We start from the raw sequence: 144,179 nt of genomic DNA on the forward strand, positions 1-144,179 counted from the left end.
ATATTTAATAGTAGAAAGTGGGCCCGACAAAGATGGCAGATGGAGGCCAGGGGACGCTCCGCGCGCAGGGGTGAGTGTGGGGGCAGGGGAGTGGAGTGGGGGTTGGGGGAAGTGTTGTTCGTAAAGCCCTCAGGGAGGATCAACCCAGCAGAGAAGGTTTTGGTGGAGTTTGGTAGGAAAAAGGGGGGTTCAAGGTGCTGGCACCCAAGCGTGTGCACTGTGCGCGTTGAGCCGAGTGGTTGGCGCGCCCTCTCTGGTTCTCAGTGGCACTGGATGCCTTTGGCCGAAAGATCGTTCCAGAAAGGGAAACCTGGTGCAGTGCATACATTTTGGGGAACATGCTGCCATTGGGTTTACAGGCACAGGGAGGCTTCTCTCCTCCATCCGGCATGTACCGGAATTCGCTGCTGAAACTGCAGGAAGTGTCTCTTCAGAACTTTGGAAGCCAGATTCAGTCACCCGCGGTTAACACACACTTTAGCAATGGCCGATTCATCTCTGAGGCTTTCTTCCCAGCTGATAGCCGTCTTATCTGGTGATAATCTTGTGGGGGGGGGGTGAAGAGGGGAAGGGGGCGAGGATAACCTCGGGAAATCCCCCCGGGAAGTCTTCAAATCTTGCACACAGCAAGTTAAGGGTGGGCTGAGACAGCGAGTCTCAAGTCACAGGTTGGATTCTATACTGTTCAACTTGATTATAAATATGGTGTGTGTGTGTGTGTGTGTGTGTGTGTGTGTGTGTGTCGGGGGCATATGCACATTTGTGCATGTGTTTGCATGTGCCTGTGTGTTCCAATGACTATTGTATAGATAATATATATTATATACATATACATAATTCCTTTGAAGAAATGTCTCGCACTGTCTCTCCTGAACCTGGAACTCATGTTTTTCCGGGTAAGTTGGTGCCAGCAAGCCCCCATCCTCCTGTCTCTGCCCCTGCAGCACTGGCTTTACAGGGCACCCTTGGCTTGTTTCATGACTGCCAGGATGTGAATTCATACCCTCAAGGTTGCAAACATAGTAAATGCTCTTAACCATGGCACCAGCTTCCCACCCCTGTTCCTTGGCTTTATCCTTTCCGTGACTTTGCAAAGGGCGAAGTGAAGTGGGGGAAAACTCTCTCTCCCTCCCCCCTCTCCCCTCCCCCTTTCTCTCTTCTCACTCTCTCCTCTCTCTCCTCTCTCTCTCTCTCCCTCCTCTCTCTTCCCTCTCTCTCTCTCCTCTCACTCTCTCCTCTCCCCTCTCTCTCTCCTCACTCTCTCCTCTCTCTGCTCTCTCTCTCCTCTCTCTCCTCTCACTCTCTCCTCTCCCCCTCTCCCCCCTCTCTCTCTCCTCTCTCCTCTCTCTCCTCTCTTCTCTCCCCTCTCCTCTCTCCCTCTCCTCACTCTCCTCTCTCTCTCTCCTCTCTCTTCCCTCTCTCTCTCTCCTCTCACTCTCTCCTCTCCCCTCTCTCTCTCCTCTCTCCTCACTCTCTCCTCTCTCTGCTCTCTCTCTCTCTCCTCTCTCTTCCCTCTCTCTCTCCTCTCACTCTCTCCTCTCCCCTCTCTCCCCCCTCTCTCTCTCCTCTCTCCTCTCTTTCCTCTCTTCTCTCCCCTCTCCTCTCTCCCTCTCCTCACTCTCCTCTCTCTCTCTCTCTCTCCTCTCTCTTCCCTCTCTCTCTCTCCTCTCACTCTCTCCTCTCCCCTCTCTCCTCTCTCCTCACTCCTCTCTCTGCTCTCTCTCTCTCCCCTCTCTCTCCTCTCTCTTCCCTCTCTCTCTCTCTCCTCTCACTCTCTCCTCTCCCCTCTCTCCCCCCTCTCTCTCCTCTCTCCTCACTCTCTCCTCTCTCTGCTCTCTCCCCTCTCTCTCCTCTTACTCTCTCCTCTCTCCCCCTCTCTCTCCTCTCTCTCCTCTCTCCCCCCTCTCTCCTCTCTCTCCTCTCTCCCCCTCTCTTCTCTCCTCTCTCTCTCTTTCTCCTCTCTCCTCTCTCCCCTCTCTCTCCTCTCTCTCTTCTCTCTCTTCTCTCTCTCCTCTCTCCCCTCCCTCTCTTCTCTGTGTGTCCCTGGCTGTCCTGGACCAGGCTGGCCTTGAACTCAGATATACAGCTGCCTCTGCCTCCCAAGTGCTGGGATTAAAGGTTTGTGCTACATTGCCCTATTTATCTTGTTTTTTTGAGACAGGTTCTCATGTATCTCGGGCTTGCTTTAAACTTTGAGGGTAGTGGGGGATGACCTTTAAAATCTGATCCTCCTGCCTCCACCACCCAAGTTGCTGAGATTACCGGTGTGTGCCATCACACCTGTATACAAGCATATTTTTACTCCATGAATGGGAAGCCCATGTGTGTGTCTGTGACATGATACACATGTGGGGGTCAGAGGACAACTGTGTGCCATCAGCTCTCTCCCTCAGGTGGGTTCCAGGGACTGAACTCTGGTCAACAGTCTTGTGGCAAGTACCTCTACCCATCCAGTCACTCCACCCCCACCCCCCACCCTCCACCCCCGGGGGAAGCCCGTACTGTAGAGAGCAGCAGTTCTCAACCTTCATAAGGCTGCAACCCTTTAACACAGTTCCTCATGCTGTGCTGACTCCATACCATAAAATTATTTTCATTGCTACTTCATAGCTGTAATGTTGCTACTGTTACGAATAGTAACATAAATATCTTTGTTTTCCAGTAGTTTTAGATGACCCCTGTGAGAGTTGTTGTTTGACCCCAAAGGGGTCATGACCCACATGTTGAAAACCGCTGCTCTTCTGATCTCCGGTGACTTAACATGTTCTCACCCCCCGCCCCCAACACACATCCACACCCTCACATATCATATATCTTTGCCACCCTTTTCTTCCTTGATTTGTGCTTGTGAAGGTTCTGTTTTGGTGTAAACTTAAAATGGTCACCTGGTTGCTAGGCAACAGGAGCTCTCCAGTTGGGAGACATATCCTGTTCAGTTGTCCCTGGCCAACTCTCAGGCTGGACCTAGGTGTTAGGTGGGAAGCTGGCTAAACACGCAGATGTGGAGGCCTGATCCAGAGCCAACGCTACTGGGCCGCTGGGGGAAATTTCAGGAATTGGCTCTTTATACAGCCCATCCCCCTGAGAGGCCAGAGAAAAATCAGTGCTTCAGGGAGAGGCTGCTCACACCCAGAGGGAAATAAGCTGGGGAAATTGGTAGAGCCAGAAATCAGACCTATTTGCTTTCCTATTAAGACCCACTCAATGCCATCTCATTCCACCCCATCCCATCCCTTCCCTCCCTGTCCCATCCCTTCCTGTTCTAATCCTTCCTGTTCCATCCCATCCCATGGGATGTTGTGGAGGAGGATGGCTATATATGGGGACTGGAGACTTAGTCCCTCCCTCCATCCTGCCAGCATCCAGGAGTGCCCTAGTGATCATTTAGCTAAAGAATACAGTGGCCCACAAGGGACTGAAAGATAAAAATCAGGGACTAGTCTCCTGGTCCCAAATCAGGACCTGAGAATCTTCATTTTTCCAACACTACACCTGTACCTGCTGCCTCTGGTCTCAATGTGATCTTCCTGGATACCCAGCCCGTGGCTGTGGTAGCGGGATGTGTGACAGTCCAACACACAGTGGAACAAAAGACGCCAGCCGGCGGAGTCAGTCTGCATTTTCTTTTTAATAGTTTAACCATAATGCAAACAAGCATGAGTAGACTTTGTGTTGGATCCCATAGAATGAGAGGAAGAGGGTTATATAGAAGAGAGAAGCATGCGAGAACACAGCCTGGACAACCTCACGGAAGGCGGGCATGGCAGGCGGTTGGTGGCGGTGCTGGAGCACACGGGACACGTGGCAGAGATTAGCAGCTTAGAGATGCTGGAGGTGGGTGGGTGGGGCATCGGGTTTCTGACAGCTTATAGGTGTTGTGATGGAACCCAAGCTCTGCCCATTCTCTCCAGCCTCCCTGTAACCCCACAGTGAACACCTCTGGGTGTAACCTGACCCTAATGTCTTGGGACTTCAGCAGACAACTGCTGAGTCTGAAGTGGGTCGGTTGGTCGTACAGTCACAAGGACAACACAAGTGGGGAGACGGAGCTCAGGGCACAGACGGGGGATGGGGATAACCTTAGACCCAGCACGAGAGATGGTGCCTTGGAATATCTATCTTAAAAACACGTAGCCCACCCTCTGGATTGGGACCCTCCGCAAAGCTTTCGGATCTCGGTTGGGAGCAGGTAAGCAACCATTGAACCGAGGCAGGTTCTGCTGACCTCCTCCAGATCTGTAAGCGGACGGCCCACAGCATCAGGCAGACAGTTCTATAGCCCCTGAGACCCAAAAGCAAGGATTTCTTGGTCCAATGGTTGAAGGTCCCGCCTGCCTTCCCAGGGAACACTACTTTCTGGTGACCATTGTGGCTGTCACACATGGCAGGAGGTTGCTAGTGACATCTAGTAGGGGAAGGGTACAGATACTGTTCAATCAGCGTCCTGCAATACCCTGTAATACAAAGACTTCTTCAGCTCTGAACAACATGGCGGCCAAGGTTAGCGGGCTCCTGACTACAATCTCCTAGAGGTCAGTTCCCGTTCTGACTTGTCTAGGAGACAGAGGTGATCAGTTCCTAAAGTCAACCCCACTTCTACCTTCCAGGGACACCTCATTAGAAAAGGACTGACTGACTTGGGTCAGAGATGCCCAGTTATCCAGAACCACGCAGATATGTCTGAACCAAACAAATTCATAAACACGGCTGAGGCACTCTCACCCCCGGCATCACCCTTGTCTCTGATAGGTTGACTGTACTTTGAAGCTCATTTGACAAGAAGTGTTTCGGATTTGGGAATTATTTTTGATTTTGTAATATTTGCATATTCTTGACGAGATGTTTGGCAGGTGGGAGCTGCCTCTAAACATGAGATGCATTCATGTTTCACACAGACAGCCTGAGGCAATTTGTTTGCCATGCTGGGATGGGGTCCAGGACTTGGCATGCTAGGTGAGCTCTATCCTTGAGCTTCACGTCCAGTCTACGTATTCTTTTAAATACTTTTGTAGAGGAACTGAAGTTTTTAGTTGTGGTAGCCTGTTGGCACTCAAAACGCTTTAGATTCTGGAGCATTTTGGCACTGGGGATTAAGATGTCAGACTTGTAATAGAAAACAGATTCTCTGGGGTCCCTGGGTCTCCATGCTTGAGACATAGCATGGTCAACTTCTCCTCTTGGGTGCCTTTCCCTCTAGGTGGTGCCTGACGAGAGAGAGAGAGAGAGAGAGAGAGAGAGAGAGAGAGAGAGAGAGAGGGAGAGAGAGAGACAGAGACAGAGAGAGAGAGAGAGAGCGCAAGAGAGAGCACAAGAGAGAGCGAGCGTGTGAGTGCGCTAGCCTGGCCTCCTGGAACTCTCAAGGCTGGACCCTGTCCCTGAAGGCTGTCTGCATTGGGTCCCTTGGCTGAACTTAACCTGGAAGCCCACAGCTTCCAGTGAACAGGCTCTGTGTGGCTGTGTAGGTGTGTGCATGAGAGAGAGAGAGGGGGGTGGGGGGAAAGAGAGACAGAGACAGAGAGAGAGGAGGGAGAAGGAGAGAGAGAAGACAGAGTGACAGGTGACAGAGGGGGGTGAGGGAGAGAGAAAGAGAAGACAGACAGACAGACACACAAACCCACAGAGAGAGAGAGAGAGAGAGAGAGAGAGAGAGAGAGAGAGAGAGAGAGAGAGAAACAGACAGACAGAGACACCCTGCAGGGATGGGGGGTGTTCAGACATCAGGGTCAGAAACTTTCCATTTTGCCTAGGGCTAGAACAAAATCTTCACCCTTGCATCCTGAAGCAGGGGGCTTCATCAGGGAAACCGGCACCCTTGGTCCTGTGTTTTTTGGGCCAACTTAGCTTTCTCCCTTTGTACTGAGGCCCGATTCAACTTCCTTCTTCACCCAGAGGCCGGGATCTCTCTACTCTGTCTGTCTTCACTCTACCACGGACGGGTACCAGGTCTTGCTGATTTAGCCTAAGAATCCATGACTCTGCCTGCCTCTCCCCTCCCTCAGGCTAGTTATCTTGCTGCTGGGAAGCGGCAGGTGTAAAGGAAAGGGAAGGTGGAGGCTTATCAGAGCTTGGGTTGGTACTGTCCCGGGACATTCTCTTGCTCAGGTACAATCCGGAATCACCTTCTGCATAAACGGGGCAGCAATAGAATGTGGGTCAGGTCTGCTTGCATCATAGTGGGACCTAAATACCAGCCCCCCCCCCCCCCCCCCCGCCTCCCAAAGAAAGGCACTGCTTTCTTCGAGGACGTGCAGGGAAGCCCTGCCACCTCCCGTGGGCTGAGCTCCTTGGGGACCACAGCCACAGGAACAGCAGAGAGTGTAAATGGGCAAACCTACTCTTGTGAAACAGTTGGAGCTACTGCGACAATGTAAACAAACAAGTTTACCCACTCGGTTCTCCTAGTCTAAGCCGTACTTTTGGGCTTGTTGCTGGGCTTGAACTAAAAACCACCAGCAGAGGGCAGTATTGACCCACCCCAGACGCCCACCTTTGCTTAGCCTTTGGATAAGCTGCTTAAGGCATTTTGAAAAAGGAGCGAAGTACCCGACTGACCCCCAGCCTCCTAGCCAGGAGCCAAGGAAGCTGCCTGTGTCAAGAGTTCAGATGTCTTTTAAAAATATTCTCTTTGCGGGTGGGGGTGGGGTTGGGGGAATAGTTCAGCCAGGAATGTGTGAGGTCCTGGGTCCCATCCCTAGCACTGATGAACAGAAGTCCCTCTTGAACCTGGTTATGTAACTGGTGTCTTTGGACTCTGGCAAATGACACGGGGCTTCCATCTGTCCACTCGCTACTGGCAGCACGGGGATATCCGGGGGTGGGGGTGGGGGTGGGGGTGGAGCCTGTCACAGAGTAGCGTTCCTTATTCAGAGGTGTGTGCATGCATCTTGGCTTGCAGAGAGAGAGGGCTCTTCAACGGAGGTTGGGCCTAGCGGTTCAGATCAGGGGAATAAACTACGTTTTAAGCGTCCCCAGAGGCTTGAAAGGTTGAGGAGAACGTCCCTGGGACTGTGTTTGGGGGTCTGTGTTTGAGGTCAGTAGGAAGTTACTGCCTTACCTTTGGGGTACAGAAGGTGGCTCTGGGGGTACTGAGGGCTAAGTCTCCACAGAGATGGAAGACCAAGTAGGAAACAGTGGTACTAAGGTAGGGCAGGTGTGAGATTTTAACTAGGACCAAGTTCCCATGCTAGTGATGGGACCTGGCAGGGTTGTCCAGTGCCACGGGAGACCTGTCTCTGATCTTGGGGGTGGGGACTGAAGGCTGGGGATGTAGCTTGGCTGGTAGAGTGCTGGCCTAGCACGCAGGAGGTTCCGGCTTTGAGCCTCTGGCAAGATCACAAACTGGATGTGGTAGGGTTAGGAATTAGAGGTCATGAGTTCAAAGTCAGCCTGAGAAACAGGAGACTCTGGGGGAAAAAGAAAGGAAAGGGAAGGAAGGAAAAGAAAGAAGACAGAGAAAAAAGGGGGTGGGGTTGGAGCCCTTAGGGTTTCGGGCCCCACAACTGTAAAGAATTTTCTATTTGACAGCCTTCATTTTTAACATTAGGAAAGCAGGCCCCAGCACGGTTTGTTTGGGTTTTTTCTTTCTGCCTCACACAACCAAACGGGGACACAGAACATGGGACCCCAGAGCTAATCTCTTGAGCCTGGGGACTCTGGGGGTTTCTTGACTGTCAGTACCATCTGATGTAACTTTTACTTATAGTAATAAGGAACCACTGCACAGCCTCAGAAGATGCTTACCTCCGAGAGCCAACGGGCCACGGCTAGAATTCTGTTGCCTATGCTGCTTGTTTTGGGGGAAGGGAACCACTGTCTAGCAGGAGGCATGAAAAGCAGATACCCTATTCCTCCCTGACATCCGTCAAGGCTCCAAAGCACTGAGAAAGGCCTATCCACTCGATTAATGAAGATGAACTTGGAAGGGTAACCCAAGTACCCTTGGTGGCAAAGACCTTACTCCCAGCATGCTTCCTGGTACAGTATGGCTGCTGGGCCCAGAGCTAGGGTTGCCTGGGAAAGACAGCTCAACATCCTGTTGGCCCCAGCTGGGGTTGGTGAGAATGGAGAGGAGCTTGGCCAATCCACTGTCTGGTGGATTTCCCAGACAGACCTCTGCCGAGAGGGTCAGACTCTGAACACCTTGGATTCTGTGGTTGGCTCCTCCATAGGGACACCTCCCTCTCCACGTGCGCCTGTCTCTTCTGTGCTTAGTAAGGGGGCCTGATGTGCTTCCGGGAGGCTGACACAGGCCTGTCATGGTGGACGTGGGAGGGATTAACAGTATCTAGGAACACGTTTCGTGGCACTGAACATCCTCTGAGAAGGCAGTGGAACCACAGGTCAGGTCAGCACGCATGTGCAGGCAAAAGGACAGAGAATGATCTAGGACACTCCTCTCTCTCTCTCTCTCTCTCTCTCTCTCACACACACACACACACACACACACAAACACACCATCATAAAAAGAGGGTGGAAGGGGGCTTAAGTGGCCAAGGGACTGGTTCAGGGTGACCTGAGGCCCAGCGCCAGCCACCTTCAGACCCCAGCAACAGGAGCAACAGCCATGCACCGCAACCTGCCCTTGGCAGCAATCGGGTGGGGGTGGGGAGGATGCGGTTTTGTGAGAGCCACTGCAGGGTACAAGGGTGATGCATCGTAGCCCAAGAGTCAAGGAGAAAACCCAGGGGTGGGGTTGAGAGAGCCCAGAGCAGGAAGAAGGACCAGGACACAGCAACAGGACAAGAGGCAGAGCAGGGCCACTCGGTTCAGCCGTGTGTGTCCGAATTTAGTCAACCTGCGGCCGCCCTCACTTGGGCACTTGGGGCAGCCGCCCCACATCGCACGCACGGGGGCAGGAGGATCCAGTTAGGAGCTGAAAACCCTGTTGGATGGAGAGAAGGTGTTAGTGGCAAGAAAACCAGGCTCCTTGGCTTTCTTTGGGGTGATCAGGGTGTGACAGTGGGGTGCGTCTGTAATCCTAATGCTGGGGAGACAGAAGCGGAAGGAAAGCAAGTTCAGACCAGCCGGGGATGTACAGACTCTGCCTCGAAAAGCAAATCATAAACAGACCAGCAGCCTTGAGGGCGGGAGAGATGTCTCAAGAGTTCAAAGGTCCTTGCTGCTCTCCCAGAGAACCTGAGTTCCGTTGCTAACTCCTATGTGGGGCAGTTTACAATTAACCCAGACTCTCCAGGCACCTGCAGGCGCAGGCACACACACACACACACACACACACACACACACACACACACACACACACACACACACACACACAGATACACACGCAGCAATAATGTAAACTGAATGGACTGAGTATGGAGACAGCTGAGCTGTCTGAAGGAGAGACAGCCACTCTGACTGGGAAAGAGAGCCAGGTCCCACCTGCTTGAAGGGGAAAGGGGAAGGCAGAGGGCAGAGAGAGGGCAGGGGATGAGGATGGGGGCAGGCATCAACACACTGTTTATCTTGCTGCATCCCAGAGGAGAAGGTTTAAAGAATGAGACTCCACACCACTGCCTCAGGCTGCTTCCAGCAATTCCTAAAGGCTGAGTGGAATTGTCAAGATACTATCTGTTTTAACTGCATCCAGGAGAGTGTCCCCAATGACTTCGGAGGGGGGTTAGGTGTGGGGGGAGCATCATGAGCTACTGGTTATTGGGGGAAACCATCATTCCACAAGGGGGCACCCTAGACAGGTATCCAGGGCAGGAATTGCCTTGCTCTGGATCCTTGGAGTCCCCAGAGGGCTTGCTAACCACCTTCTGAATGCCAGACTCAGCAGGACTGGCGTCACCTAGGAATGTGCACCCCCCCTTTTTTTTTTAATTGAGAGGTCTCCATGTGCAGCTCCAGGTGGCCTCAAATGGACAACCTTCTGCCCAGGTAGCGGCAGGATCACAACCATGAATTCTGGTCTGGGGACTCCCTCCCCCACCCCTCCCTCACCCCCATCCCCAGACCCCTCCCCCAGCCTAGACATGACCTACTCATCTGCGTCTTTTTTGCTCTCTTCGATGAAGGCGATGGACTCAGATCTAAGGCGGTTGGTCACTTCATACGTTCTGAGGGTGACTCCAAAGATGTCCTCGTGGTACCGGTTGTCATCCTATGAAGAGAAACAGCCAGGCCGGGGAGGGGGGAGTCAAATGGCAGGTAAGGGCTTGGAGAGGGACAGACAGAGCGATCGATACACAGGAGAGATCCACCTAGACATGACAAAGGCTGAGCTGAAGGCCCTAGGGTCCCTCGGGTCTCTAAGGCTGGGGTTAGCAGTGCTCTGCCATTTTGTGCCTTCTAGGTTGGGTAGCAAAGAATCTATGGGGTGAATGTTTAGAAAAAGGTCGGCTGCCTTGAGGATTCGGAGCATAGAAGGAGGGAGGAGGCCTGGAGGAAGCTCTAAGTCTGTCTTTCCTTTCTAACTCACCCCTGATAGTTCCGATCCCAGTGAAAGGATGACACCAACTTCGTTTATCTCCATTTAAGGACCAGGCCTGACTTTGAAAAGAAAGCCATAGGCACCAGCTCCAGGAACAGACAGTCAATCAGTCCCAGAAACTAGGCCATAAGACACCAGATCTGGGAACGGATCATAAAATCCAGAACAAGGTCACAAAACCCCCTCCCAAAGAACAGCCTGGGGATAGCCACAGGAATGGGAAAATATCTCATCCCAGGATGGGTCATCTGCGCTGGGCAGCCCTATCTCGTCCTGTAGTTAGACATCCATGACACAGAAATGCAGATTACTGACCAGCTGACGAAAGCCAGCCCCTGTGACCTCTCAGCATCCACCCATCGAATTTTAGATTACCCAACCCACTCTCTAAATGTAGAAGAACTAACACAGTAGCCAATCTAAGTTACACTAATGTCACCCTTTGGCCCCTGTCTATCACAGTAGAGATTACCTAATCTTCTAGGACTTCTAGAGAGTTCCACTGGTTCCCTGTTAAGGAGGCCGGTGTGCTTTATGTCTGGGGTCGCCTTTTTGAAAAATGGTTGACCCTCGCGTGCTGGTTGTTTCTGTTGTGTTTTTGCATACTGGGTCTGAGTTTTCCCTCAGTGATGGTTGGACTCTTACACCAGCCAGCCTGAACTAAGTCTGAAACGCTTCAGCTGGTTGGTACCAGCAGATGGAGAGGAACAGGAAGGTGGCTTCCTCCGCATACACAAAACCCTGGGTTTTGTCTCCAGCATGGAGGGTGGGGGCAGGTTCAGAAGTGACGGGAGTCCCCTTGGCAGAAGTGAGGGGTGGGTTGGTCAGTTAAGAAGAATATTATTTGATGGTGACATTTTGGTGGTTGGGAGGCGAGATTCATCATACTCCTGATGAGGGCAGTGGCCAGGAGCTTGGCTTGGCCAGTAGGGTCCCTGGCATAGTCAGTTCTAGTACCCGGCTCCTGCAGCAAGGACAACATCTGGAGAGTGGTTCATTTCCAGTGGGGGGAGATTTCTCTGCCCTATTCTCTTCCTAGGAAGCTATTCAAGTATTCCTAGGGGACTGTGTCATCCCTCCTACCTGACACGTCTTTTTCCTTCCCCCTGTGAATGGGTTTGATCTCATCATTTTTTTTTTTTTTTTGGTTCTTTTTTTCGGAGCTGGGGACCGAACCCAGGGCCTTGCACTTCCTAGGTAAGTGCTCTACCACTGAGCTAAATCCCCAGCCCCTGATCTCATCATTTTATGTACTGAAGCAAGGTCTCTCACCTGAGCCTAGAGCTAGTCTCCCAAGCCAGCTTGCTCTGGGCGTCCCCATCTCTGCTTTCCAAATGTGCTGGGAGCACAGGCAGGCTGTCATGTCCATCTGCATTTATGTAACTTCCTGGGGATTTGAACTCTAGTCTTCATGCTTGCACCACAAGCACCTTTCCTGCGGAGCCCTCTCTACAGCCCCTGCCCAACTTCTAGCAGAAATCTCTTTTCCCTCACTGGGCTTTAGAATCAGGTTTATAGAAGAGCTTCTAGAAAAATGTTTGGCTACTGATGGGGGCCACTGAGATGGCTCAGCTGGTAAAGGCGCTTGCCACCAAGCCTGATGACACGAGTTGGATCCCTAGAACCTACACAACAGAGCAGAACACTCTGTAAGGTGTCCTCTGACCTCCACATGTATACCATGACATATTCACGCCCTTACCCCCGCTGAAAATTGATTGTTGTTCATTTAAGAAAGCACCATGGTATTCTACCTCTGGGATTCAGTTTCTATTGGGGGAGGTGACTGGTCACATAGTTGGGACTCTGTTGGGGAAACTGTCATGGCTGCTAAGCTAGCCTTGGAACACAGTAAGAAAAGGCCTTTCTGGGGTTGGGGATTTAGCTCAGTGGTAGAGCGCTTGCCTAGCAAGCACAAGGCCCTGGGTTCAGTCCCCAGCTCTGAAAAAAAAAAAAAAAAAAAAAAAGAAAAGGCCTTTCCTTCAGGGCAGCCACACCCAGCTTGTCAGGCGCAGGGTCTAGAGAGCAATCATGGTGGCTATCAGTTCAGATCCATCTGCCCTCTTTGGATGAGTCTTTTGTTTGTTTGGTTTTGCCACAAACAAACTGTTTTATCCTGTTGTCCTGAAACCCACTCTGTGGACCAGGCTGGCCTCGAACTCACAGCGATCCACCTGCCTCTGCCCCTGCCTCCGGAGAGCTGTGATTAAAGACGTGCACCAGAACCTGGTGGGCGAGCTTTTTCCCTGAAATGCTAACCATAGGCAATCAATTGCATGGGGCTGAGAAGCAGCCTGACTTGGGATTCAGGAAGCGATGAGTTAGGATTGCATCTGTAAAACTCCCCATAGGCCGGCCTCTATATATTAGAGCCTCTAACTCTATTGGCTGTGTGTACCTGCGTGCCAGGCTGTCTATCTCTCTTTGTGTCATGGCTAGGTACAACCCCAGTTGTAAGGTCAGATGGAGCTCCCTGAATTGCTGGTAGAGGTTGGAAGGGAGGAAACTTCTGGATGCTGGCTGCTGTCACTCACCCTCAGCCTGCTGATGAATACACCAGCGTCCTCCTCTGAGAGTTTCCCCTGCTGGGTCATTATGCGCTGGATGGCTTTGAGGACATCGGCGGCCATGGTAACGTCCCCACAGACATAAATGTGGCCTCCTTGCTCCTTCAGGGCGCGGTACACAGACTCAGCCAGCTGTTCCTGCAGCACGTCCTGTACATATTTCTGCAGAAGAGGAGGACCGTGAGCTACTGCCACTGTGAGAGGCTTCTGTGCCCCGCCCACCAGGAAGCCGCCCGTGGTGCAGGGGCTTGTGGGTAGGGAGCTATTTTGTGAGCTAACCTCAGCAATGAGGCAAGGGACTAGAAAGAGTGAAATGGGACCAAACCACCATGTGCGAATGAGCTGATTCCAGTCTTGGGCAGCCGGAGCTTGGCTGCTGAGGGTCCTCTGGGGAGCTGGGAGAGGATTTGGGGGGGTGCTCTTTAGATAACCTACGTTGGGAGCACCCCAGAACGCATGGTTCATCTTGACTGTCAACTTGATAAACCTAGAGGTGTCTAGGGGACAAACCTTGGGTCGTGTCTGTGAGGGAGTCTCTAGACTGAGTAAATGAGGGTGGTGGGTAAACCCGGTTTGAAAAAATGGCTGGCATTATTCCATGGGCTGGGGTTCTTGACTGGATAAAAGAAGAAATCAACCTGGGTACCAGCATTCGTCTCTCTCTGCTCGCAGACTGCGGCTGCTAATGTGGCCATCTGGTCATGACCCTGCTGCCACGCCCTCCTGGCCATGGCATACTGCAGACTGCATTCTCTAACTGTGGGTCGCAATGAAACCCTTCCTTATTTAAGCAGCTTTCTTCAAGTACTTTTTCCCCCCGCCATGAGTAACTGAAACGCAAGGGCCTTAGCTGCCTTCTCCTGTCCCCGAGAGGTGGTGGTCACTATTGGGTCAAAGAAACTTAGGGCAGAAAGCCAGGTATGGGCTGCCAGCCTCCACGCCCCCTCCCACCTCCTCTGTAAGTTGGCAATCACAGCACGGATGGAAGTCAGGGGCGGGCTAGAAGCTTGTGAGCTGAGCACAGAGGTGGGCCACTGCAGGTTTGTTTAATGGGCCAGAAACTCCTCCTATGTGAGGCTGCCATTCAGCTGGTAAATTCTGCTGATGACCGCCATTCTCCACTCCACCCCGCCCCGCCCCGCCCCACCCCCGCCCCGCCCCCACCCCACCCCCGCCCCCAGGTGCCAAACAGCATCTTTCCACATCCCCTGATTGCTCTTCTCCCGTGCCATTGGTCCTAGCCTGGTCCCTGGGATCTCCAAAGTGCCCCCAACAAGCTCAGTAGAGCACCAGTTCTATAGCTCATGTTTCTTCTGATTGGTGTTCTCTCTTGTGGACTGTAAAAATAAATATATTTTGAGCTTCTCTTTAAATTTTAACTTTCTTTTTTTTTTTTTTTTTTTTTTTGAAACTAGTGTTACTGTGTGGCTCAGGCTGGCCTTGAACTCATCAATTTTTCTGCCTTAGCCTCTCAAGTATGGGGCTCATAGCTGTGGGCTATCATGCTCAGCTAGGCTCCATTTAAAAGTATTTATTTTTTAATTGTTGGAGACATACACAACATAGTGCATACTGTGTTGAAGTATATACCTATAATCCCAGTGTTTGGGAGATAGAGGCAAAAAGATTACAAATTCTAGACTGTGTTGAGTTAAAGAGGGAGTTCTGTGCCAGCCTGTGCTACATAGCAAGATCACATCATGTAGCTGTTAAATATTTCCAAGGGACCCAGCCCCCCCTAGGCTTTCTGAGGACAGAGCAGATTTGGGGATAGGGGGCAACACACTCAGAAGTGGGGTGTCTCAATTTCCATTCTGTCATGTTGAAACACCCCAATAAGGCAACTGGGGGAGACAGGGTTGAGTTTTTAGTTCAGGTCTACCATACCGTGGGGCCGCCACAGTGGCTGGAATGTGAAGCAGTTAGTCAGGTCCACAGTCAAGGGCAGAGAGGAATGGATACATGATGCTCACTGCTCTCCTGCCTTTCATTCAGTCCAGGGTCACAGCCATGAAATGGTGCTGCGTACATTCAGACTAAGCCTTCCCACCTTGATGAACCCCAAATCCTATTGCAGGCAGTCCCCCTCGAGTCTCTCTTCCTGGGCGATTCTAGATGGTTTCAGGTGGACAATAAAAACTGGCCACCGTGTGTTTGCGTGTGCACACTCGTGCATGTGTGTAAAGTGACATGCAGAAGCATACTCATGCTTGCACACTTGAGGGCGTCCGGGTGTGGGCCTGGTTACCTTTGGCCTGTCCGGTTCCCGGGAATAGGCAGTGTACAGCTCTCTGAAGACGCCCTTGTTCTTGGCCTGCAGGGTCTCCTCTCTGTAGATATGATCTATCTTGGATTGTCGACACCCAAAGACCAGAACCATGGGGCACGGATTCATTCCTGGGGACCGGGAAGACACATAACACAGATGGCTCTGATGCCCAAATGGGCAGTTGAGCTACAGGAGTTGGGGCGCTGGGACCTCAGGGCATGTCTTGTCTAGGAAAGCTCACATGAATGGGGCAGGGGGTTAAACACACAGGTGCACCCATACATTTGCATCCACACACACAGGCAAGCACAGTCTGTGCAGAATAGGGGGCATTCTGTAGAAATTCCTTGCCTGGTCTCACTCCATTCCTATGCCCACCCGGCCCTGACTCCTTAGCAGCCCAGCCTGCTATTGGAAAATGCCAAGATCCCAGACTGGAGTCGTCAGGGCTGCGTCTGAGTGAGTCCCAGCTCTGTGTGGCCCTGAGCACGCCAGCTCCCTCGCAGAACTTCAGTTTCCCCATTTGCAAATGGAAGCACAAGCTTCTTCAGGATGCAAGGAAAATTGGGCTCCCAGGGTTCCCCTGGGTATGAATAGCATTCTCTAGAAGTCCCTAAACATCTTCCTTTGAACCTCCATTTTAGTTGTTTGAGGTTGCTGGGGGAATCAGATTTGGTGTGTAATACCCACAACCACCTCTTGGGGTCACTGTTCTGTCAGAAACGCAGCTTGGTGTGGGACACAGAGCGCTCTCTCTCTCTCTCTCTCTCTCTCTCTCTCTCTCTCTCTCTCTCTCTCTCACTCACTCATCTATGTATCTAATATCTATCATCCATACCCACCTGCTCACCTGCCCGTCCGTCTGTCCATCCATCCATTCATCCATCCATCCATCCATCCATCCATCCATCCATCCATCCATCCATCCATTCATCACTTATCTGTCACTCATCTACCCAACTACCTACCTACCTACCTACCTACCTACCTACCTACCTACCTACCTACCTACCTAAACTAATTCTCGCTGGCCCAGAACTATGTAGACCAGGCTGGCCTGAAGCCGGTCCATCTGCCTCTGGGTCTTATAGTTAAAGATGTGTGCTAGCACACCTGGTCTAGGTTTAAATTTGTGTTCATGCTGGCCTTCTCTCTTGTCCTGTTGGACTCCTTGTTTTCTCGATGAGTCTACAACTGGGGATCGCTCCTCTCTTTTTCCCAAACCTGAACTTCATCTCACACAGCAAGCCCTAATTCTTGGGACAGTTCACGAGGCAGTCACGAGCACACACCACGGATCCATTTGATAAGGACGCATGCCTATCCTTGGTGGAATATTGGGCTTTTAGGACCAACTCTTAAGTCAAAGAGATGTCCTCTGAGGATGAAATTTCAGGCCCCTGGGACAGGCTGTGTAGCAGGTCTGAGTGGGCTGTTTATGGCACTTCTAGCCACACTGTGTGGGAGCCTCTCCCTCCCCCTCCCCCTCTCTCCCCTCCCCTTCCCAGGCAGTGAGGTGGAGCAAGGGCCCTCCCTCTTTCCTGGGTCAGGGGTCAGGTCAGGTCGTTTATACCTTTGTGTTGGATGTCAAATTGTCGCTGTTGCCAGAAGCTTCGGAAGGGTGCGATGCCAGTGCCTGGGCCAACCAGGATGCAAGGCACCTGGGGGTTTCGAGGCAGGTGGAAGCTAGGGGCACTGGACAAAAAAAAAACCAGAAGTTTTGCCTCGTGCTGTTTCCAACCCCCACGATGGAACCCATGGCAGACCAGGCAGCCATCTTAGAGACTCATGGGCCCTCTTTTAGGGTAAGAATTCACCGACTGGAGGGATTTAAAATGTAAGGGTTGCTGGGGTTTGGCTCTTTCTCCATTCCCCACTGCTTGCCATTGGGCTGAGCCCCACAGACAACGAGCTTGAGCAAACCTGGACTTCCTATGTGTTCTGCCTCTGGGGATGGGGGCCCTTGTTTGAGGGGCTATTGTGTGCACTGCGGGAGTTCAGGTGCTACCGTGAGCTCCTACCAGCTTGATATCAGGGGTAACTCCACAGTCATGACAATCCAAGATGTCTTTGAGTGTCAATAAATGTCCCCATGGTACAGAGGGAGTAAAATCACCCTGGGTTGAATTTTAACTTAAAAATGTTCATTCATATATACACACACATATTATCCATATGTAAGTATTATATGTATGATGTATGTATGATGTATGTATGTTTGTGTATGTGTGCATGTGGAGGTCAGAGGTCAACATTGAATGCCTTTCTATCATTTTTCCACTTTCTTTTTGAGCCAGGGTTTTACACTGAACCAGGAGCTTCATTGATTTACCTTGGCTAGCCACCACTAAGCTCTGTGGGTCCATCCATCCCTGTCTCCCCAACCAAACACTGGGGATACACCCTGGGGTTACAGGCCTGTGTCACCCTGCCTGGCTTTTAAGTGGGTGTGGGAATTTGAACTCAGATCCTCACATTTGCACAGCAGGTACTTGACTCACTGAGCCATCACCCTACCCCCTGATTTCAACTTTCTACTCCACTCTTGAGAACTGGTCTTTAATCAGGGGGTTGCAGACACCAGTGCCTACACGAGCTTCCTGGGGATGCTAACATGTAGGTTCCTGGGCTATGTGGTCGGGCTGGGCTCAGGCCTCTGGTTTGAAAACCAGCTCCAGGAGACTGATGTGGGCTCTAGGTGGACCAGACCACCAACATTCCACCGTCAACAGGAGAAAAGAGCAGTAGGCCAAGTCAGTGTTGGAGCAGGGCTTCCACTGTGTATGGGGTGAGGGTCCCAGCTCAGAACCATCCTTAAAATGGGGTAAATCTCCTCTTGAAAGAGGTGTTTAGTACATCCCCATCTCTGAGAAACTGGGGTGAAAGGCAGAAGCACAAACACAACCCAGGGGACAGCTTAGCAGGTGGACACCTGCCGTGCAAGCTGGATGATCCTGGTTCGATCCCCAGAATCTCTGTAAAGGCGGAAGGGGAGAACTGTGACCTCCACATCTGTGACTACACTCACATACCACACACATGCTGATTAATAAAAAAATGAAAAAAAGTCAATCTGGTGTGCCTTCCACCTTCTTACCACCTTGAGGGCATCTGACGACGTCTGAAGACGTTTTGGGTTGTTATGTCTTCAAGGATAGAATGCCCGCTGGTCTGGGCAGCCCATGAAGGATGGGACCATCATTCCATGGTCTGGGGTACAAGTATGTATTGCTGGGATCGTCAGCTGGCTGTGTGCCCCTTGATCCTGTCTCCCTAGCAATGCAGATTGATGCAGGACATTGGTGTGACCCTTGCTTCCCCTGACATCTATGCAGAGTCCTTCAGGCTGGTCCCTCATACACTCCAATGCATGGCATCGATGCATTGGTGGGAGACGGCCAAGCACCTCTCCTCACCAGCCACTCACCCTCTCACGAAGCAGGGGACTACATCGTCAGCCTGTATTCTGTTGAGCCAGGAGGAGCACACCCCGTGGTGGACCGGTCCTTCTCCGTCTAATAGGAGGACAAACGGCCCGTCCTGTTGTCAGTCACCGTCTCACTCCCCAGCCCCACCCTCACCCCCTGTGAAGTCTCTCCCAGCTCAAGGCCAAGTGTTGTGCCTCGGAGTCCCAGCTCTGGATCCCTGCCTGTGAAAGCTAACACAACCAGTGTGAGGTTAGGTTGGGATTGGTCTGGATGTGAACACTTGGACGCTGTCCGCTTGAGGACCTGGTCAAGGTACTCTGAAGAGCTTGTCCACATGGGTCTCAGAGCCTCTAGGCACTGCTCAGTTCCTCAGTCACAAGGAACAGATTGCAGGGTGGGTGGTGTTATTAGCTCCAGCCAGGCCTGTGAGAGACCTCTGTGAGCACTGTGCAGCAGGCCGGACAGGGTGGAGGAGGCCTGTTGTAGGTGGCGCTTGAGGTCTGAGACGACCAAGAGAATCAGAGCAGGACTCGGGCTCCCAAACGCACACCTTGCCTATTAACTGCACTCAGGGTTAGCTCAGCCATGGGGGTGACTCAGCCTGCTGTCTATCTTTGCCCTATTCCCCAGGCTTGGCTAGGGGCATCCTGCCAGATTTGGGATCTGATCCACAGGCAGTTTAGAGAGAGACCTCCAGACACCTCAGGGGAGAATACACTTGTAAGGGTCTCCTAGTTAGAGTTTCTCCAAACGCGCACCTCGGGTGTGGTAGGAGACGATGGCCACGGTGAGGTGCACCTCGTCGGGGTACATGTCTGGAGAGGAGCTGATGGAGTAGTAGCGAGGCTGCAGCAGCGACAGCTGAGTGAGGAGAAGTGTAGCCGGCATCTGGATGGACGGGAACTCCTCCAGCACCTCCACCATTGTGGGGTTCTTGCCCCACTTCCACTCCTCATATTCCTGGAGCCCCTGTTGCAAGAGAGAACAGATAGGGGCTTGAGTCTGGGTTCCAGATTTCTGGTGGGCCTGGAGGAGGGCCTGGGAGGAAGAGAACTGACCTGAGGGTATTCAGTACCAACAGTGGGGCAATGCACTTCTGGCTTTGAATCAGATGGGCTTTTAATGGTTGTAAACTGTCCCCCAAAAGCTCACGCGTTTGGACACTTTGTTTTCAATGGCTAATACTGTTTTGGGAGGTTGTGGGATCTTTAGAAGGTGAAGCCTAGCTGGAGGAAGTGAGTTATTAGGGGTGGACCATCAAGTGTTAAGAGTCCAGTTCGTCTTCCTGTTCACCATCTGCTTCCTGACTGCGGCTGCCCTGTGTGACTGTGGCCATAACTTTCCTGTCGTGACTGCTGCACCCTGTGAACTGTAAGCCCAGGAAAACCTTTCTTGCCTTAAGTTGCCTCTTATTGGGCATTTGGTCACAGAGATGGCCATGGATATTCTGAAATACCGTTGGCTGGTTAGTTTGCTCAATGGAAACCTATCATGCAGATCCTGGAGGTCTGTGACTGGGGTGCTGGCCGATCTGGTGTCTGGGAAGGGATGGCTATGCAGGTTCTACCTATGTGTTCTAGCATGGCAGAAACAGGAGGCAGTTTTCCTGGCTTGTTTTTATAAAAATGTTGATCTAGTCTACAAGGGTGTAGTCTTTGACTCAATTGACTTTCAGAAGTCTCGCCCCATCTTCCTTCCTTCTTCCTTCCTTCTTCCTTTCCCCTCTTTCTCTCTCCTTCCTTTCTTTCCTTCTTTGCCTCCCTCCTCTCTCTGCCCCCTCTTATACTGCCAGTCCTAGTGATCAAATTCAGTCCTGTGCATACTCTACCCTCCCACCACCAAGCTGCATTCCCAGCCCAGTCCCCACCGTTTAACGTCACCCCCTTGTTAAGTGACACGCCTGATCTAACCAAGGGAGTTAAATTTTGATGTGAGACCTCTAGGGGCCATAGACACTCGCTCAGCAGCAGCTGGCTATCCACATCCCATTTCTCAGATGAGGACACCGAGGCACGAGGCAGGGAGTCCCAGTTAGCTAGGACTAGGCTTTGCATCTGAGCCCAGGAGGACAACCTTTAGCCAGCACGACAATCCCTGACTGCAACATGTGTTGTGTGACCTGCGAGGTAAAAATAGTCTTTATGATTTGAAAAGACTTGCTTTAAATTATTTGTGTGTCTGTGTCTCGTGTCTTGTGTCTGTCTGCATGTGTGTCTGTGTCTGTGGCTTGTGTCTCTCGGTGTGTGTGTGTCTGTGTGTGTGTGGTGTGTCTTAAGTCTGTGTGTGTATCTTGTGTCTGTGTGTGTGCATGTGCATGTACATGTGCACGTGTGTGATTGCTTGCAGAGGCCAGAAGAGGACGTCAAAGTCCCTGGAGCTGGAATTACAGATGGTTGCCCTGATGTGGGTGCCGAGAAAGAAGTACACTCCAGTCTTTGTGGGGACAGCAAGTTCTCTTAACTGATGAGTCACCTCTCCAGCCCCAAGTGGTTTTTTGTTTTTTTTTGTTTTTTTAAAGAATTATTTATTTTGTGTGTATCTGTCCTCAGACACACCAGAAGAGGGCATCAGATCCTGTTACAAATGGTTGTGAGCCACCCAGTGGTTGCTGGGAATTGAACTCAGGACCTCTGGAAGAGCAGTCAGTGCTCTTAACTGCTGAGCCATCTCTCCAGCCCTCAAGAGTGGTGATTTTAAAGGTCTCTATTTCCAGTGCTGAGCTGCACTGGCCCCCAGTTGCCGGAGGCTGCGTTACTGGCTTCTCTTGCTTGCTGTCTGAGTCCCTGGCCAGAAGTGACCTAAAGGAAAGTGGGTTGGTTTCCGTTTACAATTCAAGGAGATACAGGAAATCATGGTGGACAGGTGGCTGCAGCCATCTTGGCACACACATGCACAGCAGGAACAAACAGGGATGTGCGGCTGGGCTATGAGACCTCAAGGCCCACCCCTAATACCACTTTCCTCCAGGGAGCCTATTTCTTTCCACCCTGACTATTAAAAGTGCAGTGACCTCAAACAGTGCCACCAGCGGGGGACACCAAGTGTTCAAACTGCAGGAGTCTGTGGGGACACTGCACATTAAAAAAAAATCATCTCTATTATTTTAAATTACACATAGGTGTGCGTGTTTCTCCAGGTGAGTATGTGCATATGTGCACTTGAGAGCAGGAGCCAGCAGAGGCCAGTGTCCCCAATCCCCTGGAGCTGGAGTTAACAGATGGTTGTGAGCCATCTGATGGGGTGCTGGGAATCAAATTTAAGTCCCCTGGAAGAGCAGCAAGTTCTCTTAACTGCCCAACAATCTCTCCACATTCAGAGCATAACAGAGGTTTGGTGACCAAGAGTCTCGAGTGCAGGACTCTGTCACCTAAAACTGACCCCCCACCCCCACCCCATCCCACCCCACCCCGGGCAGTGACTGCTACAGCTGTGTTGCTTCTGGGCACAGATTCCTGCAGAATGTTCAAGCCTGAGACACAAGTCAAGGTCACCCTTCTAGGGAACCATGACTTTAGCTGTGGGACTCCCCCAAGGACTTTGGCCAGATTTTCAGAAACCACACCGCAAGCTGGAAAACTTCCACCTGACCACCCTCCCTTTCTTCTTCTCTGGGATCAGCTTTGTTTTGCCATCTATTTCTTCTCAGTTCCCTGCTCTGCCTCCTGGCCCATTTCTCTCTCTCTCTCTCTCTCTCTCTCTCTCTCTCTCTCTCTCTCTCTCTCTCTCTCTCTCTCTCAGGTGTTTCTGAGAACAATAATTAAAAAAAAATTCCAATTCGTTTATCCTGTCTGGCGACTTGGTGCTTTTAGGAAGAAACGGACTTTATACAAAACCCTCTCTCAAAGAATGTTATGCAAAATGTTCATTCTTTGTACTCACCCCCCCCACCACTAATCACAAGTTTCCAGTCTAAATTATACATATTCTAAACGTTATAAGATCCCGCTCAGCTTAGGAGGCAGTGACTGCCTCCCGCTCTCCTGTGGCCATCTGTCTCCAGCTCCCCACTTCAGAGGCCCAGCTGGCTTCTGGTGTTTACTTTCACATCTCTTGATAATGTGCACCTGCTAATGAGCCTCTCCTTTTCTCCTCCCCCAGTTCCCCTTCCTGGATAGCAAAAGGAACCGGCCTCTGCTGGGGGCTTGTTTCCTGGGAAGGAGACACCCCTCCGTGGGAAATGCTGTGTTGGGTGGTCCCCCTAAGCAGGGAAGTGTCTTTATTTTAAACTATGTTAGTTTAAATAGACTAAATTTCAGATTTATTTTATGTGTCTGGATGTTTTGCTTGAATGTATGTATGTATGTATGTATGTATGTATGTATGTATGTATGTATGTATGTATACATACTATGAGTGTGCCTGGTGATTCCAGAGGTCACCATGTGGGTCCTGAACTGAACTCAGGTTCTCAGAATGCGCAGCCGGTACCCTTACACACTGAGCCATCTTGCCAACCCTGTTTGTTTGTTTGTTTGTAATTGAACTCTCTATGTAGTTGAAGATGCCCTCGAACTCACGATCCTCCTGCCTCCACGTCCTAAGTGCTGGAAGAACAAGCATGCATCACCGAGTCTAGTGTATGTTACCGGGGATCAAACCCAGGGCTTCCTGTGTGCTAGGCGAAAAGCTCTATCTACTGAGCCACATCTCCAGCCCTAGATACCGTTCTGAGCAAGGCCAGGCTTGGGGTGAGCACGTTCATGGTGTCTAGGAAAGCGTTGTAAAGCTAAAGGGTTCATCTAATTATTAGAGGTCTCTTATCTAGCAGTCATTTTTTTTGGTAGCTACTCTGCACCAGAAAACACCATTGTTTCTACACCGGAACCAAACCCCTGCCTGTTAACCTGTTATGAGGGTCTCTGTTCCCTTTTTTTCCATGCATTGGTTAAAGTGGTGAGGACAAGAGTTCAACATCACAAAGGAAAGTAGTAAGAGTTACTCCAGCGCTGTGGATTGTCAGACCTTAGAGCCCGGGAGACAGAGCAAACAAGCCAATGGGACTGCCATATGCAAATGAGGACACGCCCCTGCTCAAGACTGCCACCTGCTGTGAACAGTTGGAAGAGCATTTTCAGTGCGCCCCTATTCCCAGGCCTCTCGGTGCTCTCAGGACCCACCCACCTTGCTGAGGACCAGCAACCGCTGCTTCTCTTTCTCATTAGTGGCCAGAGAGGCGAACTGCTGCAGCTGCAGGGGCGTGGGCGGCGTGGTGATGTCCAGGTAGTACTTGAAGGCCTGGAAGATGGTGCAGGGTGGGAGGCGAGATTCATCCTTCCAATTACTGATGACACCTGGGGAGGCACAGAGGGGATGAGGCTCCTGTCACTTTGTCCTCAGTCATCACTCCAGGTGAGGAAAATGAAGCACAGAGAGGTTACAGAATCTGCCCGAGGTCACACAGCTTTTGCGTGCACGAGTGTGTGCGTGTGTGCCCGTGCGTGTGTGTGCGCGCACATGCACGTGCGCACACCTGGGCAGGCATTCTGGTCTCACACCTAGCTCTAACTACACTGTGCTCCCAGCACTCCATGTCTACAGATTCTGCATTTCAGAGCATTTGACAGAGGAACGAAGTCAATGGAAAGAAAAAGTAATCTCATTTGTACCAAACTGTACATTGTGTTCTTGTTATCCCTAAATGCTACAGTGTAACATAGCATTTATAAGCATTTACATTACATTGGAAAAGCCATCTAGAGAGGGGTTTAAAGCATACAGGGAGATTTGCAACAATATACATAAGTGTTATGTGCACACACCACCTTTTCTATAAGGGACTTGACTATATATGGATTCTGGAATCTTCTAGGTGTTCTAGAACTCTTCTTCTAAGAGGGAAGGCTATCCTGCCTCTGTGTCCCTCCCAAACATGAGCCCCTGCCTCCTCATTACCACGGATGTCATAAGAATTTCCATAAGATGCCATGAAACCCCTGGTCTAATATGAGAACTCTGTGGGTTTAGGTTCACTAAGGGAGGGGCTTGTCTTTTAATAGTGGCTCCTTCCAAGAGGGTTGGCAGGAGGAACTTGACAGATGGCACGCCATTTCCACATTCTAGTTAGCTCCCCTGTCAAGGTGACAGTCATGGTGTCACAGGCTGTCAGGTGTGGCCACTACAGCTCCTTGTACTGGAGCCTGGAGCCTACCCTTGTCTGTGAGGAGAAGGTGAAGCTTGGAGACCCATCGACTTTGAAGATTCTTTAAGCCAGGTGTGGTGGCTTGTGTCTGTGGTCCTAGCACTCTAGAGGCTGAGGCATGAGGATCGAAAGTTTGAAGTCAGTTCGGTCTACATAGAAAGAAGGGAAGAAAGGGAGAAGGAGGGAGGGAGGAGGAGAGAGGGACAGAGGGAGGGAGGAAGGAAGGAAGAGGGAGAGGAGGGAGGAGGGAGGGAAAAGGAGGGAGGAGGATGGAGGGAAGGAGGAGGGAGAGGAGGAGGGAGGGAGAAGGAGGGAGAGGAGGAGGAGGGAGGAGGGAGGGAAAAGGAGGGAGGAGGATGGAGGGAAGGAGGAGGGAGAGGAGGAGGGAGGGAGAAGGAGGGAGAGGAGGAGGGAGGGAGAAGGAGGGAGGAGGGAGAGAAGGGGGAGGGAGAAGGAGGAGGGAGGGGAGATAGAGGGAAGGAGGGAGAGTGAGAAGGAGGAGGGAGAGAGGGGGAAGGAGAAAGGAGGGGAGATGGAGGGAAGGAGGAGGGAAAGAAGGGGGTAGGAGAAGAAGGGAGGGGAGATGGAGGGAAGGAAGAGGGAGAGAAGGGGGAGAGAAGGGAGGGAGAAAGAGGGAGGAGGAGGAGGAGGGAGGAGGGAGATAAAGAATAGAAGCAAGGAGGGGAAGGAGAAGGAAGGGGAAAGAAAGAAGGAAGGGAAGGAGGGAAGGAGGCTATTGCTGACACATTTATTTGCTGGAGTGAGGTAGGAAGCCCTCACAGATAGGCCAATCATGCCCGGCAGCCCCTGCCCACTCGGGGCTGACGCCTTTCTAGCAGTGCAGCCCGAAGCCTCACCCAGAGCAGTGTTCCTCTCCTCCAGCATCTCCACCTTCACCACGTGGTTGGCAGGCGGTGCATCCTCCAGCCGTTCAATGAGTGCATTCACGAGGTCCTCGTGGTTGCCGGGGAAGACACCCAGGTGGTCCCCTGGCTGGTACTGCAGCTCCTGATTCCCGTTGGTGTGGAGACGCACGAAGATGGTCGATCGGCTGCAGGGAACGAGGGGGAGCGTGGGACAAAGACCACGGCTCTGTCTCTCCTTTGCACCTGGTCTGTCTCTCTAGGCTGCAGCACACCCTTCCTTCCATGATCCCTGGCTCTGGTCTGCTGAGGTGCAAGCCCATCACTCACCCTGTAGCTTCTGCCAAGCTTGACAGTCAGTTCCCCATCACAGAGCCAACAGCCAGGTCCTGGGCCAGGGACATCACACTTGGGATGACTCGCCTATCTTGGGGCTGGTCCCCAAGTTCTCATGACCTCTCTGATGCTCCCAACTGTTTTCTGCACTGGTCCCTTCTCATCTCCCAAGTCCCAAGTCCCAAGCCCAGCCACAACCTGCTATTTTGCCCGAGATATATCTGTCCCCCATATCTTCTCACCCTTCCCCCACTCTTCTCATTACAGTATCCCTTACTTCCTTACTTCTGTGACTAGTGACGATTCTAAGATAATAGGAACAGGGTGACACAAGGCATTTATCTACTACGGCTGTGACTTTATCCCCATGATGGGGACTGGTACATAGGTTTGTCCTAAGTCCTTCAGGGTTTCTGAATTAACTAACTGCTAGCCATGTCCTTTGTATCCATCATGGTGCTCTCAGGAACCAGCCGCTCACTGTAGCCACAAGCAGGACGTCTCTGATTCGTGAAGCTCTATGGTCTACTTATCATCTCTCATAGAATTCCATGCTCTTGTATTTAACGTGTGTATACACGCGTGCGCATAGTGGTGACAGTGGCATGTGCTTGCCCTGGCGCATGGGTAGCGGACAACTTAAGTGGCTCAGTTCTTTGTTTCTACTTTGTTGGTCTCAGGGATTGAACTCAGGCTATCAGGTTTGGCAGCAAGCACCTTTAAAAACTGAGCCCTCTTGCTGGCCCTCTGCTCTCTTTTGCAAGCACTGCCCATTTGTAGTAGAAGGAAGGGCCCGCCAGAGGCTCAGAGTCTCTTGTGTATAGATGTGTGGGAGTGAGGGACGCTAGGAATAATCTGTGTACCACATCACACCTGCTTGGGTTTGTGTGTTACAAGTTCAGGAGGCCCATGTGAACCAGCTGCTTCAAGAACGAATCCCTGGGGCTGGAGCGATGGCTCAGTGAGATGGCTCAGTGGTTAAGAGCTCCTGCTGCTCTGGCAGAGGACCCAGGTTCAATTCCCAGCACTGGAGTGGCAGCTCCCAATCCCCTGTAACTTCAGTTCCAAGGGACTAGGATTCCCTCTTCTGGGTACTGCATGTACACAGTACACAGATACACATGCAGGTAAAACATCCACACATACAATCAAATAAAACTTAAACCAAAAGAAGGTATTCTTGGGGCTGGGGAGTGTTGGCTCAGTGGTTAAGAGCACTGGCTGTTCTAGGCTTGGTGCCCAGCACCCACGTGATGGCTCATGGGTATCTTCAACTCCAGTTCCAGGGGGTCAGATGCCCAGTTCTGAGCTCCGGTTCCAGGCATGTGAGTGGTGCACAGACATACATATGGGGTCAACACTTATAGGCATGAGCAAATCCCATTTTTTTTAAAAAGAGTGAATTTTTGGTCAGGTGTAGTAATGCATGCCTTTGATTCCGAAACTCAGGAGGCAGAGGCAGGCAGATCTTTGTGAGCTTGAGTCCAGACTGGTCTCAAGAGAGTTCCAGGATAGCCAAGGCTACAGAGTAAGACCCTATGAATTTTTGTTTTTTTGCTGGTTCTCAGTAGAGGTCTTTAATCGATAGTCACCAAGAAGGCTGAGGCAGGAGTATTCCAGATATATTGGCTACTGAGTTCAAGACCAGACTGAGCAGGCTAGGAAGAGCCTGCCGCATAATACAAAAGCAAAGTAAAGAGGGGGCTGGAACTGTAGCCCTCGTCTGTTAGCTCAGGCAGTTCCTTGTCTGTTAGGTCCCAGACAGTCCTTTTATCTAGAGCTCAATTTGGACTACAGGTGAAACCAGTTCCCATCTGCCCCAAGTAATTAATTACTAGTTAATTAGAGTACCTTCTTAAGTAAGATACTCTAAGTGTGACCATTAAAAAGTTTTAAGGCTGGGGCTGGAGAGATGGCTCAGCGGTTAAGAGCACTGGCTATTCTTCCAGAGGTCCTAGGTTCAATTCCCAGCAACCACGGGGTGGCTCACAACCATCTGTAACTCCAGGTCTAGGGGCTCCTCCCCTCCTCTGGGGAGATGGCTCAATAGTTAAAGTGTTTGCTTTGGAAATAAGAGTGCAGGGTTTACACCCCCTAAATGCACTGAGTACGAGGTGGGCACGGTGGTCCCTCATCCATTTTAGCTTCAGGAAGTGGGACATGGGATCTCTGGAGCAAACCGCCTAGCAAGAGTCTCAGGGAGAGCTCTGGGTTTGATGGAGAGATCCTGCCTCAAAGAATAAGGCAGAAAGAGTTCCAACATTAACCTGGGGCTTCCGTGGGCATGGAGGCTTACATGCGTATGTGAGCCCTGTACATGTGAACAGGTATACAGGTGAAAAGAAGAAAATGAATAAAATTGCCCTGGGGCAGATTGATTTCATTTTATATAACATATGTAGATCTAGGTAGGGGTTAACAATGGTAGTCTGCAACCAGGCCAGTCTGTTCTTGGGCAACTCTGAACCTGGGTGAGCCTGCACCTGGATGAGCCTGCACCTGGATGAGCCTGCACCTGGGTGAGCCTGCACCTGGTGAACCTGCACCTGGGTAAGCCTATGCCTTGATGAGTCTGTACTTGGGTGAGTCTGTACTCTGAGCCGCAGGCTGCCATGGCTCTCCAGACCTCACATTCTTCCCTCCTTGCCAACTGGTCTCAGTGGAGGGAGAAGCTCGTGTTCTCCCCATGTAAATCACACTTGAATAGACCAAGAGCACTTGCTATTTAGGGAGGTTTTTGGCACAACCAAGAGCCCCTTTGTGCTACGAATAGCCACCGATATTAAAAATAGCTAAACTGGCACAAATCTCCGTGTGTAAGTGGGGTTGGGAGAGCGGGAAGCCATTTCTTGAAGCCTGACACCCTGTTTGTGATATGGTGGACAGTCTAGGAGGCTTTACTGTGTGTTCCTTGGGTTCAGGACGTCCCTTTCCTCTAGCAAGAGGGTCTTGTACTCTCTGGGATACTGAGTTTGTCAGTTACAGCATCTCTTTAGCTCTGATCAGCCTTTGGTTCCTGGGAGCAAAGACATCACACATCACTGTGGTGACAGGGAGAGTTTAGCAGAAGAAACCAACCAGCAGGGGGCGCTGCAAGGCCTCTAATTCAGGAGCCGGCTGCTCAGGCACAGTTAAAGTCCGTGAAAGGCATTCAAAGCAATTTGCATTTTCTTGTTGCCAACAGGAAGGCCAAAGACCTCAACCCCTTGCTGACCTGGCTGACACTCAGTTGCTTCCCCCAAAGCCCCTTGTCTCTGCTTGTGATCCAGCAATAAAGGAGGGGACAGGATGTGGCCAACGGGTGCATGGAAGGTGTGTCCAGGTGATCGGAAGGTGGGTCCAGGTGACACAACATCTGGGAATTTGCAGGAGATGACTTTACAAGTGACTAGCTGGGCATTTCTGGGTGACCTCAATCCTCAATGTTTTGCTATGAAGTTGAGTCTCCCCGGCCACCCCCGATTCAGCTGCAGTTTTAAATGTTCATAGCTTTGGGATAGAGAATTTTTCTTTTCCTTTCTTCATTCATTCACTTCCGTCTTCCCCTGCCACCCCTTCACAGACAGGGGGTCTTACATGGTAGCTCAGGCTGGCCTGGAGCTCATTACATAGCCCAGACTGGCTTTGAACTCTTGCTTCCAGCGTGCCAAGTGCTAAGATTATAGGTGTGAACCACAACCCATATGGTCCATTGAGAAGCTGTGGGGGAGAAGGGCAATTTGGGAAGCAGTCGATTCAGGGCTTGTAATTTCTCTCTCCTCACAGCCTGTCCTGGGTCTGTCTCATTTCTTTTAGATACAGGAGTGTTATTTACGTGTACAAATACTTACTCTCTCTCTCTCTCTCTCTCTCTCTCTCTCTCTCTCTCTCACTCTCTCTCTCTCTCTCTCTCTCTCTCTCTCTCACACACACACACACACACACATAGACACATACAGAGATTCAAAGACAGACAGGCAGACATGACAGTGGTTCATATCGGCTCACAGGTTTGACAACAATTGCCTAATGCCCCACGTTAAATAGAAAAATCCAACTATCTAATTGCGCTATTCTACCAGAAGGGTAATGAGAGTCACGAGCTAGCCACCCTCAACAAGGCCATCAATACATATACATAGAGCTTTAGGCACTGGGGGAGGGGGATGGGAGAAAAGGGCAGGATGTCTTATTCTCACTGAGGGGTCATAGGAGGGGATGTGTGGCAGCAGTGGGTGGCTTGAGGGAGACAGTGGGCGAAGGTGGCTGTTCTGTGGGCTGATATTTGAACATAATGAGGACTCAGCACACAAACAGCCCTGCTCAGGGTGATCTAGAGGGAGAGACGGCAACAGTGTAGTGTAGAAAAAGAGGCAGCATGCTAGGCTAGCATGCTCTTTGTCCTTTCGAATTTTACATTAGCGGGGCCTTTCTATGTTGCTCAAGCTCCCTTCAAACTCATGATGTCTCTGGATGAGTGGTACACACTAGGGTGATCAGGATGTAACACTCCTCTCACCTCAGCATTCTGGGGTACTAAAATTAAAGGTATGCGCCACCATGCCAGAACATGGCTGCAGTTTGAGAGGGGTGATGGCTGGATCCCAGAGACCTCTTCACGACCTGTGTGATCTCCCAGGGACCTCTTCATGATCTGTCTGATCTCAGGGACCTCTCCATGACCTGTATGACCCCAGAGATCTCTCCATGATCTGTGTGACCCCAGGGACCTCTCCATGACCTGTGTGATCCCCTAGAGACCTCTTTATAACCTGAGTGACCCCAGGGACCTCTCCATAACCTGTGTGATCCCCTAGGGAACCTCTTCATGACCTGAGTGACCCCAGGGACCTCTTCATGACCCGTCTGGCAAAGATTTCAGAGAATCCCCTTTGATCTACAGAAAGCACTGCAGGCTGAGAAGCCGAGAGCTCATCTGCTTCAATTAACATTTTAAAGTGAATTTTTGGGCTACCCTTATTAAAAACCGAAAACAAAAAGCAGGGTTCTTAGGATGGGTAGATATACAGGAATAAGTGTGCTTGCCATGAAAGCAGAGGGCCTGAGTTCAATTCCCACTCGGAAGTGAAAAGCTGGGTGAGGAAGTGTGCATCTGTAATCCTACAGCTGGAGAGGAAGGTGCCTGGGCCCACTGATCAGCTGTTTGGTTGAATCAATGCTCTCCAGGTTCAGTGAGAGCCTATCACAAAAAGTAAGCTGAGAATGACTGAGAGGGATTCTATCTGTCACCTAGGGTCTCTATAAATATATGTATACACATGCACACACGTGCATATGTGCACGTACATGTACACATGTGCACATGCATACAGGTATAAACATGTGCACATATACATATGAACACATGTGCATATACATGCACACAAGGTACACACAGCTACACACATGCACACATGTACATATGCACAGAGATACAAACATGTACATACATACACATGAACACAATGCACACCCAGGCACACACATGCACACATATACACATACATACAAACAAACACACATGCACACATGCATACATATGCACACACATACGCACAGGGCACATAACACATGCCCATGAGTTAGTTCTTCCTTTTCTAGGCATCCCCTTTCTTTTCTGAAGTCCACTCTTCTTAGCAGTTCATCTCAGTCTTTCATTCTCTCTCCTCCTGACTTCTAGAACTTTCTATGTCTACCCTGCCCACATTCACCCCATCACACCGCTTGTACAGATTGTTTTTCCTAATTACTGTTGCCTGTACCACAAGATTCATTTCCGGGCAGGATGCTGGGCAGGGTCGCTCTGGGAGGGTCACCTGCCAAAGGCCATTTACTTCCCTCTTGGCACTTTGCTTGTGATTAAGGATTGTTAGTGGGAAAAAATCTGTGAGATCTTGTTTATGGTTCCTCAGGCTAGAGAGCCATCGCTTTGGCCTTGGCCTGGGCAGGTGGGTGAGTTACGCCTTTTCCACTCAAAAAATTACATTGATGCACCACATGCTTGCCCTCAGATGCCAGAAGAGGGTAACAGATCCCCTGGAACTGGAGTTATCTGCAGTTGCAAGCCACTATATAGGTGCTGGGCATCAAATTTTGGAAGAACAGCCAGGACTCTTAACCACTGGGCTACTGTTCCAGGCTGCAAGGTGGCATTACCTTAAAGAGATAGGCACACTTTGTTCCTTTCTCTGCTAATTCACAACCATTTTAACTCAGTTCCTGCTCCTAACGTTGCTTGGAATATTCCTTTGTTTATAATGTTTTGCGAGAGTCAGGTCCCTCCTTGCAGTGAACGGTGGGGCAGATTTGAAGGCCATTTGCTGGTTTCCTTGTTGTCTAAGAACCATGATCCAGGGAGGACTTACCACACACTGGCTTTTCAATATCCATGGCTCCTCAGAAAGCTTAAAACCTGTCTTCCAACAGTCCCTTCTCTATCAGATGTCGCTATGCACCTGGTGCTGCATTTAGTTGTTCTAAGACGCCTAATATGTTCCATTAATGCCTGAGAGTCTTTGAGAGACAGTTCAAGAGGCTCAGGGCTCTGTCCTATTGACCTCTCATAATCAAAGGCTTAGAAGGGGATGCAGGAAGCATGCGTGCCAAATTCGCAGGTGACACGAGGAACCTGGGAGGAACAAGGAGTGTCACTGGATCTTGTACAGTGCCAGCAACTTCAGGAGGCTCCTTTGCAATGGTCACAGCAGTCTAGCAAATGGGATGAAGGCCATCTGTGGAGTTCTTTGGAGCGGCGGCCAGATAACCAGGTCAGCGTGACCTTGGGAAAGTCGCTGGCATTTTCTCAGAGTCACTTCTCATATCTAACATGTGAGACACGTTATAGTATATGTGTTATAATACAGCATAACGTGTTATAATAAACTGTGGCCTTTGCTGGTGTGGCTGGTGTGAGCGGGAAACTGCCTAGGGGGCTCAGCTCAGTGTGTGGAAGACAGAGTATACTAGATATGGGTGTGCAAACTTGATGCCAGCATTTCCAATATATATATACATACATATATATACACACACACATACACACACACACACACACACACACACACACACACATATATATATATATATATAGTTTGTCTATGAGTGTTTCAAATTTATGCATGGTTACTGCTGCTGCCCATGGAGGCCAGAAGGGGGAGCCAAATCTCTTTAGAACTGGAATCTAGAGAGAGAAAAATCGCATGGATGCTGGGAACAGAAACAAGGCCCTCTGCCAGAGCAGCCAGTGCTTTTAACCACTGAGCCATCTCTCTCCAGCTCCCCACTGTCTCCCCAGTGACTTTGCCAAAGCCATACAGACCCAGTTTGTTTGTTGGGGTTAGTGCCCAGGGCTTTGAAAAAAAATTTAAAAGATCTACCTGGGTTATAACTGAAAAAAAAAATGGGAAAAAAATTCCTGAGAGGGATTGAGTGCAGAGACTTGAAAAATGAGAGATGCAGATGGGCGGCCAGTCTGGGTGAGATCAGCCTGGACCCAGGGAGAACACAGGTTTAAAGGGTTGAGTGGGTTGGCTCTGAGGACAGTGATATTAGCATGTCCTGTTTAGACTGGTGATGGCAGTAACTGGTTTAGCACTGATGTTGGTGGGGATTGTGCAACTTCTGCTGCTGGTGGTAGGGTATGAGAGGGTGATTTCCAGCGGGCAGTGAGAACCCCGTGATTAAATTCCAAAGCTCAGGAATTCATGTAATAAGGGGAACAGCTTAGAGGCTCTGGGACCCAAAGGACAGTGTCCTTGGCCATCCAATATCTCATTAGGAAGAAGTGAATTTGTTTTGGGTGTTGCTGAATAGGGCTAACTGGATTTTATGCCAAGTGCTAAGACTTAAAATACAGTTCAGTGGTCCAGAACTTGATTAGTGTTACAGGCTCAAGACCAGCATCACATAAAACTAAAGCCATAACCTCAAACGTGCTAAGACAAACACACTTTATGTCAGATAGCAAAGTGTTTGGCCAGGTATTACAAAGTTTGCCTATGTTGGGTAATAAGATAATTTCCAGGGCTGGGGAGATGGCTCAGCGGGTAAAAGCATTTACTATACAAGCCTAAGAGTTCAGAGCTTTATAAGCCAAATGAAAGGCTGGAGAGATGGCACAGTGGTTAAAGAGCACTGGTAGCCATCAGAGAAGACCCAGGTTTAGTTCCCAGCACCCATGTGGTGGCTCACAAATCACCTTTAACTCCAGTTTGCAGGGAACTGGCACTCTTTTCCGGTCTTGGCAAGCCCTGCACTTAGTGTGCGCTCTCTCTCTCTCTCTCTCTCTCTCTCTCTCTCTCTCTCTCTCTCTCTCTCTCCCCTCTCTCACACATACATGCACACACTCTTCTTTCTCTCTCACACACTCTTCTCTCTCTCACACACACATGCACACACTCTTCTTTCTCTCTCACACACTCTTCTCTCTCTCACACACACACTTTCTTCTCTCTTTCTCTCTCCCCTTTCTCTCACACACACACTCTCTTTTTTTCTCTCTCTCTCTCACACTCTCCTCTCTCTGTCTGTCTCTGTCTCTCTCTCTCTTTCTCTCTCTCTCACACACTCTCTCTCTCCTCTCACACATACATGCACACACTCTTCTTTCTCTCTCCTCTCACACTCTCCTCTCTCTGTCTCTCTGTCTGTCTCTGTCTCTGTCTCTCTGTCTCTGTCTCCCTCTCTCTCCTCTGTCTCTCTCTCTGTCTCTCTCTCTGTCTCTGTCTCTCTCTCTCTCTGTCTCTCTCTCTCTCTGTCTCTCTGTCTCTGTCTCTGTCTCTCTCTCTCTCTCTCTCTCTCTCTCTCTCTCACACACACACACACACACACACACACACACACACGCTGAACGACCTCAAAGTCAAATGCAGAGGACATGTATCTGAAAACATCCCGGTAGGAAGAGACAGGAGGTTCTACAAAAGCCCCTGGGGCCATATCTCCTGGCTTATGTGGCTGTAAAGAGACCCTCTCTCAAACAAGGTGGGAAATGAGAATGCCCACCCAGAGGCTGTCCTCCACTCTCCCTAAGCATGTTGCAATGTGTGCAAGTCATGTGTTACAGTACTTTGTTTTTGAGCACCCACTGCTAATTCACAGTGCAGATGGCTTCTTTCGCAGCCCTCTAGAGCAGCAGTTCTCAGCCTTGCTAACACGGAGACCCTGTAAGTTCCTGGAGTTGTGGTGACCCCCTCCTCCCCAACCATAAAATTATTTTTGTTGCTACCTTGTAACTGAAAATTTGCTACTGTTATGAACCATAATGAACACATTTGTGTTTTCCAGGGACCCAAGGTGACTTCTGTGAAGGGGGTCATTGGACACCCCCCCACCCCTCCTCCCACCCCCGCCCAAAGGAGTCACAGCCCACAGTTTGAGATCCACTGCTCTAGATAAAAATAACCCACATTAAGAAAATACTTGGGCTAAGCACTTTCTGTTGGAGAAGCTGCCCGAAGAGAACATTTGAGACTCACGGGCGACCCCATGCTGAGATCACCCCGAAGCCCGTTTTCTTTGTCTACCTCTCCTCTATCCCTGTCTTTGTCGGGGCACAGGGAAAGCAAGGCAGGAGTCCTGGGACCTGGGGATGAGGGGAACTGCAGCACTTTGCTGTGGTCTCTGGGGTCTGAGTTCCCCTTTCTGGCTATGGGTGGCAGTCGGGAGCCTCCCCAGCGGGGTTTGATGCTGGGCAAACCTACCTGGACTTAGGGCTTTGCAGGTTTTGGCGGCTGAGGAGTCGAGCAGCCGAGACTCGTTTTTTGTGAACATTGGAAAGACCTGTGGGGAGAGAAATAATGGTGGTGGTGAAAGGAGGGGGGTTAACAGTCCATAAAGCCTCCCCAGCTTTGGGTATGTGTGTGCCCATACGTGTAAATGTGTAACGGTGTGTGCACGGGAGCTTGTGTGTAGGTGTGTGCGTATAAGCCAGAAAACAGCCTGGGTTGTGAGTGCTTAGGTGCTGTGCAAGTGGATCTTTTGAGACAGGACCTCTCAGCCAGCTACTGGCTAGGCTGGCAGGCTGGTGAGCCCCAAGATTCTTTTGCCCCCTCTTCCCCAGTGTTGGGACTACAAGCATGACCCAACCATGGCTGTCTCTTTCATGGGTTCAGGGGAACTGAACTCTTGGTCTTGGTGTCTGCGAACCCGATACATTAACAAACGAGCCATTTCCCCAGACCCCTCTTCAGAGCTTCCTCTGGAGTGGAAGGGATGAAAGAAAGGGGCGGGCATTCATGGGGCCAGGTGAGGTGGTTACAGACCCTGAACCAAACGCCAAAGTGATTGCAACAGAGGTGAGGATGCAGAGGGGCACAGTCCCCTGCCTGTGGGGACAGAAGTGTGGCCTGCATGTGCCAAGGGCCTCTCTGAAAGGAGGACCAGAGTGACACAGCTACTGTCCCCACACACCCCTGAGGGGAGCTCTCCAGCCCCACCCTCCCCAAGATGACAAAGGTGTCTCAAAGGACGAGTCGGGTACCTTGGGTCAGATCTGGAGCTTCCGCCACATACGTGAGGCGGAACTTGTTCCTCTTCCAGCTTCGGTCATTGCTAATGAGGGAGTTGTTCGCCTTCTCGATGTTGACGTCATCCCCCACGCAGAACACATCACAGGCTGCCTGCGGCCCACAGAGAGTTATCCTAGATGTTAGATCAGTTGTGCTAGGTAGTTCCTCCCCAGGAGCTCCAAGTCATGGCATGGAAGTCTCCCTTCCTCTCTCTCTTTCTCTCTTCTCTTCCCATTCCCTTCTCCCACTCTCCATCCATTAATCCAGAGACCCATCCTTCCTTTCATCACCCACCCACAAATCCATTCACTCATCCACCAACCTACCCACCCTTTCATCTACCTAGTTATCTGTCCATCTACCTATCAACCCTTTCTTCCATCAATCCATCATCCATTCATCATTCATCCAACCATCAATTCATCTATCTGAATCCATCCATCATCCATCTATCCAATCATCCTTCCATCCAAACATCCATCCATCCATCCATCCCCCATATACTCATCCATCCATATATCATCTATCCATCCATCATCCATCCATCACTCATTCATTCATCCATCATCTATCCATCCACCCACCCTTCCATCCACCAACCCATCCAACCATCTAATCAACCATCCATCCATTCATCCATCACTCATTCATCTATCCATCCAATCAACCATCCATTATCCATCCATCCATCCATCATCCATCCATCCATCCACCCACCATCCATCTGCCATTCATCCATCATCCATTATCCATCCTCACCCCCACCCATTTACCTTTCTACTCACCCATCCATTTGGTCATCTCCAACTAATCTTCCATCCACCTACTTATTCATACATCCATTCATCGGCTCCCCCCCACCTGTCTACACCTCCCACCTGTCTTACTCCCCACCTGTCCACACCCCCACCTGTCTTACTCCCCCTCCCCCACCTGTCTACACCTCCCACCTGTCTTACTCCCCACCTGTCCACACCCCCCACCTGTCTTACTCCCCCTCCCCCACCTGTCTACACCCCCCCACCTGTCTACCCCTCCCATCTGTCTCTCTACATTTTGAGTAGTGACTTGAGGGCCTAACTTCCACATCCACGATGACATTACTAAACCCCACGTGCCCAGAGGCTTAGCATTAAAAATGAAAGTAAATAGAATTTCCTTTCATCTTCAAAAGGTTTAAAACAATTAAATAAAGCCAGCACACACTGTCTGGATTCACATTTTTTTTTCCTTTTCTGGTCAAAGCTCCTTTATCAGCAAACATAATCCTAAGAGTTACTGCTCAGAACCATTAGTAAACATTTTCTGAGACAGGTTCAGAAAGGTCTTTAACACTGGGGCCCCAGTGACACCCTGCCTCAGCCTCTCAAATAATGGAGATCCAGATATTGACAACCATGGGACTACTTTTCAGGGAAATTTAAAGTTTTCAGATGTAGGTTTTATTATTATCTGGCTGTTGCCGTGTTCGTCAACGGAAAAATGGAAAAGCAAAACGTTGCACTGTTTAATATTATTTGATCACAGAAAGGGGATAAGGCGCTGACACGGGTGGATGGACCCTAAAAACTTTACAATATGGGAAAGAAGTCCGTCATGAAAGGTCACCTGGTATCGACTTTCATCCCTAGGAAATGAACAGGAAGGAAAGTCTCCAGGCATAGAAATGAGTGACTGTCAGGCAGGGGATGGGGACAGGAGACCAGGAGTAATGGTTCTCAACCTGAGGGTGGCAACCGCTCTGGGGGTCACATGTCACATGCTTACGACTCAGTAGCAAAATCGCAGTTATGAAGTAGAAATGAAGTAATTTTACAGTCGGGAGGGGGTCACCACAACCTGCAGAACTGTATTAAAGGGTCACAGAGTTAGGAAGTGTGAGAGCCACTGGCGTAGGCTTTTCAGGGCCCTAACCTCAGAGATACTCCGTCAAGGCTCACTGATGAGCTGAGGAGAGATCGCTCTCTCAGATGTGAAGGAACCCACAACCATCCCGGCTCTCCACAGGAACAGTTTTACAGACACAGCTCCCCCTGGTAACTCACGGAGCCCTGGACCTAAGTTTCCCCTTCTGCACAAGCTCAATGACAGAAGTGGGCAGGACCTTTCTTTCTGGGGCTGCCGGTGAGGACGGAGCCCAGGGTAGTGAACAGGACAGAGAGTAAAAGCCACAGGGCTGGTGCTCAATGCTCCCAGGATTCTGAGTGGGTAATGCGTGTGTCGAGGTTACTCAAATTCACTGAAGCTCTCTCCCAGTTGTGTGCACTGGGGAAAAGCCCTCCCTTCCTATCCATCTCCCTTTCCTTCATTTTCCTTATAGTCTCCTTTCTTCCTTCCTCCCTCCCTTCTTCCTTCCCTCTTTTTCTCCCCTCCCCCACCTCCCTTCCTTTCCCATACTAGGCAAGCAGCCTACCATTGAGCCATCTCACCACCGAGTCCCCTTCTTCCCCACCATGGGCAGCTTGGCGCTATCTAGGGTATGGTGCGTCCCATACCTTGAAGACTTTCTTGGCCCAGGTCCTGAAAGCTTCTTCCTGTCCGCAAAGCTCATCCCCCTCCCTCATCTTCAGAATCCTCTCCCCTCCCAGTTCCTCCAGGAGGGTGTCCACCGCATGCCCAAAGGCACAGAAGTGGGGGTACGCCCGAGAGCCGAGGCCGAACACTGAGAACCTGTCCAGGAGAAAAGAGAAGGTCTGTGAGGGGGGAATGCTGGGTGTGGGAGGTGGGGGGGGTCTGGTACCACGGGCTGATTAGTGTTACTTCGAAATTCACAAGAGTCTTGAACCCCTGTGGGAATGTATGTTGAAAAAGGAGCTTTAAGGATCAAGCTTGGTTAAGAGTCCTATCAAGTCAATTTCCTCTCCTTCTCTGCCCCCGCTTTCCAACAGGATGGTACCACTGACAAGCTAGTAAGAGAAGCCGGCAGGAACCCAACCTTTGCTGAACTCCTAGCTTTCAGAACTATGAAAAAACACTTTGCTGTGGAAGGATGATGTCAACCCCAAGGGCTCTTAAGACCCCTTTCTCTTGGTCTCCAAAAGCGATTGCTGCTTCCAGAGAAAGTTCTAGTGGTTTCTGAGGAGGGAGGACGAGGAGGGCAATGAGCAGGAAACATGGGTTGCTGGACAGACGCTCGGTGGAGTGGTTCCGTTTGGGATAAATCAATTTGCTTTAAGAAGGACGGCAGTAAGAATTCTACTAAACCTCTGTCGGCTTTTCACTATAGCACCTCCCTCCGACATGTGACCCCTGTCCTCACCAGCCATGGATCAGGTAGTTGACTCATGACAACACTCTGGACAGACTTAGGGGCCCACACCCCACGGTCACTGGGAGAATCATTTTTCCATGACGGTTGCTACTTTTGAGTCCCAAATTCCTATTTTAAACCTGGAAACCAACAGGTGACTAATTTGTCATCTGCAGGGCCAGATAGCAAAGATACATATGATTTCAAAGCTGAAGGTGCCTTATGGCTTTTTAGACAAGGCGGGGGGGGGGGACGACAAAACCTGCATATTTTTAATGGCTGAAATTAAAACATCACCATAATAATGAAGTGCAATTATTTTTGGTGCGTGCACATATGCGTGTGGAGGGCAGATGCCGACTTTAAGTGTGGTGTCTCTGAACAGCATTTTGGTGTTTTGTGTGTGTGTGTGTGTGTGTGTGTGTGTGTGTGTGTGTGTGTGTGTGTGTGTGGCGGGGGGTGGGGCAGGACTGCTCACTGGGACCTGAGGATCCTCCTGTCTCTCTCTTCATTGGTGCTGGGGTTACAGCTACCTATGGCTGCTTCTACTCCTGCCCTTCACATAGGTGCTAGGGATGGAACTCAAGTTCTCACGCTCGTGTGACAAGAGCTGTTCAGACTGAGCCTCTCACCATGCTCCCGAGTACAATTCTTTAAATACAAGTCCACCAGTGGGAGGGAGGGAGGGTTCTACATAGGTGGGTGGGAGGGATGGGGTCAAGGTGGGATGGAATGTTGCCTACCTAGGATATGGAGGTAATGAATGCTAAATTCATGTTCTGATATCAAAACCTAAGAGCTATTCCACATTATAAGCAAGACCTGATGCAGACCACGGGTTTCGGCTGGTCAAGATATGGCCGTGTCCATTGGCGTGGGGTGCTGATGTTAGGGGAGGCAGTGTGTAGGGATGTAGAGAGGGAGAAGATGTCTTCCCGCTTGCTATTCAATTTTAATGCCAGCCTACAGCTGTTTTAAAGATTCAGTGTTGGGCTGGGGAGACAGCTCCGTCAGTGGGCAAAGCATTCATAAGGACCAGACTTTGGATTTTCCCAAACCCACGTAAATCTGGTAGCATGTGCCCATAATCCCAGAATTCCTGTAGCCAGAAAAGAGGCAGAGGCAGGAAACTCGGTGAGTCAGCCAGCTTGGAGTATGCAGACACGAGAAGAGACAGGAACAGGGTGGAAAGGGAGGTCCCACATGTGAGGCTGCCCTCCGACCTCTACGTGTGCACTGCAGTGTATGTGCCTGCATGTGATGCACACACGCATGTCACATACACGCACAAAACAGGAAAGACTGTACAAAACATAGGTGCAGTTCTTCAGTCTAGGAGTTCTGTGTCCTGTGCCCCCTGAGCCTGGTTCTGAGCAGTCATGAAGAAGACTCATCCATGCCTAGGTCTGGACCGTGGACTGACAGGGCGTCGGCCTTATCTTGACCGTTATCCAGAACGAGGCTACACATCCTTATTTCATCTCTCCAAATACTTAACTAACCTGAACACACATCGAATCCCCAAACACTTGACTTTGTTACACATCCTCCCCCAAACTGTCTCATGGAATGTGACTGCTTAGGAAGAGATGGGGTTGCGGAGTAGTTTTCAAATCTGACTTCGCAGTAGAGGTTGGACTGAGAAGAAAAGACGGCAGCACAGCCCCCAGTTCTAGACCGACTGTAGAATCTTTTCAAGTCAAGCTTAGGCATCACACTGGTAGATCGAAAACAGCCCTTCCCCCCCACCCCTAGGTGGCTCTGTTTTGTTTGAATCTCCTAATGTAGCCCAGGCTGGCCCTGAACTTGCCATCCTCCTGCCTCAGCTTCTCGAGTGCCAGGACTACAAGTATGCACAGTCATGCATGGATCTCCCTAGATGGTTTTAATGTGTACCCAGAGTTGAAAAACACTACCTCAACATCGTGGGGTGTCTCCAGAGACCTTCGCTCCGTATAAAACGTGTCTACCTGGAAAAGCGGCCCTGACAGTGGCATCTGGAAGCTACTGCCCTTCAGGGCACACAGTGGGCAGACCTTAGTGATGGGATCTTGGGGGGAGTTAGAGGAAGAAGCATCAGAGGTTGTCGGGTACAAGGGTCCTCATACGTGGGAAACCAGGTAGTGTGTGTTAGAGAGGGAGAGGCTCCAGAGGAAGGGAGGAAAATCGTGGGGTGGTGGTGGTAGGAATTCTCCAGAACAAAGAACCACCTTGCAGATGATCCGTGCTCTCTAAGAGCCTTTTTCAACCTCAGTCCTTGGCACCCTTGCTCACCTCACATTGGCCAGGGGTCCAGTACTTTCAAAGTTGTCTCTGAGGTCGGGTCCGTCGCCCGATGACTTTCGGGAGTCAGAATAGGAGGAGACGCTGTTGAATCGGACCTTGTAGCTCCTGTAACAAAGGAATGGGCGGCTGTGAATTCTCTTGGTGCTCCCTCCTGAGGTCAGTTCCCTCCTCACTCAGTATTTTCAATTTATTGGTCCTGCTTCTAGAACCTTCTCTCTAGTATTATATTATGCCACACCTTTGAACTGTTAGAGAATTCATCAACTTACCCATAATTCACCACAAAGATAGTCACGTACAGTGGTTTGATTGGGTATGGCTCCCGTAGACCCGTGTGTTTGAATGGTTGGCCCATAGGGAGTGGCATTAGGAGGCGTGGCCTTGTTGAGGTAGGTGTGGCTTTGAAGTAGGCGTGGCTTTGTAGGGGAAGCGTGTCACTGTGGGGGCGGGGATGTGAGGCCTCTTATGTTCAAGCTACACCCAGTGTGGCACACAGTCTCTTTCTGCTACCTGTGGATCAAGATGTAGACCTCTCAGCTCTTTCTCTAGTACCTTGTCTGCCTGTGTGCCACCAAGCTTCCTGCTGTGATGATCGATAATGGACTGAACCTCTGAACCAGTAAGCCAGCCCCAATGAGATGTTTTCCTTTGTAAGAGTTGCCTTGGTCATGGTGTCTCTTCACAGCAGTGAAGCCCTAACAAGACACCACCCTTGCAAACTCAAACGTCTCCAGGTCTTGTTGACTTGAGAAGACTGAGATCCACAGAGTTCAGGGAGCCTCATCGAGAGGGATGGAAGGACACTGTGACCATGAGACCAGGGCTCCAGGCCTCTCAAAAGTTTTAACATGCAGAATAAGAGGCAACGCCAGTTCAGCAGGGATGGGTAGGGCTTGAGAGTCAGCATTTCTGTCTCTAGACCTCACCAAGAAGCTGGAAACTAGACTGGTACTCTCCAATATGGTAGCCATTTGCTCTCTGTGGCCATATTAATCCAAAATTAATTATAATAAACTAAAATGAAATATAAACTAAGATTAATATAAATGTAAAAACATAATAAAAATTTAAGATATAACGTATAATAAAATAAAATTACATATAAACTAAAGTTAAATAATATAAATATAAAAATATAAAAACCCAAAATATAAATATATAACAAATAAAACTAAAATAAATATAAAAACTAAGTGTCCAAGAAGAGAGGACTTGGTAAAATGTGGGATGCACATTGTAGATAAAATGTGGAATACACAGTAGATAAAATGTAGGATGCGCACAGTAGGTAAAATGTGGGATGCACATAGTAGGTACTCACAGGGGACTTTTTGGCCACAGACAAGAATGAAGTCACATCATTTGCAGGAAAATGGGCGCGAGTGGTAATGATTATATAAGCCAACCCCAGAAAGACAACTATTTTGTATTTCCTCTCATTTGTAGCTCCTACATTCTATAAGGATCCATAAAATCATGTATTTATAAATGGCCAGAAAGAAGAGTTGAGGCTGTTGTGTCAGTGCACATTTGCATGAAAAGTTTAAAACCTGGCTCCTTGCCTGTGGGAGTCGTATTTCACTGCAGGTGTTCAGTGCCCACATGTGGCCACTTTACAGCCAGCACAGACAAGATGTCAACAGAAAGTTCCTCAATGCTGGCCTATCCCCCCAGCACTCTCCTGCCACAGAGGGATGTTCTTAGACATTTTAGGTCACAGGCCACACTTCCAGGAAAAGTGGAAACTGTTTTTGGCACAGATTACATGTTTATATCTTATTTTCTAGTCACGTTATGTCTTCACATTCATATTATTTAATCTTAGTTTATAGTTAATTTTAGATCTGCGGCACAAGTGGACACTGGGTGGACTAGTACACGTGCTTGTGGGTACACGTGTACATGTGTGGAAGCACATGTGTGTTCATGTGTGTGCGAATGTGTGTGGGTGTATGTGCATTTGTATGTGCTGGTGTGTGTGCATGCATGCATGCATGGCGTATGTTAGAAGATGCATGGCCATTGTTGGTTGGAACATCCCTGGTCACATTTGAATGTGGCCTCTGTCTTCCGAGTGCTGGGATTAAAGGGGACCCCACCACACCTAGCCAAACTTATTTAAAATGTGGGTTCTGAGGATGGAGCTCAGGGTCTCAACAGTTTTTAGATGAGTGCATCATAGGCTGAGTGTCTCCCTGAGCGTCTCCCCGTAGTCTCCAAGGAGGATATCCAAGACCCAGGACTCAGCGCAAGAGGCTCAGGAAACCCGAGACTGAAAACAGACATCAGTTTCCATCAAGACTTTTCATCTTTAGACAAAGCAAAAACAAGGGCTGGCAGTTGCCGCTTTGGCAGGGGATCTGCTTTTTTTTTTTTTTTTTTTTTTTGGTTCTTTTTTCCGGAGCTGGGGACCGAACCCAGGGCCTTGCGCTTCCTAGGCAAGCGCTCTACCACTGAGCTAAGTCCCCAGCCCCTTGGCAGGGGATCTGAGTTCAGTTCCCAGCACCCACATGGAGGTGGATAACATCCTGTAACTCCAGCTCCAAAAGCTCCAAGAGCCCCCTTGTGGCTTCTATGGGTACTGTACATATGCAGACATACGCATGCCCACACTCGAATAATTTAAAACAAAATCTTAAAAAAGCAGACTAAAACAAGATTCCCAATATTCAACAAACAGACAATCCTTTTCTTCCTGAATCCCACCCTCTACCAAACTAAGCCAGAATCCCAAGAAATGCATTAGAATGCAAAAGGAGAAAGAGGGAGAAGGGAGGTGGAGGGAGGGAGAGAGAGAAAGAGAAGGGAGGGAGGGAGAGAGTGGGAGAGAGAGAGAAAGGAGGGAGGGAGAAAGAGAGAGAGAAGGAGAGAGGGAGAGAGGGAGGGAGAGTGGGAGAGAGAAGGGAGGGAGGGAGGAAGAGAGAGAGAAGAAGAGAGAGAGAGAGGGAGAGAGAGAGAGAGAGAGGAAGGAGAGAGACAAAAAAAGAACACCCACGTTCTGGCAGAGCGTCTCTGGGCTGGAAGCTTTTCAAAGGTTTTGTTCTAACAAGGTTCTAAATACACGGATGTGTATTTTCTGTCTCCAAAATAGACTCACGTTGAGTCACTTCTCCAAATCTGTCATGCAGCATACCAGGGGGGTGGCTGTGTGGTTAACGGGGGAGGCAGGGTGGATGGTTGTGGGGTAAAAATATCAGCACGTGTACTGTATGAGGCTGGAGGTTTCTGCCATTGCTTTGCCTGTTGTTAATAATGCCCCCCAGCTCAGCACCAGCCTCCAGAGACTGGCATGGCAGAGATGTCTTCCCATTTGCTCAGTGAGAAAGACCAAGTCCACAGAGGTCAAGGGATTTGCTTAAGGTCGTTGAGTTAGTAGCACAGCCTAGGTTAGAATTCAGGTCTCTTTGAGACTCAAATGTAGCCAGGGATGTTCCAACACTGGGTGTGCATCATCTAATTTACAGCATGCATGCATGCACACACACATGCACTCATGCATGCACACACACCAGCACACACATGCACTCATGCATGCTCACACACCAGCACACACAATGCACTCATGCATGCATACACACCAGCACACATGCATACACGCCAACACCCACAATGCACTCATGCATTCATACACACTAACACACACACGTGTGTGCATGCACACATACCAGCATGCATGCATACTCATCAGCACATACACCAGCACACATAATCCACTCATGCATGAACACACACCACCACACACACATGTACATGCATGCATACACACCAGCACACACACATGCACTCAGGCATGCACATACACTAGCACTCACACATGTACATGCATGCATACACACCAGCATACCTGCGCGCATGCGCGCGCGCGCGCGCGCGCACACACACACACACACACACACATACATATACATACACACACATACATATACATCATGGATGCTCTCTACCTGTGTTGGCTGTCACGGGCAGCAACCAGACTGTGGGCTTCAGAGTCAACATGGGAGAGGGAAGGCCCTTTACGGGGAAAGAAACGCAAGGGTTCCGGGTACCTAGAGCGGAGAACGGATGGCGCCCTATCTCTACTTGAAGGAGGCAGGAGTAGGGGAGCTGCTATGAATGAAAAGGGGAAAGGTGGGGAGATTGAGGGATAAGATGCTCGAGGTGGTGGGGAGCAGGGGAATGCCTAGGAGGTGCTCATGGCTATGATCCCTGGCGACCCAGAAGCTGGGTTTGGTCCTGTGCTCTCAGGAGGAAACCCAGCCTCTAACTGCAGTCAGCTATGGCATTGCACGTACATCCTTAAGTCACAGGATTTGCTCTTTTGGAAGCAACCCTGTGTTGGGCTCCTTGAGGGATGGCTCAGCATGCCCCTGCCCTGTGTTCAACGCCCCACAGAAGGTTCTGGAGGTTTCCAAAGATGGTCTGGACCACAGATATTTCTGCCTTGTAAAATGCTTTGAGAGGGAAATCTGTTTTCTCCTTTTGTCCTATGGGTCCTGGGGATCGGACTTAGCTACCAAGGTCAGAGACAAGCAATCCCCTGTCTACTCAGCCATCTTGCCAGCTCTTTAAAATGCCTTTAGAACAGGAGTTGACCCCTTCAAGAGTGTATGAAACGCAGGTATCTTATTTTTACCCTTTGAACTTGACCTTAGCTTCACAACCACAGTGAGCGCCAGACGGGGCAGTTCTAAGGACAGAATGGCTCCCACTGAAGTCCAGTGTGGGTTTCAAAGGCAGAGGAGGGACTAAGCTCTCCAAAGACTCTCCCACCTTTGTTTTTTTTTTTCTGGTTAGGTTCTCAGCAGTCAAAGGGTCCAGGTAAATAGTACAATCTCGGCTTGATAACTAAGGAATTGGAGGCAGAGAGGAGAGGCACGATTGAGTCAGAGACCAGAACATTAGCCACGGTAGAGCCTGGGCTGCCAGCTAAAAATCTATTTCCAAAGACTGTTCACCACGTCCCGGTCTTCCCACAAGTCTTAGGTGTCAAGACACATTGGTCAAGGGTTCCCAAGGGTATCCTATGACATCAGGCAGGGATGTTCACTTACTTTCTCTCCTCCTGCACAGAGTTGGGGTGCCTCATCTCCATTAAAGCACAGCCGAATTTCTAGAAGTCAAAACAATGTGAAGAGCATGTTAGAAGGTAGGCATGTGGTCTGGGGCCCAATGAGGAGCCCAATGCCTGATGGATAGATGTCAGGGGTTGAAGTGGGCAGCAATGCCCCAGCTGCAGGTTCAACCCAAGTGTGTGGGGCTGGGGTAGCCATTTGAAGCGCAGGTGTGAACTCTCCAGCCCAGTGCACAGTGCACAGTGCACACCGTGGTCTTCAATGTATGAAAGTAGTGCTCTGCATCCAGAATCCGGGTGCCTTAAAACACACAGCTCACCGAGGTGACCGTTTATCCAAGGGACACTGATAGAAAAAACTTAGTATCGTGCCATTCACCCAAGTTGGATCAAATCAAAGTCTTGGTTTTGGGGATCGGGGAGGGCTCACTTCTGAGTGGGGAGGGGTCCCAGCTGTGGCTATTTTCTTTGGGGGGATGGGACCCCACGTTAGGACAGGGGCATCCACTCACCTCCCCGTTCTCAGGGGGGTCTCCATTGCCAAAGGTGCTGGTGACCACCAAGACCAGGGCTTCGTGCTCCAGGTGCACGATGTCATACTCCTCCATGGACATTGCCTGGGTGGGCAGGGACACAGGGGAGGGGAGAAGGGGTGAGCCGTGATGGGGAGAGAGAAAGTGACAGGAGATGAGGGTGTGAGGAGGAAGAAGGGAGCAGTTTGGATCAGCCTCCTTGCATGGGACCCAATGGTCTAGATGCTTACTATTTCGTGGGCTCACGCAGATAACACTAAGACCTTTCGCTGACATGAAATCTTGCTATGGCCATTGTGCCCTGAAGGGCTATGGGAATCCTGGGTCCTGGTCCAATGAAATGGTTGCAAGGAGACTAGATCTTACCTCCCATGTGCTAGGACTGCAGGCAGGCCACCACACACCTGCCATTTACATTTGGGAGCCGGCCATTCAAACTCCAAATCTCATGCTTGGATGGCACGTGTTTTACTGGCTGAGACATGTGCCCAATCCCCAGGTCACATGATCAGGTTTCATGATAGTGGAGCCCTGACCATGGTTAGCCAAACTTGTCCTGGCAGTACCTGACCAGACTTGTCCAGTCTTCTCTAACCCTGCCTCCAGGGTCCCAAAGGGCCTGAGCTCTTTGAGGCTGAGGTGCCTACCGTGGGGCGAGACTGTTATCCATGTCTTGGCATTACTTATATATTTCTCAAAATATGCTTTAAGGAACCCCAGGCTCCTTAGGTGCTCCAGGAGAACAAGGGATCTGTGGTCAGATATGTCTGGGAAATACATCATTTCCCACGTTATAATGGGCGTTCATGGATGAAGGTCGATAGTTAACAGCTCTGAAAAGTCCTGCGCTCAGATGACCCACAGAGCTAGGTCTCTCACACTGACTCCCCCAGGGCAATGGACTCTCATTCATCCACTAACATTTTGCTCTAGGGGTAGGGGTTTCACATGGTCTGGTCTCTTGTAGGAAAATATGTGTGTATTTATTTCCATGAGGGTCTAGGGAGCTGGTCCTACTTGCCCACCTTGGCATCGAAGGCGTGCTTGAAGATCTCACACAGGGTCTTGGCATAGGCTTGTGATTTGCCTGTCTCTGTGGCGTAGAGAATGGTCGCCTTGACCCTCTTGGCCATGGCCTGCCCCATTAGCTTGGCTGAGAACTTGACGGCCCTGCAAAGGAACAGGTGGAGAGAAGAATGGGGGACGGAAGAAGGGACATGAGGTGCTAAGACTTAGGGACCCTCTAGAGGCATGCCACACCCCAGAGCTCAGAGACCTATTGACTTCTACATTAGTTCCTCAATGCAACAGGTTCTCAGGTCCAAGGTTGGCAACCTGGATGTTGTTGAGTGACTGTATCTAGTCCCGAGAACCTTAAAATGACACCAATAATGCCCAGGCCCTGAATTAGAGGGTCTTTAGAGATTTTTTTGAGAAAAGAATTTATGTCACGTATGTATTTATTGCATGTGCATGAATAGCCATGTGATTCTGCCTCAGCCCAGGCATGGAGGTCAAAGGTCAGCCTTCCCAAATTGGTCCTCTCCTTCCATCAGGTGGATCTTGGGATTTAGACTCAGGTCCTCAGGCTTGGCAACAGTGCCCTCTGAGTCACTTCACTAGTTGGACTTCTGTGGGTTTTAACACCCACAAAGGGAGATCCTGATTGCTTTGTTTACCAATATGCGTCCAGCCCAGGTTCTGCATGGGACTTGGTTACCTAGTGGGTACCTAGATAGATATCATGTATCTCTCAAAAGAAATTGTGAATTTTTAAAGATGCTGTACCTAAACTGGGAGGAGTTGGACACTAAGTGGGAGAACTTTAAGCTAGGGCTGCACTGTTGTGGAGATGGACATGGGATAGAGAGGGATAAGAAAAAGGGAGGGGCAGGGAGAGGGAGGAGCAGGAATGTCTGTCCACCACAGATTTAGCTATACCTGAACTTCTATTCCTCCCCTTACTAGAAATCTAGAAAACAAATTACTAGATATTTCCCACCTGGGGCTTATTGGAGGTTAAGTTCGTCATTTTATACAATTAGGGATACCACCCACACTGTAGGAAGGCTTTGAGCTCAGAGGGAGGGAGAGAGAGGAGTGAAAGGTGTCTGGAAGGCTCCCCTGGAAGGCAGGCAGCCCAGAGAGCATGTGTAATTAACTCACAGGGTCTCCACCCTGAACTTAGTAACAATGTTTCTTCCGTGTTTCTTTCAACTGCCTTTCTCTTCCTGAGCCTGCAGGATGAAACTGTAGCCAAATTTGACTGTTTAGGGTACTCTGGTAGGGAAAGGAGGCTACTGGTGAGCTCTTACTGGCAGGAAGTTGCAAAGATGGAGGGAAGAGAGAAAAATGGAGGGAAGTAGGGATGGAGGGAGAGAGAACAGGAACATCTACTAGTCCAAGTTCAAGAGGTCACGTATTGCAGGGTGGATGGGAGTCTTGCCTCTGGGGTCCCTCATATAGTTGGTACCTGCTGTATACTTGGATGCCACACATGAGGGTTTTTGAATCTGGGGGCAGAAGACAAGCTAGCTTAGATTGTGTCAATGTCTTCCGAAAAACAAAGGTTCCCACTAAGTGGATGGGTGGGGTTTCATTTCTCGGGACAAAAGATTGGTGATCCCACTAAGTCATCCTTGTGGCATACATCGCATATGCCAGCTTGACTCTCGACTCAAAGTGATTCCTCAGGGGCACTGGTCCATAGCTTCTTGATCTTCCATTTGACTCAGTAAAACTTTACTACTACTACTACTACTACTACTACTACTACTACTACTACTACTACTACTACTACTACTATTATAGAAGACAGGGTCTTGTTATGTAGTTCAACCTGGTCTTCTTTAATTCAGTGTGTGTGTGTGTGTGTGTGTGTGTGTGTGTGTGTGTGTGTGTGTGCCTGTGTGCTGGTGGCGTGGGATGGATGAACCCATCACCAAGTTGGCACAGGGTACAGCACCTGCCCAGCTCCAGGCACTCCCAGCTTATGCATAGATAGATTCCTCCATCCCTCAGAGCAGGGCACTCACTCTGCCAATTTCTTAAAGCCGATAGCTCGCCGCTTCGTGGGGGTCCCGTTGGTGCCCTTCCACACGTGGGTGTTCCATGGATCAGGCTGGGAAGAGAAGTGAAGATACCAGTCAAAGCCCTGGGGAAATTCAATCCCATCGGGAGATATCCAGAGTTCCCTGGGGCTAGGGCTGGGGCTAGGGCTAGGGCTGGGGCTGCCCAACCCTCAGTCCCACAAGGTAGGGATTGAGTCAGGGACGGCCACACATGTCCCTGTACAAGGTAATAGGTACACCTCCCTGCAGTGTCTCACCAGCCCTTCCCACTCAGCCCTATTCCCCTCAGACTCTGTGTTTGAAATAGGGTCTGGATGCGTAGCCCCAGCTGGCTGCAAATTCATCATCTTTCTCTCTCAACCATCCTGACTTCTGGGATTCCAGGTGTGTGTCAAACTCTTCCTGGACCTGTACTTCCTCTTCCTGAATACCTACTTCCTGTCTTTATAAATGTCTTAGGCTACTGGGCACACCAAGGTCCACTGCACTGACCTGTTTGAAGATGACCCTTGGGAGTTGGGAAAACTTGGCCCATGCATGGTGGGTCTCAGAGGAGAGGGGAGACTGGGGCAGGGTGGGGCAGGACCTGGTATTCAAAGGACGGGGTGAGTCTATAGTTGAGCATCTCCTGGTGGAAGACAGGGGTGATGCTGCCCGACATGGGAGGCACAATCCACACCCAGTCGGCGGGGCAGCCCCCTCTGCAGCGGTATTCATTCTCCATGTGTTTGATGAAGGACTCCGTGGCAGAGTGGTGGTCAACGATGGTCACCTTGTCACTCTGCAGGAGGAGAGTGGGCACAGAGTCAGGAAGGAAGAGAAGGTAGGATGCTTGGGTACCTTCCCTACAGAGTCTGCCAAAGGTTCTGCTTGGTGCTAGTCTATCTCCAAAACCTTCCTTACCCGCCTTTAGCCAGGGGTGGAGCCTCAGGTTGGGGCTAGACTCTCAGGGTTTTGGTTTTTCTTATGTCTGTGTACTTATCTCCTGCTTCATTAACCTTCTGTAACTATTTATAGTGGTGAATTAGAACCCTCTCAGAGTAGACAGTTTTGAGGAGTGAGTTTGAGCCTATTAGAGATCAAATGAGTAAGGCACTGTGGCCATTTAAAGATGCTTGGTCCTGGGACGGGCACTATTTGGAGGTGTGGCCTTGTTGGAGTGGGTGTGGCTTTGTTGGAGTGGGTGTGGCTTTGTTGGAGTGGGTGTATCACTGTGAGCATGGGTTTTAAGACCCTCATTCTAGCTCCCTGGAAGCTAGCATTTTCCTGGCTGTCTTCAGATGAAGATGTAGAACTCTCAGCTCCTCCTGCACCATGCCTGCCTGGATGCTGCCATGCTCCCGTCTTGATGGTAATGGACTGAAATTCTGAACCTGTAAGCCAGCACCAATGAAATGTTATTCTAAGAGCTGTCATGGTCATAGTGTGTTTGATCATAGCAGTAAAACGCTAAGAGAGGCAGTGTGGCGGTGGGCAGAGTCTAGCACAGGCTGGAGCTGGTGGGCATTGATTCACACTGTGTCAGAGACACTGTGCTAACTCCTTCTCTTCCCTTCCTTCACCTCTTCTATGTCCTGAGTGTCTCCATCAGGGGCCAAGTTCTGATCATTGCTACAGCTCCTTAACTCTCCTTGGGAGGTTGCCTCTTGCCCTGCCACCCGCACAGACCTCTGCACCCTGATTTTCTGTGAGGTGCCTACTCTATTCATGTACCCCCACCATCTGAATGAACACATGTTATCTTCTACCAGAGCAAGGTTAATGTCGAGTCTCAGAAGCGGCTGCTGGATACCAGTTAGTAGCTTTCCACTTGGCATAACGACAGTGCCCGCCTTGTGCTCAAAAGCTGCGTGGTCTGAGTGGTCTATTTTCTGCCCATCTTACCATTACTCCTGATGTGGGGGAGGGGCAGGGAGCTATGTGTCTGAGGGTAAAGATGGGTGTCGAACCTGTGAAGGGTAAGTCTGAGTCTCTAAGAGATGGGAAAACATGGAGAACCCCATCACCAAACTGCAGAATCTTAAATAACAAGTTCAGACCTTCCTCTCACTTCTTTTCATCGAATGTCTACCCTGCCCAGGCCAAGATGGGGCAGGCATGTGGGCAAGAAGTAGGTCACGTGACCTATGGGAGCCCCTGAAGCTGATCATGTTTTGGTGCATGTACATATATGATGTGAATGGGGAGGTCGGAGGGCATCTTTGGGTGTCATTCCTCAGATGCCTGTTTGAGATAGAGTATCTTATAACCCTGGAACCTCACTTAGGTGGGCTAGGCTGGATAGCCAGAGAGGATCCGGGAACTTCAGTCTCCTATCTCACTGGGGTTACAAGCATTCATCCTTCCCCTCGACCTGGCTCTCTGCGTGGGCTCTGGGAATTCAACGTAGGACCCCATGCTTGTGAAGCCAGCCTTTCACTGACTGAGCCCTCTCTCCAGCCCCCGGAGGTGAGCCTTGCTAGGCAGAACCCTTGGTCCTCTGCTCAGAGTCTCTAGAGCAGTAGTTCTAACCTTCCTGATCCTGTGACCCTTTAATCCAGTTCCTCTTGTTGTGGTGGCCCGCTACCTGTAAAATTATTTCCCCTGCTGCTTCATAGCTGTAATTTTGCTACTGTTATGAGTCATGATATAAATCTCTGTGTTTTCTGATGGTCTTAGGCCACCCCCTGTGACAGGGTCGTTCGACCCACAGGCTAAGAACTGCCATTCTAGAAGGTTCTTCTCCCCCCCAACCCCTCTCTCCTTTGAGGCTTGAGCTGAGCCCAAGGGTACCTGGAAGCTATATAGAACAGCAATGTTGATCTCCACCAGTGCTTGGTCCTTCCAGAGGGACGAGGTCTTCCTCATGTCCAAATCCATCTTCTTGGCTACTTCCTGGATGGGCAAAGAAGGCATCGAATCATGGGCTGGCTAACTCAGGATTTCAGACCAAAGACGGCAAGCAGTGTTCTGTGTTCCTAATTATCAGTTAGCCACTCACGGGCTGACTGACTTGTTCGCTGGTTCCATAGATTTGCTATTGACAACCCAGTTGGTAACTGAAGAGACATGGCTGGCCCCTAAGCCACTAAACTCACGTGTCAATCAGTGTGGGAGAATGTGTGTGCTAATGCAGACCTTTGAGGCCTGGAGACCCAGGAGGTAGCCGCTTTCTAAGCCAACGGCATTCGAGCAAAAAATAACTCGAAAGAAATATGTCCTGGCATTAGTACTTGACATCACAGAAATGAGTACCCAGGTCGCAGGGACAGAGGCCCGGAGGCAAACTCCTTAATTAAAGCTGTGCTTTTCCTCCCCTTTCCCTCCCTTTGTCAAGGTTGGTCACTGGTGGGAACCCAGGTCTCATTACTCAGATGCTACCATTGCTCAATTTGGGTAAATTGCTCCTCAGCCCGGCCGGCTGACATCGCTTCTAGCTGCTGGGGTGAATTGAAGGGCTGGGGTGACAAGAGTCTCTCATTTAAGCCATGAGGCGACTCAGGGAGCAGAGAGGAGACTTATTAATTCACTGTCCGAAGTGAAGGCTTTCAGAGTCAGGGACACCTCCACAGGAAGTGAACGGTTCCTGCTTTATGTAAATCTGTCTGATGCCCTGGTAAATTTCTGGATCGGGGAAGGGTCATATAGCCGGGCACTGTGTAGCATTACATTGGCTAAAAGAATAAGAAAAACTGTTGAGAAAAATGCCCTTTTGACCTGAAGAAAAACCGAAAGAAACAAAATTGAGAAACGAAACTCCCAGATGTCAGTTGAATTAGGATACTGCCTTGAACTGGAAAAACAGCCTAATGTGTTTTATTTCTTTCTTGCCGGAGGCTTGTATATACTGGTGTCCAACTGCTGGGGAGCCTGAGAATTTTGATACCCAGACCACACCCCAGACTGATAGGGAAAAGAATCCTATGGGCTGGGGCACTGCCACCGTGAAATTCTCTAGGTCATCCCAGCAAGGTTGGTGACCCTTGACACTAGTGAATATTGCTTTATTTTTTCATGTTTTTTTAAACAGTGTGTCATGTAGCCCAGGCTGGCCTGGAACTCTCCATGTAGCAGAGGATAACCCTGACTTCTGAACTTTCCTAATTCTACCTTCCAAGTACAAGATGGGGGGATGGGCTTGGGGGGAATCGTGTTACGTGAATGCCAAAGCTTTTACTGTGATTCACAGAATATATGCCCCAAGTTCACAGGGTGGGGAAATCAAGGAAGCACAGTGGAAAAAAAATGGAACAAAGAAAGAGGAACAAAAAAACCAAGAACCAATTTAACATTGTTATCGCCTAGGTGTACCACCCACATGTACGGTCCAGGGCAAACAGAAAGATCTGGGCGTTCCTCAGTTAGGAACAAAAGGCTTCCACATGCATCAGCAAAGGTTCAGCAGGGGTCAAACAAAGTAGGGCTGGGGAGATAGGTCCACAGTAGAGAGCTTGCCTTGTGGGCTCGGGGACCTCAAGTTCAACCCCAGTATCATAGAAGCAAACAGGAAAACGAAAGGAAACCAAACAAATGCAATACGCCCAGAGCCCCAAGTCTCTCTCTCTCTCTCTCTCTCTCTCTCTCTCTCTCTCTCTCACACACACACACACACACACACACACACACACACACACACACACAGAGCCCGCATGGCTTCTGCAGCCTGCTCTCCACTCCCAGCACTCCTCAACGGTAGGATTGGACTGCCTCTATAAAGTATGCATCTGTACAAAGCCTGTGAAGCCATTTCTCCTGTCACCATTGCTTAAACTGTAGAGTGACAGCCATTTGTACTGCATCTGGAATCATAAAGTCGGCTGCAGAGGGTTCCGATAACACCACAAACTGTGTGTAAACACCACAGAGTTTTATGTATGGGACACGGGTATCTGAGGTGTGAGAGTGTGTGTGTGTATGCGCGCATGCACACATGTTTCTGTATATGTATTGGTGTTTTCATATGTGTGTGTGTGTGTGCATGTGCGTGTGCAATACATGTATATTCATGCAGACATTAGCCTCTGGTGTCTTCTGTTCTTCAGGGGCCAGCTACCTTGTTTACCGAAGCAGGTTCTTACACCAGCCTGGAACTCTCCAAGTAGGCTAGGCTTCCTGCCAGCGAGCCCCAGAGACCACCTGTCTCCACCCCCCTTGTCCTGAGATTAGGTGCAACCGTTACCATGTCTGACTTATAAAACATGAGTTCTGAGGACTAAACACAGGTTCTCATGCCCTGGGAGGGAAGCATTTAACCTGCTGGGTCATCTCTCTGCCCATCTGCAGATTTTCATATCTGAAGGGGTCCAGAGAATCCTCAGGGAATGTCAGGGGAAGGTTCACATGTGAGGATCTCTCACACAGCGTTCTCTTCGGTGCTATTTGCTACCCCGACCTTCCCAGGAAAGAAAACACCTGCTTCTGGCATTTCTAGAAGATGTACCAGGACTGCAGATCTGTCCTGACACATCCAGCCTTCCAACCTCCAAACTGCAGAGCAGTGTCCTCTATTCCCGCATTTGGGGACCATCGAGGGACCTCACCTCCAGGATGTTGTATCGAGAGTTGTCACAGTAGTCACGGACGCCGATCTCTGTGCCCATGTACCAGCCGCTGAAGGGACAGGCGCTGAACTCCAGGCCCCCGATCTCCAGCAGCATGTTGGACACAGCGGGGAGGCCATACCATTTGAGCCCCAGGTCCTTAAACCAGTCGAACCTGCAGAGAGTAACATGGCCCTGCTCAGCATGCGGCTGGTACCTCCTGAGCAGCACCCTCAGGCTGAGGATGCTCCAGGCCCAGCACCCATGGGGACCACGCACACACCCTGGTTACTGACAGTTCCTTCCCCCATTATCTCCTCCTTTCTGCACCTTCATCTTTAAATCTATGCTTGTTTCTGTCGCTCTGGGAGACCTTCCCAGTGTCCAGTTGGGTTCAGGCAACCTCATATTTCCCCTTTGCTGTGCTTTCTCGGAACTGACTATTTTAGGAGTCATTGGTCTATGGTCTTCTCCTCTTTGACACAAAGCACAGAGGCAGGGACAGAGTGGGCCCTGAAGCTAGGGCAATGATGCATGGATTGAAGACCACAACGCAGTCTGAACAGGCCTAGAGGTGGACAGGAGTAAGCCAAGTGCTCCCGGGGATCTGGCTGTGTTCCAACACATCAGACGCCTTGGACAGGTGTTCTCCGTTCAGGGAAGACTCAGGTAGGGCAGGTGGGGTACCAGTCCCGGGTGAAAACTTCTGGGGGTCCCCAGATGGAGCCAGCAAGATCAGCACTGTTATTTGTGTATGAGGTATTTGAAACGAATCCACACTTTAAAAAAAGTAAACATTAAAAAAACAACCCTCTTTAAATAGACAGGCTCCCTCTCCTGTGACTTCCCTAACTCGCCAGACCCTCGTGTCAGGTCTGGGCTGATCCTGTGTTTATTTAAGAAGTTGAGATGTGGTTCATCACAGATTAAAAATAATTAACTGGATTTTTAAGATCTATTTTGCATATGACTTAAGTTTCTTAGCAACCTCCCTCAGGTTTGGCCCCAGTCTAGCACCTCAGGGTGGTGTTCATTCATTTTACAGTTTCATTTGTGTGTGTGTGTGTGTGTGTGTGTGTGTGTAATACATTTGTGTGTATAATTAAGTGTGTGTGTAATACATTTGTGTGTGTGCATGTGTGTATGTGCGTGTGTGATACATTTGTTTATGTGCGTGCATGTGTGTGCATGGGTATGTGTATGTGATACATTTGTGTAATTAAGTGTGTGTGTAATACATTTGTTTGTGTGTGTGCATGTGTAATACATTTGTGTGTGTAATTAAGTGTGTGTATAATACATTTGTTTGTGTGTGTAATACATTTGTGTGTGTAATTGTGTGTGTAATACATTTGTTTGTGTGTGTGCGCATGTGTGCATGTGTATGTAATACGTTTGTGTGTGTAACACATTTGTTTGTGTGTGTGTGCATGTGTGTAATACACTTGTGTGTGCAATTAAGTATGTGTGTAATACATTTGTTTGTGTGTGTGCATGTGTGCGTGTGTGTATGTGTGATACATTTGTGTGTGCGTGCGTGTGTATGTGTGCATGTGTGTGTGCATGCGTGTGTGTGCATAATACATTTGCGTGTGTAATTAAGTGTGTGTAATACATTTGTTTGTGTGTGTGCATGTATGTGTAATACATTTGTGTGTGTAATTAAGTGTACGTGTAATACATTTGTTTGTGTGTGTGCACGTGTAATACATTTGTGTGTATAATACATTTGTTTGTGTGTGTGCAATACATTTGTGTGTGTAATTAAGTGTGTGTGTAATACATTTGTTTGTGTGTGTGTAATACATTTGTGTGTGTAATACATTTGTGTGTGTGTAATACATTTGTGTGTGTGTAATACATTTGTGTGTGTAATACATTTGTGTGTGTAATTAAGTGTGTGTAATACATTTCTTTGTGTGTGTGTGTGTGTGTTTGTGTGTGTACAAGAGGACACTTTATAGGAGTCAGTGCTGTCCTTTCACTGTGTGGGCCCTGGGATCGAACTCATGAAGTCAGGCTTGGCAGCAAGCTCCTTTTACCAGCTGAGCTACCTCACAAGCCCAGTGTGTTTTTCACTCTGGAAGTGCACATGCCTCTCTGACCTTGGTCTTCTAGCTACTTCTGGGTTCCAGATTCTGTCTGAACTTGGTTCACCCAGGGTCAGTCCTTGTATGCAGCTTCCTCTAGGAGATCTTTGTGTCCACAGCAAGACAGTAGGTATGTTTAATCTTGTGACCCCAAGGACTGGGCAAAGGGCAGGCCATGGAGTTGCTTAGAAATAGAGGCTTTGGGTGGTCCGGAGGGACCCTCGCATCCCAGCATGACAGACAGGATGGGACCTAGGGTCCTCTTGCTATCTGTTGGAGCTACAGAGATCCTGGAGTGGGGGACATAAGATGGACAGAGGAGGTGAGGGGGGAAACCCCCTCCCCAAGGGCACTCCCTCTTACTTGGGGTGCCTGATGGGCACTTCCAGCACCAGCTCTGGGGGGATCTGGAAGAGCTCAGGGTCATTGCCATTGGCCTGAAGCAGGAGAGGCAGCACGTCGAAGCGGCCTCTTGGGGCTTTCCAGCCCTGCTGTATACAGATCTACAAACAGAAACCTCCAGTCACAACTCTGTCCCTCCAAACACAGCGCACATCAGATATGGTGGTGGGGGAGGGGGAGGGGGGAAGGAGGCAGGGGAGATCTTCATGCAAGCCCTCTGAGGCCTCTGTCATGAGCTCTGTGTGACCTCACCACAGAACCAGGGCAACTTCTCCAGAGGACATAGGTCAGCCTGATCCAGAAAGGGTTTCCTTTGCCCACTGAGCACAGGGACGGGATGAGGGCTGAGTCCGACTGACTGTGGCTTCCCCCACCGGCTAGCTTTTATGTGTGGTGTTAAGTGTCACCAGATACAAAAGAGATCTCCCATGCCGTGGCTCTCCTCAGAAAACGAGTGCACACACACACGGCTGTTCACAGGCACAGCGAGACACAGGAGATAAAATGTTTTGGAAGCTTAGTTAAGAAAGAAAAGCTCAGAAGTGCATCACGTTTCCTTAACACAGTTTAAACCGTGAAATTTCAAAGCCAACAACGTCTCTCACGTAAGTAACCATTCGTTAATAACGGACTGAGGCTTTAATCAGACGTTTGACGCTGAAGTTGAATAATGTGGCACTTGTTCATTTACTAAATATATCTAACCTACATTTATGGAACATAATAAAGTAATCAATATTGGTTTATTGATTATATACATTTTATTGCTTTAAGTTCTCTTTCCATGGTGTATGTATATAGTGTATATATTTATGTGTGTAAGCTAACTTATTTTATTTGAGACAGGGTCTTTTTATAAAATGCCTTTATAATAATATTATTGTAATGTATTATTATTATTATCATTTTAGTTGATGTATGTGGATGTTTTGCCTGGGTGTATGTCTATGCACCGGGCACACTCTTGGTGCCTGTGGTGCCTAGAAGAAGACCCCAGATTTCCTTGCATCCGAGTTATAGACAGTTGTGATGTGGGCCATGGGATTGAACCAAGGTCCTTTAGAAGAACCAGCAGTGTTCTGAACTACAGAACTCTCTCTTCAGCACAGAGGGTCTCGCTATATAGCCCTGGCTGTCCTGGTACTATGTAGACCAGGCTAGCCTCAGAACCTAGAGGTTCATCTGCCTCTGACCCTAGGGTGCTGGGACTGAAGGTTTATGCTACCACACTAGGCTCCCGAGACATGGCCTCTGACTACACCCAGAACTTGGCAATTTGTCTAGAGTATGATTGATGATAGATTGATCGATCCCCCTGTCTCCAGCTCCTCCGGGCTGGGATGACAGGTCTGTGTCACTGCACCCGTCTCTTTACCTGGGTGCTGGAATCCTTGTGCAGCCTGCCCTTTACTCACTGAGCCACCTCTTCAGCCCCACGTTTGCTTGTCTCACTATGTAGCTCAGGCTGGCTTCAGACTCACAGCCCTCACACCACAGTCTCCCAAGTGCTGGGAGTGCAGGCGTATGCCACCGTGATGCATGAAGGAGGACAAAACGATTGAAGCAAATGTATTCAAATATGATATTTAACAGTAAAATTGAATACACTTAATCCATTAAGTCCCCGAATTTATCAACGTGATAATCTGCTCCACCCCCATGGTATACTCTGCTATTTTAATTTCAAAATATATTCGATATAACATTATAATGGGGGCAGGTGGGTGGAGAGGTGTCTCAGAGGTTAATAGTATTACCTACCCTCCTAGAGGACCTGGTTCAATTCCCAGTACCCACATGGGAGTTCACCACTGCATCAGGGGACCTGACATCATCACGCCAACATTTATGAAATGAAATTAAATGAATTATTTTTAAAGGGAATTAATGGGTTGTTTCTGCTTTTTTGTTTATTTGTTTGTTTGTGGTCACCTTGGAGATCTCTTGGTTGGGGTCAGCTGTGAAGCATGCTGACATCCACATTCGTGCATGGTCACTATCAGGAGGGAAGTGACGGGCTCCAAACAGCCACATAGCCAGGTTGGGGGTGTTTCTTTGTGCTGTGTGAGCAGAAGCCAGGAGAATGTATCCTGGCCGTGGAAGGTTCCGGACACGGATAGGGAAGACAGAGTTGCAGTCCACAGCCGTGTTCAGCTAAGCAGGAGGCAAGGTCAGCCAACTACACGCTTAGCAGTTAGCGCTCAGCCTTGTGGAACGGAGTCTGGGGAGTCTGGCTCAGGCTCTGAGTGCACAGGTGCGGCTCCTGGTTGCCCTGGTTACAGCCAGTTCTCAGGATTATCACATTTCAATGAGAAAAGCCTTATGCATGTGAAGTCAGCAAGCCAGGGAGAGGGGAGAAGCAGGTGTGTGTGTGTGTGGGGGGGGATGAGTAAAGGGGGACCTAGGCGTTGGCGTCTGTCTGCTGTCGTGTACCAGTGGGCATGGTACATTTGAAAGTGTCTCTTCCCTGAACTGAGCATCACCTTGTTCACTTGGAAGGGACCCTGGGAGGGGAGATGGGTAATCTTGGTTTTCTTGGTAGCCTTGGTCAACTTTGGTCCCCAGCATGGACATATACTCATGTCTGGGACAGTCAAGTTTGACAGTCAAGCCAGGGTAGCTCAACACTGCCCCTGCCTCCAAGCGATCGATCCCTCTTTTTCTGCTTCCTAAGTGCCGGGATTAAAGGCATGTGTTACTGAACCTGCCTCCAGCTGCAGACCAAGGAGCCATGTATGTCAGCTCAGGAAAGGTGGCCCCGGGATGTGACTGAACAACGTTGGTATTGGTGGGAGTCTGGGGGACCTTCCCTGGGGGGGTCCTAGACATTCCTTCCTTCATTGAATAGTTTAGGATCGGCACTTAGCACTGAAGAGTCGATTTCAATTCTAAAAGGGGGCAGAGGCTTCCACAGGGAGGGTTGGGGGAGCCAAAGGGCTGTGATGGACTTGAGGTGCGAGAGCCAAGTCTGAGTGAGGAGTGGTTCCTGTGCTCCTTGCTGGCTGAACCCTTCAGGATAAAAACATTAAACTGGAAAAGCATGGGGTTGGGGGAGGGGGCGGTGGATGGAGGGTCCAGCGGGGATAGGCTTGAGGTATCCAGGCTCACCTCCGTGAACTGCACATTGGCTGGATCCCCCAAGGTAGAGCCATCTGGCTGCTTGTAGCCCGCGTAGCGGATGAGCTGCGAGTTCCACACTCGGAAGTCATGTTTGCCGTCAGTCCTCTGAGGGAATATCGTGATGGCCGACCTTGGGAGAGGAGAGAGGACAGGAGTCACCAGGGTGGGGCTTGCCCATTGGAGGACACAGTGACAAAGCTGGAGATGAGATATCCAGGTCTCTTCCTGTAGGAAGGAGCCAAGTTACAGCTCCTCCATCAGAACCCTTGCAAGGTAGAAGGCAGAAAAATGCACATCCTAGCCTTGAAGTTATGATCCTCCCTGCCCCCTCCGGCCTCCCAAGGGCCAGAGTGAGAGGTGTGTGTCACCACACACCACAGGGCATAGGCACTCTACGTGAACATTATCTTGCATCTCCCTCATTTGGAATCCCTCTCTGCTGTCACGGGCTATTTCCATAAATAGCATCCTATCTGGAACTCATCAGACCCTGCTTGTGAGCACGTTCTGTAGGTCTTCCTCTCTAAGCATTTGCTACTGCGGGGCAGGATGTCACTGATGCCAGAGGATGAGGTTAGACCTTGGGCTGGGAGTAATTCACGGAGCCATCAGGGACGTACGTTCTCCATCTCTTTAATGAGAATCTCTGGAGCACGTGGGAGACAACGGAGCCCGAAGCGGGCTGCCTTCCCTCTGGCATCGAGACACACGGTTGTGCCTATAGGTGGCTACCAGCCAGAGCCCGTTTGTGTGCACATACATTTAAGAAGCCTGTTTATAAACACCAGAGCCACACGTCGTTGTGAGTTGGGTGTGATACTCACTTTCCGTGTGTGGGAACTGAGATGGAGAGGGGAGGGGAAGCATGGCCACACCTCCCCTCGCCTGCTTCCCTGGGGCTGTTACCTACCAGCAGCTTGAAGGCTATTTCTGCTCAGGGAATATGTTCTCTTATGTCTGCTGAATGGCTTTTAGAACTGAGGTTTAAAATGTAAGAAACGATCCTAAGTGATTATTTTCTTCCAACTAGCTCTCATGAAGATCCCCATTCCACAGCTGCAGAATTCGGGGGTAACCCCTCCTCTTGCCAGCTTACAGTATCCTTTGAAAACCACCAGAGCAGCCCCTAAGAAACTTGAGGGCTTAGCCTTTGCAAGGCCTGACATTCATGGCTTAGAATATGTTGGAAGATTCTTTGCCTCTATCTCTGTCTTTTCTCTTTCCTCCCACCCCCCTCTCTCTCTGTGCTCATACATGAAAACCAGAGGCCCACCCTTCTTTTTGAGACGAGGTATTTCACCCCTCCTGGAGGGACAGCCAGCCTTGGGAATCCCTGCCTCCACTACCCCAGCAGTAGCGGTCAGATGGTAAGCACTCATCCCTATATCTGGCTTTAAAAACATGGGTTCTGGATTCAAACTCAGACCCTGATGCTGGCGCGGCAGACACCTTATCAACTGAGTTTCCTCTGTAGAGATTGGCGGGCAAGTTCTCTGATACTGTATCAGAGTGAGGTTACTTAGGAAAGAGTCCTAAAATGAATTCCTCTCCTACAAATGATTTCTGTTCCTACTGATGGCTTAGGTGGCAAGGAAATCCATGCCTGAGGCAGACAAGTTCCTTCTACATAAGCTCAGGGAAGCCCAGGGTGTCTGTGTGTGTTGGGGGGAGGGGTGCGGGGGGATCTATGGGAATATCCCTGAAATAGCCTTGGGTGTTTCTGAGTTGGGACCAATTCTCAGTCGTGGGGAACAGATGTCACCAGCGGGATTGACAAGTGCAGCCAGCTGTGTGTGGGGCCTCAGCTGTGAGGGAGCAGCCGAGGCCAGTGTGGAAGTCACAGACCAAGTTACTCCCGCCTTAGCTGGCTCCCTGCAGGCTAAGCTCTTTGTATGGGTACAAGAGTCCAAGGTGGAGCTAGGGGGTCACAGAATTGGAAGGCACGGTGCCAGTGGGCAGAACAGGAGGCAACCACAGTAGGGTGGGATGCTGCGAGAGCTGGCTCTATTCAGAAATGGGAGTTTCTTCTTTCCAGGGATCTTAACTAGTTTCCCGTCCTCTCTGCGGGTGACAAGGATCTCGGGTCCAGCCAGGCTTTCAGTTTTTGTTGTTCTTTCCAGCGGAGGAAGGGCAGGGGATCAGAATACCAGGCTACTTCTGCCAGCTGGGCCACCTCCCCAGAAGGGGCCGGCCGGCCTCTTCCTCCTGGCAGCTGAGGTACATCCAGAACTAGGACCACATGTTGTAGGGTTCTCTCACCCTACACCATCCCACCCAGCAGGGCGACTCACCTGAGATTCCCTTTGTTGGTGGCATACTTGACATGGTTACAGATGTAGTTGAACATGCCGTGGGCTGTGGTGCAGTCTCGGGCATCGAACACCTGGGAAAAGTACATGATGGGAAGGACGGCTGCCTCCTCTCTCCCTGGCAGCCCCAGGGCCGAGTTCCTTTCCAGGGGACCCTGAGCCCACTGTGGCTGCTCCCTGTCTTGGTTAACCAGCCCCCTCCTATTCTTAAAACCTAGGCTATATTTTGTAAAGCCTTTTTATTTTATGCTCCGCCACGACAGGCTGGTTATGTTTTCTGAGGGGCCACCAGGCATTTAAAAACAAGGAACAATCGAATAATCTAGAACAGAGGGTGGAGGTGGGGGCTCAGGAGACCCCGCTCTGTCCTGAGGTACTGGCAGGAGACAGATTCCTACTCTCTTTGATGGCATAGGGCTGGAAGGGCGACCGTGCTCCAATGACGAACCCACACCCCTCCTCTTGCCAGCAGCGCTAATCAAAGTCAGCGGCTCGCAGAACATAAAAATAAAAGATAGGACGTTGAAGTCGAGAGGGTCGACTGGGAATGGGAATGGCACCAGGGACGATAGTAAGGGCTGAACGTGATCAAAATACTTTATATCAACAAAACTGTCACAGTGACGTTTATGAGTCTGTATAATGTTTGCTCACACAGAAAGCATGATCCTGCAAACCAATCTATTTGTAACGGTAAGCTACTCCCTAGCACAGACCATACCAGGGACACAGACTTGAACTCCTTCAGGCGGGCACAAGTAAAAGGGAGCAGTAGGGTCTGCGGCAAAGAGGACAGCCTGAATTTTACTGAGAGGCATGGCAGTTTTAGTCAATAAAGAGCAGCGTTGTGATGGATCCCTACCAGCTCTGTCCATCCCCCTTGGCTTGTTCCCTCCCAGAGGGTCTCCCAGATGTCTTGAGTGTCACCACCTACCTGCAGCTTGGACCACTGGATCCTGCCCACACATCGAGAGGCGTTCCGCCAGGCATGCTTGGCGCCATAGATGAGCTCGGTGTCCTTGAGCTGGTAGGTGCTGGTGCTTTCAATCTCCTTGTTCACCTCCTCCAGCCTGTCCATGTGGGCCTTGGAGCCAAATCTAAGGGAGGAGGAACGGAGAAGGGGCTGCAATGGGACAGCCTGGAAGTGTTCCGTGTGTGTGTGCGCGGGTGCACAAGGGAGTGTGTATGCATATAGGTGTGCGTGTACATGTGTGTAGGTGGGGTGCATATGTGTATGTACATGTGTGTATATATGTGTGCACATATATGGGGGTGGGGGTGTATGCGCATGTGTATTGCATGTTTGTGTGTGGGTGCACGTGTATGTGTGAGTATGTGTGAATGTGTATGTGTGCATGTGTGTGTAGGGGTATATGTGCACGTGTATGCATGTGTGTGCATGTGTATGTATGTGCACAGGCATGTATGTGTACCTGTGTGTGCATGTGTGAGTATGCATGCATATGTGTATACACATGTCTGTGTGTATGCATGTGTGTATGTGTGAGTGTGTATGTGTGAATTTGTGTGTACACATGTATGTATAGCATGTGTGTGCTTGTGTACATGTGTTTGAGCATGTATTAAAGGTTCGGAGCCCTGTGCTACCACCAGGTGACGGAGCCTCTAAGCTGGGGAACAGTGAGTGTCTTCTTCTAAGTCTCCCCACGTTACTTTTTGAGGCAGGGTGTCTCATTGCGCCTGAGCTCTCAGTGAACTCCAGGGATTTGTTTGCCCCTACTCTCCACTGCTGGAGCTGCAGACGCATCCCGACATGCTCTCCCGACATGCTCTGCTTTCACAAGGGTGCTGGAATCTGAACCCAGGTCATCACGCTTGCATGGTGAGCATTACCCCCACTGGTCCAGCCGCCTTGCCCCCTGTACTTGCCTCTTAATGGATGAGTAGTATTGGTCGAGAAATTCTTTGGCTAGAGGGAAGAGCTGGTCCTTTGTGCGGACATCTTCTGGCTTCCGCGTGTGCTGGGAAGGCAGCATGATCGAGCCCATGCAGATGTGCTCTGTGCACCCCGTTTCCTGAAGGCCAAGATGGATGTGGGTAAGAGTCTGACTTCTCCCCACCAGGGTTGGCAGATGTCATGACTGAGAACTGTGGTGCCCAAGTTGTTTGTGCTGGTCAATTAGGGAAGGGGCCTTTTTCACTGGGACACACAGCTATGGGTGCAACAACCTAGTGTCTATCTGCCTCTGTCATCTCTACTGTCACCCCTATTATCAATAGTCTCTCCATCTATCACCTATCTACTATCACTTATCATACATATAACCTCTACGTATATATGTATCTATGTTTCTATCTATTTATCTATCACCTATCATCTATCTACCTATCTATGTTTCTATCTATCTATCTATCTTATCTATCTATCACCTATCTATCTATTATCTATCTATCTACCTATCATCTATTTTTTTGTTTTAAGGCAATATTTCATGTAGCCCAGGCTGGTCTTGAACTCACTGTGTACCTGAGGTTGGCCTTGAGTTTTTGACTTTCTGCCAAAGTACAGATATGTAACCATCACACTCAGTTCCAGAAAAAATATTCCATTCTATATTGATCAAAGAGAACTGATAATGGTGGCGGCATCATCATCATCATCATCATCATCATCATCATCATCATCATCATCATCATCATCATCATCACTGAGACGGGGTCTCGTGTAGCCCAGGCTGGCCTCAAGCTCCATATATGGCCAAGGCCAAGGGTGACCTTTGAATTTCTAACCCTGCCACCTCCACTTCCTAAGTATAGAGATGACAGCCACATACACTGGGTATGTGTGGCTTATTCATATCCAGGGCTATGCAGATGCTAGGAGAGCACTTTGATCAAGCTCCACCCCCCCCCAGCTCCTAAGATCGTGTTTGAACACACCCTGTGGCAGGTCGATGTCTGAGGTAGCCATAGTTGTTCCTTGTCATGCACATTCATTCTTTGCGATGTGATTTTGCAGCACCTCTCCTGAGATGCAGCCTGTCCCCTCACCCCTTACGTACACATTAGTCTGAACCTATAGAATGTAGCAGGAGTGACCCTGGGCCACTTGCAAGCCCAGGACTTAAGAAATCTTGTGTGTTAAGAGAAAACAGAAAGATCTTTCATACTTCTGCAGCCCTGGGGACAGACTCAAGCTTGCTTCCTGGAAGAGGAGAGACCACACAGAATGGAATCTTCTCTGCCGGGGCCATCCTAGAGCAGCCTAGCCTTAGCTGCCATCTTGGGTGACTGTAGGTATCTGAGATAGACCCCATCACCATCAGACATTTCTTGGCTGGGCACACAGAGCCTGGACTTTTAAAAAGTGATGGTTGTTTTCAGCTGCTAAGTTTGGGGCCTGCTTCTTACGCTACATTAGCTGACTGAGACATCACTCCTTCAAGAGCTTCGTATTTTAACAAAAAACAGAAGGCAAAGGGTTGGAGCATTGAGTATTTAGAATCTGGCATAGAACAGAGTCCACAGTGTGAAATGGAGGAAGGGCTGGCTTAATACCCCATCCATGATGACATTGGAGAGGCAAAGGACACTCAAGGACCCTTACATTCTGCTGGGGGCAAGGTGCTCACCTAGAGAGGTGTTAACTGATCGAATAACTCATTGATAGAAAATCCAGGGAGGTCTGAGGCCACGCCAGCTGTGACCCTCTGGCTGTTACAGCGTGGGTGGGGACTCTGACCTCTCATGGGGGTGGGCTATAGGTCGTGTTTGTCATGTTCATCATAGTCACATTGCCATGCACAGGATCCCCCAACACAGGTGCCATTCCCCCTTCCTCTTGTGAGGTGAGTCAGTCCCGACACTCACCAGTGTGCTCTTCAGGTGCAGGGTGTCGGTGAGGACCACGTCCGTCTCCCAGTTCTTGACCTTGAGGAAACGGGGGCACCTGGAAGGGCTGCCGTTCTTGGTGGGAGACTGTTTCCCCGAGGTAGGGGACTGGGAATGAGAAGGAAGTCATCAAATGAGGGGCCGTTGTGTCTTAACTGAGATGCAAAGACTTTGCCTTTTCTAGAGTTTTCTCTGGGTTACCTGCTCCCTTCCCAGTGAGAAGGGCTCAACCTTCCCTGAGACCAACAGCTTTGCCTATGGAAAAGATATACCATGGCAATGAAAAATGTTACAGATTTGATCTGGGGGCAAGGAGGCAGGAGATCAAAGGTGACCGCTTCAATGTCTGTCACAGAGTCAAGACTATCTAGAATAGACTTAGATTCTAATCTTTAGAATACCACACGGAGACCCGGTGGATGTTTGTTGAGTGAGTCAACAATGGAGCAGAAACTACCAGGCTTTGAATAGGGTCCTTTGAGATGTAGAAACCCGGTTGTTTGCTTAGTGGGCACACCACCATGTAATGGGTAATGCAGGGAAGAGGCGGGTCTGACCTGTGTGACTCACGTATTTTCTGTCTTAGGGTTTCACTGCTGTGAAGAGATACCATGACCAAAGCAACTCTTTTAAATACAACACTTAATTGGGGCTGGCTTACAGGTTCAGAGGTTCAGGCCATTATCATCAAGGTGGGAAAATGGCAGGATCCAGGCAGGCCTGGTGCAGGAAGAGCTGAGAGTTCTACATCTTCATCTGAAGGCTGCTAGCAGAATACTGACTTCTAGGCAACTAGGACTAGGGTGTAAAAGCCCACACCCACAGTGACACACCTCCTCCAACAGGGCCACACCTACTCCAACAAGGCCACACCCACTCCAACAGGACCACAAATCCTAATAGTGTTACTCTCTTGGCTGAGCATATTCAAACCATGACAATATCTGAGTTTCAACTCACAAGCTCTCACAGGGACACCATCTTAATTTCCTAACTCACAGCCAAACAAGCTCTGTTAATGGACATATTGGTGACCCCGCAGTGCCCTTCACCTTCTGAAACAGGAGAGAAAGGATCCACAGATACAAAAGTGATATGAGATGGGATGGGAACAGGAAGGAAGGATGCTGGCTAAGTGGAGAATTCGGGTGAAAGCAAGGGCCATGATGAGCTTGTGGAGGTCAAAGGACCAGGGGTCTGGGTGTATGGGGGAGTTCGATGTGCTGGGGGGTGCTCAGCAGTAAAGTATTTGCTTCACCAAGCACAACAGACCTCAGCTTGGTTCCCAGAACCCATGAGAAAAAACCAGGCCCACTGATGTGCAGGGAGGCAGAGACAGGAAGACACTTGGGGGACTGGCTGGCCAGCCAGTCTAGCCTAGTTCGTGAGTTCTGGGCCAAAACTGTGTCAAAGAGTAAGTTAGATGTGTCTGAGGAATGATGCCCGAGGTGACCTCTGACCTCACTACACATACACGTGTGTAGATGCTCATGAAACAGAAGCAAAGCCCCAAGGGACCAGAGCAAGGAGGCCTGTGAGGTGGACACACACAGTGAGGGAAGAAATAGGACAGGAAGGTTAAAAGTCAAGCTTGTGGCTCAGGCTTGGCGGATCCGAGGCAGGAGGATTGCTGTGAGTTACATGATGGAGCTAACGGCCTTGATCTTTGAAGTGTAGGGTGTGGCAGGTTGATGGGCACCTCTATCCCTTACCACCGGGGATCAGAGAAACTAGGTAGGTCAATGAAAGAACCTGGTAGCACACTAGATACCTCACTGGGCTGTTGTACTTTGGTTTTGGTCACTGGTGACATTGGATGACCGGGGAAGGGATAAATGCGAAGGCGAGTGTAGGAGACAGGGGCCCCCGCAAACAGGACACAAAGGGCTTTTCTGAGTGGGAACCAAGGTCTCCAGGCACTGAGAACCATGAGGCTGGAGAGGGCACTTGTGGACAGGGGGTGGCCACACTCATCTTTCCTGGCTTTGTGTCCAGCCATAGCTTCTGGGTGGGGGACGCTAGCTCTAGCTGGAGGCTTGGTGCCCACAGACAGTGCAAAAACCTTCCTGAACTCATTCTGCTAAGGGGTTTGTAGAAGCCTGAGAGAAAGACCTGGGTACTCTGGCCTCCAAAGGAGGCTGAGGGTCTGCACACAGGTGGCCAGGACAAGTCCGTAACTAGGGAGCAGGCATGGCTTACTAACTGTTCTGAGGTAGGGGTCTCGGCTCTGTAGTCTGTGTGCCCAGCCAAAGAGTGCCTCCGTGTTTCTGTAGAACCCAGGAGCAAGGCATGTTTCCCAATTTTTAAGCCGTTCAGTATAAAACCACACACAAGAATAGTATTTTGTAGTTCATGAATGTGATAAGAAGCCAAAGTTTCAGTGAAGAGTTTTGCGCTGGTCACCCTGTGAGAAGCCAAGAGTGAACCCAGCCTTTCACGCATACCAAGTGATTGCCCGCCCCACTGAGTGACATCGCCAGCTCTCCTTTGACATATTTTGGGGCAATTTTGCTTAGTTTTCCAGATTAGCTTCGTACTTCCAGGGTGACCCTGAACTTGTCATCCTCCTGCCTCAGCCTCCTGAGTAGTTGGAGTCACAGGCCTCTGCCATCAGGCCTGGGAGTCATGGGCCTCTGCCATCAGGCCTGTGTAGAGTCAGAGGACCACCTTGGGTCTCATCCCAGGCACCACGCACTTTATTTTGAAACAGGGTCTCCTACTGGCCTAGAGTCCACAAGCCGTGTCGGTCAGTTGCCCAGTGGAGGGGTCCATTCATCTCTGCTTCTCCAAGTGTAAGTTGCAAGTTCAAGGTACAAGCTCCATGTCTGTCTTTCTTGCTGCTGCAGGTGGCTCATTAGAAATAGCCAATAGAGGGTTTGGGGATTTAGCTCAGTGGTAGAGCGCTCGCCTAGGAAGTGCAAGGTCCTGGGTTCGGTCCCCAGCTCCGAAAAAAAGAAAAAAAAAAAAAGAAATAGCCAATAGTCTAGGTGGGTCTGAAGCTGTTTTTCTCCTGCCTCGACCTCCCAAGCATGGGGGTGAGGGGCAAGAGTCACCACGACCAGTATTTCCTGTATACACCTGCACACCCTGTAGACACCTGCATGTCCTGTGTACACCTGTATGGCCTGTATACACTTGGCATATCCTATATAAACCTGCACATCCTGTATACACACCTGCATATCCTGTATACACCTAAACACCCTGTATATAGCTGCCCAGCCTATATATACCTGCATATCCTGTATACATCTGCACATCCTGTATACACACCTGCACGTCCTGTATATACCTGCACGTCCTGTATACACCTGCACATCCTGTCTATACGTGCATGCCCTGTCTATGCTACACACGCATGCCCTGTATACACCCCCACACACCATATACCTGCATGCCTTGTATATAGCTGCACATTCTCATAACTTTTATTTGGGGGACTTGAACTTACTATATAGTCAAGGACGACTCTGAACTTCTGATCTTCCTGTCTCCACCTCCAAAGTGCAGGGATCACAGGTGTGCACCACACTCCTGTTCTAATCTTCATATCATATACATTTACATATCTACACAAAGATTCAGATCCAGTTGTCTCTTTGTATCTATGAAAATAGGGGCTAAGACCCCCATGGATACCAGAATTGCAGTCCCTCAGTCAATCAAATTAAAGAAAAAGCCATCTTCTTGGCCTACAACCCATGCACCCCCTCTTACAAATATTAGGTAAATAGTTCTAATGTTATATAGTTTAGGGGAATATGACAAGAGAACGAGTCTATGCATACTTGGTGCATATACACACGTACATGACACATACACATATACATACATACATACACACATATACACATACATGCATACGCATATAATACACACACATATATATATACATAAACACACATATACACACACTTACACACACACACACACACGCGCGCGCGCGCACACACACACACACATACACTCACCAGTTTCCAGGAAATGGATGAGGGTATCATGCACACTAGGCCAGGACTTTACCACTGAGCCTCATCCCCAGCCTCCAGCCATAATTTTTTCCCCACTGGATATTTTCAACACACAGCTGGCTGAATCAGTGTATGTGGCTTCAAAGACACAGGAAACTGACTTCCTCATCTGCCTTCTCCTTGTTTAGCTGCCTCTTCCCCAGCTTGTGAGGAATAAGCATTTGGGGGCCTGCATTAGGCTGAGTTGCATCCCCCAAATATACATGCCAGAACCCTAATCCTTTGGTGACAGAAATTTTTGGAGGTCATTGAAGTTAAATGAGGTCTTCAGGGTGGGACCTTTATCTGCTAGAATTAGCAACTTTATGAGATTAGTCTCTCCGTCCCCCTCTCTTGCTTTCTCCCCACCCCATATGCCTTTCACATATTAGAGACACAGTAGGAAAGACCCTTCTATGACCCCTTACCACAGTGGTTCTCAATCTTCCTGATGCTGTGACCCTTCAATACAGTTTCCCATGTTGTGGTGACCCCCAAATATAAAATTATCTTGTTGCTTTACAAATGTAATGGTTGCCCCTATTATGAATCGTAACATAAATGTCTGATATGCAGATGGTCTTGGGCGACTCCTGTGAAAGGGTCGTTGACTCCCAAAGGGATTGGGACCACAGGTTAAGAACCACTTCCTACCCAGAACTAGGCTACCCTGACAGCCTGATGCCAGACTTCAGCCTCCAGAAACCTGGCAATGAATTCCTAACATTTAAGCTGTTACATGTGTGGGACCATGTGGGCTCAGCTTGAACAGATTAACACAAAGTTTACACATCCTTGGAAATGTGGAGTGACCTAAATGTATGGCCAAGGGCTCTGCTCAGGTCCCGATTTAGTGGGGACAAGAGATCCATCAAGATGCTTGATGTGAGGGAGTGGTTGATAGAAGCCAGGGGCAAGTAAAAGAGGTGCCTAGACTTTTCCTGGGGGTCTTGACCTGATAGACCCATTTAAAGGAAAAATTCATCCTGACACCTAACCCAGAGGGCATCCCAGCTCAGTAGGGAACCTAACTGTAGAGTGCTGGGTGTTTCCCCTAGTGATTTCTCACTAATAAACGAGCTACAACATTGGGCTGCATAGTCTCTCAAACCCCCGAAGTATAACTCCTACAGAATAAATATTGCTTTCACACCACAGTGAAAATGAAATGCTAAGTGAAGCCTTTTTGTAGGTCAGGACTGGCTATCTGAGATTGCCAGGATTGTGGGAGGGAGGGGGTGAGGACTGAGAGTCACCAGGATGTATGCTTTCTCAACAGTGAGGCAAGGGGGGTGTGTGGGGTGTGGCTGGGTAAGGGGGCGAGGCATAGCTGGAAGTTAGATCTTCAGGAAGCTGGGCTGAAGCTGGGATAAGCCTGGTGTACAGGAAGAACAACTGACAATCTGGGGGTGTAAGAAAAGCCGAGTCAGCCTGGTGGCTTCCTGTCTGGGTCACAGGAGTTCCAAAAACTCGATGAGGCACCAGCAGACTCTGGGAAGCAGGGAGGAGAATTTGGAAGCTGGATGTATTGGAGGCAGGAAGCCAGGCCCTCAATATGACAGGAAGATGTCAGATCAGGGGCCAAGGACTTGTACTTCCCAATACTTGGGTTCCCTCAAATCCTTACATTGTCCCATAGGTCAGCACCTCTGAATGTGACCACGGTGGCTCACCTTGACTGTCACTTAGGAGGATGCAGAATCACTATGGAAACAGGCCACTGGGCGCATCAGTAACAAAGTGTCCAGATTATGCTAGTCGCAGTGAGAAGGCAGACCCTAACTGTGAATGCCACTGTCTCATGGGCTGAGGGCTTGGAGTTGAATACTAAGGAGAAAGATGGCTAAGCACCTGGCATTCATTTCTCTCTGCTTCCTGACTGGATACAATGTAATCAGCCGTCTCAGGTTCCAGTGCCATGTCTTTGCCTCTACCGGGGACTGTATGCCTCAAACTGTAAGCCAGAATCAACCCTTCCTTCCACAGTGGCTTTTGTCTGCTAGTTTGTCACAGCAACTGGAAAGGAATTGATACAGTATCCCTAACTGAGGACAGGGTCCCTATAAACGTAACAGGTTAGAATGAGGCCACTATACAGTCCTTGACTTAACATGGCTGATGTCATGTAGAAAAGGGGAATTCTGGGACAGACACTTCCCTATCCAGAGAGGCGGCCTTGGGATTATGAAATTGGGTCTTACCAGCTATACAGAGAGGGGCTATTCTGCCAACATCTTGAGTTGGGCTCCCTCTGTCATAACTGTGACACAAAGTATACAGTTGCCAGGACTGAGGTATGTAGCCTGGGTGAGTGAGCCCTGGAGCTGAGCCTGAACTTGCCTAGAATCAGCCAGCATCTCCATTCTTCCCTGCTGGCATCAGCCACAGCTGCTCTGTGATAGCCCTGACTCAACCTGCCTGTTCTAGACTTATCCTGAAACGAGGACAGCAAGCCAGGACTAAGCTGGGCAGCGGGCCATCACACCACAGGGGCTAGATGCCACCTCCTGTGATCTTCCTGCAGCTCTTGTCAACATGTGGGAACCAGTTCTTCAGGATGGCCAGCCTAACCCAGTTATGGACCCTGGCGGTGTGGTAGCTGCGAGCATATGGCTGCTTAGAGGGTGGAGCCAACTGTTTTCAGGACCTGGAGAAAGATTTCTGTGAGGTGTGGGCAAAGCATTCTGTCCAACAGGATCCAGTCCCTGCAGTGACCCTATGGACACCTGCAACCACTCACCATGTCACCTCTCCCCATGCTACTGTGCTCCAGTCTGTCACAGTGAGGAAGAGGAGGACCCAGGAGTTAGACCTGTGGGAAAAGTGGCATCTCAGACCTCTGAGATGGAGAGGCTTTTAGGTAGAATGCGAGCAAGGGAGGGATGGCTCGGTTTCTGAAGAGTTAGCTGTGCAAGCCTGAGGACCTGAGTTCAGATTCCCAGCCCCCATGGAGAAAGTGGGTGTTACAATGTGTGGCTCTGACTAGTTGGTCCAGCCAAAATGAGTTCAGATTTCTGACTCAGAAACCCAAGTGGACTCATCCACTACTAACCACACTAACTACATTAGTCGTGTGTATACACATATACACACACACAACCAAAAAACTCCAAAAGGACACGAAGCTGGGAGGGAGATGGGGGTGTGGAAGTTGGGGAGGGCTGGAACATGGGACCAGGGATAGGTATTAGCATGATACAATGTATGCATGAATGGATCTTTAAAGAAGGAAAAAACAGAGTGGTGAATGATTGAAAAGGACACCTGGCGTTGACCTCTGGTCTCCATATTCACACACACAGGTGCGCGAGCATCCATACACATATGCCCCTGCACGCCTGTGTGCCTACCCACACATGCACCCCCGAAAGCAAGAAGACTTACATCGACCCTATCCTGGAGAGACTGCTGTGTGTTCCTAGATCACCCTGAACTTGGTCCCATGACTACATCAGAGTGGCTACGTGCCCCTAGAAAGTAATTTTAATAACGGATCCTCCAAGTTTCCATGGCTTGTTCCCATCGTCGTCCTGAGTGTGAACTTGCTAATATGCATGTTAAAACATATACGTTTAGGTGAAGGAAGGAAAGGCGGGCTCTTTAGAGCTTCAGAATCTCTGTTGGGAAGCTGGTGGGCCATAGCTATGAATTGGGAAAGGGGTGGGCAGCTCGGCCTGAGCTAGGGTTATAAGAAAAGGGTTTTTGATGGAGAGCCGCACAGTGACTCACATTGAGAGAATTCTCCCCGGTTTCCCATCAAATGTCATGGCCTCGCTAGGTGGGACAGAGTGCACTGAGCAGACCGGCTATGGAAACAAACCATCAGCAGAATTTGTGGAAGTTCCTACAGAGCTGAACCCAAACATTGGCACAGGGCATTCAAACCCCATTTCCTGGTTCCACCCTGGCTCTGACCCCCAGATAGCAGGACTTGGTGTCCGTGTGTGTGCATGTGAACATGTATCGTATCTCTGACTGTTGGTACACATGCATGTGGATGTAGAGTCCAGAGGTCATTATTATTTCTTTGTTTGTTTGTTTCTTTTTTTTCTTTTTGGTTCTTTTTTTCAGAGCTGGGGACCGAACCCAGGGCCTTGTGCTTCCTAGGCAAGCGCTCTACCACTGAGCTAAATCCCCAACCCCTTGTTTTGTTTTCTTTTTGAGACAAGGTCTCTCTCATTGAACATGGAGCCTGCTGGCTAGTGAGTTCTAATAATTCTCCTTTTTCTGCCTCTCCAGCCCTGGATTACAGGTGTATACTATGGTGCCTCACTTTTTTACATGGGCGCTGGGGATTTGAACCTGAGTCCTCATGCTTGTGCAGCAAGCACTTTACTGACAGAGCTATCTTCCCAGAGCTGATGACTGTCTTTTGATGGAGGAGCCTAGAAAGACCAGGCGGTCATCAAACAGACCGCTCGGGTGGAGGGAAGGAAGGCATCAGCAGAAATTCTGCCACTGCGGTGTACAGAAGGCCCTGCCGCCAGGAGAAGTTTCTGGAATGCATGGTTTTGAAGGGCAGCAGGGCTCAGCGTAGGCAAGCTGACCCAGATGAGGTGGGGCAAGGGAATCAAACATTGGCTTTGTCTGAGAGGGAGTCAGCTCAAGACTCAGGAGGTCAGAGTTGGCTCTCAGGGAGGAAGGAACCCGCTGGCGCCCTGAGATTTCAGCCAGATCAGAGCCAATGGCGTCTCTCAGGGCCAGTTGGGTGGACCATGTTGGTCACGTGGGTGTATGAGTCTCTGAGATGTCAGCATCACAGTAGTAATTTCTGCTGTCTGTACCTAGCTCGCTTTGGAGTGATGCTTTGAGAAGCCACGGCAAACAAATACTTGATGAAGAGATGATAATCAGGCAGTAAACTTTCAGAGCTGTGGCCGCACTGAGTTTCGTCTGTATTTGAGCCATCTCTTGCAAATGCCTATTTGCTGCTCAGCAGGGCCCAACCCATGAGCAATCTACAGACTCTGGTCTTCACTGACAGATCAAGAGACAAAAAGGGTCTGAGAGGCCAGGTGACAGGGCTGGGTGTGTGTCCTTAGAGAACAGTCCCTGGGAGACACAGGTCATGATGCGGGTGACAGAAGAACCATGATAAGAGAGACTCATAGTTTTCGTAATCCCCCTGCCTCAGGTCAGTGATATAGTAATTAGTCAAGCTCAGACTGTTAGGCTTGGTGGCAGGTGCCGTTAGCTGCTGAGCCATTTCACCAGCCTCTGTTCCTGGCTTCAGCGAAAGAAGTTTTCCTTTCTCCCTCTTGCAATGAAGGGCATTCGCCGCAGGTCTGGTGACCATGGCCTTCATTATGTTGGGATACTCAGTGTCTATCCCTCCATTCTTTGTGGGCAATTACCATAAGGGACCATGATCTTATTTTCTGGTGACCTACTCCACGTGAGGCCCTGCTGAGTGGGGACTCCGAGGTGGTAGGACTGTCTCCAGCACTTAGCGATCCTCGCTGATTCAGTAAATCTCTGTGCCTCAGTTTCCTCTACTATAATATAGGGATGACAGAGGTGTGTGCTGTGTGGTGCATGTATAAGATGCGTGCGTGCATGCGTGCATGTATGTCTGTGTATGTGTACATGCATGAGTGTGTGCATGCGTGTGTGTATGTGTACCTGTGTGCATATGCGTGTGCATATGTTACACACTTGACTGTGCAGGTCACGTGTTTGTGCCTGTAGAAGTCAGAGCAGGATGCAGGGTGCCAGGAAGCATCAGTTCATCTTCTATACCCTTGAACCAGGGCCTCTCACTGAGCCTGAAGCTCACCATGCTTGTAGCCTGGCCAGTTAGCCAGCTCCTGTGGATCCTCCTGTCTCCAGCCCTGAATCCTACCAGGCCTGGCTTTTTATGACGGTGCCAGGGATTTGAACTCAGGTCCTTGTGCTTGCTTAACAAGTGTTCCTACCGACTAAGCCACCTTGCCAGCCCAGGCTCCTTTGTGCTTTAAGTCATCTTTAGGAACATTACCCTAACACCTGGTATTGCCATATAATGTAGGAGGTAATAAAATGATGATCTGTATTGTTCTGTATAGACGCAATTTTGTGTGTATTTTTGGTCTGTGCCCCAGTAAATCCATGGGTACATAACTGAGGCCTGCAGGGTGCAGACAGAATTACCCTGGGTGGGGCTGAGGATGGAGAGAGATGGCAGTCCTGAAGTACTCAGTACAGCACTGACATTACTCAGTAAGTACCAGGCATGGTTGCTATGGTTGCTATGGTTGCTATGGTTACTGCCATTATTTAATAGTCTAACCCATTCCATCCCCCAAGATGCCTTCTGATGAGGATTAGCCTTAACTTCACGCTAACTACTCATTTGATGGAGGTCACCAGTGAGGACCGAGCCATCCCGGCCCCACCCATGGCACTATCGGCTACCATGCTATGGTCACAGAACCCTCGGCTCCTCTGATGGCCGCACGTCCCCATGGCTGTGGTGTTAACCACCGTGGTCGATATTTTTATTTTGACATCACTAACAAGCTTGGGTCAGGGCCAATTGGGGTTCCCTGCTGAGGTGGTGTGCTGGGAGCTGGGAAGCAGGGCGTCTGCTCTACTCCTTGGTTGCCCAGACCCACGGGGCTGCTGTCCCTCCACCCTTCAACAGTGCACAGTACATCCCCAGACCTCAGGTCCCCTGCGTACTGGGGAGTAGGGGCTCAGGAGCCTGACCCCTCCTGCCTTGTAATTTGGGAGCTCCCCAGAGGCTGAGGTGCTGGTGCTCCCTTGGAAATACAGAGATGGTCCGATCTACGCTGGATTCTGACATTTTGAAAGTAGCCAGGAAGCCCTGGATCCCCAGGGAGAGGAAATGCCTGCTCCCACTGGAATGAGGGTGGGGAGGGAGTTACAAGAAAGGCCACCGCAGTGACCATCTGATCATTTCAACCACCAGGAGGCTGGAGACAGGATGGGGTGCTGGGAGAGAGACGTGAACCCCAGGGGAGAAGCCATTTCAGCCTGGAGCCTTCTGTGTCTCAACGCTGTGGGTTGGATAAATGATGTATTAGACTCTGAAAGCGGACGTCTGGCTCCAGACAGCATGAAGTTATTTCTTCAATAGGCGAGCAGCCAGGGGCGTGCGAGGGTCAGACCATCAATAAGAAGGGGTGCCGAGAAGGGCTGGGTTCCAATCCTAAGGTCCTACAGAGGGTTTCGGTTTAACATGGCTCCCACAAAGCTCATGTGTTTGAACAGTAGTCCACTTCGAGTGGTGATGTTTGAGTGGCTGGGAGCCCGGCTGGAGGAAATGAGTCGCTGGGCGTTCAGCACTGAGACTATATAGCTCTCCTCAACTTCCTGTTCTAGCTCTGCTTCCTGATCTGTCAAGATACGAGCAAGCAGCCTCACCCTCCCTCAGCTGCTGCAGGCAAGATGGCTCCCTTAGGCCTTTCTTGCCTACCCCGGAACTGTGATACCAAAATAACTTCTCCCACAAATCTGCTGGGTCAGTCATTCTGTCACAGGAGAGAGAAAGGAAATGAACACGGGGAGAGGGAACAAGCGGCACTGCTAGCAAGTGACAACACACACTTGGTCTTGCTGAGATGGTGACCATAATGGGTGTCAGGGACTGTCAGGAAGTGGAGAGTCTATAGAAGGAGGATGGTCTACGGAGTCGGCTGTCCCCCCCATCTCCAGTGGTGGTTTGAATAAGAATGGCCCCCACAGATTCTCATAATTGAGTGCTTAATCGACCAGGGAGTGGAACTTCTAAAAGGATCAGGATTATGAGGTGTGGCCTCGTTGGAGGAAGTGTGCCACTGGGAATGGATTTTGGGGTTTCAAAAGCCCACACCAAGTCCAGAGTCTTACTCCGCCCCCTGCCAGTCATGGTTTGAATATGCTCGGCCCAAGGAGTGGCCTTATTAGGGGGTGCGGCCTCGTAGTAGGTGTGGCCTTGTAGTAGACCATGGCCTTGTTGGAGTGGGTGTGGCCTTAGTGGAGTAGGCGTGTCACTGTGGACTTGGGCTTTAAGACCCTCATCCTAGCTGCCTGGAAGCCAGTCTAACACTAGCAGCCTTCAGATGAAGATGTAGAAGTCATGGCTCCTCCAGTGCCATGTCTGCCTGGAGACCACCATGCTCTCCTCAACCACCATGCTTCTCTGCCTTGATGATAATGGACTGAACCTCTGAACCTGTAAGCCAGACGAAATTAAATGTTGTCCTTCTAAGAGTTGCCTTGGTCATGGTGTCTGCTCACAGCAGTACAACCCTAATAAAGACACTGTCCGTGGATCAGGAAGCAACTCTCAGCTAAGATCCAGCACCTGCCTACATGCTCCATGCTTCCCTCCTGATAACGGACTAAGCCTTTGAAACAGTAAGCAAGTAAACTCTCATGACAGTTGCCTTGGTAATAGTGTCTCTTCACAGCAATAGAACAGTGACTAAGCCCCTAATCAGATAGGCTCACATATGGCTAGATAGTGTACATTTTAATGAAGAAATGTATTTTTGTGTAAAACCTTGAAACAATGACAAGAAATTAAAAATCAGGTTCATCTCTTAGGCTCAACAGACTGTACACCCGACAAACTGTCCCCAAGCCTCCATCCGGCTGAAGGTGCCACTTCCTGTCTTTGTCTCGGGAGGGTTATCAGGACACACTTCATTTTTAATAAAGGATTCTATAAACTAGTGTAGTGGTGCACATTTGTAATCCCAGTGATTTCAAGGCAGAGGTTTACAAGTTCAATGCCAGCCTGGCCTAAAAAAAGCCGAGGGCTGCTGACAGAGTTCAGCCTATGGTACTTCGTGCATGCCACGTCCCGGGGTTTCCATTCTCAGGACAGAAAGAAATGATGAAGGGATTTTTAAAGAGCACAGTTGTTTGTTTTATTGTCTGTGAACAGGGGCCCTGATGTTCCAATGTGGGCTTGGTTTGTTTGTGTTTGTTTGCTGGGGTGGATCCAGTGCCTCCTGTTTGCTAAGCACATGCTCAACTCATGCGCCCGCCCCAGCTCCAGTGTGGCCCTGATTTTTGAGGACAGTTTAATGATGCTCATCCACAAACATTCCTGGGTTGTCACAGGCTGAGGGAGAGTCAGCCAGGAGGATCATGGAATTTCCCACATGTTAGCCACTAGAAGCCAAGGAATGCCACTTGTGCTGTGGTTCAGGCTTGGCTCGTCCTCCTCCGGAGTCCTGGCTCTGATGGACCGAAAGGCTCTGTTTGTGCGCAGGTGCTGAGGAAAGGGGTTGCTACTCTCCCTCTTCCAGACATCCCATGGATCACCCCACTCCTGCTGCTGGGGGTGAGGAGGGATTGGTAGGACACATGGGCTCTTTTTCCAGGGTCACTCTGGCCTGGCCCATCAGTCGCCCAGGCAAGAGAGACGAGGCTGCTGATCTCCAGCCAAACCAAAGCAGTCTTAGAGAGAGAGATGGTGACTCATCTGTCAGCACACATCTCAGCAGACTGGCAAGGACTGAAACACTTGGTAACAGATGGAGCTGGCGAGGCTGTGGGCAAACAGCCCTACCCCCAGCCCCGGCACTTATCTGGTAAGATGGGTACAGCCACTGGGCTGTAAATGTAAACGGCTTTTGACTCAACTTTAACGGTTCTAGGAATTTTTCTCTCTCTCCTGGTTAAGTCTATTCACATGCCAAATGAGGTATCTAGACAGTGCCACATGGGACAGCATTGTCACAGCCAAAGAGTGGCAATAGCCCAAGCGTCTGTTAGGAATGACTTATTCAAGAAAGGATGGCATGGCGTCATAGTGGAATATTATACGGTTGTGAAAAAAGAACCAGGCCTGCTCTAAAGGCTAATTTTTATGTCAACTTGACACAAGCTAAGAGTCACTTAGAAAGAAGAAACCTCAATTAAGAAAATATCCCCAACCAGATTGGACAGTGGGCAAGCCTGTGGTGCATTTTCATGATTGATGATTAATGTGGGAGGACCCAGCCCACATCTCTGGGCTGGTGATCCTGGGTTCTATAAGAAAGCAGGCTGAGCAATCCATGGGGAGCAAGCCAGTAAGCAGCACCCCTCCATGGCCTCTGCATCAGCTCCTGCCTCCAGGTTCCTGCCCTGCTTGAGTTCCTGCGCTGACTTCCTTCAGTGATGAACCTGTGATGTGGAAGTGTAAAGTGAAATTAACCCTTTCCTTCCCGAGTAGCTTTTGGTCATGGCGTTTATTACATCAGTAGAAACCCCAACTAAGACAACTCCTTCTAAGTGGTACTTATCTCCTAGATGTATTAATACACTGAAATGCAAAGCCAAGTGCGGACCGACACTTTAGTTTGTACAAAGGTACAAAAGTAATACGAGGACCATTTGTCTGTGTATATGTAAGGCGTTGGAACACACACACACACAAAACAACCAATATTGCTGAGCTCTAGGGTTGCCATGAAGGATGAGAAAAATATTAGCTTGGATATTTAGTGTCTTTAGAATGTGGTAGAAACAGGAAGGTTAAAGTGTGAAGCAACTCCAGGTCCACAAACACTGGTAACCATGACACATTCAGTCAATCCTCGAACATCAGACTCGGTGCCCCTGGGATCTCAGGCTCCGCCCCCCCGGCCCCACCCCCGCCTCTCTCTCCTCCCCTCAAGAAGTGTGGGACCTCAGGGCCCAGCGAGTCTTGCTTACCTGTTCCTTCTCTGAATACGGGTTGTTAAGGACCACAGGAACGTTGTCCTTCCCCCACAGGTCATTGAAGACGCGGTCATTGTCCCCGCCCAGGGGCGGAGCTTTGTGCGATTTGCCATCGAGGTCTCTGGAAGGCAAGGAGGCTGGGTGAGAAAGGGTGAGGGCAGAATTGCCGCCTTGATCTGGGAGTCCTGTGTCTTAACCCCAGCTTACTCGGGTCTCTCTGTGTAGCCCGTGGGCCCACGCATCTTCATCAGGGATAGTCTTCACCATCACCATGATCACCGTCATCATGGCTGCCTTCATAATGACCATCATCATGACCACCATTGCTACCCAAACCATCACCATCATCTTTACCGTCGCCATGATCACCGTCACTATTGCCATCATCAACACCACTATTACAATAACCATCAACATTACGAGTGCCCCAACCATCACAATCATCATTTTCCTTGCCCTCCATGACTGTCAACTACCACCAGCGTCACCACAGTAAGACTCACACAAGAAAGCTGGGGACCAGAGAGGAAGCCATTAGCTCAAGTCACACTCCTCAACTACAGGCTTGTGCCTCACTCCAGAAGCTGATCTCCTGCCCATGAAGCCCCAAGGCCTCCCTGCCCTTTCCTCTGTCCAGCTGTCTGAGTTAGGGTTTTACTGCTGTGAACAGACACCATGACCAAGGCAAGTCTTATAAGGACAACAGTTGAGTGGGGCTGGCTTCCGGGTTCAGAGGTTCAGTCCATCATCATCAAGGCGGGAGCACGGCAGCGTAAGGCCACCAGGAGAAGACTGTCTCTCATGTGGTTTGGAGGAGGGTCTCATTGCTCACCCCCCCAGTAACACACTTCCTCCAACAAGGCCACACCTACTCCAACAAGGTCATAATAACGCCACTCTCTGGGCCAAGCATATTCAAACCACCACACCAGCCCAGGCCGAGGCTCTGTTGGCAAGGCCCTATAGGGTAACCAGCCTTGGAGAAGACTGAACCATACCGGGGTCACCTTTGTCCTTTCCTTCTCTGCTCCCCATGTCTGTTGACCTTGCATCCAGTTGCAGTTATATCTTATGGTCATGCCCGGTCCCCACTTTCAGGCCACTCTGCCACTTTGTGTCCCTCCTGGGTATTGGTCCTAGGTATGGGGGTTGTTCTTGTGTAGCCGTGTGCTACCTTCCCAGCTTTGGGGACTTCCCCCTTTTCTGGTCTTCAGGGGTTGTCATTTGGAGTGAAGCAGAAGTTGAGAACCTGGTTCTGGGTGTATTGCCCTACCGGTTGCTCCAATGGGGCAGCCCGTACCTCCTTGCTGGGCTCCTCCCCATCCCTGTGGCCTATGTCACAGCCACTTCTGTCCTTCTGCGGGTGGGGATTACATCATCCATGGAACATTATGTCTCACCCTCTTTAAAATGTCACCAAACTGTCCCTGGAGTGGTTCTTGATGGCCAGCGTTTCCCAAGTCAACGGATTACCTGCACGGCAATTAACTAGGGAACGGCTCTGTAGAGAGACGCTTCAAATGTCACTGAGCTCCATTTCAGCTCTGTCGTGCCTGAGCTGACAGCATCACGTGATCACAAATGGGGCCTCAGCAGACAGGGGAGGAGGTTAATGCGTTTGGGGACATCGGTAATGTACCCGGTACTTGTACATCGTTACTTCATCGTTCTTCAACAGCCATTCCCAGCTCTTGGTTTCAAGTGAGAGAGCGGAGCCCAGAGAGGCAATGCAAGTTCCCCAGAGGCCTACGGTCTGAAGCTGAGCAGGAGTGCAAAAGTAGATCTGAGTGATGGCTTCTAACTCCCATTCCTCCTGTGATTAAAAATAATGGGGGGAGGAGGGGCAGAAGGACAAGCCAAGATACTTATATCCTCAGCTACAGGTGACAGAGCCAGATCCCAGCGTTTGTGAGGCCCGTCACCCAGGCAACTCTGAGGTGGCTTATCTTGTGACCTTGTAAGAAGGAGCTCGAGGGTTTAACACCTATCTTTTGTGGCTTCTTTCTTCCTTTCTTTGCTTCTTTCCTTCCTCCACCCCACTCCCTTGTCAATGAACACCTTTGTTCAAAGAATGCATTTGGATGGTTCAGCTAACACACGCTGAGTTTTAGAGCCCTGCGTGATCAGCAGGGAGTGGGCATTTTTTAGTATGGAGCCCAGGGTATGTCAGGGCTGAGCTGTCTGATTCCTGGGCACTCAGGAAGAATTCAGGAGTAGACTCCCTTCCTCTGGACCCACAGCCAATGGGAGGAGGCTAGGGAGGACCTGGTGAACCCCAGAGGTTCACCTGCATGGTGGGGGCTCTTAGAGCATCCCACGGCATCTGCTTACAGTGGCATGCATATAGCATGCCGTAGTGGGGACTAGGCAGAGACAGGTTTAATCTTTGGCTTTGCTCATAAGCTAGGCGAGTCTGGATGTGGAACCAGCTCCAGTGTGTCCTTTGTCACTTGAGAGTTAATGACAGTATGGACCCACATGGTACTCAGCTGAGGGCACCTGCTAGTGACTCTACCTTCTTGCTCCTTCGCCACCACACTAGTTAGGAGAAAGGGACGTCTAGTCCTTCAGGGCCTTTGTCACATCCATACCATTTGGTATGGGCCATACGTGGCCACAAGACACTTGAGAAGTACAAGTCTTCTGTAGTTAAGACTCCCACAATTCTCAACTCTGATCTCCACTCTCCCCTCCTCTCTGCTCCCCTTTGTCTGCCCTCAGCTTAGTGAGGGCACCCATTCTTCGAAGTCTGTGGGATGCTCATCTCTGCTGGCCACTATGTGAGGTCCCCTGTGCACCATGCCTGTCACAGCCAGCACAAATAAGGCACTCGCTCTGATGATAATTCCTGAACAACAAAGGGAGCTGCAGCACAGAGAGGTTGGGCCATCTGTCCAAGATCACATAGCCAGAGAGAGAAGCTTGCTAAGGCTTGGTTTTGTTCTTGTCATAGCTGGCCATCCTGGAGAACAGGGCTATTACGTGGGGGAACCCTGGAGGTATATCGAGCTAGACCACGTAGCTAGCTCACTCCATCCGCTGGGCAAATGCAGACATGGTGGTGACTTTTTTATTGTTTTCCCATGAAAGTGCAAACACTGAACCAGGGAGCAGCTATCTCGTGCCTTCCGAGAAGGCTAACTGGATGACTTCATTTTGCCACCATTCCAGCCCAGGATCTGCCTGGCTGCTTTGAGTCACCTCTATGCAGTTGAAACTATCTGGGCCTGGATTGGTGAGGTTTTGAGCCATAGACTTCCCTTCTGTGAAGTCTGCCCCAGGTCTCAAGGGTTGTTGAGCTTTGTGCTGGTCTTCTGTACCCACCCCGTTGTCTGTAACAGCACCACACCTCACGATGACCCGCAGAGCTATCTGTGGACACTGTGCTGAGAAGCTCCCATATCAATCATCGTGTCAGCACCTCTGAACCCTCAGCCTTGGCCAGGTCCTCAGCAGAGGGTACGTGGGAATCAGGTTTCTAGTCTCTCACAGAACAGACAGGTAACCTGGTCTGGCTTCTCGGAAAGCCCGAGGACCTGGCAAGGAGCAGGTGTGTCAGGCCTGCGTGCCAAGGCTCAGGGAAGGTAGAGGCAGTTTCCAGACGACGGGACTGCTACGGAGCAGCTGGCCTTGGCAGAAAATCTGCCCTAGCTTTTCATGGACAAGTTGGCAAAGCTATTCCCATCCTCTTCGCCCCGCGCCAGCAGCTCTTTGTTGCTACTTCCTCCCAGTCTCAGACACTGGGGGGCTGCGCTAATACAAAGGCTTTACATTTATGGAGGTGGGATACAGGATGTCTTGGCTAAGCTTTCCCCTTGGCTTTACTAGGGTGCTGTCATCCTGGTGGGGAGGTGTTAGTGAGAATGAGGAGGTGTTTCTCTTTTGAGATAGAAATCGGCTGCCTTTGAACTCACTGTATAGTCAAGGATGGCCTCGAACGTCTGAGCCTCCCGCTCTTTCCCCTGAGAGACAGGATTATGGTTGTAGGCCATCAACCCTGGTTTGCATGGTGCCAGATTTGAAGCAAGGGCCTTCTGCGTGCTGGGCAAACATTCTCTCCCCTAGCCCTGCTTTTGACCGTTTTGAGACTGCCGTACTGAACAGCCCAGGACCGGCTTTGAACTTGCCGCCCGCCTGCCTCAGCTTACCAGATGTCAAGATCACAGATATGAACCACCAGGGTAGGCTGTAAGGTTTGCTTTGGGGGGACGGGACTCCTAAAAGGAATCTGGAAGCTAGGAAGAGAGACAGGGCGCTGGGGTCTGCCATGATTCTAATTATGATACCCAAAAGCTGGGCAGGGTTTATAAACCCACACCTGCAAAAGGGGGTAAGTAAAGAAATTGGGGGGGAGTGGGCCGAGTTTGCATACTGGGGGACAGGAGAACTTGTATTGCCTGACTCAGCCTCTGTCCTGTCCCACTTGGACATGGAGTGTTAGAGCCAGCCATATTTGCTATTCAGCACAGGTGCCCTCAGTATCCCTGGGTGCTACATCTCTGAAAAAGGGTGGGCTTTGCAAGGTAAAGCAGGAGGCATGAAGTTTGCAAGCACGAGGACCCAAGTTGCTCAGCACATGGTATTCCCATAGAAAGTTCCTCTCACTATTTACTCTTCATCCCTTGGAGCTTTCCTTCATCTCTTTGAACTCCTCACCCCGGTCCCTGCCTCAGGACCTCTGTTCCTGATGTGCCCTCTTATCAGAGTCTTCCCCCGCAGCCCCCAGCTTTCACATGACTGGCACCTCTGTCTTCCCCCACCTAACATCCTCCTCACCCTGAGCTACTTCCCCCCAAATCTCTGGCCTATTTCCTCCCTGGCATGAGTCACCACGAGAGATGACGGCAAGTGTCTATTTGCCTATTCTTCTTGTCTCTGATGTGACCAGGGAGGGGAGAGCTTCCTTGGCGAGGCCCCAGCTCCAAGAGCAGAATCAGGGGCAAGACTACGCTCACTCCAAACTTCACTGGGTGGCAGTGAGAAGCCCGCTGGGGACAGGTCAATGTGGAGGGGAGGTAGACGCATTGAGCTCTTCCATAGCTCATTCAGGATGAAGGGTTTGAGTGTCCAAGTGACGAGACAGAAAGGGGACAAGGCAGGAGACGTGCCCAGGGAAGGACAGATTGGGGAAGACACGCGTGTCTGATGAGGGGGGAAATGGAAGTCACTTTGGGTTGGGGCATGGAAGTTTGTAGAAGAGACTTTACAGTGTCTCTCAGCTGTGTGCAGCGCGTGCCGGCTCAGGCAGCCTGGAGCCAGCCCTGCTGAGGGTCACTCTGTGTGTGTGTGTGTGTGTGTGTGTGTGTGTGTGTGTGTGTGTGTGTACACATGTGCATGCACATGCTCACATGAATATGCACATGTATGTGAAGGTCAGAGGCCAATTTGTTGACACAGGGTCTCTCCCTGTGTTAGAATTCTCCAATTAAGCAGGACCAGCTCATCAGCAAACTGCACAGGGAGCTGGTTAGCTCAATCATCTTAGGACTTGTGCATGCCTGAGATCTCAACCCAGGTCCTCGTTTTCCAGAGCAGTCGCTCCTGCCCCCTCTTTGACACTTTCACGATGTGCAAATGCTAGTTAGTTATGCAGAAACAGGCCCGACAGCTTGTCCCATTACAGGAGGACTGGACCTGTGGGCCTGTCTCTTCCATGGAGACAGACGGAGGATTGGGGAGCTCACTGGACCCACCCGACAGACTTCCATAACTTGTGCAGGCCCCTCCTCATCTTGAAGGATGACAGGTCTTGGTTGTCTTGACCTACATTAATTACTCAGAGCCCAGAGGAACTGCAGGATCTCAGTTTCCCTTTCAGGCTCAGATGAAGTATTCTGATAGCTTTCAGAGGCCAGCAGCCAAACAGGCAAGAGAGTCATCTACGAGGTAGTTAAACACAGCATTGGACCTGAGTCTGGTCTGGCTGCTTGCTAGCTGTGTAACCTGGGATAAATGACAGTCTTCCATTCCTGCGTTTGATATCACGGAAATGGGGCACTTTAAGAGACAAGAGAGAGACTGACTTAAAGATGTTAGCATGGGGCCAGCCTCCCTGGGAGTGGTCAGCAGAGATGGACACACAACACAGTCCTCCAACTCAGGATTGTCACAGAGCCAGGGGGTGGGTAGGTGGGTCTGCAGGCTGCACTTCCCCGACAAGCTGCACTCCAGACACTGACTGAGAGGCCTGTCCATTATGAACAGGGCTGTGTGGCCTTTGCTAAGTGGCTTTACCTCTCTGAGCCTCAGTTTGTTTATTTGGAGAAGTGGGCTGAAGCCATGTGTCCTACTTCCATGGCAGCGTCTACATGACCTCTGAAGAGGCGCCTAGGGACTCACGGAGAGCTTTGCAGAAGGGTATAGAGGGGCAGGTTGATTATCTGATCAGGGCCAGGATGGCCGGCTGTTCCAGATGGATACTGGACCAGGGACCTTGGCCTCCTTAGAAGCCTGCCTCAGGGTAGCAAGCTGAGCAACCTCGATATCCTCTGACACTTTATTTAAAGTGACCGCTCTCAAATGTGGAAGGTACTAGAAGTCTGGGGTTCCTGCCTCTCTCTCACTACTCTTTGGGGCCACCTGGCTTCTGCGGTGTGGGAACGACGGGTCTGTCTCTTAGAGAGACATGTCATATTTGGTCCCCGAAACCCCGTGATGGGTCAGGGAGCTTAGTGTAGTCACAGGAGGAATGAAGGACCACAGAGCTGGGAGAAAAGCAGCATCCTGAACTAGCAACTGGCCGCTGCTCCTGGTGGCCTTAGGAATCACTCGATAGTTGAGCGTTCCCTGGATGTGGGATCTGGGCAGGTCACTCCATTGTCTCCCGAGTGGCTCAGGGTGGCAACCATTCATCCAGCCTCCAAGTTGCTAGTTTCAATCCTTAGTCCCAAGCAGCATCTGGTCAGGGGGGGTGACTGGAAATACAAGACAGTCCTTGCTGCTATGCACAAGGGTCCCCGACGGTCTCAGGGGTGCCAGTGTGAGACTGACCCCAAGGAGAATGTGACTTTGGACTTCAAGTTCCTAATTCAGGACTCTGACTTTGGGGTTTGATTTCAGCCCTCAGAAGGCTGCATGGCAATGGGTGGAGACACCAAGGGCTGTAGCTCTCAGAATTCAGGGGTGCTCCTTGCACTGTGTGGAGGTGGCACCATCTGGGGACAGAAGGACCTAGCATGCCAAGGACAAGCCCCACCTAAGGACAAAGGGTCTTGATAAATCACACGGCAGGCAGAAGGTCCTGGGCCCTGCCTTATGCACACTGATAGCTTTGATCTTCCAGGTGTGAGCCTACACAACTAGGCACATGGAGCAAAGCCAGACCGGCCTGTCGTCTCATCGAGAGCTGCTCATTTCGGAAAACTGTGTCACAGATGGTGACACCATTGTGGCACTTGAGACACCAAGTGGACACAGCTATACCTGTGCTCAAGCTATATATATAGTTTATATCTGGTGGTCCTGTGTGTGTCGTTCAGGGTCTGGGCACACACCTTTGACCTGCTGGCTGAGGTCCCCACGTGCACCGACACTTTTGATTGCTGGCTCTCTCCCCTTAGGGGACTGACACTGTCCCTTATACCATACTTAGGACTGTAAAGTCCGAAACGAGAGAAATATCTAAGAATGTCAAGTAGGGTCAGGCCATATCAACCACATGCTGGCTTCAGGCGAGGGAGGTGGGCAAGGTACCGCATGAGCTAAGGGAGCAGGTGTCCTTAAGAAATGTACCTGTCGGTCCCCAGCTCCGAAAAAAAAAAGAACCAAAAAAAAAAAAAAAAAAAAAAAAAAAAAGAAATGTACCTGTCGGGGCTGGGGATTTAGCTCAGTGGTAGAGCGCTTGCCTAGGAAGCACAAGGCCCTGGGTTCGGTCCCCAGCTCCGAAAAAAAAAGAACCAAAAAAAAAAAAAAAAAAAAAAAAAAGAAATGTACCTGTCCTTTAGAACCCATTCCCGTGGGTGGCCTCCCAGGGCTCGAAGCCTTCCTGGGTGGCTTTCTCTTAAACCTCATCTGGGACTTTTGGCCGAGCCATTGCCAAGTCCATGTGCAAGGTACATCTGGGCAGCCAGATGGGGGAGCGTAACCAGTGAGAGATCTTACAGGGAAATTCTCAAGAATCCCCTCAGAATGGGTGTGCAGCAGTGTCCTGTGTTGCCTGTGCCTCCTTGGAGAAAGAAAGGCAGGCGGTTGTTTCTATGGAATGGAGTGTGTGCTGCTTTTACAGTCTCTGTTGCTCCGTAACTACACTAGCACCCCCTCTCTCCTGGAAGGCAGCCACAGTTACTCCTCTACCATTAAGACCACGGCAAGAACCTTATATTCTGTGTGGCAACTTGGTGTTCTTCTGCATCACAGGAGGGACAGGGTCAAATTAGCCACATGGTGGGGAGTACCCAGTACCCTCTGTGGGTCTTCTGGGGTGAACCCACATCCTATAGGGCTGAGGAGTGCAAGTATGCATGAGAGAGGACCTGAGGGGTCCTTGCACCCACAGCCTCAGGCCCAGTTAGCAATCACAATCAGAGGCATGAAACATTGATCCAGTTGTTGTCAACTGCCCTTGGCCAAGGGACTCTCCCATACCCGCAGAGACGCAGTCTCATTTAAAACTCTCTGAACTTCTCTACTGAGGAACAGGATTGGTTGAGTAGGACCAACTTGTGTCATGGGCATGAGGGATGGAGCCCTGGAGCTGAGGAGCACGGCACGGGTACCTCAGATGCACTCGGGGTTCAGATTCTGAGCAGTCCCATCTCCACCTTGGGAGGATGGGGTGGGTTATAGGGTTTGACAGTGGAAGAAGCAGACACACAACTGGGCACACAACCCTCAGTCAGGGCCAGCTGCTCTCTTCTCCCTCAGAAGGAGCTGGCATCACCCGCTGGCATCGCCCACAGTTTGGTCAGATCCTTCCGCCAATGATTCGAAAGGCAGCAGCTCGGGGTAACAGGAGGGGACATTCCCAGTACTTTAGAATCAACCCCCCCAGGGCACGACACTGAAGGCTGTGGTTTATGGGTGTAGCAACTAATTCTGGGTTCCTTTCCCCTTTCCGGAAGCCTCCCTTGTCCTCAACGGACGACAGAGAGGAGAACATGGAACAGGGCTCAGAGCTCAGCTCTTCCCTGCTCTTGGAACACAACATAAGCTACACGCTTAGTGAGCCCCGTGCACATACCTGGATGTCCCTTTAAGGTCATCTCCATCTTCCCGAACCCCCGTCGTGACATATCTTTCCCATATACCACCTTACGGGACTCTGGGAACATACATGGGACAAACACGTGAAGATACAATTCCCTAGACCGTGATTATTAATGACTCTGGGTTGCACAATGTGGGCTGCGTCCTCAAATGGCGCTCCCCTCACCATGCATGACTGGAATTTTAAGGGAGAGAGAAAGGGTAGCCAAGACATGTTGGGTGGGTAGATGGGCAGGCTGGCTTCCGGACTGGCGGTTGGAGCCTCCACATGCACACCTACACACAAGCACATACCACTTGCACACCTGTGGAGCTTACCTGTCCACCTGGATTCCTGTGTCTTTCATCTCTGCTTTGGCTGGTCCCCCTCTGTTGGTGGCTTTGCTCCCACTGTTGAGGATGCTCAGCACAGGTTCTATCTCTTTGAGCAGTTCATCATGTTCCCCGATGTCCTGGAGGTTGGCCTTGGTGCTTTTCATCGTGGGGTCAATGGCCACACCATTAGCTTGGGAGACTGAGCCAGCTCCCTGCCCATGGCCTTGGGCATGCTGAGGGCCATTACCCAGACCTGTGACTCTGTCTACTGCTAATGACTGGTCTTTGCTGGCTGAAGGCTGGTGAGACAGATCGACGGCTTTGGTGGGAGGACCGAGGGGCTGGGTCACCCGGATGGTCTTGGGGGTTCCATCCCCTGTGAAGGTGGTCTCCAGATGTGTAGTGAAGCCCTCAGGGCCCCTCAGAATGAGGACCACGTGGGTCTCAGAGGCAATGCCCCTGAGAACCTCCAGGGCACTGTCATAGCTGAGGTCTACCAAGGGCCGATCGTTGACTGCGAGAATGATGTCTCCAGCTTGGATAAGGCCGCTCTGCTCCGCAGCACCTCCTCGAATCAGGTCTGAGATGATCACGGGAGGCTTGCTGACCCGTTCCTTCACCAGGAAGCCCAGACCTCCCACTTTGCGTTTGAAGAGACGAACAGAAATTACATTGGGTTGGATCTGCTGAACCCCAAACGTGTTCTCTTCCATGGTATCTGTGTCCTTCAGAAGACTAAGCTAAAATGACTCCTGCAGGAACCTGAGCTCCTCGGGGGCAAGAGCTGGCTGCAGAGTTTCTGTCGCCTCTGTCTTTGACGTCAACTTGGCGTCATCTGCTCATTGCCATTCGGCCTTGGGTGGCATGATTTCAACGTGTCCCCGCCCCCTTCCTTACTCTCAAAGGAAGTCAAGGTTGACCAGGCAGACGTCAGGGGCAGCAACGGGATGTATCCCTAAGCAACAGGTCAGGAAGACTGGAGGTTTGCCGTGTCTGATGACTGTGACTCACAAGCATAGGGTCTAGTCTCTGGGCATCTTGGTCACCAGCTTGTCAGACGCAGAGGTGACATAGGGGCTTCTACCTGGAGCTGAGCAGAAGGAAAAAGAGAGTAGCTGAGAGGAGAGAGAGAGAGAGAGAGAGAGAGAGAGAGAGAGAGAGAGAGAGAGAGAGAGGGAGGGAGGGAGGGAGGGAGGGAGGGAGGGAGGGAGGAGCGGGCACTGAATACCTCAGAACTAGAATGGAAAGTCCTGAGTCACAGATGCCTGGTCTACTTTTTCAGTTAGCGTTGGTCACCTGGCTTTATCCCTGCCGTCAAAGCTCTCAAAGACCAAAGCATCCTTGGGGATGCCACAGCCAAGACAGCCAGGCAACCCTAGAAACTCAAGGGTAAGGAGCCTCAGCCTCCCACCAAGGGAGCCACTGCTCTGACTGTTACACTGTCCCCGGTGCCCTGGACTTTGCAAACATTTTCCATTCATAGCTCAGAAGCTCCTTCAGAACTCACCTTTGGGCTCCCCACTCTGGAGGCTTCCCATCAACCTCCCCACCGAGAAAAAAAAAACACTACTGGGCAGATATGAATGCTATACTCCACGGTATCATGGATGGGAGAGCCCAACTAACCCCCAAAGCCATTTTCCTCATCATCGCTCATTTCCATTTTAAAAATAGACTTCACCATGTTACGAACGCATTCAACACCAGAGAGATAGGTCCACGCACAGCTCGAATACATTTGTCCCCCACGTAACGCACGAAATGCCCTATCAAAGGAACAGGAGGAAGACAGGCCGTGACCCTCTAGGTTCAACAACGGCACATAGTATGGTTCAATCAATATTCAATAGTGGGGAAGAAAAAAAAAGCAAAGAGAAGACAAACTCGGCAGTTTCTGAATACTTCTCTTCTCAACGGTGACTTCTCCACCTTTGATGTTCACAGAAACCCAGCCCTACACCCGAAGCCCCAACTTGAAAGAGAAGCCCCAACTTGAAAGAGGGCTCAGGGCCTTGTCCGAGGAGTAGATGGGGAGAGATAGGCCAGCCTCGCTTTCAAGTCTGAACTTTGAAAGTTACCTGTTAATTGCTTTCAATGTATATTTTCACAGCTCCAATATTTACTTCTTAAAAACTCCGTCAGTTTTCAGACTATCAGCTGTGCCAGCGAAGGGATTTGGGGTGTGTTTGGGGTGCTGAAAGCCAACATGGGCCAAGCTGTAGAGCGGCAGTAATGGCTTAGATCAGGTAAGTTCAGGGAATTGTGTGTAGGAGAAGCTGTGGGCTGTAACAGGTAGGTGATCCTCAGGGGTGGGACGGTGGGGGGGCATGGGTCGGGGGTATGGGTGGGTGGGGGATGGTGTGGGGTTGTGCGGGTGGGGGATAGACGGATGGAGTGGCTGGGGGGTTGGTAGGGGATGGTGTGGGGCTGTGGAGGTGTAGGGGATGGATGGGTATGGGTGTGGGACTGTGGGGGATAGAGTGACTGGGGGATGGGGGAATGGATGGGGATGGGTGGGGGATGGGCAGGGGGATGAGGGTGGGTGGGGGATGTGTGGGAGATGGGTGGGAGGTCAGCAAGCCCATCTTTTCATCCATTTCTCTCCTCCCCTCCACAGCCCCGGTTCTCCCTGTATCCCTAGACGACTCCCTACAGCATCCCCACCTTGCCTTCACACAAGGAGGGACACCCATGGGCCCTCATGACTAACAAGCTGAAGCGCCTTGCTCTTCCCTTTCTGCCACTTTCCAGGGCCACCCCAAGGGCTGAGTCAGCTGACAGAAGTGCCCACCGCCTCTGAGAACAGGAGTTGACTGCAAAATCCCCACCTGCCTTTCAAAGGAGGTCCCCCCTCCACCCCCCGCCCCAGGATCCCTTGAAGGAGGCTGGTTAGTGTTTTTGCAGCCTGCATTACGTAACCCCACCAGCCGCTCTGTGTGGGTTGGGGAGTAACGAATCCCTGGCCCAGCCTTGGCTGCCTCCTCCATCTGGTGCTTCTCCATGTGTGTGTGTGTTTCTGTGTATTCAAGCGTCGCCCTCACGCTGTGTCATTTCTCTGCTGTGTGTGGCCCGTGTGCCCGCAGCCTGAGTATCTTTTCTTGCTGCCCGGGCTCCTGTTTGCAGGGAAAAGCACCCAGGATCACCAAGCCTTTCCTCGTCTAGGAGGATGGCTTCACTCTCTTGCTTCTTAGATTTCCATAAGCTCCTGGTGTTCCGGGGACCAAGCCGTAGCCATAGGTGGAGACAGCTGGGGTTCTAGAGCTCTCTCCAGGATCTCCATTTACTTCTGGGTTCCATCTTTTAGTGGAAGAAGGGTCTGGAAGGGGAGGCAGGGACTGGGAGGTTATGTGTTACAAATGCTGGCTTAGGCCAGACCTTAATAAAGGAGAGTGCATAGACTTGACCTGTGGTGTGCCCAACAACCAGAAACAAAGTGTGTCACAGTACTGTCCAACTACAGCCATAGCTAGGCCTCTGTCTCTGCTGTCTTCTAGGAACGAGTGGGACTCTTGGTGCTTGAGAAACAAGGACCTATCCTCTTCTTCCTCCCTCCCTGCCTCCCTCCCTCCCTTCCTTCCTCCCTCCCTCCCTTCCTTCATGTGGTTGGTACTGGGAACGGAACACAGGTGACATCCCCAACCTTTTGAATTTTTATTTTGAGACAGGGGGGTCTGGTAAAGTTGCCCAGGTTTAACTCTCTCAGGTTTAACTCTCTCAGGTTTAACTCTCTCAGCAGTTCAGGGGGACTTTGAACTTGCTCTCCTCCCACCTCAGCCTCCTGAGTAGCTCTGATTTACGGCCTGAGCTGCCCCTCCCAGCATCTGTTGTAGCCATAACCCCATAGTATTCAACTTTCCTTTTCCATCTAAAAAAGCCACTGTATCTTCCATCACGATTTCTTCTTATCCTGACAAAGGTCAGCTGTCCCTCCTTTGTAGGTAGATGTTCATAGGGACATGTATTTGTCTCACTTTGCAAACATCCAGTTCCCTGGGCCTCGGAGAAACTAGCTAAAGTGATTCCTGGCTCCGTCTGTGTTTCGAAGCTGGCTCCTTACCCCCGCCCCAGCCTCAGTTTCCTTATCTGTAAAATGGCTTCCTAGTAGCAGCCACCACACTGATTAACCTGGAGAATTCAACAGCACAGAAAACACTGGGACAGTGATACCTCAGAGAGGCCTGGCACTTAGAAAAACTGGCCTCTAGTTGTTATTATGTAACGTGATGATTTGGGCCCCCTGGGTTTTAATCGGTATGTGTTGGTTTGATTATTTTTGCTCTATCAGTGTCTTTTTTGTGTCCATCTCTAAAGGGACCCTCCCCTGCAGATGTGAGGACTCTGGTTATTGTGGGAACACCGTCTTCAGGGAGATAGAAACCAGGCTGAATGGCCTGTCTGGTTGTCTCTACACTCTGGAGCTGAGATTCTCAACAAACCATGTGAGCACGTGTGTACACACACACACACACACACACACACACACACACACACACACAGTACATACCATAGAAACCACACTTGGACGTGAGTCTCTGTTGAACACTTTGCTTGCTCTCCGTGTATTTCTTTCCTTTACTTGCTGTGAGGAAGAAAGTGGCTGACTGTCGGAGGGGACTGCCCGAGAGAAGCAGCCAAAGCAGGGTGTGTTGGACACCACCTCCTTGTTGCATGACCTTGGGCGGGCAGCTCTACACCCTGGGCCGAATTTCCACAATGGGAAGAATGGGGAGAGTGGGAGTTCTTGGCTAGGAAGGGTGTCACACTCTCCATGTGGAATTTGATCCCTGTGGCTGCCAGAGGAATAAAGACTCACGCTCATGAGGGGCTCAGATGTGAATGTTTATGTTATTTTTCTGATTTTGGTGGCGGTGGTGTTTTGTGCTTTGTAGTTTGGAAGGCTAAACTTTACTTTCTGTTCAGCTAAGTTATCAATATTTTCTTACAGGGATGAGCGAGAAGGGAGACTCCGGGTATGTTTAATAGTCAGGGTTAGACCTATTCTAATGCCCATCTCAGGCATAATGACACCCCATCTCTCCTCCACTGTGGCCTCCCATGTTAGCCCAGTGCTGCTCTAGGTCATGCCCAGGGGCACACGTAAGCTGCTCTGGAGCATCGTTTGTCCTGGTTTGTTGGGATTTTCCATTTCTAGACTGGAATGAAGAACTAGTGAGAGCCCCTAGTGTAGTTCATTCATTGAAACACAGGGAGCAGAGCCTGGAGAATTGGGTTGGGGGACACATTCAGGGTTGTGGACTCAGATTGAAATGCAAGATCTGAAGTCCCTAGGAAGAAGAGGGGAGTGAGGAGAGAGAGAGAGAAAGAGGGGGAGGGGGAGGGGGAGGAAGAGGGGGAGAGAGATCGAGAGATCGAGAGATCGAGAGAGATCTACGGAACGTTGAGAACACAAAGGGTTGGAATGTTGCTGATCAGAGTCAAATTGTCTCTTCAGCTGCCCATGCCCCACCCCCGTGTTGGACCCAGTGTCCTTGTGACTATCAAAACTTTTAAAAGTGTTCTTAGCTAGCTACCGGCTCCATCGATGACACCTGTGGCAGAGTTTCCCCACCTTTCTGTGACCACCCACCTGTGCCCCCACTAAAGAGTCCAGTGGAGAGTTTCAGACGCTTCTGTTCTGTAGCTAATCTCATGTAGCTACTTCTCATGGCAGAATGTGGAAGATGAGGAACCTGAATCTCTCTATTCCCAAACCCTGGTCACTCACATTTTGCTCCAAAATAAACCTCTCTCTTACTCTCTTTCGGGTGAGGTTTGTGGTTTTGCATTTACCAGCCACATTAGATGGTGGTGAGCCACATGGCCCCAGATGGCAGCAGCTAGCTCTATGTCGGCTTCCTTCACTGCAGTTACGAGGTTCTGGAAGAGGCCAAGTGCATCATGGGCTTCAAGGACTTGCATGAGGAAAATATTGCAAGACATGTTGCCTTTTCCTCTGAATTAGGTTTTTACTATGTTAGCTCAGGCTGGCCTTGAACTCATGCCCCCCTTGATGATAGCTAACCAAGGGGCAGGATTACCGCATTAATAAATTTATAACATTGTTTCCATCTAGAAAGGATACTGTTATGGATATATTAAGCTAAGTCGAATTATGAAAATGGCTTTTCTTTGTTAGCCGCCTGCCTGCCTGTCTATCTTTTTTTTTTTTTTTTTTTGGTTCTTTTTTTCGGAGCTGGGGACCGAACCCAGGGCCTTGCGCTTCCTAGGTAAGCACTCTACCACTGAGCTAAATCCCCAGCCCCCTGTCTATCTTAATATATATTTTTGTGGTGCCGAGGATGGGACCTAGAACCACACGCGCATGCCAGGCAGGTGCCGACCCACTGAACTGAGACTCTTTTCTCTCATTACTGTGATTACCAAAGCTGACTAGTTTACCACGGCTCCTAAGGCATTGCCCCCTGACAATGTGGGTCTAAACTGTGCTAGGCCTGTGAGATGGCTCAGCAGGTAAAAGTACTTGTCACCAAGCAACGACCTGAGTTTAATCCCCACGATAAGCCTGATGACCCCAGTTCAATCCCTAAGACTCACAGTGGGGGGCGGGAGGAAAGATTGACGCCTACAAGTTGACCTCTGACCTTTATATGTGGCTGTTGTAAGCATGCCCATTTGATGAGTCCATAAATGCTTGTTAGGTCCCTGGAGTCTCCCCTCCCTTTTGCCTTCTGAGAATCCACTGGAGACTTAGCTGGGCACAGGCATGGATGGATGGAGGAGAGGGAGGTCAGTGTGTCACACGGGTGAGGTTAGAACGGGTGTGTCCTGGACTATAAAAGTCTAGCACCTGGAAACCTGCCTCTGGGCATCGGAGGAATCCTCATCCATCTATATAGAACGGGTATGTTTCAGAGAACAAGATTGATATCAACAGATCAGAAAGGAGCCCCCATGTATACACAATCAGGTGTGAAAAACGCACGCATGGTGAGTTCTGCACACACAGATACAGTGATCACTCTGGAAGGGGCAGATGCCCAATGCAGATCTTTCCAGGCTCTGCAATTTGGAGGTTGGCGGGCACACCCTCATCACCAAACACCATCCTCATCGTGGGACGCCATGTCACTGAGGTTCTGACCACAGAGGCACTATGTTATAGATGAATGGTATTAAAGAAAACAAAACCTAGCCCTTGAGCTTGCATCTGTTTTTGCACTTTGCACGGCCACAAGGTTGCTCTCCGCTCTCCGTGCCACACAGCCTTGTGGCCGTCTCCCTCCAATCCTACTTAAAAACAGATTTCAAGTTCCCAAGTCTTAAAAAAAGCACAAGAAGACACAGCCACCACCGCCCGCCCCATACAAACAAAAGGCAAAAAGCGGTGCCCCCTTTAAACAATACCCCAAGTGAGCAACTTCCGTAGTCTCTTGAGTCACTAATTTGCAGCCTCTAAGGATCCAAGTTGAAGGGATCTCTTCCCACGCCAGCAAGCCAGAGACCCGGGCCTGCCACGCCCCTGCAAGTCAGCAGGGTGTGCTGGCACCCTGTGCCTTGGGGATCCCAGAGCCTTTGGGTCCTATAGTGAATCCCCAGGCAACCATGGAACACCCCACCCCACCCCCCACCCCCGACTAGGCAGCTGCAGCCTGCTGAGGAGGACTTGGACTTTCTCAGACTGAATCCACAGCTGGGAAGGAAGCGTTTCAGCTCTGTGTCAGGACAAAGGAAGATTGTAGAAGCCTGACCCCGATGGCCAAGGGATCCTGGGGATGGGTCCCCTCTTACATTGTTGCTTGGTACAGACTTGACAATATCGGCCCTCCATTTACATCATACATGCCTACTTTGGCATGGCTAATGGGAATTTGAATGTTCTCCTTCAGATAAACCACATAGGATGTAAACCATATAGGATGTCAATAAACAAGCACACAGGTAGACGTGCACACAGGAAGACACACGCACACACATACACATACACACACACACGGAAATACATATGTGCATGGATACACACATGCATACATGCACATACATATGTTCATACAGGCATACACATACATACACACATATGCCTAAGGACCCACCGATAAGCCAAGGGAAAGCAAACATGCCCTGTGGTGCTGCGTCATGCTGGGCCGGTGTTAAGCTGGGGTGGGGCTGATCTGTAAGGCTCTATCAGGTCAGCCCTCAGGAGTACTAGCAAGCTGTTCAACATCGAATAGTCCTCCAGGATCCAGTCTGTTTACCCACAGATCAGCGCAGCTCCCTGACCTCAGCAGAGATAGTTTCTGAGCGTCACCAGAGTGCACAGCCACCAGTGGAATATCCAGGTCACTCCCCACACCCGTCCAGGCTCTGGGAGCATCACAGAAGACAGTGTAGAAGGAGTGAAAGAACCAGGGGATGGGGAAGACTGGAGTGAACTGTCTCCTGTACAGGATAGGGCTGCTGCACCCAGGAACTCATACCAGCTGCGGCTACCTGTACAAGATCAAGCCAGTTAGCCGTCCAGCTCGTACTGACAATCAATGGCTTCTGGGTGAAGAAGAGTCAGTTTTCTTTAAGGGCGTGGCTCTAGATAGGTTGACCATGCTCCCGGGAATGGCCCAACATCCAGGAGTATGTGGGTCCCACAAGTTGTGGTCTATAGGTTATTAAAAGACAGAGGCGGGGAAGATAGGAGGTTGGTGTTGGGGGTTGAATCTGGGAGGAGTTAGGACGTATCTGATCAAAATACATTGTATAAAGTTCTCAAAGAACAAAAATGTTTTTAAAAAGTTATCGAGGAGTGACATTCAGGATCTATAACTCTGCTGTGCGGTGGTGGCACAAGCCTTTAATCCCAGCACTCAGGAAGCAGAGGCAGGTGGATCTATGAGTTTGAGGCCAGCGTGGTCTACAGAGTGAGTTCTAGGACAGCCTACGTAGAGAAGCCCCGTCTCAAACAACAACAACAACAAGAAGACCACCACCACCACCACCACCACCACCACCACCACCACCACCACCACCACCACCACCACCAACACCATCATCCATTGCTCCTTTTCAAATGCAATGTGAACCACACGGACATAGGACAGTTACTTACATATCTGATTTACTGCCCACATGTCCATGTAAGTTTGACTTATACCAGTTATTTCTGGAGAATTTCCTAGGCCCTTGGAATCGGTACTCCTGGGAAAGGTGTAAGCTTTGGGTTGTGAATGGGAACCTTCCTTTTTGGATATTCTTTTATACTTGGTTATAAAAATGGATTAACTGTTTTGCTCATTTCATTATTAGTTCGATTTCTAATTTTTAATTATCACTTTTCCCAATCAGGACAAGGCCTTAGAAGCTGGCCTTGGCTTTGTGACTGTGGAAAAGTTACTCGATGTCTCTGAGTCAGTGTCACCATCTGTAGAGACGGCGACAGTGCTGGCGTACATCTGTGTGGACGGCACGAGATGAGGGTTATTAGGATCTATGTTTTCCTAACGCGCCATAGACCAGGGAGTGTGTTTTCCTTATCCTTATACTTCCATGGAGCTGAGTCTGACTGTTGACTGTTATCTTTCTACTGAGAGCCTTTAGTATGGTGTTCAGGGCACTTGGGTACTGTGGATTGGTCCTGGTTCCCAGGAGAGTGAGTGCAATGTCCCCCCGGGTACCAGCTCCTCCTTGGGATGTAGAAAGAACCCAGAATCAAGAATGCTGGGATGCCGAGCCTGAGAAATGCAGCAAGAGACACACACACACGAGGCCCCAGAACTGGGCGGTGAGCCAGCACTGGGAGGAAGGGGTGGAAAAGTCAGTCTACCACCCTGGGAGAGCTACAGGGCTCTGTCCCCTGTGCTGGAAGAGATGAAGGGGACCGCGGATCTTTCATCTTGGCTTGGCCTCACAAAACTGAATTACCAGAGCTAGCTCAGCCACCTGTGTGCTATGGCATCCATCACGATGACAGAAAGTTCCAGAGTTCAGAGTGAGGCCCTTTCTATTTCCTTCTGCTCATCTCTCACCTTGGCTGGGCCTGCTCCGCCACTGGGTAGAGGTCAAAGCCATGAATCTGGAGCCACAAAGAACTTGGGGACCCAGGTTCACTCTCTGCTAGCCTCAGATTCCACATCTGTGACGTGGGACTGTTGATGGGCTCCATCAATGAACTACAGAAGAAAATTAAGTGGGTGTGTGCTCAGGGAGGGGGGATTACGTGGGACTCCTGTGTGCCATTCTTGACTGTTACCTTTGGAGTCACTTTAGGTTAGTTGTCAAGACACACGAAACTCAATGCCCCAGAACTATTCACAGTAGCCAGGGACACAGAGCCCTGAGGAAGGCTATCAATTCATGAGTGGATTAAAGAAAAGGCCTGGTATGTGTGTGTAACAGAGTTTCTTTGTAAAGAATGAAATTACATTTGTAAAGGATGTAACTTTCTTTTTCTTTTCTTTCCTTTTTTTTTTTTTTTTTGTAACTTTCTTTTTCAGTGAACCGGATGGATCTGGAGATCACCAGCAACATTGTTACCGTGTTAAATGAAATAAGCCACACTAAGAAGAGGAGGAGGAGGAGGAGGAGGAGGAGGAGGAGGAGGAGGAGGAGGAGGAGGAGGAGGAGGAGGAGGACGAGGGGAGGGGAGGAGGGGGGGAGGAGGAGGGGAGGAGGAGGAGAAAGAAGAGGGGCTATATATTTTCTCTATGAGAAACCTAGACTAAGACATTTTTAGGATGTCAAAGTAGAAAATGGGGGCTATGTTGGGGGAAGGAAAAAAAATCAACAGAAGTGGCTGTAAGTAAAACACACTAAGTACACACAGCACTCTGTCATAACACAGCCTACTATTCTGTACAGTGGTAGAAACACCCTTTGGACTTTACTCTGACAGTGATGGTTAACCTCGGAGGTACTATGTGGGCCGTGGTGAGATTCTGACTTTATAAACATTGTCCTGGTTGCTGCTGGCTGGAAGATTAAAGGGAACCCCAGGCTGGCCACAGGGGTCATTCCAGGTACTGGGTGGTCAGCATTGGGTGGTAACAGTTGGGGGAACGAGGCAGGGGGCAGGACTCAGAGAAGGGAAAGGTGAGAGCTGGAGCTGTGGGGACTGGTGGGGCAGAGGGCTGAGGGAGAAGGGATCTCTCGGCTTCAGTTGGGTAGGGTATCACTTCCTGGAGGAACTCAGGCTGTGTGATGGAAGAAAATTCTAGCGATTCATTCGTGGAACTGTGACTCCCAAGTCCGGATGTACGACTCAACTGTGGTCTGCAGGATTTCAGGAGTCAGCAGTTTGTGATCCTTGGCTCTCGATATTCCAAGTGCCCATGGGGCTGACAGAAACATCCTTGGTCTGGCTTATTCTCCGGCATTTCCCCTGCCTGGCAGATTGATGCTAGGTCTGTCCCCTAACCGTCTTATTCTCCATTGTCCTGTTCAATTGAAAACTGCTCAGAAGCAGTTCCTGAGGATTTTGAAAAGATCTGAGCAGATGGAGACTTGTAAAATGCTTTGTAAACTGCCATGTCGCCGGTAAGGGGGCGTTCTCTTTAAGGGGGCATTGAGGATGGCGTGCCACAAATTGCAGCTGAGTATTAACCTGAGACTTAGTCAACTTCCCCCTCTCCTGCCAGTCATGCTTAGATACAACCTGTGGGAGAGAAGCTAGGTCCAGAATGTGGGAAAATCTACTCCTGGAGGGAAACAAGGTAAAACCTGTATTTTAAGGGACAGGTGGTGGAATTGAGCCCCTTAACTTCAAAGATTCCTCTAAATGCATCATTTTATCCATAGGGTTCTTAAAGAACCCTGTAAACACATCATATATCCACGGGGTTCTTAAAGATTCCTGTAAACTCATCATACATCCACAGGATCCTGAATTAAAGAATTTCAGCAAAGGGAGAATCTGCTGGACAGGAAACACAGCAACAGATGTGGCAGTATTCCCCACAGAAGACAACTATGCCCATAGTAAAAATAAACGTAACCGGGTCAAATTTGAGTAAAAGGTTAAGGCTCTCATACCGGATAGAATGCACCAGCAGTTGCCCTGTAATGACATGGCTATGGGGACACGTACCCAGGACAGGAGAGACTAGTCCCAAAGGTGGGTATGGACCCAATACACAGCTGCTGACCGAATGGCTCTCAGACAGAACGAGTCTACTTTTAATTGAAGAATTTAATAATACAGTTCTCTCTCTTCTTAGAAGGTTATCAGCCTGGATGCATATACTATTTATTTCTGAATGCATATCCACTTTCCAGAAGTATTTTCTACTGAACATAAGTTTTAAACATAAGACATAATAGTATGATGAGTGAGATGTACCAGTTCCAAATGCCTTGACTTTAGAATTCTGAACATTTTTATATAGAGACTCTTAATTTTAATTGAATAATTAAGATGGGGTCGGGGAGTCTCATGTATCCCAAACTGGCCTTGAATTCAATATACAGCCAAGGATGATCTTGAGCTTCTAATCTTCTTGCCTCTGTCTTCCAAGTGCTAAGATTATAGACATAAGTCACCAGGCCTGGTGTATGTGCTAGGGACCAAAGCTTGCCAGGTAGGCACTCTACCAACTGAACTGAGCCTTTAGTGGGATCTTTACTGGGTAGTGTAATTGAACTTAGAAAAAATTCTGAAAGACAAGGCATTATTTATCTCCCCTTTACAGACAAACATCAAGACTCAAAGGCATTAACACAGGTAGCTAAGACAGCTGGAGTCACAGTGGGGACATAAGCTGAGTTCATCTAGACTCGAAGTCTTTGTTTTTTAGTCAATTTTAATTAGCACTGTGTCTTAGTCAGGGTTTCTATTCCAGAACAAAACATCGTGACCAAGAAGCAAGTTGGGGAGGAAAGGGTTTATTCAGCTTACACTTTACACATTGCTGTTCATCACCAAAGGAAGTCAGGACTGGAACTCACACAGGGTAGGAACCTGGAGGCAGGAGCTGATGCAGAGGCCATGGAGGGGTGCTGCTTACTGGCTTGCTCCCCCTGCCTTGCTCAGCTTGCTTTCTTATAGAACCCAGAGCTACTAGCCCAGAGATGGTTCCACCCACAATGGGCTGGGCCCTCCTCCCTTGATCACTAGTTGAGAAAATGCCTTACAGTTGGGCCTCATGGAGGCATTTCCTCAATGGAGGCTCCTTTCTCTGTGTTAACTCTAGCTTGTGTCAAGTGGACATATAGAACCAGCTAGTACACACTGCTTGCTCATACCTTAAGTAGCCTCACTGTAGAGGTGAGCTGCAGTCCCAATAACAGGAAGGTGAGGGAGACTCATTGGGCCTTTCACTTCAGCCTTGCTATGAAGCCTGTGGATGTTCTTAGGGCTCAGGGAACTCAGAACACTGGAGTCAGGTGCCTAGGCATTCACTCAAGTGGAGTCTATGGCATCATAGTTTTCCAAACTTGAAGGGGGAGAAGCATGTGGCTCAAGCTAACAGGTGAGCTCAAGGTCATGGTTGGGAACAGATTTTCAAAGAGTTTTCTCAGACTCTTGGAGCTAGGAGCAAACTCAGGACCCCCAGAGTCACACCAGCTCCCCACTCATTTCCTCACACCCCACAAAGTCTCAGAATGCCGGCTCTAGATTTATGGGCTTTTTCTACACACGTACTTCTAGGACTATTCTAAATGAGCCCAGATAGTTACAAGTCGCTTCCCCTCCCGGTGAACCACCCTCAAGTACAACCTGCATCTCGGGATGGAGAACGGGCTGTTGGAGGAACTCACAGGTGCTGGCGAGGCAGGGGGATTGTAGTCACTTCAGAAAGCGAATGTTTCAGAGATCAGTTCAGTGCTTCTGACAGAAGACTATTGGGCAGTGTTCAGAGGGAACTGTAAAACACAGTTGAGTTTTTTTTATACTGAGAAGGATCGTGGTCTCGGAAAACCCTGCTATAATCCTCTCATCAACTGCTTTTACTAACTACTTTGTTCCCAAAACAGAACCAAACACTCTGACCAGCCAAGGGAGTTGTGAGGTCGAATGCTACTTGATGACAGAGATCGAAGTTCTTGGGTTTATTGCCTTCTCAGAAAGCTACTTGGGCTTGGTGGATCTTAGGTGCTCGATAATCTAGGAATGGAGCTTTTGAGTCTACACCGTTGGCAGAATCAGAGAGTCCAGGATGCCCAGGGTGCGGCAGTTCCAGCAGGAGTTTGCTACAAGGTAGGGATGAGGCAGGAATCCCCTCACTTCATCCTAGCAGCTGCGGGGAGAAGTTGAGGGTTGCCGAATAAAGAGAAGAGGAGTCAAGTAGACACGGGGAAAGCAATCAAGGATTCAGGAAAAGGAGAAGTGAAAAAGGGGTCTCGGTGGAGTCTTTAAAATCACCAGGGATGGATGCTCTCTAGAGCTCAGGGCACAGACCAGGATCACTAGTACTGTTGGGAGCAGGTCAGAGATACACACCCTCAAGCCCCGCCAGACCCCTTCCTCCAGGAGCCTCGGATTCATGACCACAGGGCCATTCCAGACGCCTGAGGCCGGTTTCCCTCTGAATGCCTGGTGCACCTTCTTCAGGCAGTTAGTCCCTCAGAGCCTCCAAGAGAAGACTGCTAGGTAGCAAGCGCGATACCATTAGGCTAAACGATACAAAATTGCCGAGTTACTCAATGATTCTGTGACCTACAAAGATGGCGGTTTCAAATGAAACTCCAATTTCAGCTCAATCTGTACCCTGTTCCGAACAAAAGCGTTTCTGATCTGCGGTACGGCGGTTTTCAAAAAAAAAAAAAAAAAAAAAAAAAAAAAAGGCTCTGGCCAGAGTCTATGTATACCAGCCCATAGGTATGCAGGTGAATGTGTGTGGTTCGCAGCATTAACTCCCCCTTCTGTTTTAAAAAAAAAAAAGATGTTTAACATAAGCTGTCATCAGGCTATCTTTGTGCCATGGAAGATGGTCTCATATGAAGCCTAGATTTCTTCAGGTACCGTTTTCCGTCTTAAGAAGCAGGTGAGGCTAGTTCTTCAGGAGGGGAGGTGAAGTGATTTGTAACTTAATGAGGGTCGTTGAGAAGCACCTAGGTAGAAAGAGCTGGAAATCTACACCTCATGTCCTGAGACTAACGTGGCTGTCAGACACGGCTGGGGTGGGTGATGGCGTCAGGTTACACGGGCACCGGGCACGGGAGCTCTTGGTCACCTTTGGCCACTACCAGCCTCCTTCACACCTCTGTTTCCTGTGAGGGTTTTGGAGGGCAGGCCTGACTTAAGATTCCTTATAAAGTGAGTTTTAGGAAGAAATAGTGAAGGCACCTTTTGGAGCTCCTTGATGAGGGACCACAAAGCAGCCGGGTCTTAGGGTTTCTTGGAAGTCACACAACCTTGGGGTCTCCTAAAGTCACACAGCCTCTGTTGAGCTCATGCCTCTGGCTGAGGCTCCCTAACTTCCCAGGCCCTGGTTGAAATCCACCACCGTCTGCATGCATCCTTCACTGGAGTCTTACTAGGCCGGCTCCTACTACTACCCAGACTCTTGCTAGGTACGTGTCCCATCTAATGCTCTTCTCACCATGGGGTGTGTTCTGAGCCCTTCTTGCAGGGACATTTCTCACCAGGGCTTTTCCTCTTCATCCCAGTCCCGGCAGTCCCCAGAACAAAGCAGACTCCAGTCTCCATTCTCCAAACAGAGGGGAAGGGGTGATTCCAGGTCCCATGTGTTTTCCGTGTAACTATACCTGCTGATGCCCTGGAGACCGCAGCCTACCTCAGCTTCAAGGACACACTCCCTTTCTGTCTGGCTCAGAAGAATGATACAAGTCTCCCCCAAACTGCAATCAGAGGACAAGGGCAGCCACAGCCCGTTTATCAGTCCGGGATGACTCAGAGGGGTGTGTGCTCCTCTTTCAGGGGTGTCTATCCTACTTTAACCCACTGCATGGCCCCCAAACCTACCGTGCCTGCTCCTTCGGATTGGGTGGGACCTGCTTCCTTGTCCTAAGTTCCTGGTTACATCACTGTCCTTGTCAGAACCTTTAACTGTCCATCAAGAATGGCTTTACAAATAATCTTGGAAACCCCAGCCACAATTTTCTTCTGGGCCCTGCTGGGATATTGGCGGTTATGTCTGTGCTCAAGTTGAGCCAGGAAGTCTCCCGTCTTTGCTAGTGAGCCCCAAGTATCTAATTTATGATAACAGCACGAGGGGTGAGGTGGATCAACCTGGCTTCCACAAGAGAAAAAGGGAGGCTTGGGAGAGGCTTCAGAGCCACTCGCTCAGGTTACAGGGCTGAATTTGAACCTTGCTTGAACTAGCTCCTGAGCCCCCAGTTTCATCATGGCTTATTTGGAGGTCTCTAGTATTTCACAGACTTGATCTCACAGGGCTAGGGTCTCCAGAATGACAGGCATAGGTGAAGGTTTACTGTTTGTCACCAGGGAGGTCAGAGTTGTATGAACAACCCCACAGAGCTAGAAGAAAAACAGAGATTATAGGCACGGCCAGGATGTCACAGTGGCCTGGGAGAGACTAGCTTAGAAAGGAACTCTTAAGAGTGAACCACTGGTTCACTGCCTGGCCACCTTATCACACGCCCGCAGCCGCACGTCCACCCCATGCTCCCATCCACTCACCCGATGTTCACCATGCAGTCCCCGCGTGTTCACAGAACGTTTGCAGCAGCTTCATCGGGAGGTCTAGGACCTGATCTGCTGCTGCCAGTGGCTCAGGGACCATGAAATGATAAACCCGGAGAAAGAATGCTAGGTGGGGACTTGCAGAGCCGTAAATGACATTGTCACCAGACTTTAGAAGGCAGAGACGCACAGCCTTAATTAAAATGTCCACGGACAAAGTAAAGAAAGGCTCGCTGGGGGTGGGGGGAAGGTGAGTTTTTTTCCTAAACCTAGGGGATGGGGAAGGGGTAGAGTCTTCCAGGGGAAGGAGGGAAGAGAGTGGGTGTTCCGGGGTGCATGCATGCCTGTGTATGTGGGAGTGATGGTGCAAAATAGGAAAGAAAAAAATTTTCCATTATTTACTTATTAACTTTTTAGGTAAGGTCTCATGTAGCTCAGGTTATGACGGCTATTCTAAGAGACCAGGAAGTTGAATGAGGAGAAAAGTTTCACTGAAACTGTGCCTCTCAAGTTGTTGTTAAGAAATCATGCACACACACACACACACACACACACACACACACACACACACACACACACACGGATGCACATACATGCCCCCCTCCCTTCGAGAACACTCACACTTACATTCTTTGTTGAGACAAGGTCTTGCTGTTTCAGCCAAGGCTGGCCTTGAACTCCTCCTGCCTCAGCCTCCTGAGTGCTAAGATTACAGGTGAGTACCAGACTTGTCAGGAAATATTTAAGCACAGAAACCCTAAACGAATAGCACAACACCACCCTCAAAGTTTCCATCAGACTCTGTAACTGTTTACACGTGTGTACAGTCCCCGACAGAGCATCGGCAAGCTATACATTCGTTCTTCTACCTGCAAGCTGTTTACAAATCCAGTCATCTGCCATTTCCTGCCTGCCTGTCCATCTGTTCATCTACCTCTTTGCCTTGACTTATTTGTCTGAAACCCAGACCTTGCATATGCTGGTGAGGGGCTCTGTCACTGAGCCAGAGCCTGGTCCTTACAACGAATCATCTTAAAATAAGTTGGAGCCCCAAGTAATGACAATGACAGAAATAATTATAACATTATATAAACGTGTTGATGTTAACAGTCATTAGTATGCTATCGGATGTATTATTATGTGTTTATTTTTCAAGACAGGCTCTCATTCAGTAATTTAGGCTGGCCTCAAACTTGGGACAGTCTTTCTGCCTCAGTTTCCCGAGTGCATGAGCCATCACTTTCAGTCCTAAGTTCTTAAACACTCTGGCTATGTTCTTAAAAATTTCCCCACATACCCATTGAAGGCGTGTGTGTTATTATTATTTTAATGCCAAACTGTGCAGGAAGCTGAAAGCTCAGTGCTCGAGGGAAAGGCTGACATCTTGCCTCCAAGCCACGGTGAGCCACGAGTTCAAGACCAAGACCAGAATGCGTGCCTTTGACAATAGCTTTGGCTTAGACTGGAAATTTAGTCTGATTACACCCATGTGTTTTAAAAAAGAAGCTCATGAATTCTTGTACCCAATGTTATGATAACCTTTTCCTATCTTCCATTCCCTGAGAGGGCTTCTTGTTTCTAGAGTCCAGGAGGAGGCACTAACCCAAAGGGGGAGTCAGAAGGAAACATCATGCTTCAGACAGGCTGGTCTTGCTGGTTCTGGGGATTGAACTCCGGACATTAGACTTGGCGGCAAACCTCTCTATCTGTCGGGCCATCTCGTCGGCCCTGTCTGCTTTCTCTTGAAGCACTAAGGAACTGATTTACTATTTACACTGCATTTATCCCCACATCAGAGACCTGAACGTCTGGTAAAAAAAGATGATAATAAAAATAATAATAAAAGCACCCAGATAACTCAAAAATAATAAAAGAAAGAAAGAAAGAAAAAAACCCATCCAGACAGGAGACCTATCAGGTCTGGTGAACTGTCTCGCTTTGGAGGGAAACAAAGGGGTCTCTGTGACTGCATCACAGGGGTGGGAAATGAGAGGGGAAGACTTCGCTTCGTCAGCAGGTCTGTCCTCGACTCTGTCGGCTACCTGAACACTGGTTCGTGATTGTAATTGGATTCCATTTCACTTGTTGAGCGTTTCCAGGCTGAGCTACGGCTCCAACCATCAGAGAAACAAAGGAGCCCACAAGACGTCAGTTGTCACTGAGATCTATCTATAAGTTACCCCCTCCCCCGACCTGCTTAAAACTCCCAGGAAGGGAGACAGCCTGACAAGATCCACATGGTGTTTTTATGGCTAAATGGGACTGACTGTACACACCCTGGGCATACAACTGGATGCCTCTTAGACCCTGCAAACATCTTAGCTCAGTGGGTCTCAACCGTCCTCATGCCGCGACCCTTTAATACAGTCCCTCATGCTGTGGTGACGCCCCCAATCATAAAATTATTTCATTGTTATCCCATGACTGTAATTTTGCTACTGTTACAAATCATAATGTAAATATCTGATATTCGGGGTGTCCGACATGTGACCCCTGTGAGAGGGCTGTTTGAACTCCAAAGGGGTCGTGACCCGCAGGTTGAGAACCATTTACTTGGCAGAAGAGACCATCTTTTCCTGATGTCACCCGCTCTCTTGGGAAATCTGACCGGAGTTAGGAGTTCAAGGTTTGCTCCTGAAAGCAATCCACCCAGCTCTTGTTCATGTAACAAGAAATCAAACCCCTTAGCTAAGAAATGACTGCTGCCGCTGTCTGGGGCGGAACGGGCTTTTGATTTCACACAAGATCCTTTCTTCATGTCTAATCGTAAATGGGCTCTAGAAATATCATCTTATTTTTTTTTCAATTTGATTGCCAGGTCTTAACAAAACAACAACGACAACGGTAACCATCACAGAAGCCGTTTCCGAGAGTTCTTTAAGGCTGAGATGTTGGGCCAACGTTTCCGACAGACGCTGAGATGACTTTGGGGCATTTCTGAAAGCCTGGAGAATTGATTCCCGTAACTGAAGCACAACGTGACACCCTAGACTCAGGACCGCGCTTTCTGGAAAATCCCCATCGAGACAAGGCAGTGTCAGTACGTCATCGAGGCACAGAACACAGGAGACATGTGAGACAGATGTGCCTCCCTGCTGCACAAGGAAACTACGTCCCTTGCAAAGGGTTTCTGCCTTCTATTTGAACAGGAAACTCTCCTTTTGGGCATAGCTTAGGGACTGCAACTGAGCAGCGTACATCTCTGGTGGGGAAGAAGACACTGACGCCAATGAGCTCCAGGCCCAGGGCTCGTAGCCCAAACACCCCTGAGGTCAGGCAAGTGACATGGGTCGTACGTACAGGTCCTGAGATGAACAGAATCAATGAACCTAAGCAAATGTAACGAAAGCCTGTAACAGGAGCCCCCAACCAAATCCAAGCCAACAAACACAATTGAATGCCAGCCTACCACAGAATCTCAGTAGTCATGTAGATGGAGCCACCATAGATTTCAAAGTCTCTGCTTCGCCAATAGAAAATGGAGGCTGAGCATGAGGAAAAGGCTCGGACCAAACAACTGGCCAACTGAAGGGGGTCTCTCATTTCCAGGTTCCTTCCTTCTGCCTTGGTTGCTGGGTTCTGTCCTCTTCCACAATGTTGAGCCACTGACCGCCTCCCCACCCCCCGCCACCGCCGCCGAGGGCTTCCAATTGCCTGGTTGATATGCCTAGGGTTGTCGAGCTCAGCTAAAGCCCCTGGATGCAGCCCAGAATGATGTATCCATTGATTCTGAGACGAGACACTTTGTGATTTGACTGTGATCAGCTCATGGTGGAAGATGCCCGGTCACTGAAGAGAATAGTGCAAATTGGCCCCTACCTCTGAGAAGTCTCCCATGATGCCTCCAGCCACACCACCCTGGAAGCAGTGCCAAGGTATGCCTGCCACTACCGAAGAAATATCACACCCAGCACAGGGCTTGCTGGGTGCCCCATTGTCTGGTTCTAGCCAGCCTCAGGGTGGGGCTCATGTCACCTGTATCAGGCTACTGCCCTTGGACATGTGGCGCTAACCCATACGTGATGTCACATCGGACACACACTGCTGTTGATTTGTGGAACCACTCATGGTAACTGCCCTAATTCTCAGCTTTTCTCGCTGAATACAATTTTGGCAAGATGTAAGCCCAGAGAGCCCCGGGAACAGCCGCTCACACTGGAGACTTAGTGGCATTTTCTGTTGATGCATTATTTGCATTGAACGGCTCCAAGTGTACTCCATTTCCCAGCGTGACAGGCTACTCACCCCCTCCTTCCCAGGGTCAGGAGCTCAAGTGCCACAGACACAGTCAAGATTCAAAGGCTGGGCCAGGGTTGAGCACAAAGCAAGGACTTTGACGAGACCAGTGACAGTTAAACCGGGGGTGTATCTGTTTGATTCTGGAGTTATTTCTGATGGGTCACATTAAAAAAGGAACTTGCTCTCTGAAAGGATTAACTGGTGGGTAAAGGCGCATTGGTAGGTAGGACCTCAGGGCTGATGGCTAGCAAGGCTGAAGTGGAATCCCCAAGAGCTCACTAACATTACAGCGACAAGTGGAAGAGAGAAAAATCCTACCCTCTTCCCTGCCTGACTCTGAGGCTTCTCTACGGTGAGGACGACGTGAAATCTCATCCACAAGTTCAAGACAAAATGTCAAGACATGAGGATCCAAGTTTTGACGAGTCACATGACCTCTCCGAATCTTAGCTTCCCTCCTGTACGATGACGTCAGGAACCGAAGGCTTTAGAATCTTCTGGAAAAACTCAATTTAACTGCAGATAATTCATAGCTCCTGCAGGACAGGAGGACTCTGCAGAGGGGTTCAAGTTATCTCTGATCCCGGGTTACGGCCCTGACATTGCTGGTCTGCTGGGAAGGCGTTCGATACTCACTAGATGGGAAGATGTCTGACAGTGGTCAGACATCAGAAGGAGACAAAAGGGTGTGTCTACATTTTCTGTGGCCTTTATGCTATTAACATTGTTTTGGGGTGGGAAGGCAGGCCCCTTCGTGGAAACAGCCTGTGTGAAAATCCCTCCTGAAATGCCAAATCCAATCTCTCAGGATGCCGGCCTCTCTTGTGAGCACACTTCTCGCTTGTTCTTAACTGCATTCTGAAGTACATCCACCCCTGCCCAGACCTATGGGGAACCCGAGTGACAGGCAGCGAGCCGCGAGATGTCATAAGACACTGAGGGGGGGGGCATGGTACAAATTTCTTCATGCTTACAAAATCTAGGCAAGCTGACCCCCAAGTCATCCCTGCCAGGGCTAGAAATATTCAGAACACTTTCCCCTAGGACCTTGGACAGCTCCTCTCACCTTTGTATAGAGACCCCCTCCCCAGGGGTTGGGGGTGGGGGAGTTTCCACCTTAGCGCACTCTCACTGGCCTCCCAGGCTCACAGCTTTCCCCAAGGGTTATTCCACAGAGATAGAGCCTCAGGGGCTGGCAATGTCCCTTTGGGGAGAATGATCAAGAGGCAGGAAGAGATTCTAGAGCTCATGTTTGTTCCAGGGCAGACCTCCTAACTTGGGTTTTCTTCTCTTTTATTAAAGTATCGGCAGCTTCAACACGGGACTGGTGTCTCCACAACTCCTGTTACAGACCTCACAACATCTTTAAAGCAGCTTCAGGTAGGAGCGATTGCTCTCATTTGACAGATAATGGGACTGAAGCTCGGAAATGTTACGTGACCGGTTTGGACAGTCTCACTGACATGGAGCAAACTTAGCTTCAGACAGAAATCTCCAACAGGTCTCCACTATGCTGCTGGTTTTTTCCCTGCATGGTTTGGGGTTGGGGGGAGGCATCAGATTTTATGGAGTCTATTTGAGGGTAGTCTGGTTGTGTAGACCCATCTGGAAGAAGATCCATGTGCACCAAAATGGGGTTACAGGTCAGGCTGGCTATGAATGTAAACCTCCTCAGGTTAGGCCATGAACCCAGTGAAGGTCTTCTTGTCGACTATGGACAGCTGGCTCAGTTTGCCCTATCCCCATTTCTACATCTGCACAGTGAGGTTCAGGTAGTTATCCCAGGTATTGGGAAAGTCAAGATATTCCAGACACATCCTGAATGCAGTAGAAGCTTGCAGCATGCGCAAAACCATACATCCCTGGGTTTCTTCTAGAATCTGCTGGGGCAGTGACACTGGCAACCACGGGAAACCTGTCTTCTGGGACATCCAAGGGTGAAGAGTAAGGCCTAACCCTTATTCCATTCTGGTATATACCCCAAGTTTAAAAACAAAACCCCCAAATAACCCCCACTATAAAAAGGCAAAAACCCAATCAAGAAAATCAATTCTCCAGGAAGCTGTGCTAATGTTGCCCCCACCCCACCCCAAATCCACAATTTGCTCTGATCTCGGTTTGAGTGGGGATTGACTAGGGGGTACTCCCCCTCACACTCCCTTTGGAGGAGTGGCCTGAGGGATCATCTCCTTTCTGTCTTCCCTGCTATAGAGGCAGACACTTCCTGGGTGCCCGGGGGCTTGCCTGAATATCACCCCTGCCAGTTCACCTTTGGGATCTCCCCCTCCCTCAGTAGGATCCCCAAGAGTCCCCCAGTAGGATCCCTTCACAGTCTGTGTATATATGTGTGCGGGAAGCGAGGCTTGGGTTTCCCTAGGAGTCAGACAACATTTTTAGAGTCTCATCTGCGGCAAAATGTGATGCACTTCCCCAGGGGCTGCTTGGACAGACCAGGAGATGGAGGTGGATGCAGCCTTAATCACCCTCAGGAGGACCCTCGGTTGGGTTTATGGGAACCCACAAGACACAGAGGCCCCCGGATCTGTTCTGGGTTACATCAGACCACCAGTACTATTTCCCGCGCGCTGAGCACCTGCCCATAGCTTCCCATAGACATTTTACGACGTTTTAAATGTTTGCCAACAGATCCCCAGGAAAGGGCCGCTTCTCTGTTTCACACACACACGAGAAAAACAGAGGCTTAGAGAGAGGGAGAAGAGACTTACCAGAAATGGTAGCTCTAGGATTAGAAACCCCAGGGGAATCTCTCTAAGGTCCCTGCTGGGACTGTACACCTGTGTGAGCCTTTCTTGCTCCAGAAAGTCAGGTTCACAGTGTGTAGACAGCTGTGGATGCTGAGACTACCTTGCCTTAAGGACAAAGGCAAGCTTCATACTTCCTGTTCCCTAGGGCACAACCCAAGAATCCTGTAAGGACCCAAGTGTTTGTGAGTGGCCAGGGAAGCTGGGAATCCTGGAAACCCTGTCTCATTCCTAGACCACTTGGATGCAAGAATCCTGAACCCTGGCAGAGTTCCCTCTTCTGCTCTGGGAACCATTAGACGCTCTTAACCGTCTCCTTGGCGGGAGAGGTGAACTTTCCGGGTTGGGGGAGTAGTTGCTTCACTGGATCTCGCTAGCTGTTAGCAGTGGCAGCGCAAAGTTAGAAAGCCAAGGAGCAGCTCTCCAGCAACACCCTGCAGCTAGGTGCCCCCTCTGGCCAAGACAGAGTCCCTAACAGGGTCACGGGGATAGCGGGTGGCTGGAGAGAGGACGAAGGGGTCTCTTGGATGAGGAGGTAGCTGAAAGTTGAGGCCCCCCCGCAGGTGCCAAGGTCCCCAGGGTTGTGTATCCCCCAGTTTCAGGCTGCGTGCGTGCGCGCCTGGGGTCATGATTACCCCTGATCACAATCGGATCTCTGCCATTGTAACGCGGAGGTTGGAGACATGCAGGGAATGGGTGGGAGGGTCCCCTGCCCTTGTAAAGTTGGAGCGAGGTGGCAGGACCCACCTTTCCAGGAGCTCACAGCCCGGACCCGGGTACGCCCCATTGCTCGGAGAGCCAGGCCGCCAAGGAGAGAGCCAAGTTGGGGCGCACACTGCCCGCCGGAGCTGGAGCGCAGGTCCGGGAGAAGGGACATGGGATACCTTCGGGTCCAGGGCTAAGAACTCACCTGCTGCCGAGCCCGCGCAGTTCCAGGGCTGTGGATCCCGCTGATCACCCTGTCTTCCGCGCCTCCTCCTCCCGCAGCTGCTGAGCGCGCGGATCCAGAGCCTCGCTCCGGGGCAGGATGCTCCGGGCTCCAACAGCGCCACAGGGTAGGAGCTTCCAGAGCGAGCGCTCCCCGCCCCCTCCCAGTCTCTTGCTCCCGCCTCGCTCCGCTCTAGCCCAGCCAAGTTCAGGACTGGAGGCTGCCAGCTTCCCTTCGCACAACCTGGCTCACCCCGGCCGCAGCTGCCCCTAGGAGCAGTCTCTGTGCTAAGTAGCCGCTCGCACCCTGCGGCTGCATCAATATGCAGGAACCGCGCAGCGAGCTCCGCGAGGGTCGTGAGGGGGAATTTATTTCTTAATGTCCCTGCTTTATCCTATCACCGCTGAAACGAATTAGTGGTGACGTCCAACCGGCTGGTTTATGGGCGTGGGGAGGGAGACGTCGCAACCCTCATTAAAAGGGCCGCTCTGGGCTTGGAAGCATACATCTTTTATGTAACCTAATTTCCATTTTTTTCTATCAGAAAAAAAATCAACACATACACACACAATGAAGAAATTGGGGACCCTAAAGGGGATTGGATGTAGTGACCACAACGGGGAGGGAGGCTGTTTTGGGCAGAGAAAAACCTAGCAAGTGGTTGTCTCTGCCCTACCTGGTGGAAAAATTCCTTAATGGGACAACTGGAGCTTAGCCCCCTCAGGGGCAGGGCAGGAAGCCCCTCTCATGGAGCTAAAAGGAAGCAGCCTGGGTTACAGCTCTGGTTCTTGGGTGGGCAGGATGCCTGATTCTGGTGTGTTTTCGGAGCCGAGAATAGGTATGACATCTGGGAAGGGTGTGAAACCCCCTGAGGGGTCTTATTCCCCTATGGCTAGGAGACTCCATTGCCAGGAGAGGCCAAGAGCTAGGCTGGGGGAGGGGCAGACTCAGAGAACTCTTCCTTTTCTTCCTTTCTTAGGGGCTCTAACATATGGGTAACCATATAAACCCGTCTTCAAAGCTGTTTCTTCCTGGGCAGATTGCACAGGCGGTTTTGCATTTAGCTGTCACTGTTGCTCACACACTCTTGGGGAAAAAGTGTGTGTGTCTGTGCGCGCGCGCGTGTGTATCGGGGGCTGGGGCTGGGGGTTGGACTCAAAGATGGGGAGGAAGAATTCAGACCCAAACACACAGACTCACACACACCCAGACACCTGGCTGCTAGCTCCGTTGTCTTTCTCCCTTAGTCTCACCCGGTGGAAGGCACAGCACACCCAGAGTACAATTAGCAGAGGCCAAGGGCCAGGCTGCGCCCCTCCTTGTCTCTCAGAAATAGTCTTCGGATATCTTACGTGTCAAGTCTGAGGAAAGGGGACATGACCTTGAGGGGTGCAGGAAGAGGACCGGGGAGGGGGAGAAGGGGAGGAAAGCATAAGGAAAAAGCCCGTGGGGTGTGAAGAGGGCTGTGCCCAGGGAGGGCCTGAGAGATTCCATCAGCCTCCAGGGCTCTGCCACTTCCTGACTGGGTGTGCCAAGTCTGAAGCCTGCTTCCTGAGCCTGACCTGGGTCTTGGGCTGTGGCAAGGCTGGTCTGGTCAAAGGATGGTGCTCTTAGTTTAGTATCTGGCAGACAGTACCCGTTCTGAGAAAAACCACCATCCATGTGACCCCGAAAAGGACCAGCTCTATGTCCACGAGAGTCCCACAAGAAGAGGATGGAGTGAGTCCTTGCAGCCTGGGCCCAGCTTCTGCCTGATCCCTTTCGAAGTTGAGCACTGGGCTTCCATGGTGTTGGGTCTCAACATTGCTCCTTCAATTACCATGGCAACTGGGGAAAAATCAGGAAGCCAGGAAGGGAGGCTGCTTCTCCACTGGGCTGGCAGTTCACCTGCTCCAGAGCCTTGTGCGAGCGCCTGCCTGCTGTGTGGGAGTTGGGGCAGCAGAGGTATACAGAGTGAGCCATCTCCTATCCTGGGCTGTGAAACGGAAGGGTGGTCAGTGGGGAAGACAGAGCTATGACATGTGGGGTCAGGGCCAAGGTTGGGCTGTGCCTGCAGAGGCCTACTGAGGGAGAAGGAGACAGAAATCCCACTGTCCCCTCCCTCCCCCATTCTGTCCTTGTTGCTAGGCGTCCTGGTGCAAGTGGCATGAGGCAGGACCTAGAGGTTCTAGAGACCCTGCTGGTAGGACAGATCCTGAGTCCAGGAGAGGAGCCTGCTGCCATGAGGAGTTTTGTGTGTGTGTGTGTGTGTGTGTGTGTGTGTGTGTGTGTGTGTGTGTGTGTGTGTGTGTGTATGAGTGAGGGGGGCAGATACAGAGGAATAGAGACAGAAATAGATGTAGGTATTTATGCAGAGACGAAGAGACAGAGATAGCGTCTCCCAGACAGACAGACAGACACAGACAGACCAACACACTCACCCTTATTTTCACAGGCCAAGGAGACTAGGGTGCATGGCAACTACTGTGTTAGAAAGGAACATGGTTCTTGCATCCTGATCATTCACATTATTCTGGTTTGGAGCCAAGCCCTTTACAGATAACATAGCTCGTTGGATTGTCACCAACACGACGAGAAGTGGCTCCCCTCCTCGCTCCTGCTTGACGGAGGGGGACATTGGAGGCTCCAGAGACATCCTATGCCTCCCTAAGCATAGGATGAGGAAGTGGGATGTAAGAACCCTGAGATCGTGGCTGGGGGAGGGCAGGAGCACCTAAAAGTAAAAATGAGATGGCGCTCAGGTCCCAGGACCCCAAAGTGTCTTGTAGAGAAGGGGAAAGAAACGAAGTGAAAGCCACCATGCTGTGGGTGTTGGAAAGGAGGGGGTGGCTCTTGGCATTGGGGAGTGTCCTCACTAATGCTAGGAGCTAGTGTTCCCAAGAAGGATAGAGAAAAGACCAGAGACCTTTGCCACTGACTTGGTAGCTCTAGGCAGGATACAGCAACGGTCCCCCCAAATGCTTTTTGGGAATGGTGATTTACATGACGCCATGACTATCGTGTGCCCTGTGCACGTCAGGGTAGGTGATCAGGGAGTAGCCTTTCTCAGTCTGAGAGGATGGAGCTTGCTGGGGTACGTCCAGACATCTGCTCTAGGCAGATACCACAGAAACAGCTACCGTGGGACCTCGCCCCAAACCCCTGCACGGACAGTGAGTAGGTAGATAAAGTGGTACCGTACCATCTCTCCCCCTGTATCTGCCATGGCCCTCTGCTCAGAGTTGGCCCATGGGAGCCAAAGGAGGAAGGGACTCGGTTTGCTTACTCTATGTGGCTGCCACCGAGGGCTAATACATTACCCAGGGCTAATGAAAACATAATTATCTTCTTTTGGCTGTAGAGAGGGGCTAATTTAATAGGCTGTGATCGAAAGGCATCTGCTGAATTTACCCATCATTGAAAACGCTTGAAGGGCCTGGGAGGGGAGAGCGGAACGCCGCTGGCTGGCTGGCTTGCAGCTGTATCCAGGGTGCAGGGTGCCTGCAGCTCAGACACCAGCAGCCAAGGGCCTGAGGCAACCCCAAGGTGTCTAAGCAGGCACAGACCTGGGGGCTCTACCTCTGCTGTGAGTTCTCAGACCCCTCTCTTGCTACTTGCAGCCTCTGCTCCCTCATTCATAAACGGGACTTACTCATTCCTGTTACACTGTAACTTGAGGGACAAGTGAGACGATGGGGAGGGGTTTCCAGCACATTCTATGTTCGCCAATAACTTCTCTTCACCTGATTGGACAGGCTGTACCGAGATGTGGGGTCTCTGCATAAACACTCCCTTTCTGGAGAAGTCCCTGCTCAGGGCTCCCATCATGGTCCGAATCAGCTCTACACCCGAGAGTATTTACAAATTCAGAATTAGACTGGGGAGAAACCAACAAGGGTGGAGGGCTACTGTCATCTCTCCAAGCCGGCATTCTCAAAGACTGTCCCTGGACAACTAGGTTACTGTGCTCTCCATGATGCTCACCCCAGACCCACTGGAGCAGACATTCAGGGCTGTGTTTGAGATGCGTACTTTGTGGAGTTGGTGAGACTCTCAGCGCCAACCAAACACTTGGGTGAATAAGTGCATGAAGAGCCAAGACGTCAGGTTCATTTAACCGAACGGCAGCTCCCTTAACAGGAGCTGTATACGCAGCTCTGTACAGGGAGCCTTGCAGCCTCTTCTACACTCCCATTCTCTCCGACCTCGGTTCTGAGGAATGCCCCTGAGCTGCAGGGGTGACAACAGACTCAGGTCTGTCCATCTGTTGCCACGGCAACCAGATCCCCTCTGTCCCCTTCCCCCTCCCCCGAAGCAGCCCCACCTTGTCTCTCCCCCAGGTGAGAGCTAGCAGTTTCAGAAATGAAGTTAAGCTCAGTGTCTGAACTCAGCCCTGGGTGTCTGCCTGGGAGTTGTCGTTCCAACACGTTTGTTATGAGGCCCAGTGCCCGTCAGTCCCCTTTGTAGTTAGAGAAATGGGAGGCTTTGCAAATGCTGCTGGGCATTACACAAAGAGGCCAAGACCAGAAAGTTTCAGAGCCATCTGGGGGCAGCACCCCGTGGGTGGCTGATTAGTTCTTTTCCTCCAGCTCAGGGATCATAAGAGGGAAAACATTTTATTTAAGTAGCCTTGGGGCCAAAAGGCTGGCAGGCCAGCTATGACCCAGTATTGGGAACATTGGTATCTGAGAGGAGAGCATCCTTAGGGAAGGAGGGGGTGCCCCAGTCCCTGAAGATGTCAGCCTAGACACCAGAAACGATTTGTAAGACTCGGGCGGAGACAAGGGAGGAACCTCTTAAAGTTTATAGGAGCAACCCGGACATAAGAAGTGACACTATTACTCACAGGCTGTGTGAGCTTGGGTACGCAGCCCGGAGTCTCTGGGCCTCAAAAGATAAATTAATCTAAAGATGCATCTACGATGTGAGTTATGTGCAAAATCTAGCACCAAAAGTTTTGTAGTTTCCAGAGCCTTTTTACAGGACCCCAACACTGGTAGTTTGTCTCCAGGTCCCTGAAAGCTTATAGCTTTCCCAAGCTAGCTCAGTAGATGCAGTTCCAGAAATGACCGACAGATGGCGCTAAGCCTTCACGGTAGCCAACTTGCTTTCTGAGGGACCCATCGCACGTTGGTTAAGGCTTCTTGAAGTCAATTTTTGGGGCCTCTGGCCAGCGTCCTGGCCAAGGCGGGCTGATTTGGGTGGCATTCTATTGCTAGGCCTGTTAAAATCTTATAGGCTCAATCTGCGCTTTTTCAGAACCCTTTGGTGTGGACAGCTGAGTTGGAGTTTATGGTGTGAAGGGTGTCAGGGTTCAAGTCTTCTAGAGAACTCATGGAGTGGGCTGAGTGTGAGGTATTGGGGAGTGGTGGGGTCGGCAGAGAACATTTTAATATTTCCACTAAATTAAAGCATTGGGGCTACCTGTTGGAGAGCTCAGGCCACCGGTGTGGATTTCAACTCCTGTAAGTGATGCTGGGTACTGTTGTAGGAAGTCTCCATCAGTGTCACAAGCCAGCAGGTGCCTAAAAATCCCCCCAAAACCCCATGGACAGCTAGAAATGGTGGTGTCTTCAGCAAGCTGTTGGGGAGAATGAGGCAGATGGCCTCCTGGTTCCAAGTTGGCTGTTTATGGCTGTGAGGTCACCCCAGTAACTTGAGTCAATTGGATGCCCGAGCTCAGGACCTTCTGACTCTGGGGGAGAATAAAGTGGCTTCTCTCAGGAAAACTTTGAAAGTAAGGGTAAGGCTGACCAGGTCGTCCTGTGGGGGTGCGGACCTCAGAGACTGCAAAAGCCCACTCTGGACCTGCAGACATCTGGAATTCAATGACACAGCTTCTTGGGAACCATGACACCCCTCCCTTATCTGAGCAGAGATCTCCCGTGGCCACACCCCTTCCCACAACACCTCAGATATTCACGAGAAGATCATACTATTGGCTACTACTGAGCAGTCCCTGGGGGATGTCATTGGGGAAGTGGAGGACAGAGGGGCAGGTAGAAATTCCATTTTCATATTCTAGAAAGCCCCCAACGCCATAGTTGGGGATCAGAATACTTCACCCAACTCTTCCTCACCTGCTTGTACCCTGGGCAAGCCTGCTCCCCTCTCTGGCTTCCAGGAAATGAAGGAGGTTGGACTAGAACATAGCTTCTGTCTCCACTCTGGGTTTGCTCTGGGTCAGCAGGTGTAGGCTGTAGGGCAAAGGCTGTGGAAGGCTGCCATAGCCTCAGGTACCCCTCAATCCAGAGGCTCTGACTTGTGTGTTTGGCTTTCTTGCCTGTACATCAGGAGAGCACTGCTTCATGCAGCTACTCACACCTCTCTCTTTCTGATATGTGTGTGGGGAGGCCTTTGCCAGGCGGTGGGTCGGTTTGTCCCTGAGGGAGGATTTTTTTCCACGGCAGTTCCCCAGAGTGCCGACGCTCTGCGGTCTCTGATGTCCGCACCCTCACAGCGGGACCTGGCCAGCCTTATCCTCACTTTCAAAGCTTTCATGAGAGAAGCTGCTTTATTCTCCCCAGTCAGATGGACCTAAATCCTGACATCCAATCTGACTCAAGTAGACACTCTCTAATTGTGTGGAAAGGCACTCTTTAAAGGTGTGGACACGGGCGGGATAGCCTGTGCCATTTAAAATGTGTCATTTAAAAGCCTGGGACCCAGTTCTGGGCTCTGCTGACTCTTAGATATGTGGTCCTAGCCTAGTTTTTGAAGGTAGCAGCCATGTTGGAATCTGTTTTGTTGATTTTCAATGTCTAGCAGTTTGCTAACCCGTCCCAGGCATTCAGTAACTTAACCCAGTTCCCTGGGAGGATTTGGCAGTTCCTCCATGCTACCGATTGTACAAGGTGAGCTGCCCTTGGACCACCAGGACCACCAACACCACCAACATCACCAACATCACCAGTACCTGGGCTGTGTGGCACCTGAACATTTTCTGTCCTTGTCCTAGTCAGTGACACTACAGGAGGGGCAGAACAGGAATACTGTTTCTTCTCTCTCTCTGCCTCTCTCTCTCTGTCTCTGTCTCTCTATCCTTATATTTCTGTCTGACCCCCTCTCTCTTTCTCTCTCTGTCTCTGTCTCTCTGTCTGTCTCTCTCTGCCTGCCTGTCTCTCTGTGTCTGTCTGTCTCTCTCTGTCTCTGTCTCTTTTCTCTGTCTCTGTCTCTCTGTCTTTGTCTCTCTGTCTGTCTCTTCTCTCTCTCTTTCTGTCTGTCTCTCTGTCTTTGTCTCTCTGTCTGTCTATCTGTCTCTGTCTCTCTGTCTGTCTCTTCTCTCTCTCTTTCTGTCTGTCTCTCTGTCTTTGTCTGTCTCTCTGTCTGTCTATCTGTCTCTGTCTCTCTGTCTCTCTGTATCTCTGTCTGTCTGTGTCTGTGTCTGTCTCTGTCTCTCTGTGTCTGTTTCTGTCTCTCTGTGTCTGTCTCTGTCTCTCTGTCTGTGTCTGTCTGTCTCTGTCTCTCCCTCTGTCTGTCTGTCCCTCTCTGTGTCTCTGTCTCTGTCTGTCTCTGTCTCTGTCTCTGTCTGTCTCTGTCTCTCTGTCTCTCTGTCTCTCTGTCTCTCTGTTTCTCTCTCTCTCTCTCTCTGAGACAGGGCCTCACAGAAACCAACAGTTAAAGTACGAAGAGAATTTATAGATATTGGAAGCATACAAGAGACCGAATGATCGAAGAAGTTCTTTGCAGAAAGAATGCCACCCAGAGGGACTGTGCAATGTCTAGCCTCAGATTGCACCACAGAGCCATAGTGACAGACAGTCCCAGCATGCTGCCAGCACCAACCAAACATGGCCAGTTGAACAGAACAGAGGGACCTGAGATAAAACCATTCTTACCAAAACTCTCAGAGTACTAGAGAAAAGACAGATACTTCAACAAATGGTGCTTGAGGAACTGGATATCCATGGAAGGAATCATACTAGGCTTCCCACCCCTCTGTGCAAAACTGAGCTTGCAATAGGTCAAAGACCTTAACGTAGGCTGTCATATTTTAAAATACAGACACGGACAAGGACTTTCTGGAAAGGACTCCAGCAGATCTGGAAATGATCGCAGGGAATGTCAAATGGGAATCATGAAGTTAGAAGCTGCTGGATTAGCAAAGGGAACAATGAAGTGAGTGTAGAATGGGAGAAAGATTTTGGCTTGACAAGGGATAGTATCCAGAATATATAAAGAGTTCAAACAAGTAAACAACAACAACGAACACCAATCAAATCATCAGTGGGCCAATGAACAAAAATTTATCTTAGTTTGCTTTCCTGTTGCTGTGATAAACACCATGACCAAAAGCAACTTGGGAGCAGAGGGTTTACTTCAGCTTATAGTTCCACAGCACACAGTCTGGCACTGAAGGAAGTCAGGGCAGGAACTCAAGTAGGGCAGGAGCCTGGAGGCAGGAGCTGATGCAGAGACCATGGAGGGTGCTGCTTACAGACTTGCTCCCATGGCTTGCTCAGCCTGCTTTCTTACATACCCCAGCACCATCTGCCTGGGAGTAGCACTGCCTAGAGTGGGTTGGGTCTTCTACACCAATCATTTAATCAAGAAAATGCTCCCACAGACTTGCCTTCAGCCAATCTGAAGGAGGCAACTCCTCATCTGAGGTTCCTTCTCCTCATGAGACTCTGGTGTGAAGTTGACAAGAACTACCAGCATAAAATTGAACACACATTCAAAAAAGAAAGAAAGAGAGAGAGAGAGAGAGAGAGAGAGAGAGAGAGAGAGAGAGAGAAAGGAAGGAAGGAAGGAAGGAAGGAAGGAAGGAAGGAAAAGTAGAATTGATCAATGAAAACAATGTTCATTTTGCTACAAAAGAAACGTGAATACTAACAAGTGCTGGCATGGACTGGGGAGGGATGAACATTCAGGTCTCCACTGGTGGGGATGGGAATGGGTCCAGGCACTATGCACATCAGTGTGGAGGCTGAGAGCACAGTCAGTCATAATGGATCACATGCCTGTCACCTCAGCTCAGAAAGCCAAGGCAGGAAGATCAAGGCTACATGGCAAGTTGCAGATTAGACTGGCCACAGGTGGAGACTTTATCTTAAATAACCAATCTAACCCTGACCTCAGCAACCAAACAATCACGCGACTCAGTCACACAATTCCTAGCCACAACCCTAAAAGAATCTAAGCTGGGAAACCCAGAGGGCCATTTGTGAATCCGCGTCGCTCCCTGCATCCCAATGCTCACTATTGCGCTATCCACAACAGTCGCAATCAGCCCAGACGCCCGCCAGCAGATGGCTGGATAGAGAAAATGGGGCACACACACATAACAAAGTGTTACGTTGACATAAGGAAGGATGAATTTGTGTCATCTGCAAGAGAATGCATGGGACCGGAGATCATGACGCCAAGCCGAATACGCCAGATTTAAGGAAAACAGACATTGCGTGCTTCCTCCCATACATGAAATCAAGATATGAAAGTAAACATGGGGTTGAAAGTAGAGAGGGGACTGTTGTGTGAAGAGCAGGCCATGGGAGAGACAGGGGGACCATGGAGGATGATGGGAGAGAATATGATTGAAGTCTATTGTACATGCGTGAAAATGGCATGTTTTAGCATGATTAATATACACTCATAAAAAAGGACTATCTGGAATGAAAAAAAAAAGCAACATTCCTGTAGGGAAGCAAAGAGGCATAGGGAGGAGCCTCGGGGAGGATAAAGACCCCTTCCCCTCTTGTCCTCCTCCAGGAGCCTCTGAAACACTTAGGACTCATAGGAATGCAGCTTTAAAAGCACCGCTTACGGACTTTTTACCTTGCTGCTCACTGCCTACCTATCCACCAAGCAGCCTGTCCATCTGTCCATCCATTTTCTGTTATCTATCCACCTGCACAACCTTACACATGTGAATCCCACCCATACATCCATGAACACATCCATCCATCCACACATCCATTTACCCTTGTGTTAGGGCACACAAGAATACGATTATCTACCCACCCACCCACCATTCTTCAATGTAAATATCTCATCCATGCATACATGACCCCATCTATCCTTCACCCATTTATATATTCATCCACTTACCATCCATCTACTTATGAACTCGTCCATCCGTCCATTCACTTTTCATCAATGTATGTTTAATCCATGCATACATGACTTTATCCATCCATCCATCCACCCATCCACCATGACCCACTCACATTCAACCATCCACCTACCTACACTCACATCAATACATCATCAATACATCATCCTACCCATCCACTCACCCCCCATCTACTATCTACCCATGCATGTATAGGTTCATTCATACACACACCTTTCTGTGCCTGCATTATTTCACCCATCTGCACACACACGGATCCATCTATCTATTCACTCATGCATACATAAATCTATCCATCATGAATCTGCCCACTACCACCCACCAATGTATCTGTCATCCATTCATCCAACCACTCATCTATGTGTCTGTAAATCCATCCATTATCCGTTAATGCATCTACTTATGCACACATGAATTGATTCACCCATCAGTCTATTTGATGTATCTCTTCAGCCACTCATCCATGCATCTATCTGTCCATCCATGCATCCATGCATCCATGCATCCATCCATCCATCCACCCACCCATCCATCCACCCATCCATCCATCCATCCATCCACCCATCCATCCATCCACCCATCCATCCATCCACCCATCCATCCACCCATCCATCCATCCATCTACCCATCCATCTATCCATCCATCCATCCACCCATCCATGCATCCATCCATTCATCTATCTACGAATGCTTCATCCATGAATGCATTTGTCCATGTATCCATCCACCCACCCATCTATCCATCCATCAATCCATGCATGCATCTATCCATCTACCCATCTCTTCACCCAATGACTGTATCTGTGGAGATCTCATGCCTCTTGCCCTTCTACCTATCTTACCAAGAAGACTGTTTCCAAGCATGCTTGTAAAGAGGACAACATTGGAATACAGACACAGTGTGAGCATTCAGAAGCAGGGCATGGGTCACATGCTTGTCGTCACATCTACAAGGATACCAACTGCCTTTGGGACAGAGAGCAGGTTTTCCCATCATGCAACAGTTGGTTTCCTGAGTTTCAGGGTCCTTTCCTGATGATAATCCACATCACCAGTTCCTCCTTGTGCTGCCATAGCTTACAGCTCCTCCCATAGGCCACAGGCATAGGGTACAGCCCTGAGTACGGAATTGGTCCCAATGCTGATATCCCGGGTTCCTACTGTTGATGTGACTAATAAAGGCCCACGCCTGTGAGCAGGACGTCTTGTGTCACCTGCAGGTGTACATGAAACTGCCAAAGATCACATGCCAGCTTATGGTGGGCAGCATCCTCCAAGTGTCTCAGCTTTGACACTTGAACAGTGTGAGCCCCTCTGTGCTCAGCTCTGCATTGATGCCATCTTTATACAAAACACTTAGGTGACAGTGATACAGCTTCAGAGAGCTCACAGTGGCTTCTCCGAGGGGAGGGTAGAGATGCACCAGGTCTGCAGCACTGCTGTAAGACATCTGGGGGAAGCTTTGGAGCAAAGAGAGCACAAATAAAGCAGATAGACACCAGGAGGGGTATCCAGGGAGCGGCTGAGCCCTCTGGCTCTGGTCTAACATCCTCCTCTCCTTCCACAGCTCAGTGCCATCCAGTGCCTCTGCCTCAACTTGTGGTGTTGGCCCTCAGGAGTGAGTACTGCTTCTCTACCTGTAGGGTCCTAACACTCCACACCAGTGGTAAGTTCATGGTGGTCATTTAATAAAGGTGTGCTGATTTTCAGGGACATTCCAGGCAGCGTTAATGGTGGTGATGATCACTGGTTGATAAATAGAACACCTCCTCCCATAGACCAGCAGTGCTCCCTAACAGCCCCTCCCATAGACCAGCAGTGCTAACAGCTCCTCCCATAGACCATCAGTGCTCCCTAACAGCTCCTCCCATAGGCCATCAGTGCTCCCTAACAGCTCCTCCCACAGGCCAGCAGTGCTCCCTAACAGCTCCCCCCACAGGCCAGCAGTGCTCCCTAACAGCTCCCCCCTACAGGCCAGGAGCACTCCCTAACAGCTCCTCCCACAGCCCAGAAGTGCTCCCCAATAGCTCCTCCCACAGGACAGCCAAAGTGTGAATTCTCACTTACTTGGTAGGTAGCCTATGGGTCCTCAATCTAAAACCAAGGAAGCTCCAGATCCAGAATTTGACTTGCCTCGGTTTAAGGCCAGGAGTGGAAAATTCCACCCTCGACCTCATGGGAAGTCAAAATAAAATTGCACTAATACTACTATATAAAACCACCTTCAGCCTGGGTGTGGGAGGTATACAGGAAAATGGAAACAAACTTTATGCTAAGACCTCAGCACAGCTCATTGTATAGCGCAAATATTGCAAACTCCAAAAAACACCTGAAATCCACACTTCTGCCCCCAAGCACTTTGGAGAAGGGACATGACCTGTTTTTCACATTTGCACACTGTTTGCTGCCTACTGGTAAGTTGCAGAGTCAAGTCCCGGCCTGGGAGACCTGTCTCTGGGGTCCGTGCCCTTCTACAGCACAGTGGCAGCCAGTGATGAAGGGAGAGGCATAGGGCACAGCCCTGAGTATGGAAAGATGGAGAAGAAATGGCATCAGAGTATCACTGCTCCACGATCCCCATGGTTACACACTTGCTCTGGCCCACCCCTCCTCCTCTCTAGCTGCCCTGTGAGTCTGTCACTACTGGCTGAACTTTGGGGGAAACTGAGGCTCAGGAAGCGTGGCTTAGCAGTGGCGGCTTTGGATGCACACCCATCTGAAAGGGAGAGCCCGGATGTGAAGTCTAGAAGAACAGACGGGGCTCAGGGTGAGATGGGGGCAAAGGTTAGACACTGGGACCGGGTTGAACTGACGTCATATATATCCCTGAACTTTTTATCCCAGGCTATCCCCATCGCTGTTACACCCCACTAATTGACATGAAGAGAGGCAGGATGACCTTGGAAGCCACATGAAACCCGGACTTAACAAAGCCAACCACACCAGCTACCTAACCTCTCAAGCATCTCCCTGACCCAGCCCCTCCTCTCATTCATTCTTAACATTCATTCATTCATTGAGTATGTGTGTGTGTGTGTGTGTGTGTGTGTGTGTGTGTGTGGAATGTGTGTGTGTGCCTGTATGTGTGTGTGCACGTGTGTGTATTTGTTGTGTCTGTATATTGTATGTTGCATGTATGTGGTGTGTGTGTTTGTATGTGGTATGTGTGTGGTATGTATGTGTGTATATGTATGTGTTTGTGTATAGTGTGTGTATGTGGTGTGTGTATAGTGGTGTTTGTGTGTAGTGTGTGTTTGTGTGATGTGTGTGTACTGTGTATGTTGTGGTTTATGTGTGTGCTGTGTTTGTGTTGTGTGTGTTGTGTGTTGTGTATGTGTGTGTATGTGTGTTGTGTGTGTTGTATATGGGTGTGGTGTGTGTATATTGTATGTCGCATGTGTGTTGCAGGTGTGTGGTGTGTATGTGTGTGGTGTGTATGTGTGTGTGGTGTGTGTGTATATGTGTGTTTGTGTGTGGTGTATGTAGTGTGTGTGTTGTGTGTTGTATGTTGTGTGATGTGTGTGTATTGTATGTGTTGTGGTATATGTGTGTGTGCTGTGTTTGTGTTGTGTTGTGTGTGTGTGTATAACACAGGGGAGAGCTTGCAGGGGTCAGTTTTTCTTTTCCACTGTATGGTTGCTCAGGATCAAATTCAGGTTGTTCGGGTTGGTGGTAAGAGTCTCTGCCTGCTGAGCCGTCGCCTACATTAACTGTTTACTGTATTACTATTCACTTACTAGAATCATGAATTCCCCCAAGGTTTTGTCCTCAGCTATACCAGTGAATAAATATATACACATTCATCCCAGCACCATGCCAATCGCCCGGACCATGGCTTAGCATTCAGACATTGGATGCATTTGGGGCATTTAAGACCAGGAGGAGGAAAGTAAACCACCAGGCCTGGGCCAGGCCTCAGGGGGCCTGTATTCTCATCCCGCAAGCAAACAGAGAAATAATTGAATGTCAATTGGCCACAGTTGCTATGATGCATAGTAGGTATGACCAAAATGGCCATGCTGAGACCGACTTTACACAGTAGGGCCAAGAAGACATCTTGGAGGCTGTGAACATAGTCAGTGCTCCACAAATGCTTGTGAAATACAGAGACCACCATACAGTTGATGTGGGCAGCTTTGAGAGGAAGAAGAAAAATCCACGGGGACTTTGTCTAACATTTTCAGAACCACAGACAGAGTTGATATACGTCCTGGCTAAGTTTTAACTCTCAACCTGACACAGTCTAGAGCAGTAGTTCTCAATCTGTGAGGTTGCAATCCCTTTGGTGGTGGTGGTGGTGGTGGGGGTCATAAGTCTCTTTCACAAGGTGCCTAAGACCGTGAAAAACATATTTACATCATGATTTATAACAGTAGCAAAATTTCATGTATGAAGTAGCAATGAAGATAACTTTATGGTTATCACATGAAGAACTGTATTAAAGGGTTACAGCATTAGGAAATGTCTAGAGTCATCTGAGGCAGGAGGCTCAATTAATAAATTACCCAGTTCAGATTGGCCTATGGGCATGTCTCTGAAGGATCATCTTGTTGGTTAACTGATAGAGGAGGGTCCAGCCCACTGTGGGCAGCACCATTCCCTAGGCATTTCCTGGGCTACATAAGAAAGCTGGCTACAGTGATTTGTCACAACAACCGAAAGGGAGCTAGAATAATAATACCTCATTGGGAAATCTTCTAGGTAACCAACTCAACAGCCACCCGAAAGGCAGACGTCATCAGCCATCAATCATCAGGTGACTCCACGCAGGGCCGCCTGAGGGCCTGGAAATCGTAGGCATGGAAAATGAATCCTGACATGGATTCTGCCTCAAGGCTCAAGTTTGAGAAGTGGCTAAGGCCAATGGAAGCTGATACTTCTTGCTTGTGCTCTGTGCTCCAGGCTCCAAGCTAAGTACCACACCATTAAGACTCAATGACCCCATTAGGAGCCCAGTAATAGAATCTTACTATCCAAGGAAAGAAACTGGGGGTTCAGGGGAGGTCATATAACTTGCTGGAAGTTGTATAATGACCATGAGACATGTTCAGGCAGATGGTGCTTGGAACACGGAGGAGGGAATCTAGCCCAGCCAGGAGCAAACAAGTTGTGTCTGCCTCTGTGGAGGAAGCTCTGAGTTGGGGGATATGTGTGAAATGAAGGCTGGGAAGTGGAGGACTGTACTAGAACTATGTGTGTGTGTGTAGTATATTTTGTATGTATGGGTGTATGCGTTGTATATATGTATGTGTATGTGCTCTGTGTATTGTTATGAGTCTATTTATATATGTGCTGTGTGTTGTGTATGTTGTATGTATGTGTCTTATGCATGAATGTATGTGTTGTGTGTATTGTGTATGTGTGTGTGTCATGTGTCTTATGCATGAATGTATGCGTTGTGTGTATTGTGTATGTGTGTGTGTCATGTGTCTTATGCATGAATGTATGTGTTGTGTGTATTGTGTATGTGTGTGTGTCATGTGTTATATGAGTATATGTGTTGTGTGTGTTGTATTGTGTGTGTGCTGTGTGCTGTGTATGTTGTATGTATGAATGTATGTGTGTATATGTGCTGTGTGTGTTGTTAGGAGTGTATGTATGTACTGACTGTTGTGTGTGTTGTATGAGCACGTGCTGTGTATGTTGTATGTATGAATGTGTTGTATGTTGTGTTGTGTGTGTTGTATGTGTGTGCCATGTGTGTTATGTATATGTGTTGTGTTTTTGTTGTGTGTTGTATTACTGTATGTATATATGTGCTGTATGTGTGTGTATGTGTACTGTATGTATTATATATGTGAGTGCATGTGCCACATTTTGGTGGCTTCATTACCCCCCAAAGATGCAGGTTTAATTTCTTGCCCCTCCTTTGGTCAAGGCTATTCCTTATGCATGTCTCTGTGTCTGTAAGATGTAGCTACTCTGGGGACAGCAATCAAATCTCCACCCTCCCATCAGTGGCTGAGCGTTTGCATAGGGCCATGGAATTGGCTTGGGCTCGTGGGGTTCCGGAGCTATGGGATCAACAGCCAGCTAGGTCTGAGGATAGCTTACAGGAGTCTGTTCTCTCTCTCCACCATGGGAGTCTCGGCAATGGAACTCAGGTTGCCAGACTTGGTGTGGTAAATGCCTTTCCTGGGTGGAGCTCATGGTGGGGAAGGGATGGCAGCCGGCCTGTGAGGCAGTTGGTCACACTGCATGCCACAGTCACGAATCAGGGAGAGACGAGGGCTAATGATCAGGAATCGATCTCTGGTTTGCACAGTCTAGTGTGTTTGCCCAATTCCATGTACTGAATATAGGTTAAGGAATATAGATAAATATCAATCAATATAGATGGCTCTTCACAACCATAGCCAGAGGCTTGTCTCCAAGGAGACAGTGTGGTGGGGCATGTTCCTGCTCCCAGTGCTGCACAGGTAGAGATGGCGGGATCTCTGGGGCTCTCGGGCCAGCCAGTCCAGCTTGATTGACAAGTCCCATATCCCAGTAGAGACCTTGTCTCAAAGAATGAAGTGGATGGTGACAGAATACACTCAACACTGATTTCTGCCCTCTACACACATTCATGCACACCCACCCATACCCACGAGTATGAACATGCATTCAACATTCTCTCTTTCTGTCTCTGTCTCTCTGTTTCTTTGTCTGTCTCTTGCTCTCGACTCTGCCTTCACTTTGTTTCACTCTCTCCAGCCGCCTTTGTTTTTCCAAACTGCACTTCATTCTCCTTATGATGCATATCTCCAAAAAAAAAAGAAACCCTTGAAAAAAATCTTAAAATATGTGAATTGTTTCCCTCTTCTTTAACTGAAGGTATGAATGACTTCTAAGCTTTAACAAAGCAGCAACTGGGAAGACAGCCACTGCTCTCTGATTCCAAGGAGACAGGAGCTCTTCACCAACCGATAACAGCGTCCGCTTCACATCAGGTGGAAGAGGTCGCTAGGGTACGGGAGGGGCCTGGGCCAGCGGTGTACTTTGGGAATGTATAATCTCGCAGATGGCATCTCAAGTGCACAGTAGGTACTCAATAAACACTTTTAATTGGAGAGGGAGCCATCGCTTACTTCTTCCTTGTCAGTCTTTGGAAGTAGGCAGGCACCAATCATCATGAAGAGATTTCAAAGCTCTCCGCCCCAATACCCTGCTTTAAGCCAAAGAACCTTCCATTCCTTGTTTTCCTCTTGTGTGCTCCTTGAAGAGCCTCTCCGAGCTCACAGCAGCCTGAGAATCACGCTATTCACAGGCTGAATGGGGGTAATTCTGGCGATGCTTAAAGCCGCCTTCCCACAGCAGCGGGGAAAACACTGCCAGCTCCGGTGCCATGAAAACCACTTGAATGGCCGCCCGCAATTCCTGAGAGCAGCTTCTTCGAAGAGTTTGGGTTTGAAAACAGAGTGTGAAGAGGTCAGGCTGGGCCTCAGTCGTCCCGGCGTGAGAACTCTGGTCTACCCCCATAGCTTGTACAGTAATTATTATTATTTACTCTATGGGGTTTCAGTAGGGCTGATGAAGAGGGTTCTGGGTAAGATGGGACTCATCGTGGCTAGGGAAGAGATACCCAGCCACACTGACGTCACCACCCAATGCTCTTTGTATCAGAGTGGCAGGCTCAAATGACCACAGGAGCCAAGGCATTAGTCAGGGAAGCAGGTCACATGGGGATCTCAGAAAATCGTGGACATGCAGGCTAGCGGACTCTGCGTCAGCCAAAGTGATTACTAGGATGGATAGTTCAGGAGGGCTAGGATTCTTCATTCCTTGGAGGAATCCCGAACTCAGATTTATTTGTTAATTGTGTGTGTGCGTGCGCGCGCGCTCGCTCGCTCGCTCACTGCATGTTTGTGCACCATGTACATGCAGTACCCCTGGAGACCAGAAGAGGGCGTTGGATCCCCTGGAAATGGAATCACAGAGAGTTCTAAGCTGCCACGTGGGTGGTGGGAATTGAACCCCAGTCCTCTGGAAGAGCATCCAGTGCTCTTAACCGCTGAGCCATCTCTATAGCCCTCAGATTAAAAAAAAAATCAGTAAAATCGTTGCTAATTGATGGCTTGATTGAGTGCACATGCCACGGGGCGCAGGTGGATGCCAGAGGCTGTTGTGCGGAGATGGCTCCCCGCTTCCTCCTCCAGGGTCTTGGGAATGGAGCTTAGTTCTTTAGACATAGAGGCAAGTGCCTCTTAGCTCACTGAGACATCTCACCAGGCCCCAATTCAGACTGGATATAAAATCGGTGTGCGGCAACTATTTACATGTGAATGGGGTCTGAATAAGCAAACTTTGCGGTTCTTCTGATGCCTGAGATTGAAGCTCTCAGCACCTGTGGAGCGCACAGGTGCCTGTAGGCGTGGCCAAAGGGAAGGAAGGAGGAGGGGAAGGAGGGCGGGCAGGGGGGCAAGGGGTTCAGAAGGAAGTTAAGTCTCTTTTTCTCTTTCTCTCTTTCTCTTTCTCTTTCTCTCTCTCTTTCTCTCTTTCTCTTTCTCCTTCTCTTCTCTTCTTTGACAAGGGTTCACTCTGTAGCCCTGGCTGCAATGCTAAAACTCGCATTGTAGACTAGTCTGGACTTGAACTCAGAAATCTGTCTGCCTCTGTCTTCCAAGTGCTGGGATTAAAGGCGTGGGCCACCCCTAACCAACTTTGCTTTTAAGTTTTTCATCTAGAGAAGAAAAGATAAATTGTGGCCGCGAAAGTGCTAGAGTTTTGGGAGGAAGCAAGGTCTGCCTCTAAATAAAGTCATAGATAAGCAGAAATGGGCAGATGAAGGCGGGACATCCACGGAACTCAGGGAGAATACTCCCCTTGCTACAGTGGCAGGCTCCTGATGAAGGCCTGGACCATCCGATTACAGCCTCTCTTCTGGCAAAATGCTTGGTTTGAAATGTGAGCATGTGACTCAAGCAGAGCCAATCAGAGCCCTTTGCTGGGAATAAACTACTGTTGCTGGGTGAAGGAAGCCATCTTTAAACTAAGGCTAAGCATGCTTTGGTTATCTCAGAGTGGCTTTATTATGGCCATTAGGAAGTGGCGGGAAGTATAACTGAGATCCTCAGCATGGAGAAATCAGGAGAACAGAGGAGAGCAGGCCAGTGTGATGCATTCCTTTTTTCTATCAGGACTTGGGTTTCTGTCATAACCAAAAGAAGCCTGTTACCGACTTTTCTAGACTGGGTCACACCTATTGCCCTCAACAAGCCTACATTGGTCTCATGTACCCTAAGTGAGGAACGCAAGACTCAGAGAGACTGAGAGTTACCACACAGCAGCCAACATGATTGAGGATGCAGGGTCTGTGTTGTCCGCACTCCCTCTTAGAGGGCAGGGACATCTTAATTAAGGCATCTAGAACTCCTGGCTTCGGGCTTGAGAGGGCACCTAAGGCTCGGAAAGCTCTGGAAGGCACAGGGGACATGTGATCGGAAGGCTTCTGGCGAGTCCGTTTCTCATCAGCTGGGCAAAGCCAGTTCGTTTTAGCAGCCTAGGAGTGCGGCCTGGAGGAGGTTTTGGAGAAAGTTCGAAGGACCGAGAGGTGGCAAAGCACATGGAGGGGTTTAGAAATAGGAGCCTCAGGCTATCAAGCTGCCAATGTTGCCTTCCCTCTCCCTCCCCTTCCTTCCTTTTCTCCCCCTATTTCCTCTCCCCCCCCCTTTTACCCCACGTTCCTCCATCTTCCCATCATTCCTTGCACCTCTCTGTGCCCTGTGATAAATACTGGAGTCGTCTTAGGAATCGAGGTAACACAGCTCCCCAACTCCACCCCCCACTTATCCAGCCCTTTCTGCGTACCACAGTCAGGTCACTTCCTTTGAGCCCAAGCGGCTACCCAATGCTCTCAAGGGAGAGTTTGCCAGCTCAGCCATGTCTGCCACCTCCGGGCCTTTAAAATAAAAGCTCCTCTTGATGCACTGAATGAACACATTCCCACCTGATATTCATCTGCTAAACCTTATAAACCCTCAGGCACCAGAGGACCAGGTCCCTCCCCACCCCCCTTCTCAGACAGGGTGATGTAGTCCTGCTCCACAGCCAGAGTCCAAAGCTCACCCTTAGGTCAGCAAGTTCATATTGCTCTTAACTTGCTGGTGGCCAGTTGGTTTGCCTTTCTTTGTTGGGCTTATGAAGGACCGCTCCTTATCTATATACTTACAGAGTCTCAGTACCAGGGGTTGGGCAGAGTGGTGTAGGGGTGGGGAGGGTTGGTCTGGGGTAAGGATAGGCAGTAGGAACTCCCAATGTTCTATGGTGCAGTAGGCTACAGGGACCATAAGGATGAGTGCGAATGTCTAAGTAGCTGGATAGGTCTCGCTGCATAGCCCAGGCTGGCCTCGAACTCCTGATCTTTCTGCTGCAGCCTCCCGAATTCTGGGATCACAGAGACGCTGAATGACCCCACAGATGTTTCAAGCAGATTCACTAATGACCCTGATGTGACGGTTATGGAGAGTGAATGGATCAGAGTGGCATACTTTGTAAAGTGACTATTGAGTGTCACCGACCGGAAGGCGGGCAGGGAACTGGAGATGGGAGGGTCATGTGCAATGGAAGCTGCGGCTGTTTTCACTTCTGCAGCTCTGGCACCTACTGGCACGACCCAGGGGATGACAGGGGTCCTGGATCCCCACCATGGTGGGGACTGAAGGTTCAGGAGGAGCCCCTGTTGGCCAGAGCCCAGTTTCCTACAGTCTGAAATGTCACAATAGAAACACCATTGGCCAAAGCATCACTGCTGAATGAAGGATCTCAGACCAAGACCTCCCTGAGATTGTGTGTGTGTGTATGTGTGTGTGTGTGTGTGTGTGTGTGTGTGTGTGAATGTGGATGTGCATTAGCATTGTGTGTCTGTGTATACTTGTGTGTGTATGTGTGTGCTTACAACATGTAGCTATATGTACATGTATATGCATGTGGCTGTGTGCACATATATATGTGGCTGTATGTATATATGTGTGCATGTGACTGTGTGTGCACATATGTGTGGCTATATGTATATATGTGTGCATGTGACTATGTGTGCACACATGTAGATGTGTGTATACACATGCTCACATAGCTGTGTGCGCGCACACATGTGCTATATGAATGTCTGTGCATGTGGCTGTGTGCATGTGACTGTGTGTGCATGTGGCTGTGTATGCCCACATGTGGCTGTATATATACATGTGTGTGTGTGTGTGTGTGTGTGTACACACACATGTGGTTATGTGTATGTGACTAAGTGCACTCCTTTCTGAATGAAATTACAAGGGTCTCCAAGTCATGTTTGCCAAAGGTAATGTTCCTGGTGGGTCTGGGGTAAGGGACTACTGGTAGGAGGTTGTGTGACACTGTGGCTGGCTGGTGTTCTCTCTCTCTCTCTCTCTCTCTCTCTCTCTCTCTCTCTCTCATTTTTTGCTGACTACCCAGTGAGTCCCAGGGATCTGCTTCTTCAGCACTGAGATTACAAGTGTGCATACCATAGCTGACTCCCTGGGATTTTTTTAAAAAATGTTTTGTTTTTCTTTAACAAGGTGCTAGGGGCCAAACTGGGGTCCTTGTGTTGCAAAGAGAAGGAACCCTTACCCATGACAGCCATCTTCCCAGGCCCTGTGGGTTGCATTGCTCAATGAAAGCCACTTCCCTCCCACACTGGAATCCTGACTTGGTTCCTTCCCAGCTGGGTGTGCTAGGGGAAAGTCAGTGAATGTGTCTCTATCTCAGTTTTCCTTTCTGCGAAATGGATCTACTTCTGAAGCAATGTCTTTGGGGATTAAAATGGGCATTTGGTGACATGCGTCCTGGCGGTGTCCAGCAGAGCTGAATGTGGTAAACATTTGATTAACTTTTAGTATGGCCACTGCTCAGCTTTAGATGTCAATTTTGACTCTTCTGGCCCTCGCTTGTCTGCTGCCCTCCTGGGTGGCCCTGAGGGAGTCCCTTCCCTAGTGTTGGCTTCCTGTATGTCCCTGAGTCTTCCTCCTAGGCCTCAGAAGTTGGCTGTAGGGTAGCTGGGGTTACCTACCCTCATGCCTTCTTCTAGGGGATGGGAGGGTGGGGAGCAAGCTGAGTTACCCAGGCTGATGACTTGATGACGCCAATCTCAGGGTCATGGTAGAGTGAGCCTTGCCAACGTGTCCCTGGCCTTCCTTGGAAAGTTTCTTGTCAACAGAGCCTCTCTGTCCTGGGCGGTCCTCCAGGTGTTCCTCCCAAGGAGGTCTCTGACTCTTCTGGCACACTGATCTGGGGACCATGGGATGGGAAGCTGGCTCTGCTCACTGAGTGGGGTCTTGGAGGGTACGGGGAAACAAAGGAGAAGTCAGGCCATATTGCTTGTATCTGTCCTTTCCTGGGAGGATCAGCGACTATGTGAGGTGCAAGTGGGGAACTCTCCAAGTCTTTGAGACCTGGTCAGGCATGGCTTGCCTGGACTATACCCCATCTCCTTTTCTTTCATCCATCCTACCTAATTACTAAAGATGTAGCTCAGATGTCACCCCCTTGGCCCAGGTCTTCAGTAGCACCTCTCCAGGTAGGTCCCACCTATCCCTGCTTCCTTAGCTGCACCCTGGGAAAATGATAAACAGCCTGTGCCAGCCTTTTCAGGGTAGCTCCTGGGGCCCAATGTGCTGAAGGTCCCTGGAACACCATCTGGAATTCAGTAGGTGCCCAGTGTCTGTAACAACAGCGAAGTCTGGAAAACAGGACCAGAGATGGTGAACACCGTGATTCTGAGTTCTTCTTTGGCTGACTGCCTCCTCTCTCCCTGCCTGAGAATCAGCCTATCCATCCTGGAATCCATCCCAGCCAGTAGCTCCTTACATAGTGTGTGTGTGTGTGTGTGTGTGTGTGTGTGTGTGTGTGTGTGTAGTAGACATGGGTGTGCAAGTACACCTACACGTGCGAAGTCAGCATTGGCTGTCTCCCTTGAGTACTCCACAGCTTGTCTTTTTGAGACAGGGCCTCTCACTGAACCCACAGTGAGCTGGTATGGCTGGGCCACTCCCAGGGATCCCCAGGAAGCCCATCTCTATCCACACCTGGATTTTATTTTATTTTTTACATAAATGCTAAGGAACCAAACCAGGGCCTCACGCTTATTTATAGCGAACACTTTATCAACTGAGCTCTCCCCCAGCTGCCTCCATATGTGTTTATTTAATAAATATTAAACCATACATACACAGCTAACCTTTGACCCTCCCGAGTCTAAGGGGACCAGAAAGGTCCCACAGAAATATGAGAATCACAACATTTGTTGGGTGCCTGTGACACACTAGGAAAGTTGCCCCAGGCACCCGTAGGAGTTCTATCTCCTTAAACACAGAAGGCGGCTGTTAGCTGACACTGTTTGACTGAGTACTAATGTCCACATGCCAGACCCTACAGGAGACACACGAGTCCCAGGGTGGGGGCGACTTTATCCTCCAGGACACTTGACAATGTCATTTTTGGTCATCACAACAGGCACATGAAGAAGGTAGATCCCAGAGATGATGCTCAATGCCTTACAATGCCCTGGCACAATGACCTAGGCCAAGGCTGTGACACCTAGCTGTATATGTCATATCTCAATGGCCTCAAGCTCCACAGAAGTGGAAACTGAGGCTCAGGGAGGACCAGAGGAGGCAGGATGTGAGCTGGGTCATTTGGGTGCCAAGCCCTGGGTCCTCGGGCTCTACTCTGGGGTAGCAGTCTGGGAGGAGGAGTGCTAGAGGCTGTCCTGGGCAGGTGGCAAAGGGTCTGCTTTCCTGATTAGTGGCACAGAGCCCTGTCTGAGGGTTACCAGAGGGTCAGGAGGGAGCTGAGTGCCTTGTCCAGAGCCCAAAGCTGGTCTGTGGGGAATTCTCCCAGCCAGCCAGAGCAGCCACCAGATGGGGGACTGAGCAGAATTTAATATGCGACCATCTGCAGCCAGCAGCCATGGGACATGACAGGCAGCTCCTCCTAGGGCGGGGGGTTGGGGCTCTGGGGTCGCCAAACAGATCAGATTGTCGGGCAGAGAGTCTCACAGACCCACCTATATCCGCTACACCCACTCGTACCCAAATCATACATACCACTCTCCCTTGTTGCTTGCACATGGCCTCCCTCCTTGATAGGCAGGAGTGCAGATGGGTACTGAGAATTTGAATGGCCATGGATTCCAGACCATCTGCTCTAGGTCTATACCCCACCACCCATGTCTCTCCCCGAAAGACCAACAGTGTGCAGCCAGGATGGACTGTTTCTTTGTATTCTGGACTAAACTTAAACCCCAGATTTCTAAGAGTGAGGGCTCACTGCATCCAAAGGAGACATGGGAGGTAGCAAAGGGGAATAATGCCTTAAGTGGGGCCCACAGACCCCCGTCCCCATCCCCCAAGCCTTTAGAAGGACCCTATCCCCTCTCCTACACATGAGCTGCCAGCAAAGTCTTCGCTCCCAGTGCCTTAGCCCAATACTCCTGCTTGTGGGCTGTAGGCTCTCCTGTACAGACCACATGGTTCCGGGTGACAGTGGGAACCACTGTTGCCTGGGGAATCTTTCTTACCTAGCCTCCGGGTCACTGTGGCAGCCTTGCGAGGGCTGACACAAAAGCTATTTCCTGATGCTCAAGGAAGTTAAGTCTTTTTTTCGGGGTCACACAGCAAACACACGGTCTCAGGGGTTTCAGGAAAGCTCTCTGTAGACCAGGCAGATGGCCCAGATTCACCTGTGCCCTGTGATTTCCTCATGAGCCTGATTTCCTGAGTGACCAGAGGCACCTCTGGCCATCTACCAAACACCCGAGGGGACAACATAAAGCAGACACAAAGGGAGGGGCCAGAAGCCAGCTGTATCCTGCCGAGAAGCATGTCTCCAGTGACCTATGCCCTCCAGCTAGACCGCAGCCTTTAAAGTTTCTAGAACCTTCTAGAATGACATCGAGGGCGGAGGAACAGCCTTTCACCCCATGAACCCACCAAGAATGGTTCAGATTCCAAGCTACATGTTGGGCACCTGGCATTCCCTGCGTGCCCTCCTCTCTGTGTGGCCCTGTGCATTGGATTTACGTCATCTACCCTAAGGGACAAGAGACGGAGCTTCGCAGGGTTCTGTGAGTTGAGCAGGGTTCGAGGATCAGATCACTGCTGCCCTGGGATGTTTAAGTCCCCATTCTTCTTGGGTTTGGTTTCTGTGCATATCTGAACCAGTCAGGGTCACCATGGAGACGGGCCTGCCTCCTGCCACCTCCAGTTGTTGAAGGTACTTTCCACCCCAGTGGAGTCAGGGCTTAGCTCTCTTTCCACAACTTCAGCAGACATGGACAGAGCTACATCAGTCAAGGGCCTTCCAGCCTCCCTCAAGACCAAGCCAGACAGGCAAGGAAGTTAGTTGTTCCTCCAATCCGGGACACCCCCACCCCCACCCCCAGGCAAGGAAATCGCATTACTAAGCTATGATTTGTTTTCTAGGTTCCCTGTCCAGCCCGGATGCTGGCCTCCCTGTCCCCATTCATCAGAGGTGCCACGTTCCAAGGTCAGGGCAGCCAGTGACCTGTAGCTACAGCCTCTCTTAACCCTCCTGGAAAATCTGCTTTTCGAGATAGAATCACCTGAGGGTTAGCAAGCTGCCGGGTTTCCGAGCCCCGACCTTCTCCGGTCCAGCCAGAATTCCCCCATTTAAGATGGGGTTTTGCTATGACAGTGACCCGGCTGGGAGACCGTTTCCAGCTCTCTCTGATTCGTACTGCAGGGTGACCACACTTGGAGCCCTTGTTTGGGAGGGACCCGGTGACTTGTTTCTGGTGAGAATACAGTGCAAGGGATGGGTGTCGCTTTTGAATCCAGGGATAAGACAGTGGCCTCTCTTGGGTGGGGAGCTGGTATCTTCTGTGCACACCTACCAGGAGCCCCATGGCAAGCTCAGATCGGAATTAGCCAACCATTGCTTCTCTTGGCCCAAAGGGAGCAGCATTCTGAAGCCACCCAGCCCTCATACCGCATCAAGGGCAGCTACCTACTTAGAAAACACTGCCCATGGGGATTTAGTGAAAGCTGTGTAGAATACGGAGTGGTTGGATGAGACTGCCATTCTTGGTACTTGGGCGGCTGGGGCAGGAAGACCATGAGTTTAAAATTAGCCTAAGCTAGGTAGAGAGTTTGAGGTCAGCTTGGCTATGCAGGGAGACTTTGTCTCAAAAACAAAATGAGGCTTTGTGAGGCTTAGAGACATTCATCTATGTATGCTATCCATGCTACTAAGGTAGGATACACGCAGAAGTGACCATTCCCAATATGTGTTCATTGGGTCTTAACAGTGGTCTTTGAATAGCCCCTTATCTGTTCCAGAGAGTGCCTCGGCCCACGGAAGGGATCTTATTTGGGCCTGTGTACCTCCCAGGGCTCTTAGGTATGGCACCCACATGGCCCCTGGTGAGGACTGGCCCACACCTGCCCGGCTGAAGGAAGAGGCACTCCCTCAACCCAGCATGGCCAGCCCAACTCAGGGAGTCTAATCTGAGCGGAAACTGGCAATGATGACCTCATCCCCACCAGTCTGTGCCTGCTTCCCTGTAATTCACGGTGGTGGTCACATTAACTGATGGGCTCGGGCCATGGAGCAGGCTAATTGTTTGCGAACATTGGATTGCAGGGATCCTGGGCATATTAGGATGGGGAGTGGTGAGGTCCTGCTGCCATGATCCTTAACGATGATGGCCTCCAGGGACACCATCTGCCTGGATGAAGTCCTCTGTACCACAAGGACACAGAAGGTCCAAACACCCTCCTCCATCTCTAGGACATGTGGGTCTCTTGCCTGGAAGGAACAAGGAAATTTCTTGTTTTCATCCTGTTTTCCTGTTACCCCCAAGCTCCTAAGAACGTATATGCCTTCAGGTCACCCCAGAAGCGAGGCAGTGATCTCAACTCTATACTTCAATATCCAGCCATCATTCATCCATCTAGGTCTCATTTAACTCATGCTCAGCTCCAAGGGGACAGTCACCGACAACCACTATTGTCTGACAGATAAGGAACCAAGGTACAGGATGGGATTCTAACACAGCCAGGATGTAGGAGATTTAACCATGGGGGGCTTTAACCATGGGCCATCTGGCCTCAAAACTCATGGACTAGCCAGTGAGGCTTCCATTTCTGGTTCTAGAAGCACTGAGGCTGGGTTTTAAAAGTCCCAACGGACTTTTCTCATTTTTGTTCCTGGGTCAGGCCCTCTACATTCATGTTCCTGAGCTGTTCCAGAGTTTCTCCCCATCCCCCGCCTCCTCACATCTGGATCCTGGAGGCCAGAGGGGAAAGAGGGAAAGGAAGCTAGGAGAGGTCATTTTGTGTAGGGTAATCTCCTGAGAGAGCTTCCCAGGACTGGGAGTGATCTTACTATAATAATGTGGTAAGGAAGAAACCGGGGCTCAGACAAGCTTCTAACTTGTCTGAAGTTACCCACAAACACAAGTGGCAGAGCCAGGAGTGGCCTGTCCCACAATGTGCTTTTCT

General features: G+C 50.0%; 1 protein-coding gene and 1 long non-coding RNA gene across 3 annotated transcripts; one reads left to right on the forward strand and one right to left on the reverse strand.

Moving 5' to 3' along the window:
• Window positions 1-3,609: 3,609 nt before the first annotated feature.
• Nos1 (nitric oxide synthase 1) lies at window positions 3,610-116,775 on the reverse strand. 2 transcript variants are annotated; one of them, NM_052799.3, is given in 30 exon segments: window positions 3,610-8,881; window positions 9,987-10,105; window positions 12,970-13,164; window positions 15,251-15,399; window positions 16,845-16,966; window positions 18,699-18,786; window positions 19,458-19,668; window positions 23,821-23,990; window positions 25,696-25,889; window positions 35,718-35,796; window positions 36,497-36,635; window positions 39,020-39,194; window positions 42,049-42,165; window positions 46,005-46,106; window positions 47,112-47,170; window positions 47,644-47,748; window positions 48,690-48,834; window positions 50,700-50,785; window positions 51,322-51,516; window positions 53,508-53,609; window positions 56,255-56,429; window positions 58,708-58,847; window positions 61,855-61,996; window positions 64,158-64,249; window positions 65,110-65,272; window positions 66,066-66,211; window positions 68,007-68,135; window positions 82,670-82,796; window positions 92,198-93,284; window positions 116,655-116,775. In NM_052799.3, coding segments are annotated over 29 exon segments (4,392 nt in total). In that variant the 5' UTR covers window positions 92,908-93,284; window positions 116,655-116,775; the 3' UTR covers window positions 3,610-8,865.
• On the forward strand, window positions 24,543-35,435 carry LOC120095991 (uncharacterized). The gene is made up of 3 exons (XR_015634861.1): window positions 24,543-24,910; window positions 29,222-29,370; window positions 35,302-35,435. It is a non-coding gene; the product is annotated as an uncharacterized LOC120095991 (long non-coding RNA).
• Window positions 116,776-144,179: the final 27,404 nt, after the last annotated feature.

Source organism: Rattus norvegicus, chromosome 12, assembly GCF_021556685.1.
Source record: "Rattus norvegicus strain SHRSP/BbbUtx chromosome 12, alternate assembly SHRSP_T2T, whole genome shotgun sequence".
NCBI classification, from domain to species: Eukaryota; Metazoa; Chordata; class Mammalia; order Rodentia; family Muridae; genus Rattus; species Rattus norvegicus.